General features: G+C 39.1%; 7 protein-coding genes and 1 long non-coding RNA gene across 8 annotated transcripts; 1 reads left to right on the forward strand and 7 right to left on the reverse strand.

Moving 5' to 3' along the window:
- Nucleotides 1–4,289: 4,289 nt before the first annotated feature.
- Nucleotides 4,290–5,432, reverse strand: LOC126079465 (olfactory receptor 52N4-like). Its single transcript, XM_049890483.1, has one exon. It carries the CDS (start codon nt 5,313–5,315, stop codon nt 4,338–4,340), a length of 978 nt encoding a protein of 325 aa, XP_049746440.1. The 5' UTR covers nt 5,316–5,432; the 3' UTR covers nt 4,290–4,337.
- An 11,309-nt stretch (nt 5,433–16,741) lies between these two features.
- LOC126079467 (olfactory receptor 56B1-like) lies at nt 16,742–17,701 on the reverse strand. Its single transcript, XM_049890487.1, is given in 1 exon segment — nt 16,742–17,701. A coding segment is annotated over 1 exon segment (960 nt).
- A 6,702-nt stretch (nt 17,702–24,403) lies between these two features.
- Nucleotides 24,404–56,159, reverse strand: LOC126080045 (olfactory receptor 52P1-like). Its single transcript, XM_049891365.1, has 2 exons — nt 56,012–56,159; nt 24,404–25,431 (listed from the first exon to the last, which is right to left on the reverse strand). The coding sequence occupies exon 2, from the start codon at nt 25,367–25,369 to the stop codon at nt 24,404–24,406; it is 966 nt and encodes a 321-aa protein (XP_049747322.1). The 5' UTR covers nt 25,370–25,431; nt 56,012–56,159.
- Nucleotides 56,160–57,148: 989 nt separating this feature from the next.
- LOC126080046 (olfactory receptor 52P1-like) lies at nt 57,149–58,084 on the forward strand. The gene has a single exon (XM_049891366.1). It carries the CDS (start codon nt 57,149–57,151, stop codon nt 58,082–58,084), a length of 936 nt encoding a protein of 311 aa, XP_049747323.1.
- A 76-nt stretch (nt 58,085–58,160) lies between these two features.
- LOC126078868 (uncharacterized) lies at nt 58,161–76,340 on the reverse strand. The gene is made up of 3 exons (XR_007518171.1): nt 76,224–76,340; nt 70,006–70,105; nt 58,161–58,187 (listed from the first exon to the last, which is right to left on the reverse strand). It is a non-coding gene; the product is annotated as an uncharacterized LOC126078868 (long non-coding RNA).
- A 7,061-nt stretch (nt 76,341–83,401) lies between these two features.
- LOC126078867 (olfactory receptor 52D1-like) lies at nt 83,402–84,435 on the reverse strand. The gene has a single exon (XM_049889673.1). The coding sequence runs from the start codon at nt 84,433–84,435 to the stop codon at nt 83,476–83,478; it is 960 nt and encodes a 319-aa protein (XP_049745630.1). The 3' UTR covers nt 83,402–83,475.
- Nucleotides 84,436–96,003: 11,568 nt separating this feature from the next.
- Nucleotides 96,004–96,954, reverse strand: LOC126079605 (olfactory receptor 52H1-like). Its single transcript, XM_049890713.1, has one exon. It carries the CDS (start codon nt 96,952–96,954, stop codon nt 96,004–96,006), a length of 951 nt encoding a protein of 316 aa, XP_049746670.1.
- A 5,878-nt stretch (nt 96,955–102,832) lies between these two features.
- LOC126079684 (olfactory receptor 52H1-like) lies at nt 102,833–103,774 on the reverse strand. Its single transcript, XM_049890849.1, has one exon. The coding sequence runs from the start codon at nt 103,772–103,774 to the stop codon at nt 102,833–102,835; it is 942 nt and encodes a 313-aa protein (XP_049746806.1).
- Nucleotides 103,775–144,179: the final 40,405 nt, after the last annotated feature.

Genomic DNA, 144,179 nt, shown 5'->3' on the forward strand with positions numbered 1-144,179 from the left:
GGATCCATAGTTTTTCTATCAAAACTCCATAATCCTAATTGTGTATCCAGGATACATAGTTTTTCTGTCAAAACTGCCAAGTTTTGTGTTTTGAGACAAGTGATATAAATTAGTTAAAAATCAAGAAATATGAAATATAAATTCAACATAAAAATAAAATAAAGTATTGAGTGAGAAAGGAAGCAACAGATTGAGTTCTTTCACACAATAAAATGCATATAGATTAAAATGCACAAAAACTCTAAATAATAACATGTTCTTAAAGACATTTATGTATCAAAAAAGACTGGAGAAGCAGGGGATGAAAATAGATGGAGTTGGAGGATGAAGGGCAAAAAAAAAAAAGAGACTATGCACTTTCAGAAGAAGATAGTGTTACACGAAACTGAGTATGTAGAAAGCAGCTCTCTGAATCTAAACTTCCTTTTGGGAATCATTAGCAAACAGAAAATATTTGATACCATGATACCGAAGGAGAATACCCATGAAAAGAATATAAGAGGGGAAAAAAAAAAAAAGTTTAAGACCAATGGCATGACATACATGTAAAAATCTTTGGGAAAAAAAAGGAAATGAGGCTGTGAAGAAGTGTTCAGCAGGACTGAGGAAAATTATAAAACTGTGGGCTGTTTCTGAAGTAAAAAATGAGAGTATTTCAAGATATCAAGGATATTGAATGGGATGTAAAGGAGGCAGTATTAGATGAGCACAGAAGGAGACCTATTTGACTTGTTTATCACAGAGGCAACGGTGAAATTGACAAAAACAATTTTAGGTGATTGGTGGGATAGGAGAAAAAGAAACTAGAGGAAGAGGGATTTCTCACTGAGAAAGTAGAGGGAGAGAATGTTGACAACTTTCCCTACAAGTTTTGTGTCAAAGTGAGCAGAGAAATGGAGTATACATAAACGGTAATTATATTTTAGGTGGTGGGGTCATTTTTCTAGTACTTAAAAATGGGAGATAGTAAAGGGTGACTCATGAAAAAATTCCATTCAATGAGAATAGTATAACTAAATTGGGGAGAAGTAATGTGTATTTTCATCAGTTGGGCAGGGAGAGATAAGAACAAAATATTGAGTTTATATTTCTATATAATTGGGTTAGTTTATGAGATATTAATATAAAAATATTATTTTATTCAGTCTATCGTCTGCTTATTAATTTAGAAAAACCTTAAATGTTAGAGAGATATATTTAATTTTCTTTTTTATTTTCACAATTGGAAATAAGATGAAAATAGCACGATTTGCTCTCCTCTGGTGCTATTCTGATACATACACACACGTATGTATATATACGTGTGCCTTTTCTTACATTTAGTTAAGAGATCGCTACTCTCTATTTTGTGGTGGTTGTTAGGCGCCAACGTTTCACTCCCAACTCGTAGTGACCCTATATACAACAGAACAAAACACTGCTTGGTGCTGTACCATCCACATCATATTGCCTATTGGTCCATATTGAGTGCTTTTAAAGGCCTTGTTGAAGGAAATTGAATATTCAATTACTTTGTAGTGAAAAGTAATGATGTGTACTTTGCAGCTGTTTTTGTTGTTGTTAGGTGCCTTCGAGTTGGTTATGACTCATAGTAACCCTGTGTACAACAGAAAAAAAAAAAAAAACTGCCTGGCCCTGGGCCATCCTCATGATTGTTGTTATGCTTGAGCCCAAGGTGAGAGCCACTGTGTCAATCCATCTCATTGAGGGTCTTCCTCTTTTTCGTTGACCCTCTATTTTACGAAGAATTATATCCTTCTCCAGGGACTGATCCCTCCTGATAGCATATCCAAAGTTTGTGAGACAAAGTTTCACCATCCTTGCCAGTGAGGAACATTCTGGCTGTACTTCTTTCAAGACAGATTTGTTCCTTCTTTTGGCAGTCCAAGCTATATTCAACATTCTTCACCAACAGGGTAATTCAAAGGAATCAATTCTCCTTTGGTCTTTGTTATTCATTGTCCAGCTTTTGAATGCATATGAGGCAGCTGAATCACCTTGGCTTGGGTCAGGCACACATTAGTCCTTAAAGCAACATCTTTGTTTTTAGCATTTTAAAGAGGTCTTTTGCAGCAGATTTGACCAAAACCATAAGTCATTTGATTTCTTAAATGCTACTTCCATGGGTGTTCATTGTGGCTCCAAGAAAAAGGAAGTTCTTATCAAATTCAGTCTTTTCTCCATTTATCATGATGTTGCTTATTGATCCAGTTCTGAGGATTACTGTTTTCTTTATGTTCAGGTTAATCCACATTCAAGGCCGTAGGCTTTGATCTTCACCTGTAAGTACTTCAAGTCATCTTCAATCATTTCAGGAGGTAGCATGTGATCAAGAACCAATGTTACTGAAGGAAAAGTCCAATCTGCACTGAAGATATTGGTATAAAACAAGGCTCCAGGAATTGATAGAATACTAACTGAAATGTTTCAACAGATGGATACAGCTCTGAAGCGCTCACTCATCTATCCCAATACATTTGGAGGACAGCTACCTGGCCAACTGACTGGAAGAGATTCATATTTACACCTATTCCAAAGAAAGGTGATCCAACTGAATATGGACATTATGGAACAATATCATTAATATCACACACAAGTAAAATTTGGCTGAAGAGCATTCAAAGGTGGAGCAGCAGTATACCAACAGGGAGCTGCCAAATATTCCAGGCAGATTGAGAAGAGAACATGGAATGAGGGACATCATTGCTGATGTCAGATGGATGCTGGCTGGAAGCAGAGAATCCCAAAAAGATTGTGCAGCTAGGACAGACCGGTTCAACCAGATAACATAATTCTAGTGAGATATTCAGAGATTTAGACTTCATTGTACTGATGACTTCATGGGACACTTTCTCCTTCAGAAGTCATTGAGAAAACAGGTATTTTGGTAACAATGAGAAAAATATATCACATATTTTCCAGTATATAGTAACAACTTGTGATCAGTCTAGAAATTGTAGCTGTTGTTGTCATTGTTAGGTGCTGTTGAGTCAGTTCCCACTCATAGTGACCCTATACACAACAGAATAAAACACTGCCCCCTTCTGTCCCACAGTCACAATCTTGGCTGTGTTTGATTCCATTGTTGCTGGTACTGTGTCAGTCCACCTCCTTGAGGCTCTTCCTCTTTTTCGCTGACCCTCTACTTTACCAAGCATGATGTCCTTCTCCAGAGACTGGCCCTTCCTGGTAACATGTCCAAAGTACGTGAGACAAAGTCTCACCATCCTCCCTCTAAAGAGTATTCTGTGTGTACTTCTTCCAAGACAGATTTGTTTGTTCTTCTGGCAGTTTAGGGTATATTCAATATTCTTGACCATCACCTTAATTCAAAGGTACCAATTCCTTGGTCTTTCTTATTTATTGTCCAGCTTTCACATGCGTATGAGGTGATTGAAAATATCATGGCTTAGGTCAGGCTCACCTAAGTCCTCAAAGTGACATATTTGCTTTTTAATATTGAAAGAGGTCTTTTGTAGAAGATTTACCCAGGCAAAATGTCATTTGTTTTCTTGACTGCTGCTGCACGGGCGTTGACTGTGTATCCAGGTAAAACAAAATCCTTGAAAACTTCATTTTTCTCTATTTATCATGACTAATATTGGTCCAGTTGTGATGATTTTTGTGTCCTTTTTGTTGAGGTGCAATCCATACGGAAGGCTAGTCTTTGATCTTCATCGTTAAGTGCTTCAAGTCCTGTTTTCTTTCAACAAGCAAGATTGTGTCATCTTCGTATCACAGGTTGTTAATTAGCCTACCTCCAGTCCTGATGCTGTGCTCTTCTTCATAGATTCCAACTTGTTGTCCAGTTATTTGCTCAGTATACAGACTGAATAAGTATGGTGAAAAAATACAACTCTTTTCTGATTTTAAACCAAGCAGTATTCCTTTGCTCTGTTCAAATGGCTGCTTCTTGGTCTATGTACAGGTTCTGCATGCGCACAATTAAGTATTCTGGAATTCCCATTCTTTGCAATCTGGAAATTGCAATCATTAATTGAACACAGGACCTAGAACACAAGAATCAGGCTCCAGATCATCTCCTTCAACTTTATTCAGTTTTTCCCAGAAAATTGATTGATTAGATATTTTTTCAAGGAAACTTTGGGTAATGATGAGACCAGACCTTCATAGGGCCAAAGAGGTGAAAACTCACAGTATATTAGACATTTCAGTGATGTCAGGATTCTCAATAAACTTATTTGAATGTACCATTTAACACACTTTCTTGTCATGGCCAAGAGTATTCTCAGAAATGTTTTTCTGCTCCTGTCTAAACAGACAGCAATAACCCTTCTCTCTTCCTTTAATTCTTCTTATTTCTGGCTATTATCCATTCATATGCTCTGGGGTTTTGTGTCCTCAGAACCTGAAAGTATTCTTAGGACACAGTCTCGTATCTGCTTGGTTTTCACCCCATAGACAACAGGGTTCATAGTGGGAGGCAGGAGCAGATAAATATTGGCCACAATGATGTGGCAAGATGGAGGGATCATGTGGCCCCCAAAACGATGGGAAAAGAAAGAGAAGAAAGCTGGACTGTAGGAGAAAATAATGGCACAGATGTGGGCAGTGCAGGTGCTAAAGGCCTTCTGCCGAGCATCTGCCGATGAGAGCTTGACCACTGCCCGAAGGATCATGGTATAGGAGATTGTGATGCACAAGATGTCAAAACCCCCAATCAGGAGGGCCACCATCAGGCCATAGATAGCATTGACCTTGACATTTCCACAGGATAATTTGGCCACAGACATGTGGTCACAGTAGGTATGGAGAATGATATTGCCTTTGCAATAGGGTAGATTCTTGGTGAGGAAAGTGAAGGGAATGATGAGAATCACAGCTCTCAGAAATGTGGTAAGCCCAACTTTTGCAATGACAGGATTAGTGAGGATTGCTGAGTAGTGCAGAGGGTAGCAGATGGCCACATAGCGGTCCAGGGCCATAAGCATGAGCACCCCAGATTCCATCCCTGTGAAGGTGTGGATGAAGAACATCTGGACTAGGCATTCATCAAAGCTGATTTCCTTGAGATGAAACCAGAAAATGCTGAGGGCCTTAGGAATTGTACTGGAGCACATGACAAGGTCAGTTAGAGAAAGCATTGCCAAAAAGTAGTACATAGGCCTGTGCAGAGAGTCTTCACAGCGAATGAGATAGAGGAGTCCACAATTGCCTACCATAGCCAGAACATACATAGAGCAGAATGGGAAGGAAATCCAGATATGCATGTCTTCTAGTCCTGGGACTCCATTCAGAATGAATAAGGCTGGGGACAAGTCTGTTTGATTCAGCATTAGCATGACCAGTCTCATATGATCATTAAATACCTTAAAATTTATGAGTGTTTTCCTAGAGTAAGAAAAGGGGAAGACAAAATGGAGGTATGATCATTGTTTCCATCTCCCCCTGCTTTTTATTTCCATAGTACTTTTTATGATCAAACAATCAAATATTTTGTGTGCCAGGAAATAGTTTTTTGCTTATGTGGTGTTATTCATTGATTAATTCATCAATTCATTCAACACATTCTTACTGATCACTTACAATGTACCATTTCTAATCACAGAACCAACAGAAATGCTGATGATGTTTTATTCTTATTCATGATTAATGACTGGCATGTATTTTTTCTTACTATAACCAGGATTTGTTATAAGCATTTTGGAAATATTAAATTATTTATTTTTTAATTGATCTGGGAATCTAAAATTCAGTGTAAAGACCTGGGTTCCATTTTCTAATGCCTCATCCTGGCCCTTGTTCTGGCCTAGTATATATGCATTTATAAGATCATCTGAATTTCTCCTTAGAATAAACCCCTAGCCCAGATTGGAGGGTAAATGATTTAAAATTCACGAACATCCTTTAGGCTTATGTATTAATTCTGTGACACTTGGAAACCTTATCAGGCAATGTAGAAGTCAGGACCCACCTTCTCCCCATGGAGTAAAGGCAGAAGAAGGAAGGAAAAAAATGACAAACTTTGTGAGATGTAGTCAGTCTGCCCAATGGGTAAGCAAAATGAGAATCAATAGGAGACAGGAATTGAGGCTGATTACAGTACCAGATAGGTCCCTAGGTGGCACAAGTGGTCGTATTTTACTACTAAGCTAAATGTTGATGCTTCCACCCCACTCAGTAGCACGGCAGAAGAAAGGTGTAGTGAACTGCTTCTGTAAGGATAACAGCCGAGAAAATCCTATAGAACACGTTTTTACTCTGTAACACATGGGCTTGCCATGAGGCAGAGGTTTACAATACCAGACTGCCATTTAGTTAGTAGGCTCTGAGGCAACAGAAAATTTATGTAAGCTTTTTACTTACTAGAGTGAATGCAACTCTTTGTGACCAAATGCTCCCAAAATTCCAGTTGGCTCCATTAACCACCTTCCCTAACAGCTGAATAATTACTAGAAATAGAAAATGGTTTATCATATTTTCCATAGGAACATTGCCAAATGAAATCATGGAAATTGCACCAATTTGTTAGGCAGAACTCCTGATTTCTAGATGTCAATTCACCTGAACCCTCTCAGACTTTTTGACCTCTCAATCTCTCTAAGAAACCAGGTTACAAATTATGTAACTTCCTTAAAACTCGGATTTCCTATTGCTTTTTACATATGAATAAAAATTCGACTGAGAGAAATGCAGAGTCCAGAAACTAAGTTCTGAAATGCACGGCCAGTCCCCTAATTTATGACGAAGGAGAAACTGCAGGTTGTAGAGGAAAAATATATACAGTTCCAATAAATATTTCTAGGTCAATTAGATACACGTGTAGGGGGAAAATCTTGACCTTAATCGCATCATTATAACGTAAATTTCAGACAAACACACTAGATTTAAATGTGAAAGGCAAAACACACATCCTCTAATATCTGGGATATGCAATGACTTGAAAACAGTACACAAAAATTTCTAACCATAAGAAAAAGAAAATTAAATTTTTAATGAAATACACCATTAAAAGCATGAAAACAGAAGCCACAGAGGAACCAGTTGCCGGGTGACTCTAGCCCACGGCAATTCGGTGTGTGTTAGAGTAGAACTGTCCTCCACAGAGTTTTCATGGCTGATTTTCCAGAAGCAGATTGCCAGGCCTTTCTTCTGGGGCACCTCTGGATGGACCTGAACCTCCAACCTTTAGGTTAGTAGCCAAGCATGTTAACTTTTTGCACCACCCATGGACTCTAAGCTACAAAGTAAAAGATATTCGTAATGCATATATCCAACCAAAAAAAAGTACCTAATTATACAAAATACTCATACAATATCAATATAAATAGTGGAGTGGGAGCAAAAGACTTAAACACGCACTTCACAAAAGAGGAATGAAAGTGCCAGTAAAAATGTAAATAGGCACTGACTTTGTCCTTATCAGGGAAATAAACGCAAACTGATTGTCGCATGATATAGTGCTACGTACCAAACAGCATAGCTAAAATGAAAACAGACCTAAAATACCAAGGACATAAAGAATATGAAACAACTGGAATTTTCATACATCACTGTTGGCGTGTAAACTGAGGCAACTATTTTTGGCATATCTTGTAACAATGAACATATTCATATCCAACAGTTTTGATCCCTAATAAAAATATGTACATACATTCACCAGAACACATGGACTAGAGGGCCTATCGCAGCATTTAGACCATTTTTTGCAGTCTAAATCTGGAAAATACCTAAATGCCCATCAATATAGAATGGGCGAATATATTCTGACAATGTTCCACAATGGGATTTGACATAGCAAGGAGCATAAACAATCTGCAACTACTTGCAATGATATGGATGAATCTCAGAAACAAAGCGTTGCATTTAAAAAGCTTGACGCGAAAGAGCATGTAATGTGTGATTCCATTTTTATAAAATACAGAAAGGGTCAAATTCATCTGTGCTGTTAGAAACAGAGCAGTTATTTCTCTAAGTGGGAAGGAGTGATAATTGGAAGGAAGCCTGAGGTACAGGGGTCTTGTGGAGTGTTGGTTATATTCTCTTTCTTGATCTAGTTGTGAAGCATATGGTTTCAGGATGTAAGAATTCATAAGATGTAATTTGCTTAATTGTGCACATTTTATATGTATAATTTACTTTTTTTAAATGGTATTTCTGAGAAGATTGAATGAGGTAGCATGTAAAACACTGTACCCCTTTTTAAGTGCTCAATATTTATACTTTTGTTTTCTTCTCAGGCTGACAGCTACTCTGACAATATCTACAAAAATAAATGCAGTAGAAAGCAAGTAAGTACCACCAAATGAATGTTCTCCTGTGTCCCATCAGAAGAAATATTCATCCTGGCATCCAATATAAAATCGATATTTTTAGATCATTATCTGAGTGGGCATATAGTTCCATAGAAATTGTATATTATAAACCCCATGCCATCAAGTCAATTCTGAATAATAGCGAACCTATAGGACAGAGTAGAACTGCCCAATGGGGTGGCTGGAGGATTCAAACCGACAGTCTTTTGGTTAGCAGCTGAGCTCTTCACCACTGCACCACCAGGGCTCCGTACATTATAAAGTGACAACAAAAGAGGACAAATCAGATATATCACGAGGCATCTTGTTTTGGAAATAGTGAAGAAACATAGGTTGAATATGTTAATTACTGTGACCTTCATGTCATCACCAAATTTTAGAGAAACACAGGATACCTCAGAAACACCTGTGTACCTAACCTAGAAAATCACAAAGAGCTTTTATGAGGAAAGAACATATGCTCTTAAACCTGAAGCATGATAAGGACAGGTCAGAATGAGAGGGCCTATCATCACCTGTTGCTTGATGCTGTATGTTGTCTCATACTCACATCATAGTGATATTCTTGGCTTTGTGATAAGTGGTCTCGGTCTTTTCATTGATCTCTCTCCCTCCCCCAACCCCTGCCTTGTCAAATATACCTAATTCTCAGTCGTTATTTCTTTCAGCAACACTTTCTTTGGGAAGACTAATCTGTCTGTCCCTTGGATGTGATAGTGACCCATCCTCTAAATCCTCTTAAAATAGTGTAGCTACAAAGAGCTAGGTTTATAGGTAGACAATTGATTTGCTGAAAGAATTATTCTCTTTCATTGTATTTATCACTGGGTACTATAAAAGTCAGTTCATATTTGTGAATCCTCCACAATTCAATCAAATCATTGATATTAGGGACAGTTTGTATTGATATTTATATCCCAACTTCCCTAGCATGGATCCCCTGGTGGCACAGTGGTTAAGAGCCGTGACTACTAACTAAACTAGCAGCCGCAGTTCAAATTCGCATGGAGCACCTTGGCCACCCCGTGGGGCAGCTCCGCCCTGTCGCTATGAGTCGGAACTGACTCAACAGCAGTGGGTTTGATTTTTGGCTTGGTTTCTAGCGTGGCACCTGGTACATATAGGACACTCAATAAATATTTCAATAAATAAAATCAGTGAGTCACATTTCATACTTGACATTCAGAATTATTAAATTATAGTTTAAGTGTTATTACTCGGAAAGCACTGAAGAAACCACTGGAGGAAAAAATGCAGAATATCTTCCTCCAGATTACTAGGAAAATCAGTAAGTACAACATCCCCTTCATAAAATAGAGAAAGACGCTACACGTAACACAGGAAAAAATGAAGACGACAGAGGCAGGACAGATACATCAGTTCTGGCAATAAAAGCAAATCATTTAAACTGTCCACGAACTTAGACATAATCCAAGTAAATTTTTAAAATTGCATATGCAGTACAAAACAGCGCATTAGAACAAAAACTACACTCAAAGGTCAAAAAGGTGCACCCACACAAAAATAATTAGGTAAACAGAAGGAATACCAAAAAATTGGGAAGTGTATATCAATGAGAGACAAAGAAATTCAAAGCAAAATCATTTAGGTCGGGATCACTTTTGGGGAAATGTAGGACTTGATGGTGTGCAATTACAGCTAATTAAAACAAATTATCTAATTACAAATTCGATATAGTTTCGCCACAATCCACATTAATGGAAAGCATTGAAATTCACTTCCTCACTTTGTTACCACAGCGTGGAGGTTTTAAAATGACGACTTCAAACATTTTAATCACTTGGCAGCTGATAGCTGACCGTCAGTTTTCTAGTAAAGGGAAGTGGCTTGTACATAACCTAACATTTTTGCTTTGGAATTTCAAGAAGTGCATTGATTTTCATTTTGGATAAATGCATAAAATATGGTATTTGCTGTACAAGACTTTTTTTTTTTTTTGAAGACTAAAATTGCCATCAAGTTTTAGCAAGTTTTCCGGTTTGCTAAATTCATAATTTATGTGTGCAGGGAACATTATAATTTTGGGTTGCTTTTACATGTCATTAACAGAAACATAAATTTAGAAGTATATGTGTGTATATGTATATATACATAAAAAATTAATTATTGTTACAATAAGAGATTTATATTTCTTTCAATAATTTGTGACAATTTAGTATAAATGAGACAACTGGGGTCACTATTCTTTTCTCTCTATGTCTTCCTTTAATACACTGAAGAGCTCCTCACAATTGTGTGATATTCAACTCCCTGATTTGGTCTGTATGTTACATGATAAATCACGGTACAGAATGAAGTTTTTTAGCTTTTCATGGAGTTAAAGTATATCATGACAAGAGTGAGCAATGTTAGTTCAGTGTCTTAATTATTTCTGCACAGAAAGAACTACCAGCTGTGCAGACAAATATGCTTTTTTTTTTTTTTATCCAAGTATATCCCCCGGTGTGACAGTGGTTAAGCACTCAGCTGCTAACCTAAAAATTGGTGACTCAAACCCACCAGCTGCTCCAAGGGAGAAAGATGTGGCAATCTGCTTCCTTAAAGATTTACAGCCTTGGAACCCTGGGGTGCAGTTCTACTCTATCTTATAGGGTCCTATGAGTTGGAACCAACTCAACAGCAATGGGTTTGTTTTATCTTCATATTTCTACCACATTTTAGCCATGTATCTGTGTATCAGAATCAGGTAGGCAAATTAAGGGAGTTCTAATGAAAAACCCACTGCTGTTGGGTTGATTCAGACTCATAGCTACACTATAGGGCAGAGTAGAAGTGCCCCTTAAGGTTTCCAAGGCTGAAATCTTTACGAAAGTAACTGCCACATCTTTCTGCAGCTGGAACATCTGGTAGATTCAAACCACCGACCTTTCATTTAGCAGCTGAGCACTTAACCACTGTACCACCATAGGGTTTCCAAGGAGGAGCTGGTGGATTCAAACTCATGACCTTTTGGTTAGCACCCTGAACTCTTCCCTACTGTGCCAACAGGGCCCCAAAGAAAAATTCAAAACCCAAACCCATTGCCATCCTGTTGATTCCAACTCATAGCGACCCTATAAGACAGAGTAGAACTGCCCCATAGAGTTTTCGAGGAGCGCCTGGTGGTTTTGAACTGCCAACCTTTTGGTTAGTAGCTGTAGCACTTAACCAGTACGACACCGGGGTTTAAGCATACATAGCCATAAATTGAAAAGGGAGAAATTTTTTTTCTGGGATCAAATGTACAGTATTCTGTAGGACAGTTTTTAAAATACCAGATAAACCTTTTTTTTATATATTCATATTTCCTTTTTTATACTTTTTATACTTCTAGCTTTAATCGCTAAAACTTACTTCAGTATTATACAGTTTCAGTCCCATCTTCAATATGTTTGCAAAGAGCTCAAAGATCTAAACTAGAAATCAAAATATTAACTACAAATTTAAGCAGTTCTATTTATCAAAGTACATTTAAACTGATTTCAATACATTGTGATTTAATTTTTCCTGCAAGAGAATTTGACTTCTGTTGTGCTGGGGTGTGAGTGGGGTTGCTAGAATAGTAATATTGAAACAGAATTTATAAAGTACTTATGTACAGCTTTGATATCATTTGTTGTTCATCCTCATTCTTTAGCCCTCTAGTCAATAAATTAATTTTTTCCCAAACCATCATCAATCCTTTAGACTCATATTCTTTTCCTCATATGTGAACTGTTTCCTCATTGTAGGTGTTACCATCCACAATTGATAAACTACAGTGATAATTAAGTCTTGCTAGAAATGAACCAAGAGAAATTAATCTCTCCTTTTGAGAACTGGAGAGGAGGCTATGTAATCATCCAGAGTAATCTGACCCTTAATCTCCTGGTCACAAATTATTTTCTAGCTAGTCACCCATTTTCCCTGGTCATGAGGGTGATTCATATCTGACTTTTACCACTACTGACCTAAGTATTCTTATTTGGCTAGAAAAATAACAAGTGTCCCCAATTATCATGAAAAATTACACTGAATTGTAATCTGAAGGTTTGGGAAATAAACATTTTCCAAGGAAACCAACCTCACACACCACTTCTTCCTTCAAACTGGGTGGGTGAAATCAAGATTGTATTTCTGAGAATATCAGAAGAAATTCATATGCATTCAATGCCTCTCTCCCATCTTACTGCCCATAAATAAATAAATAGATTTAGTCACTAGACTCTTTCATACATCCTTTAATACCTTTGTTTCTGGGTAGCAAAACAGTGAGATGAACAGAATATGGTCCAGTTTCCAGGCCCTTGGTTGAAAGAAATCACAATCTTAGAATCAACGAACAATGTTCAACCTCTAAATTCCTTGATCTGTATACAACTGACCTGGACCTTTAAATGAAAACGTTTGTTATATATCCCAAGGGGATATTTCAGAGCATCAGAGACACAGCTGCTGGTATGGAAATCAAGCTAACCACTATGGAAGGAGGAAAAGAGTGAGAAATTTCCATTCTTAATGCTCAGATGATGATATGGATATAAGTGAATAATTTCGTACATGTGTGCGTACATGTGCGTGTCTGTATGTCAGCACATGTATAAAGGGGATGACAATGAACACAAACTTTTTAAAGAAAACTAGTGATTTTAATATTTATTGCAGAATTTTTTCCTTTCTTTCACACTGGCCTGTGGAAAATAGATTGAAAGCTTCTAAGTAGAGAATGTTTCCCCCATTTACATACTGCTTATTTATTCTTTTATTCCTATATTGTTTCATACTGCAGCATATAAGGGTCTTTCTGCAATCTATCACACTTAGTTTTTGCTATTTGTTTATTACGTTCAGTTTCTTAATACCCCTGTGCATGGTGTCAATACAACAGAGTAATAACCAGCCAACTCCACCGTCCTTCTAATCCTTGTCTCCCCATATCTTTCATATGCCTGAAACCATTACACTAGCTAGAATATTTTTCTCCACAGGGACATTGTCCCACATCACCGCTGCTGAAATCTTTAGCAATTGTGCCAAACCTCAATCTAAGGCCTAAGTGTGTCCCACATTCCAGTCAGGATAGGATTCTCCTTGTGAGCTGTGATGTGAGTGATCAGTCTTAAACCTTCTCTTACCACATGTTTTCTAGACCACTCCACTCCCATTACCACCCTTATTGGTTCTAGTCCTCCAAGAAGCAGTCACCAAGATGGGATTAAACAATCAGTAGACTTATTGGGGAAACACCTGTGAAGCGAAAAGAGTAAGGAAGCAGGGGAGGTGAGGAGAGCCTTTTGGACATGATGCAGTTCTGACATTTGGGAAACAACAGAGGGAAGGAAGAATTGCATAGGGAACACAGCAGCCTTCAGTACAGTTCTGAGAGAGTCTCAGTCAAGCCAATGGAGAGTTCCAAAGCAAAGGTTTTCCATTAAATGCATTCCATTTCTTGCAAGAATAGCCTAATTGTACCGCCCTGGCTGTGCTCAGTCATTGCCAGGGATCAAGCAAGGTCATTATAACTCTATATACAGAGTTTCTATACATGGAAAAAAAATTGAGTATAGATTGTAGATTAGACTGCAATAGAACAAGAAAATATTTCCCTGATATTGATGACTTTTTTGTGGTTTTGTAAATCAATGACTCTATTTTTAGAAAAACCACACTGAAGTATTTAGGGGTAAAGATACACAGTATCTCCAACTCATTCTCAAATAGTTCAAAAAAAAATTATATACATACACATACATGGAAACATACCTATAGAAAGAGAAAAATGATAAATGAGGGCAAATGTAAACAATTGGTGAATCTGTATAAAGAGCTTATAGAATTTATTTTACTAGCATTGCAACTTTTCTGTAAGCTTGAAATTCTATCAGAATAATCCTTTACTTCACATTTTATTACAAATGTATACCAGGTACTACATCAATTAACATATTATTTTTTTCAGGATTTTGTGATGTTTGTGATTTTTGTCAGCTTTTACAGCTGTGTTATTAGTTCTTTGTTCATGCTAAATAAGTATTTTATTGTTTACTTTGCTTTTATTTTTTTCTTTAAAAAATACCCTTAAAATTTCATGCGCTTCAGGCCCTAGAAAACCTGGATCTACACGTGGCCACATGCTTAGAGAAGTAGAGAAAAATGGCCTACATGAAGAGAGAAAAATGATGCCAATTCACACACACACACACACACACACACACACACACGAGATTAAAGACCATGATTAAAGTGACAGGAAAAATGTAGTACTTTATGGAATTCGAATATCCAGGGTGGAAGCAAAATTGAGCTTCCTGAAATAAGAAATGACTTTATATTCATGTATTTCCTACACACTTTGGCTGATACTGGTTTAAGTGGGATTGTATGGCTTAAAATCATATTTCTTTTGACTTTCAGACTCAAGACTCTATATTTGGATGTAATACATGCTCCACAAATTATATCTTCAATGAGCATATCTGTTCCTTTTTTTAATTAAATTTTTATTGTGCTTTAAGTGAAAGTTTACAAATCAAGTCAGTCTCTCATACAAAAACTTATATACCCCTTCTGACAGCACATACTGGCTTAATTTGGAACTGTATGGTCTATATTCCCTATCTCTTCGATTAATTTGCTTCTCTTCCTTTCCTTTCCACTTTGAAAATTCCCATTCAGTGAGTCTTTGTATAGATTGCTGACATTTTCACAATGTATGACACAGTGACTAGCATCTGATAAGCCTATATCTCATATAATTTTCAATGTGCAAGAGATAACCCCTAAAATATTTCAGCTAGTTAATGACATACTGTGAGTATGGGCCCAATGGAAATGAGACCATTTCAGAATGAGATACATGGCCATACAGGGTTATAATAGACTAACCTTATTTCTGTTTTTCATTGGTTTTACAATCATGAATACAAGAAGACAGTTTTCAGGGGGAAGTTTTTCACTGGGACAAAAACTCTCTATCTGCTCCTGCCTTACAAGATTTTTTAATTTTGTTCGTCTAAAGATCTCCTTGTTACCTGCTCGCCATGCCTATAACTGGTGTGACTGTAGTCGTAGAAGCAGTTGTAGTAGAGGCGGTGGTAGTACAGATAAAGTTGGTGAATCAGACAGGGTCCCAGCAAGAAACAAAAGGAACACACAAATTTGAGCCTGAAGAGAGTTTAATGAAGTCGTTTATAATGGAGTTGTGAGTTAGGTTAAGGAAATAAAATGGAAGTTGAAAATTTAATGAATATTGGGGGAAATATAATAGTTGTCCTTGAAAATAGTATCAGAAAGACTTTATTGATAAGCCCCTTGGCCTGAAGGGAAAAGAGAGGGAAAAAAAATGTTATTGTAAAGGTGTAGGTTCTGGAACTGCAGAGGAAGGGCTGCCTGACAAGTGCTATAAAAGACACAGCAGTCAGAACTCTAATGTCAAAGAAGGCTGGGAGTGGAGAATAAATAACTCCAACTCTCTCTCCTCTCGAACTCTAATTTCCTATCAGTGTCTCCTAGGGATGAATTAACCACTAAGCATGTTATGTACCTGCTTACTGTAAGCAAGGTACGAAAAAAAAGTTGCCATGGAATCGATTCCGAGTCATAGCGACCCTAAAGGAGAGAGTAGAACTACCCCATAGGGTTTCCAAGGAGCACCTGGTGGATTTGAACTGCTGACATTTTGGTTAGCAGCTGTGGCTATTAACTGCTGCACCACCTGAGTTTCCAAGCAAGATACACACGGATTTAATTGTGCTTATGAACCTGAAGGAAACCCTGGTGGTGTAGTCGTTAAGTGCTACGGCTGCTAACCAAAGGGTCGGCAGTTCGAATCCACCAGGTGCTCCTTGGAAACTCTATGGGGCAGTTCTACTCTGTCCATAGGGTCGCTATGAGTCAGAATCGACTCGACGGCAGTGGGTTTGGTTTTTGGCTTGGTTTTGTCCAGGTTGAGGCATCTCTCCTTGTTCCGCCTAGATCCCAATTGTAGTTTGGTTTGGCACTGCTCATTTGAAATGTTTTCTATTCCTGCCTCTGCATTCCATGCTACTGGAATGATGCTGGTTCAGGCAGACTGGCTTCTTTTTTTGCAAGTATACCTATCAGCCAGCAAGCATGACCTGTAATTCATGTCCCAATCATTCCTTTCTTTGGTTGTGTGGGTGAGTGTGTATGCATGCATACGTATTTTGTTTTTACCCTTACTTTTGGTTTTAGAGGATAGATATCAATCATTAATGCTGGTTGTTTATCCCCTTTATTGGTTAGGTAGAAGGCTCTCCCGTGCTCTCAAACATATTTAGTTCTTGTCAATATTTTAGAGCCACCGAGAATTTATTTTTTCCTCAGATGCTTTCACAATCATATATTTTAAGAATGTGAAAAGTGATCACGAAGGAATTTACTTACTTCTCCATCCTCACTGAAGTTCTATTATCCACTTTCGAGGAAGCAGAAGTCCATGTACTTCATAGACAATGTCTCTAGTATCATTTCTTTTCTAGGCCTAAACAAAGCACCTTTCGGAAAACTGCCCTTAGCTCTTTTGTCCTGAGTGCATAAACCATAGGGTTTAAGGCAGGGGGGATGATGTTGTGTAGCACATTGAGAAGAACTGAAGTCAAAGTGGCCTTACTCTCTGCCAGGTGAGTTACTGAAATCACTACAACAACAGTATAGAAGAAGAGGATGAGGATGAGGTGGGAGGTACAAGTGCTTAAAGCCTTGGATGCAGCATCAGCTGAGTTCAGTCTAAATACAGAGCGCAGGATCAAAGTATATGACAATATGATAAGACTTAGGTCACTCCCCATACCAAGCCATGCCAGAACTAACTGACAAATGCTATTTGGCCTCCTGTCATCACAAGCCAAGCTTGTGACCCCAAGGTTAGAGCACAAGCAATGGTCAATCTCATTCTTAGAGCAATAAATACGGTGGGCTGCAAGCACAGGCACCGGAATAACAAACAAGCCATTTCTAAGCACCATGAACAGGGTGGCTTTTACTATTAAGGCATTGGTGACAATTGATGGGTAGCGAAGAGGACGACAAATAGCCACCTATCTATCAACAGCCATGCAGAGGAAGATACCAGACTCCATGCCGACAAAGCAGTGAATGGCATATATCTGAGCAAAACACTCAGGGAGGCTAATGACCTTGGCATTAAACCAGAAGATGGCCAGGATCTTGGGCATGATGGTGGTGGCCAAGCCCATGTCCACAACAGAGAGGGTGCCTAGGAAATAGTACATAGGCTGCTGCAGAGTAGAGTTTTGGCAAATGGTGATGAGGATGAGTGTGTTAGCACCAATTGCTGAGAGGTAGAGTAGTGCCAACGGCAAGGAGAGCCAATGTTGCCAGCTGTGAATGCCTGGGAATCCCATCAGGATGAACTCAGAGACCTGGAATTTGGTGCTGTTGGACAATTTGAGAGTTGCAGACATATTTTTCCAGGAAAAAAATTGTTTTCAGCTGCTGCCTCTGAGCATAAACATCATCAAATATCACTTTAAAACTCTCTCCACTTAGTGTAATGTGGTTCTGCCCCCCCCAAAAAAATTCTGTAGTCCATCTCTTATAATAATTTTAGATCATTCCAGGAAGTTCTAGGATTTTATTAGTAGGAGGTAGATTTAAGATTAGTAATTATCAATGTTTACTATGCAAGGAGATTTCAGCATGAATTTTAAATCTCTGTTTGCATTGTTCTCAGTTATCCCAGGTCAGTGCAGCGACATAAATATGATTCTATTTTTTTTTTTTCCTAAACCTTTCTTCAGTCCCGTGAGAAATTTTGTGGAGTCATTTGGGTGTTTGTTTTTTTCATATTTGTCTCAATCGTACTTGACTCAGATTTTTATTAATTAATGATATCTAGATTTTTAAAACGCAGTATTATTGGAGATTAAATTTTATAGTGGCACCATTCCAAGTTGATATAGACGTCCATTCATGTTTTATGTAGACTTCCAAAAATTTGATATCACAGCCTTTTAAAGAGTTGCAAGCATGAAGCTTGTTGCAGATTAGCAGAGGGCTATTTTTCTTTGGTATTCTTCTTGGTGTGGACTTCTAGGAAGTCTCAAAAGAATAGCTAGAAAGAAGTATGATCCTGGCCGAATTTATAAATTTAAGGAGTCATGTATTAGATAAATACCTTAGGAAGTTTTGTTTTTCCTGGTTGAATCTTAGGGACCCTAGAAAGACATACAAATACTGAATTTAGGTACAAGTAATACAATGCTTTTTATCTTACTTTAAAAAATGATTGCTTTTGCATGATTTTGAAGTAACTGCCATGGCATGATCAGAATCACATTCAAAACTAGACTCATTATCTTGCCTCAAACTCTACTGGTTTTCATATACTTTGTTATCTTGTATACAGGCCCAACCAGCCACTCAGCCAGCCAATCCTGATATCAGCAAACCAAACACCAACCCTTTTCTCACCCCTCATAAACAATTGCATCTTTAGCCTGGGAGGCCCTGAGTGGTGCAAACATTTAAGCAATTGACTACTAGCAAAAAGTTTGGTGGTTTGAACCCACCCAGAAGTGCCTAAGAAGAAAGGCCTGACAATCTGCTCCCAAAAGGTCACAGCCTTAAAAACCCTAGGGAGTACAGGTCTACTCCGCACACATGGGGCCACCATAAGTCAGAGTTAACACAGTGCGGCTGGTTTCACTGTGGTCTTTGCTTTTCCTTAGTCTGTTAATTTCTTTCCTTTACTTCATTCATATACACCCCTCTTCAGTAGTACTTCTTCTGATGGAATTCAAACCTTTAACATCCCTAATCTTGCCTGTTATACTTGTCTTTCACATCCCCATAGGTCTTTCTTTTTGCCAACAGTCTGATTATTCTAAAACTGTCACTCTCTTGCTTAAAATGCATTCACGTCTTCATATTTTCCTTCAGATAAAGTTCAGACTCCCTTATACCATCTAAGGCACTCTCAGGTATACAAGCTCATCTCTTGCTTTAAACCTCCTTGCATCATCATCTCTTGCTTTAAACCTCCTTGCATTCTACACTTCAGATACACATAAGTCTTGCCATTTGCAAAAGTTATTAATTTTTTTAGGCATTTCTTTGTCAATATTTTTCCCATGGTGGAAGTTATTAAGGTTTATGAGCAAGAAAAAATAAAAAAGCCTGGAAAGTATGTACCAAAGTTTCTAAATGACATCTTAAAAGTAGGATTTTATCAGTTTTAATTATACTTGTTATGGCCTTATTGTTGGTATAATTACTTTTAAATACATTTAAAAAACATCAAGGAAAGTTAAGATTCTCCTGTAATATAACCAATAAGACATTTATTTAACAGCTAGATACATTTCCTTTCACATATTTTTTGCTGCCTCTGTGTTTGAATAAACATATACCTCCTAATGATGGGATAAGTTGTGCTTCTTTAATGATGGATATGATTTGTGGGAAAGTAAGATCATCTAAACATATCCATGGCAAAATTTACTGAATGACCGACACTGTCTTAGAGATAAAATTACTGTTACTTTGGTCCTTTAGATGAGTGTTCTGAAGCAGTTCAGCATAATAGTTCCATCTTGAAATCTTAGAAATGTGTAACCCATTTTACTGCACAAGCCCTGGTACTTTTCCCAAACCCTCACTAATTTCGACACACCCTTGTATCAAACACACAGCCTTATATCTTTGATGTTTTCTCCATTTTCTTTTAAGTGTTATTCCTGGATTAATATTTGTGTGATACTGTTAAGAGGAGGAATTGGTTTGAGTTCACAGAATGAAAATATTTGTTTTCAATACTTTTTTTAATAATTAGGCAGCTAATATATTAATCTTGGAGATAATCCAGCAGAGCTAAATAACCAATGATCAGGTACTTTATAGACTGGGTAACTTCTAGAGTGCCGTATGACCCTGATGATTTCTAATGCTAGCTCCAACAGTCTTTGCAAACGGCTCTCCAAACCTGTATACCCAGCTATGGCAGAGGTTAGGGTCAATGTTTCTTGCAGGATGTTACCAAACCAACATTAGAATAAATTTAGGATGAACCATTGAATGCTGTTTGATGTCGCCAATGTGATAATGCCAAGGTTTTAGTACTTACTGTGGTTATGAACAGATACTCACAGTTTGAGGTCCTGGCGATGGCAGGGTTTTCTTACCAGCCGAAAACAAAACTTTCTAGAAAGGAGCTTTCACATGCAATGAAGATATGAAGATGTGTTCTCAGCTTGAACAGAGCATAGAAATCATGAGCTCCTGGAATTGATGGGGTGTAGGAAGCAGCTCAGTGATCTAAAGATAATAGATCTCCTCCAGAGACCTGAAGAGAGAAAGTCCCATAGAGAAAGCTCGATTTTCAGGATGTCAAATCCCAAAAGGTTAGAACAAAGATTTATTTAGAAGCGTGTTGCCTGTATGGAGTTCCTGGTTGGTGCAAACAGTAAATGTATTCAGCTGCTAACCAAAAGTTGGAGATTCAAGACTCCCCCCAGAGGTCCCTTGGAAGAAAGGTCTAGCAATCTACTTCTGAGAAATCAGCCATTGAAAATCCTGTGGAGCACAGCTCTACTCTGACATACCTGCAGCCTCCAAGGGTCAGAGCTGACTCAATGTCAACTGGATATTTGCTATAATGTAGCTTAGGAATTTACATAAGCAGAAAAAATGTCTTTATTTATGAAATCAAGATGGGTGTATAATGTGTGGGCAATTATATTACAGTGTTTGAAATGTTCATTAGTACAAAATGTAAAGGATTCTAAATTCTATGGTTAAGAGAGTTCTTGAAATATTCTTAAAGAAGTATTCATTCATTAAAACTATGTATTGAGCTCTTAACTGTGGGTATAAAATGATAAGTAAAATAGTCATGGTCCCTGTCCTCATGCAAATCGTAGTCTCCTGGCAGAAGTGGTGTGTGTGAAATACTAAATAAATCATTAAGCAGACACATACCTATGGACTGGGGAAAGTGCTGTAAAGCTATGAGAGCAAGAAAAAACTGGGAAAATTGATTTAGTCTTTATGATAGAGGAGGATTTCCTAAAGAAACATCAGTTTATGCTGAATTCAGATGTTTGAGTAGGAGTTAAATATGGCGTATGAGGAGGGGTTCAAGATTCTAGGAAATTGCAGCTGCTGAAATGACAAGAATTGTGGCATATTCAAGGTCATACAAAAGGAAACCTGTGGCCATTGTTCCCAAGATGTGGTGGAAAATGTAATTATGCTGAAAGATGAGACTGTCAAAGTAACAAAGGTCAGATAATTATAAGCAAATTTATGCTAAAATAATAAGGGTTCACAGAAAGTTTTTAAGGAGAAATAACACAGAAGCCACGTGAAGACCTGATTAAATGTGGTAGGAATTCAGAGTAAATCAGATAGGTAACTACTGTGGTAATTCAAGGGAGGGAAGACTATATTTTAAATTAGGGCAGTGACACTGAAGACTGAAAGAAGTAGGTAGATTTAGGAGGTAGGTTCCAATCCTATTTATTTATAAGAAAAAGAGGGCCCAGTTGTTCTTAGTCCCTCAATTCTAGTTAGCCCCATGTGGTGGAAAGTTTTTAAATGTATCTGTGGAACTGGGATTGGAAACTGGTTATTGTATATACTAAGTCTTCTGTTCTCTAGGAAGAATAGTTTCAGACAATTGATCTAATACATTCTGTTCATGAATGAGCACTTTTAATTTTGAATTTATTGATGATAGATTTTCTGTTTGTCATCCTCTCAGTATGCTCCTTCCTACCGTTAGGTGAAGGGAATACAAAACCCCCTGCTGGAAATTTACATACCCTCCCATCCTTGGAGAGTATCAGTTCTGAGGCCAGTAAACCATGGTTCAAATTTTAAAGCTTCCAATTTCAGGAATATAAATATTTTGATTGAGATAATTCGCATAGATGAGGATAACCAGTTTACAGATAATTAGAATTCAATGAAGTATACTGAACACTGTCTCTTCAAAGGAAAGACAAACATAACATTGTTCTATAGGAAGATTTTCAGTGCATGGGCTGGCATTAACTTTAATTATTCTTGTTAATCCTCAAATTAGGTTATTTTTAACATATTGTTAAAATTATATACAATTCTGCACACCACAGTTCATCAACTGAATTTACACCCCGTATTGACCCTATTGCTAGCACACAAGCCCTACAACCCCAACTCTGGAATAATTCTGTACTCTGCATTGTGTTTCCCTATGCTCATAGTGTGGAGCACTGCTGGGCAAAGTACCCAATCATGCAGATTCGCAAGCACTATTTGTTCATAATTTATCAGTTTCACAGATACAATAAGGACTTTCCACCCCATGGGATTAACTAGAATTGAGGGACTAAGAACAACTGGGCCATTTTTTTCTTATAAATAACTAGATTAATGAATAAATGAATGTACAAGTGCACCTCATTTGATTGTGCTTTGCTTTATTGTTCTTCTCAGATATTACAGTTTTTTTTTTTTTTACAAATTGAAGGCTTGTGGCAACCCTGCAAAGAGCAAGTCTATTGGAGCCATTTTCCAACAGCATGTGCTAACTTCGTGTTGGCGACTCTCGCAATATTTTAAACTTTCTCGGTATTATTATATCTGTTATTGTGACCTGTGACCAGTGATCTTTGATATTACTATTGTAATTGTTTTGGGGACACTGTGAACCACGCCCATTATAAGACAGTGACCTTAATCCATAACTGTGTGTGTTCTGACTGTTCCACTGACCAACCGTTCCCTCACTCTCTCCTTCTCCTCGGACCTCCCTATTCCCTGAGACATGATGATATTGAAGCTAGGCCAATTCATAATGCTACAATGGCCTCTAAGTGTTCAGGTGAAAGGAAGAATCACATGTCTCTCACTTTAAATCAAAAGCTGGAAATGATTAAGTTTATTGTGGAAAGCATGCCAAAAGCCAAGGTAGGCCAAAAGCTCGGCCTTCTGCACCAGTTAGCCAAGTTGTGAATGAAAAGGAAAAGCTCTTGAAGGAAATTAAAAGTGCTAATCCAGTGACCATACAAATGATAAAGAAGCAAAACAGCCTTATTCCTGATATGGAGAAAGTTTTAGTGGTCTAGACAGAAGATCAAACCAGCCACAAACCAGCCAATGCAAACCCAGAGCAAGGTCCTAACTCTCTTCAATTTCCCGAAGGCTGAAAGAAGTGAGGAAGTTGCAGAAGAAATGTTTGAAGCTAGCAGAGGTTGGTTCATGAGGTTTTAGGAAGGAAGCCGTCTCTGTAAAAGTGCAAGGTGTCGCAGCAAGTGCTGAGTTAGGAGCTATAGCAAGGTATCCAGAAGATCTAGCTAAGGTGGCTAGACGAAGGAGATGAAGGAGACTAAACTAAACACATTTTCAGTGTAGACTGAACAGCCTTATATTGGAAGAATGCCGTCTAGGATTTTCATAGCTAGAGAGAAGTCAATGCCTGGCTTCGAAGCTTCAAAGGGCAGGCTGACTCTTTTGTTAGCAGCAACTTTAAGTTGAAGCCACTACTCATTGACCATTCTGAAAATGCTAGGGCCCTTAAGAATTATGCTGAATCTACTGTGCCTGTGCTGTATAAACGGAACAACAAAATTGAATGACAGCACATCCGTTTACAACATGGTTTACTGAATATTTTGAGCCCACTGTTGAGACAACCTGCTCAGAAAAAAAACATTCCTTTAAAAATATTACTGCTCATTGACAATATACCTGGTCACCAGTGAGCTCTAATGGAGATATACGAGAAGTGCTTGTGGGGCTATCTTCTGATTCTTGCAGATAGCCAGACAGCAGCTATAGCAACTGTGTTAGATTATAAATCTATGCCTGGAGTATTGGCAGAGGACAGTGGCTACCCAAAGGCTCTTCTAAACTGGGGGCAGGGCAGAAACTCCTCGGGGCATAGTTGGTTGTTTTCAATGCCTGAGAACTATCTAGGTTGGAAGAATCTTCCCATGTTCACATTTCTTGATTGGAAAGGAAGAATACTATACCTCACTGAACTCTTCTGTGATTTATTATTCTTGGAAATTCTAGAAAGCTCTGTAGAGGATATCATGCCCCCATTAAAACCCCTTTCCAGCCTGAAATACTGAGAATTTCCTAAACTTGAAAAACTTCTTTTCTTTTGGACTAAACTCCTTCTATACTTCTGGATCATTCAGATTTCTCTGCCCCCTCTGAAACACACTGACAACGCTTTCTCGAATTTCCTTGGTCTTAACTCCATATACTATAGGGTTAAGGGCTGGTGGGAAGAGTAGATAGACATTGGCCAAAAGAATGTGAATATGGAGTGGAACATGATGGCCAAAGCGGTGGGCAAAAAAGGAGAAGAGGGCTGGTGTGTAAGAGATGAAGATGACACATACATGGGAACCACAGGTCCCTAGGGCCTTGGACCGAGCTTCAGCAGATGCGAGGTGATAGACAGCTTGTGTGATGAAGGCATAGGAGAGACCAATGCAGAACAAGTCAACCCCAATGACCAACAGTGCTGCGGTCAGCCCATACACTCGGTTAGGTCTGGTGTCTCCACAGGCCAGTTTCACCACAACCATATGCTCACAGTATGTGTGTGGGATGACATGGCTTTGGCAGAAGCTCAAACGCCCAATGAGGAAGGGACATGAGAGCATGAGCAGGGAGCCCCGCACCATTGCTACCCCCCCTATGCGGGCAATAATGGTGTCAGTGAGAATAGTGACATAACGAAGTGGGTGGCAGATGGCCACATAGCGGTCAAAGGCCATGGCCAGCAGCACAGTGGACTCCATCATGCAGAAGGCGTGAATGAAGAACATTTGTGCCAGGCAGGCGGAGGCAGAGATATGTCCTGCTCCACACCAGAGGATGGCAAGTAGCTTGGGAACAGTGGAGAAGGAAGCAGCCAAGTCAATGGTCGAGAGCATACAGAGGAAAAGATACACAGGCTTGTGCAGGGCTGGTTCAGTGGCAACAACAACGAGAATGGTTATGTTGCCCACAATTGTGGCTGTGCCCAGGCAACATACAGGGAGTGAGAGCCACAGATGGAACTGTTCCAGACCTGGAATGCCCAGGAGAAAGAAGACAGAAGGATCCAGGCCAGTGTGATTAGGAGTCTCCATGGTCTTGCCAAGAGTGCTGGGCCTCTTCTCTTGTCAGAAGCCCCCACACGGTGTCATACTACCTGGAGAGATACAGAACAGGGATATGAGTTAGGTTAAAGAAACGCTAGCTATAAAATGTTAGGTAAGCTTCATCATCTATAAAATGGGAATAATAATATACCTATTCCATAGAGTAAGGAGCCCCGGTGGTGCACACAATTAAGCGCTCAGCTCCTAACTGAGTGAGCTCAGCCACTCACTCAGTGGCTCTGTGAGAGAAGGACCTGGCAATCTGCTTCCACAGAAATTACAGCCAAGGAACTCAGAAAGCCATGGCTGTGGCAGTGTGTTTGTCCATTTTCCCACTTCTGTTTATTCCGTTAATATTTCTTTAGACTCGGGCAGACATGGCTCTAGCAACGTGCTTGTCCACTTCCCACTTTTGTCTTTTTGAATATATGTCTAATAAAACTTTCTTTTTGCTTTACTAAACTTTGTGATGTTTTCCCCCTACAACAGTAAATGGCGTAGTCATCAAAGATTGCTGATTCTACGCATCCAGTCGAACTCGAGAAGACCCGGACTATGGAGCAGAAGCTAACAAAAGAGGTCCTATCCTCTGGACCCACGTGTTCCCACTCCAGGTGAGTGCTCTCAGAAAACGAGCCTTTGCTTATTCTTTTTTGTTCTCTTTCTCATGTTTTCTTAAGCTTCGTTCAGCATATTTGTTTGGAAAACCGGTTAGTTGATTAAGGAGAATCTTTCTTAGGTTTTTGCTTGATCATTTGGTTAAGAATGATAGCTAGCAACTCTTTAGGTCAACTGCAGTTTAGGTCCGGATTTGGGGTTTTGAAACATTAAAGAGGTAATTGTATTTTCAAAGAGCTCTGGATCACCATAAGCCACAAATTTTGGGTCTTCTGTGACTCAGAGAAAATCTCAAAAATAGTGCTCTGTTTTGCCAAACTTGCGGGGGGAGGTGGCAGCTCCTGACTTGTGTCGTGAAATTTGAAGGGAGAAGTGGTAGTTCTGTACCTTTTTTATGAGATAGTTTCTCAGTGAAGAATCACAATGTTCAAATTAAAATCATCAGTAGCTTTAAAGTACTTTCCAGCTAGAAGAACTAGTATATTTAAGGCCGGAAATAAGAGAACAGTTCTCTAGCCAGCAGAATGAATTAAGTTCAAAAAGAAGGAAACAAAAACTTAAACCTTAGAGCTTAATATCTTTTTGATAAATGAGCTTGGATTTTCCCACTACTGACACTGGTTTGGGATTCATATTGAAAAATGTGATAAACTGAGTATACCCGAAGCAATTTGAAATTTCAGTGACCATTTTGGGAAAATGAGCTTTGATTTGTGTTGTTCTTTTTTTCCTTGGTTTTTATAGAGAACTTATGCTTGATGCTTAGGTTTTGTCAAAAGGTTTAATATTCCTCCACCTGAAGCTCTGGCAAGTTAATAAGTTTTATCTAGAACCTGTTTTTTTTCCATTGAATTGAGTAGATCTTACCAAAAATTACTATACATACTTCTAGAAACTAGGATCCCCATATCCGTGTTTTGTGTGGTATTGTTTAGTGAGTTTATGTGATCTTTCTGTCTGCTTTTGTTCTACAAACTTGCTTCTGGTCTAGAGCATTGTGTCTTAAGTTTCTGACTTACATTAGGTTAGAGGCTATGGCTTAGAATTGTTTTTTTTTTTTTTTTTTTTTTAAGTCTGTCTTAGAACCTCAGTTCTTTCCTTGTCTAGAAAAACTGCATCTTGTGTCCATCTTATGATTTAGGCTTTTGGTAGCTACATAGAGGAATTTTGATATAAATTGTTCTATTTGAAAAGTACACCAAGATCTTTGTGTTCTGTATGTCAGTCTTAAAAGCAAAATCTTTCTAAGTAACTTAAGCTAGGTATTATATAAACTGTGTTTTATTTAAAGAAAAATGATAGTTTTGTCTTAAGTAGAAGTTTCAGAACAACAAAAGAGAAAGAAATTAGTTATCTTTTGTCTTTCAAAATGTCTAGGTACAGTTAAACACGTGTAAAGGAATTGAGATGACTCTCTCCAGCCCTCAGTCTCCCTAGCTAAGAATTAATGGATTCATTTATAAAATTGCTACAGAGCTTTGGTATTTATTGAGTAGATAGCCTTTCAAAATGCCTCTGTCAATTTAAACATATGTAAATAAATCAGATTGCGCTAATCTTTTCATCTACCTTGAGTTAAAAGGTAGGTAGGGAGAGACAAAATCAGGCCTCCTCAGCCCCCAGCCCTCAGCCACCAAGGTCAAGTACAAGTCATAATGACACACCAAAAATGGCCTAGAAAAATGTTTCCAATCCCAGCCAGAGACTTTAGGTTATATCCATATCAATACATTGTCAACAAATGTTGGAGAGGCTGTGGAGAAATTGGAACACTTATATACTACTGGTGGGAGTCTAAAATGGTACAACCACTTTGGAAATTGATTTGGCACTTCCTTAAAAAACTAGAAATAGAACTACCATATGACCCAGTAATCCCACTATATCCTAGAGAAATAAGAGCCTTTATGCACACCCATGTTCACTGCAGCACTGTATACAATAGCAAAAAGATGGAAGCAACCAAGGTGCCCAACAACAGATGAATTGATAAATAAATTATGGTATATTCACACAATGGAATACTTCCCATCTATAAAGAACAGTGATGAATCTAAAACATTTCATAACATGGAGGAATCTGGAAGGCATTATGCTGAGTAAAATTAGCCAGTTCCAAAAGGACAAATATTGTATAAGACCACTATTATAAGAACTTGAGAAATAGTTTAAACAGAGAAGAAAATATTCTTTGATGGTTGTGAGGGGAGGAGGGGTATTCATTAATTAGATAGTAGATAAGAACTACTTTAAGTTACGGGAAAGACAACACACAATACAGGTGAGGTCAGCACAACTGTACTAAACTAAAAGCAAAGAAGTTTCCTGAATAAACTGAACGCTTCGAAGACCAGCGTAGCAGGGATGGGGGCTGGGGACCATGGTTTCAGGGAACATCTAAGTCAATTGGCATAATAAAATCTATTAAGAAAACATTCTGCATCCCACTTTGGAGAGTGGCATCTGGGGTCTTAAACACTAGCAAGCGGCCATCTAAGATGCATCAATTTGTCTCAACCCACCTGGATCAAAGGAGAATGAAGAATACCAACGACACAAGGTAATTATGAGCCCAAGAGACAGAAAGGGCCACATAAAACAGAGACTACATCAGTCTGAGACCAGAAGAACTAGATGGTATCCGGCTACAACCGATGACTGCCTGACAGGGAATGCAACAGAGAACCCCTGAGGGAGCGGGAGAGCAATGTGATGCAGACCCCAAATTCTCGTAAAAAGACCAGACTTAATGGTCTGACTGAGACTAGAGGGACCCCGGTGGTCATGGCCCCCAGACCTTCTGTTGGCCCAGGACAGGGACCATTCACAAAGCCAACTCTTCAGGCATGGATTGGACCGGACAATGAGTTGGAGAGGGATGCTGGTGAGGAGTGAGCTTCTTAGATCAGGGGGACACTTGAGACTAAGTTAGCATCTCCTCCCTGGAGGGGAGATGAGAGGGTACAGGGGGTTAGAAGCTGGTGAAATGGACACGAAAAGGGAGAGTGGAGGGAAGGAGTGAGCTGTCTCACTAGGGGGAGAGCAATTGGGGAGTATATAGCAAGGTGTATATAAGCGTTTGTGTAAGAGACTGACTTAATTTGTAAACTGTCATGTCACTTAAAGCACAATAAAAATTAAAAAAAAAAATTACATTCAAGAATACCCTATAAGGCAGTATTGCTCTGTCACATGGGGTCACTATGAGTCGGAATCGATTTGGCCGCACCCAACAACAATTCCCTAGAGTTGTTGAAAGGATCAAATGTGTTAATATTTGTAAAAGATTTTGAACAGTACCTGACGAATAATGCTTGTTAAATAAATAAATGTGAGCAATTGTGCAAATCATCATTTAAATAAACTAGAATTGTCTCCTGGTTAAGGCCAATTGTCCTCAAAGAAAGGAACCAAACCTGTTCATCTTATTCTTTTCCAGGAATATACCTGAACACACACACATACACACTTTTATAGAGTGTGGTAAAAGGAAAGAGATTAGGTGAGACCACCACTGCAGAACATAAACTGCAAGCACAGTTCACTGGATGAAGTTGGATGTTGTTCTTGTCTTTCCATTTGGAATGGGTTCTGTTTTGGGGCTCAGTGCTTGGTAGTTATTCCTGATCTTAATACTACCTTAGAAGCAGCTACCCTTTTGCTAATCAACAGATATTTTCACATGTCCTTGCTCAACCCTCATCCAAAATGGCTTAAGACGCATTTCACTCTCACATCCAGTTACCTTTCCCCAAGTTGTTGAAGTTTCCTCTTTTAGGACTTAATTCCATCTGTGAAACAGAAAATTACTCCCTTTCCCATCCCACTCCTGGGTCAATCATTCATTCATTTTCTGTCTCTAGTGCTTGATGATTTCAAAGAAAGGATGCAGACAAATTCTTCTCCATCTTACGCTTTCCTTAACATCAAGAAGTGATTTTATAGATCAACCTTCATTTGTTCCAGGACAGTAATGAATCATTTGTGGAGAGACCTTTATTCTTCCCTCTCATTTATCCCTCGTTTCCCATACCCACGGTTCCTAAGTGGACACAGGCCACAACAAAGAATACTTAAGGTTAAAGGAATTACGTAGAGCATGTGAACCATGATGGGGTAGAATAAAAACTGAGAAATCATTTTAACTGGAAGTTTTCATATTGGGAATGACAACTTCACTGCTGAGAAGTTCATATCCATTTATTTAACCATATTTCATGTGCACCTTCTTTCTAGCTAACCCTATTCTAGATGAATGAGCAGTACAAAATGACCACCGATTCCGGGAAATATGGGAAGTAGAAAATAGGTATCGAAGAGGAATCAACTCCTTGCCACAGTTCTTTCTACTCTAGGTGTGTATATATCATCTGGGAAGAGAAAGAAACTCTTCTATTCCTTACTGGCCCAGATACTGTGTCTATAATCACTGGGAAAAAAAAAAAATTAAGAGCTTGTCCCTCCATTTTTGGACCACACAGAAGTTCCTTACTTCTTGTGTAGCTGTGCTTAAGAGAACAATATTGTTGTTGTTGCTGCTGTTAGTGCCACCGAGTCTGTTCTGACTCATAGCGACCTTAGGTACAATAGAATAAAACACTGCCTGGTCTTGTGCCATCCTCACAACCCTTGCTATGTTTGAGCTAATTTTCCAGCCACTGTGTCTATTCATCTCACCGAGGGTCTTCTTCTTTTACATTAACCCTCTACTTTACCATGCATGATGTCCTTCTCCAGAGACTGTCCTAGACAGCCCAAATACATTTATTACCAAAATCAATTATTGCTGTTGCTCTCACAGACATAGGGACTAACAGAAGTAGAGGAGCTTTGTTAAAAGTGCTATCCTAATCACAGCTCACGGGCGATAAACTGCATGATCGCTAGAGAAGAGATGGATAGATCTGGCTGGTATCTGGGGGTGCATATGAACGGTCTTTTTAGACACATTGCTCTGTTAGCTTATTCATGGGAGGACAAAAACAACAAAAATCTAGGATTTAAATCAATTGACCTAGAATATCATCTTCTCTAAGGACAATCACATCAAGATGAAAATTTGAATTTGGCCAACAAGGCTTGGGGAATTTAACCATGACCATTATTGATGTGATTTGAACTCTCTAGACCTCCATCTAATATACAGGAAACAGCATACTCCAACTTTTATGTTTGCCTTCACATATTCTTTGATGAAGTAGGGTATATTAGAGACGGTAAGTTTTGGCTCTTCTAGAGCATCAAAATATGGTGATAAAACAAGTGTAGTTATTGGAACCAAAAATTTGGGAAAAAAACAAAACTTTGTATTTACTTCTTGGTGATGGTAAAGTAGAGGGTCAGCAAAAAAGAGGAAGGCCATCAACAGGATGGATTAACACAGTGGCTATGATGACAGGCTCAAACATAGCAAGGATTGTGAGGATGGTGCAGGACCAGGCACTGTTCCGTCCTGTTGTACATAGGGTTGCTATGAGTCAGAATCAACTCAACAGCACTTAGTAACAACAACAGCTTCTTGATTGAACTGTTACCTGGATTAATTTCTTCTAGAATCCTCAAGTTTCTTGCACTGTAAATAGAAATAATAATACTTTTTCAGGTTTGAGGAATTCAAAGAATATAGCTAGTACAGCTTTTGGTCCATAAAGATGCTAATAAATGTCATTTACTATTATCATTACCATGATTTTAATAGAAAATAATTTAATGTCTCATGCAAAATTGTCACTGCAATTTGCTTAACAATTAGAATCTAATCTTAGTTAAAATATTTATATTATGAGTAACTAGTTTCTGCTCAATGTAATTTGTTCCACTGTAGTACCAAATGCGTAAAAGAAATGTTCTTGATATATATGTGTAGTGGGTTATATATATATATATTTTCTGTATATCCTCAGGGTCACATGAAAATCATTTGGAGATTTGAAAACAGTTTCCTGGCTCCTCTTTACCACACTAGCTGTGCTCACCTCTGGTTTTTATGACCTGTGTTTGCTCACTGAAATAATACGGACTATCGTTCAGCTGAGTGGCTCAACAGGGACAATGGAGCTGGAGTCAGAATGCAAAAGCAGGGAAGTCTCTCTCACTAAACCACTCCACTCTCCCCCTCACATGTAAGCTTATATCACACCTGCCTACACTTTTCAGTCTTCTCATAAATTCACTTACCCATACCCAGGAGGTTTAACTTATTGATTCTCTTTGAAGTAACATCTTGCTCTTTAGGTCTCGGACTCTATGCTTTATGACTTCTTTTTCCTTTGGTAACTGTACTGAGCATAGATTACCACATATTACTTGGCTAGCTTAGCCTCTAATTTCTTTTTAAGTGAAAATTACTTGCAGTTTCTACAGTCTTTTCTTCCTAAGCAACCTACCCTGTATACACACCAGCCCCTTTCGCAAGGCCATGCACTCTTACCCTCACTCATTCCCACCATCATCCCACCCCACTACAGGAATGAGTCTGCCTTCTCACACCATCACTTATACATAAATAACTCCTTGAAAAATAGTTGTGACAATTCTCACTCACACCTCTGTTTGAGCCTGTCCCTTTTGATTAAATCTCTAACTGATTTTTATTGTGACATTAAAACTAATGCCCTCAGAAAGATGGAAGTTCCAGCACCACAATTTGGAGAAGGAGTGGTGATGGAGAAGACTTTTTTTTTCCTGACCCCACACCAAAAATCAAAGGCTTTAACTCTCTGTCCAAAAGGAGAGCTGGGTTTGGGCTGCCTCTGCCCTTTGGGAGAACACTAGACCATGAAAGAGCTCAAGGTACTTATGAAGTTTCTGCTGATTTCTCCTACCCAGTTCCCCACTACTGGTCTCTGCAATGTCTATATACGTCACTAGGGATGCACATTTCTTTTAGACGCTTGGTGCATATGTATTTGTTGTAAGTAATTTCAGGAATATCATAAAAAGTGACTCAAAATTTCTTTACAATGCCTTTCATTTCCCTGATATGGTTGACATGTCACTTGATTTTTCCATTATTCTTAACTCCCCACTCTGCATCTCTTTCAACCACTCAGCCTAATGCCAAACTAACACTCCTGTGTTAGGAGGATTGCTAACTAAAACTCCAAACCAGACTACTCAGAGATTTATTCAGTGAAATTCCCTTTCCTGGCCTCTAAGTCTCATCCTCCCAGCTTTACAGCAGCCTTCCCACTTCCAGTTTCACAGATACACTTCTCTTAAAGACTAAGAAATGCCTATTTCAGGGACTCCCCATAGCCCAAACTCACATGACTCCAGGACTGCAGAAACAAAAAGGCACATAATTGTGAAAGCACCTTCAGAAGATTGCAAGTCTTGCATCACTAGTCTCTGCCCACTCTCAACTATCTGAACACTGGGCCAACAGGCTGTTATATAGATGAAGCCTGTCTTACAGCCCCTCTTGGGAGTTTAGTGGGTTGTACTGGGTTTAAGGCTAGGGCATCCAGCTTTCAACATCTCCTCCTAGGGAGATTCTGTGTTCCCCAGGAAACTGGGCATCCAAGCTTGTCTCTTCTGGTTGACCAAATAACAAGATAAAGGACGTGTATAAGTGTGTGTGTGTGTGTGTGTGTGCGTGTGTGTGTGTATTAGGTATAGCTATAATAAGGAAATACATATTCTGTATATGTATATAATATATAAAGACAAAGAGGTTAAGCTAGAGATCCTAACGTGTTGGGGCCACTCAGACTCCAAATGCTTAGGTCCCTGATCTGTATTGCTCTCTGTTTCCAATGCGACACCTTTTCTCAAAGATTCCACAACATAAATACCCTCGTGGTAATCCCTGGCAAGTTCTGCTATTCCCAGTTCCTGGGAATCTGCAATCACAGAGTGTTTACATCGAATGTCTTAGACTGACCATTTTTACTTAGCTGCAGCATGGTTGGCTTTGCAAGATGACTTTCCATTTATTCAAAAATATGTGTTACCTGCACAAGATGTGCCAAGATGGTAAAGGAACTCAACAGAAAATTGTACCCATGCGTAAGGTCTAGGAAACATAACTTGCTAAAGGCAGTTTCTCGCCATATGAGGTCATTATTTTGGGAACCAAGAAAACCTGAGATGTATGCACTAAACACTGCCAAACCTTACATCTCCTGGTGTCCTTTACTGAGAACCTATCCGTTGTGCTTATCTTGCTAAACTGTATGGTCAGAGAGCTCCTTTGCCTGAAACCCACAACCTAGCTTTCTATATGACTAACTCACTTTGGGACTGATATCTCCATACACACAGCATGTATTTTGTATAACCTCACCAATCATATAGTTTACTCCAACACATGTCCCGAGCCTTCTTCCGATCATGAACAAGTGTCTTAAACACCTAGTCACAGAAAACCATCCTTTCCCACCATCTAGAACCCCACATTATGCACAGTCACTTTCAAGAACTGTCTGTGCAGTGCTGTGGCTTCTTCCATCACTCACCTCAGGACCTGGTCTTGCACAACCTTTTCAAATGCTTCTCTGGTGAGCATACCACATTTGAAACATCTCTCCTGACTGTGAGGAGTCCCCAGCACTTGAACCAGATCTGATTTCTGGTCAGCTGTATACTTTTGATTTTAGCTCCTGAGAGACTCTGTAAGTTAGTGATCTCAAACTTTAGCATGCTTCAAAATTACCTGTAGCAGTTGTTAAACATAAATTCCTAGTCTCCAACCCCAGAGACTGTGATTCAGTAAATTTGAAGCAGGGCCTTAAAATCTGCCTTTCTAATAAGTTCCCAAGTGATATTGATGCTACTGGCCAAGGGGTCATACTTTAAGAACCACTGCTCTAAGCAAATGAATAATATATATATATATGTATATTATACATTATATGTATATATGACCACTGAGTCGATTCAAACTCATAGTGACCCTATAGGACAGAGTAGGACTGTCCCATAAACTTCCCAAGGAATGCCTGATGGATTTGAACTGCCAACCTTTTGGTTAGCAGCCTTAGCACTTAACCACTATGCCACTACTACCCAGCTCTGGTAGTATAGTGGCTAAGAGCTTGACTGCTGACCAAAAGGTCAGCAGTTCAAATCCACCAGTCACTCCTTAGAAACCCTGTGGAGCAGTTCTACTCAGTCCTATATGATCGTTATGAGTTGGAACCAACTCAATGGCACATAACAACAACAAATATATATAATTTTTGGATTTTCTTCCCAAATTGCTATCTAGTCTGCACTCTATTGAATTCTATTGGACAACGTAGCTAACGTAAACATTTTTAATAAGTCAACTTTAAAACATAGAGCACAGCAGGTCTGAAATGAGATATCTTTCCCAGAACCCCACCCTGAAACTTCTTAGCTGTCTAGAGCTAAAAGTGTATCCAAAAAAACTTCTAAGTCACCTTTCTTCTATTAATTAAAAGAGAAATACACAAATAAAACAAGGAGGAAATAAATTCTGTAATTCCTTTATCCATCCCCCAAATCAAGTCTACCTTTCAACAAGTTCTGGGAAAAGTCCTGGATGGCACATTTCATGGATGATATAATAGCTTTGTGGTGTGTCAACGTGGGTAGGCTAAACTGCATTTACTATATCTGCATTTTTAGTACGTTTCTGGATATTGCAGGCTACTAGAGATATTGTAATTTTTTTTTTAACTAGTGTAACTAAGCATTAAAAATCATATACCATTGTATTCCATATTTTGATTCCCCACCAAAAATCTACCTGCCCAAAGTTTTCTGGAAAAGTAGGATAGCCTGGAGGCATAAACGTTTCATAAAATGTCTTTATGTTATACATAGAGAGATAAGGATCCAAAGAAAAACAACAACAAATACAGAGCAGAGAAAAATTTCAGAAAGACAAACTTTATTTTAAACATATATGTTGTTGTATATATAGCAAAAGGATACAGACACACACATGCACGCACACACACATATATATCATATATCCTGGAAGGATGGAGTCAAATCATTATCTGATGTTCAATTCAGAAAATATATTATACTGTGACAGAGATTTCTAAAGTTGAAAGAACTGAAGAAAAAAGTCAAGCATCGAGTTACAATTTTCAAGGATTCTATGGTCAAAATATTGAACGACTCAGGAAGCATCAAAAGAAGACAACGAATACACAGAGTCACTCTACCAAAAAAAAAATCAGTCCATGTTCAGCCATTTCAGGAGGTGGCATGTGCTCACGAACCGATGGTATTGAAGGAAGAAGTCCAAGCTTCACTGAAGGCATTGATGAAAAACAAAGATCCAGGAACTGACAGAATACCAATTGAGCCATTTCAATAAATGGATACAGTGCTGGAGGTGACCACTCATCTATACCAAGAAATTTGGAAGACAGTTACCAGGCCAACCTACAGGAAGAGATCCATATTTGCGCCCATTCCAAAGAAAGGTCATTCAACTGAATGTGAAAATTATTGAACACTATCATTAATATCAGACATAAGTAAAATTTTGCTGAAGATCATTCAAAAGCGTTTGCAGTAGTACATCAACAGGGAACTGCCAAAATATTCCAGTCAGATTCAGAAGAGTACATGGAACAGGGATATCACTGCTGGTGTCAGATGGATCTTGGTTGAAAGAAGAGAATACCAGAAAGATGTTAACTTACGTTTTATTGACTATGCAAAGGCATTTGACTGTGCAAATTATAACAAATTATGGATAACATTGCAAAGAATGGGAATTCCAGAATACTTAATTGCACTCATGAGGAACCTGTACATAGACCAAGAGGCAATTGTTCAAGCAGAACTGTGCGGTTTAAAATCAGGAAAGGTATGCATAAGGATTCTATCTTTTTGTTATGCTGAGCATAACAAAGTCTGTATGCTGAGCAAATAATCCAAGAATTTGGACTATAAGAAGAATGGGGTATCAGGATTAGAGGAAGACTTATCAACAATCTGCTATATGCAAATGACACAACTTTGCTTGCTAAAAGTGAAGAGGACTTGAAGCACTTACTGATGAAGTTCAAAGACTATAGCCTTCGGTATGGATGAAACCTCAAGACAAAGAAAGCAAAAATCCTCACAACTGTACCAATAAGAAACATCATGATACATGCAGAAAATATTGAAGTGGTCAAAGACTTTGTTTTACTTGAATCCAAAATCAACACCCATGAAAGCAGCAGTGAAGTAATTAAAGGGCATACTGCACTGGGCAAATCTGCTGCAAAAGGCCCCTTTAAAGTGTTGAAAAGGAAAGATGTCATTTTGAGGACTAAGGTGCTCCTGGCCCAAGCCGTGGTATTTTCAATAGCCTTATGTAAATGTGAAAGCTGGACAATAAATAGGGAAGACCAAGGAAGGATTGATGCCTTTGAATTATGGTGTTGGTGAAGAATAAAGAATATACAATGAATTGACAAGTCTGTCTTGGAAGAAGTACAACCAGAGTGCTCCTTAGAAGAGAGGATGTTATCAGGAGGGACCAGTCCCTGGAGAAGGACATCATGCTTGATAAGGTAAGATCAACAAAAAATAGGAAGACCCTCGATGAGATGGATTGACACAGTAGCTGCAACAGTGGAGTCAAGCGCAGCAACTATTGTGAGGATAGTGCAGGACCGGGCAGTGTTCTCTTCTGTTGTACATGGGGTGGCTATGAGTTGGAACTGATTCGATGGTACCTAACAACTGCAATGACAAATGAAAAGAAGGAGGTCTATTTTCTTCGCCACTCTATATTTAATGCTAAGCCCAGTACTGAACTTATGGGTAATTATAAGTAAATATTTGTTAAATGAATTAATGAATGATCTGTGATATTTGCAAAATAGTTACCTCATGTTTAAAATATTTGGTATTTTTCTGCAACAGAAGCTCTCAATAAGAGCAATATTCTGGGCTTAGCTGGATGATTCTGCTACATGAGGCAGATTGTCTGGGTTTGGCTCCAGTACTTGAGTTGAATTAGTGTAAGCTAATGTATTTTCACTCTGGGCCCCTAGCTGAAGAAGCAGAACCTACCTGGTGCATACTCTTCTAATAGCAGGTCTCTGGTGCACAAGATCTCTGCTACACAACCACGCAAGCACATTTAAGGCCTCTGCTTCTGTCATGTCTGCCAACAGGCTCAATACAATTCAAGGTGTGTAATAAGGAATTTGGCCTCAGCCCAAAGAGAGGTCTGACCTTTGTCCCCAGCCCTGGGAATAACCTCTAAACCCTCGGACTTTCCTAAGTGAAAGAAATATCTTTATTACTCATGGTGGGCCCCTCAGATCACACCTGATAGCTTATACTAAAGAGGTGCCTCTTGGTGGGCACCTGATAATTTGTGCTAACAAGATGAGTCAGTGAAGGTCTAGCCACAGAGATAGTTTTAGGGTGGGGATTGGCCATACCAGAAAGACCAGTCACTTGATGGCGGGGACTTTGAGCCACAGGGAGGGAAGGAAGCTGTAGACTGAGTTCAACCACATGGGTAATGATCCAGTCAACCATGACTATTGCAAGGCAGTGGATTTCTCTTTATATATGTTTTTTCTGGCTCTGGGTTTCCAGTTCTGCCAAGATGGTTTGCTAGGCCACAATCTTGCAAAGGGATTGAACAGTTTACTCTGCAAATAAGGTGTGTAAAACCCTTGCAGGGATTGGTCAATTACTATGCAAAGTAAGTAACTGTGGTATACCTAGGGGATTGGTTAGTTTGTGCTCTTGCTGGGGACCACATCTTGAAATTGATAAGGAAGATGTTATAAGCAGCTTGCCTGACAGAGGTTTTTAGAGAGAGAGACAGACAGAAAGAGAAAGAGAAGAAGGATCTGTAACACTGCAGGTGGCACGAAATAGCACAAGGTGGTGAGAAGTGGCTAAGAGAAGGCAGAGCCCAGCAGCAGTAGGCCAAAGTGGGGCCCAGTGGCAGTAAGCCCAAGCAAAGGGACTGCCTGAGGGCACACGTGAGAAGGAGCTGAAAGTTTTCTTGGTTGGAAGAGGTCCTGATGGATGAACTATATCCTTCTCCTGAGTTGCTCCTGTTACTTCCGAGTTGAGGGAGTAGTTGGCGTTAGAGATGATAGAGTGGTTTAGCAGCTTGGACAAGTGGATATTTAACCTCCACCTCATAGGAACCAGCTTTTTTGCTAATTCTTATTAAAGAAATAATTCATTTGCCTATGTAACAAAACTCCAGTAAAAATGCAGGTGAGGCTCGCCTAGGCTACACATTGATGCATCCCTGAAGATGACAGAAGTTTTGCATTTGGAACCCTCCCAGATTCTGCTGTATGCATCTCTTCCTTTGACTGGTTCTTATTTGTATCCTTTTTGCTATATAAAACTGTAATCATAGTGTGTTTGTTTTCTAGGGCTGCCATAACAAAATACCACAAATTGGTTGTGTTGAAAAAACAGAAATTCATTGTCTCATATTTCTGGAAGATAGGAGACTGAAATCAAGATGTTAACAGGGCCATCTTTCTCTGAAAGCTTTAGGGGAAGACTTTTTTTCTTGTTCCCATTAGCTTTGGCAGACTGAGTTATTCCTTGCCTTTTGAGACCATAACTCCAATCTCTGCCTCTATCTTCACATGAATCTCTTCCCTCTGCATCTCTCTGTGTCTGTGTCTCTTCTCCTCTTCTTATTAGGACACTAGTCATATTGAATTTGAACCCATCTTACTTCAGAGAGACCTCATGTTAACCAATTACACCTGCAAAGACCCTGTTTCCATTCAAAGGAACCAGAGGTTAGAACTTCAGCACATATTTTGGGGGGACACAATTCAACTCATAATAATAAGTATCACATTTTCTTGAATTCTATAAATCATTCTAGTGAATTACCTAAACTGAGGGTAGTCATGGGAACCCACAGATTTATAACCCTGAGGTTCTCAAACTTGGAGATGATGTATGAAGTGAAAACAGTTTTGTGGGGACTGTTCTCTCACACTTTGCAGTTTGACAAATTTATTACAGTTGGAGTCAGAAGTTTTAGACAGAATGGCAGCCTGGAGGTCTTTAGCCTTAACCTTGAGGAGCAGGGTCAAGCCCCATATAATGGGGTAGGGAAGTACATTCCATCCAGTTTGAACCAAAACCAAAAACTGTTGCCATGGAGTCGATTCTGACTCACAGCGACCCTATAGAACAGAGTAGAATTGCCCCATAGGGTTTACTAGGCTGTAATCTTTATGGAATCAGACTGCCATACCTTCCTCCCACAGAGTGGCTGGTGACTTTGAACTGCTAACACCTAGGCTAGCAGCCAAGCACTTTACCAGTGTGCCACTAGAACTCCTTCCACCCAGGTTGGAAGGGAGAGTAATACTTGCTAAACAATAACCCATACAGTCCTGTGTGGTTTTAATATTCACTGAAATTTCCTATGACCAAAGCAAAAAACTAATTGTCACTGAGTTGATTCTGACTCATGGCAAACCTGTGTCCTATGACACTAGCTTAAATTGAGGATTAAATCTACCTTATTTTGTTCAGAACATTACCAAGAGATGCTAAAGCAGCATGATGGCAATGCAGCATGTTATATTTGCGTCTCCAACATCAGTTTGCATTTGTAATTGTCCTATTTATAGAGACCAACTTCCTGACTTATTTATTAGGTCTTCTATTATTTTTTTGGTCTATTATTGTAGCACCTGAGTATTACATATTGAAAGACATATGGCTTATTGTATTTTTTCTTGTATTTCTTCTCTCTATTGCACTTACCCCACAGACCTCTTTCCATTGAGTTGATTTGTTTGTTTCTTTGTTTGTTTGTTTTTATTGCACTTACCCCACAGACCTCTTTCCATTGAGTTGATTCTGACTCATAGTGACGCTGTAGGACAGCGTAGAACTGCCCTGTAGGGTTCCCAAGACTGTCATCTTTATGAAAGCAGACTGCCACATCTTTCTCCTGCTTAGTGGCTGGGCGGTTAGAGCCATGGACCTTCTGGTTAGCACCTGAGGATTTAACCACTGCACCACCAGGAATCTTTCCTATTGCACTTAGGACATTAGATTTATTTTATGCCTCATAAGTATATGGTGCATTTAATTATGCAATTAAGAATTTGTTAAAGGTAATTCTTGGTTAGAGAGGGGTACAAATATTACCCAACAGTAACAGCACAAAATAATAAAAATTTCTTAATACTGTTGCAGTGGGTTGAATGGTGGCTCCCAAAAAGATATGTCCAATGTCCTAATCTCTGGAACCTATGAATGTTACCTGATTTCAAAAAGGGGTCTTTGCAGCTGTAATTAATTTGAGGATCGAGAGATGAGGAGACTATTCTGGATTATTCAGGCAGGCCCTGAATCCAATGGCAGTACCCTTATGAGACAAAGACAAAGGAATATTTAAGACAGAGAGCAAACGAAAAAGAAAGGAGGAGGAGGCAATGTGCCCATGGAGGCAAAGATTGGAGTAATCCGCTTTCAAAGCAAGGAATGTTGACAACCACCAAAGCCTCCTAGGGCCTCGAAAGGTAATGTGACTCTGCCAACACCTTGATTCAGATTTCTGGCCTCTGAAACTGTGAGAGGATAAACTTCTTTTGTTTTAAGGAGGGCTTCAAATGTGGATGCCCTCAGCTGCCATCTTTGAGTAGGGGGCACAGCTACCTGTTCGCTACTCCAAGGGGTGAGAGATTTGGTTGCTATGCAATGAGTATGCTGCCCTTGTTTCTATCTGCTATGACTGAACTATTTTGAACTGGTTCAAAGCCCTGGTTTTAAGTCACCCAGTTTGTGAAGATTTGTTACAGCAGCTCTACAAAGCTAATACAACCAAGCAGATTTCCCCAGAGAGTTATCACTATCTCCTTCATCTCAAAATAAAGAACAACAAAATTATTTACCATCTTTATCAAAAAGGAAGGGTGTTTAACAGCAAAATCCAGAATTCCCTAAGGAACCACTGGTGTTATAGGGTAGAGGCAGCACCAGAAAGCTGTTCCTATACTGACAAGAGTGGCAAAGAATGCAATCACACAAACAGCAAAAAAAAAAAAAACTTCAGATTAGAAATGGAGAGTTGAGAGTCTTGAGAGTTTTCATCAACATTCTAGCTGCAAGTAACCATAAATGTGTTATCATCTAAAACTTGAAAATACTTCCCATAGGCAGTGCCCAGGACACAACTGGCAGTGATTTAGTCCAATGCTTCTCAAAGTGGGGCTCCCCGACCAGCAGCATCAGCATCATCTGGGAACTTGTTACCTGTTGCCACTGAGTTAATTCTGACTCATGGACTTTATAGGACAGAGTAGAACTGCCCCATAGGGCGCCCAAGGATTCAAACTGGGGGCCTTTTTGGTTTGCAGCTGTGCTCACAACCACTTTGCCACCAGGGCTCTGGGAACTTGTTAGAAATGTAAGTTCTTGAGCCTCACCCACTGAATCAGAAATGCTGGGGGTGGGGCTCAGCAGTCTGAGTTTTAACAAACCCTCAAGGTAATTCTGATTCATACTAAAGTTTAAGAAAGAACAATTGCTCTACTCTTTTCAACAATCATTATGCAGATAGATTCATTATGAAGATATTTGGGTGTAAAAAAATTGACTTTGTATTAATCACCATTTGCCAAATCAATCTCTTTGTACTCTTCTTATAACAGCACAGAATATAACTTAGTGGCACCAGAACCCGTCTAATTCAGCCCAAAGCTGATTCCTATGATGTGGAAGTCAGACATAGCTCCACTCTCCAAACTTTTTATCAATTCTGACACTAGCTGTCACTCCCACAGCACTCTCTACTTCTTTGCTTGGTTTAATAATTTGTTGCAATGGCCACATAGAACTCACAGACCATACTCACAATTATGGGGTATATTAGGGAACTGCTAAGTTACAATTCAGGATCAGGATCAACTCGAAAGTAACAGGAACAACTCAGGAGATAGGATATAATTTGTCAGTCAGGACAGTTTCCAACCAAGGCAGCTCTCAGCTACTTGGGCAAAAGTTTTAGCTCTTCGGCTTCATTGTCAAGTGCCTAGAGGCATCCCACTCCACTAGCAAGCCTCCTACCTGAAGGCAGTCAGCTTTCTTGCTCTGTGGGTCAGCAAGCCCACTGGAGCCACCTTGCTCGAGGGGCCAGGAAGCTCCTTACAGCAGTCTTGCACCAGTCTCCTGGTTCTTGCTGCTCATGTTATCTTGTGCTGTTTCGTGCTGTCTCCAGGGTTATAGCTCTCTGTTTCCTGGGTTTAGGCAGTTCTCAACACAGGTACCCTGGGCCCAGAGGACACACTCTGCTCTAGGCTCTTCTTCTTAATATTAGTGAAGTCCCCCTTAACCTCTGTGGGATCGGTCCTCTTATAAATCTACTCCTCCCATCCAGACCACAAACTGACCAATCCTCTAGGTAGGCCACAGGCATCTTATTTGCAAAGTAAACTGTTCAATCCTTGCAATTTTTTACCCACCTTATTTTCATAGTAAACTGCTCAATCCCTTTCCAAGAGGGTGGCCTAGCAAGTCATCTTCACAGAAGTACAAACTCAGAGCTAGAAAGGCCAAATATAATGAGAAACCCATTACATGGCACAAAAGTATTTGAATTTCTTCACAAGCTGCAATAATTGTTTTCCATAAGGACTATAGACTATCGTCTATTGAAGCATGTCCTTATTAAAATGCCTGTATTAAGGGGTTAAAGCTATTTCTAAAGGCATCCACCAAACCAAGAACACAAGTCCCACAGCACCATCATTATATCATTACAAGAAAACCTGGAATGGTCAAAATTATGCCTTTCCCTCTGAGAACCATTTCTGAGATCATGTTGTTCTCCTCTGAATAAAAGGCCCAATGGGATCCCCTAATGAACTACTTTTTCACCCTCCCTCCTTCCTAGACCTCTTGAGAGTCATGGCTGTACCCAACGTTCCTGGAAGGTATAACCATAGAGTTCAAAATTTCCCTTACATAGTCTGAGAGCCCACTGTAACAGGGAAACTTATGTGTTGTATCTCAGGGAAGAAGCAAAGGAGGAGAGACAGGGTAGAAAGGGAGGTCTTTCCCAGAGAATAAGTCCAGCAAAATAGAAAAATAGTGCTCCATGAAACATAAGACAGGTGGACTCAAATTGTGACTTACAAATAGAAAAGGTAAAGAGCAGTTAGAAAGGATATAACAGAATATTTCCAGGTAAGTTCTTATCTAAATCATTAAAACAACTATGCCAGTCTCCCTTCTTTTCGAACAGATTGGTTTCCCTAAGCTCCTTCCATCTTTAGCCCCACTGTTTATATTTAACTGGCATGTATTTGTTTGTCACCCAGCAGCCTTTGCCTCAGGCACCTGAAAGTACTGCCTCACTTCTGAAAATTCAGAGAGTTTACAGTGGATTTGTAGGGTGAGTTAGTGAAAGATTTAAGAGTCTGGGAGTTTTAAAATAACTCAGAAATATTAGCACAAATGATAAAATGAAGTGTGTTTACAGATCCTGGTTCATAAAAAAAATTTTTTTTTTTTTTTTAAGCAGGAACTTAATAAGTACAACTTAATTGAGAAGAATTGTTTAAAGAAAAAAAAAAAGAACTTATATTGCTATGCAACAGAGCGCAGATATGGGCAGAGCCACAATGTGAGTGACAAAGGGGAAGTGAGCATAATATTAAGCTGAATATAAGTTTGTTAAGAAAAGAAGAAAGGAATGTGGAAAGCATTCTAGACAAACTGTCAGTCAACGGTCCACTTCCCAAACTCGTCTCCAGGACTTCATAACAGGAAGTTCACACTGAATTTCTCACTCTTCCATAAATATGCCTAATTTTTCTAAGGTTGTGTCTTTTCCATTGCTGTTTCCTCTCTATCCAGAGTGCTCTCCCCTCACTTCTTCATTTGACTAAACTCGTTATTATTTTCAGGCTATGGCAAATTTTATTTCCCTAAAATCTTTCCTTCCCTTTGTATAAGGAAGAGTGCCTTCATCTTCCATTAACAGTTTTTATTTCAGTTGTAGCATTTACTGCACTGTGTTGTTATTATTTGTTCATATGACTATTTCCCTACTAGACAAAAAATATCAGAGGAGGATTTGAAGCAAGGGGAAAAAAAAGAAGAGGAGAAAAAAAAAAAAACAGGAAACCTAGGCTTAAGCATTTCTACATCCACCATTTCTAACACAGCTCTTGGCCATGGCTTCACATGAAAAGTCCCCCAAGAGCTTTGAAAAATACAAGTTCCCAGGCTCCAATTTGATAAATTTTGGTTCAGTTGGTGGTCCTGGTTATTAGTAATTTTTTTAAATCCTTGGATGTTTCTAATATGCAGCCAGAACTGTGAACCACTCTTTTGGCTCATGAAGTATGAAGGCTTTGCTCAAAAAGATAATATGGTTTAGTACAACTTAAGTAGGAGTTGAACATGCACAGATCTTTATAGAGAGTGAGCCAGGTGATGGTTTGGGGGGAGGCCAAAGAGCAAAGGACAATACTCTGAGGCAGAAACAGACTCATGATTAAAGAAGAACTAAAAAATTTAGCATGAAATGAACCAGAGGGGTGAGTGGCAGAAGATGAAGTTGAAGAAGTGGTTCAAAGCTAGATAATACAGTGGTAAAGACTTTTGATTGTATTCCTTATACAATAGGAATTCATTGAGAGTTGTGATATCATGTGATTTATATTTTTAAGGCGATGATTCTGGCTGCTCTGTGGGCAATAGGCAGTAAATAGGCAAGAGAGACGCAGAAATACCAGTGAGGAGGTTATTTCTGTAGTGCAAGTGCTGTGATGATGGTGGTGGAAATGGTGAGAACAGTGGGAAATCCCACCAGATGAGGTAAAGTTATTTGAGGCAGAAGAGAGGGATATAATTGCAAGAGTAAGGTACTGTGTAAGTGGAAGGAAATATGACTCAGTTCAGAAACAGAGGATTTGATTTTAATTGGAGTGATGGCAGAGCATCCAATCTAATGGGAGGGAACAACGTGTGGGGACCAAGACAGTGAGTGTTATTTCTGGTGGTGGGAAAATGTGGAAATCATCTTTTGTTTTCCTATGAAATAGGAAGAAAAATGATCTTCTGATTTTAGGAGGTAGAAGTGTTGGGAAAAGAAAGATAAAAAAATATGTTACAGAATAGAAGTATGTGCTGAGAACCCACCTGAGGATTGTGGTTAAACTAAGATCAAGGAAAATCGTTGTGTGTTTCTTGGAAGTCTTGTTCAGTTGCTCAGGTATAGATGCAAAGCAGATAGAGTGGGATTTAACAAGAATTGGACCTTTACTACATTAGTGCAATCAAACAAGAGAGAAGCACAAAAGTGGAATGTAAACTTGAAGGAGTGATTACAATGATGGAACGTATTTTCTAACCCGGTTGATAGGGTGATAATATACAGAAAAAGGTAAAAAAGTTGATGAATTAGAGGGCCTAATGTCAAAGAATTGTTGAAGCTGAGGATACTAGGGAAAGTTAACTGGAAAAACTCAAGCTTAGATATACAAGAATGAATCCTTAAAAACAAGATTCTAAAGGTTATTCTAGTATATTATTTATAATATTTTCAGTGACTGAAGTAGGGTAAAAGTAAAGAACATTGGAAGTGAGGAGGCAAAGAAATGAAAAACTAAGCTTTTTATTTGATTACTTATATGAATTAAGTAACGAATAATTGTGACTGAAGAGTCACTGGGGGCACAAGTGGTTAAGCGCTCGGCTACTAACTGAAAGGTTAACAGTTCCAATCTACCCAGGGGCACTTCAAAGAAAGACCTAGGCACTTCAAAGAAAGGTCACAACCATTGAAATCCCTGTGAAGTACGGTTTTACTCTGACACACATAGGGTTGCCATGAGTTGGAATCAACTCAATAGCAACTGTTGACTTTTTTTTTTTTTTTGGTAATTATGACTGAAGTAGTGATGGAGAGAAAAGAAGTAAGAAAAGTATCAAAATGGTAACTTGATGAGGGAAGGTGATTGAAAGCATAATACATAGCTACTTGCCCTGGGACTCCAGAATCAATAAAGAGATTAGTCAATCCCCTGCCAATTATTTCCTCTTTCAATGCTTAGCTCAAATCTAACCCAGGTGCTATATGAATGAAGACCAAGTTTTAAGAATGTGGAATCTCGGGAAAGATCTAGCTCAACTGGCATAACATAGTTTATAAAGAAAATATTCTGCATTCTACTTTGCTGAGTAGCGTCTGGGGTTTTAAAAGCCTGTGAGCAGCCACCTAGGATACTCCACTGGGCTCACCCCTTTGGGAGCAAGGAAGAACGAAGAAAACTAAAGATACAAGGGAAAGATTAGTCCAAAGGACTAATGGACCACATCTACCCTGGCCTCCACCAGACCGAGTCCAGCAGAACTAGATGGTGCCTGGCTACCACCACTGACTGCTCTGACAAGGATGACAATAGAGGGTCCAGGACAGAGCTGGAGAAAAATATAGAAGAAAATTATAACTCAAAAAGAGAGATCAGACTTGCTGGCCTGAAAGAGACTGGAGAAACACTGAGGGTATGGCCTCTGAACACTCTTTCAGCTCAGTAATGAGGTCACTTCTGGGTTTCACCCTTCAGCCAAAGACTGGACAAAAAAACAGCTCCATTAAAAAAAAAATTTTTTTTTAAATGAGACTAAAGGGGCCACACCAGCCCAGGGGCAAGGACTAGAAAGAAGGAGGGAGCAGGAAAGCTGATAATAAGGAACCCAAGTTTGAGAAGGGAGAGTGTTGACACGTCACGGGATTGTTAACCAATGTCATAAAACAATACGTGTACTAAAATAAATAAATAAATATAAAATTAATCTAAAAAAAAAAAGATTGTGGAAGAATCCATCAACTTAAATTTTATGTGATCTCTTGTAGGAACTTCAACAAATCGATTTCATGAATGTACTGTCTTTATCAACTTAAAGCATGACTGAGGGTAATCTCTAAATAGTGCTGCTCTCCAAGTTTTTTCCTCTCCGATCACAGAAATTTTAGTTGTAATATTCAGTTAGGGTAAGGTACCTATAAAAAAGGTGAAGAAGATCTTTAACGGGGGACTGTATAAAAACAACAAGAGTAATAATTAGTAACGAAGAAACTCAGACTCTACGATGAGAACAGGGAATGAGGCATGGCTATATACTTTTGTTTTTTTTATGTGTCTAGTTTTTTTTTTTTTTTAATTAACTTTTATAAAAAAACTTTTATTAAGCTTCAAGTAAACTTTTACAAATCCAATCAGTCTGTCACATTTAAGTTTACATACATCTCACTCCCTACTCCCACTTGCTCTCCCCTTCTTGAGTCAGCCCTTTCAGTCTCTCCTTTCCTGACAATTTTGCCAGCTTCCCTCTCTCTCTATCCTCCCATCCCCCCTCCAGACAAGAGTTGCCAACACAATCTCAAGTGTCCACCTGATATAATTCGCTCACTCTTCATCAGCATCTCTCTCCCACCCGCTGACCAGTCCCTTTCATGTCTGATGAGTTGTCTTCGGGGATGGTTCCTGTCCTGTGCCAACAGAAGGTCTGGGGACCATGGCCGCCAGGATTCCTCTAGTCTCAGTCAGACCATTAAGTTTGGTCTTTTTATGAGAATTTGGGGTCTGTATCCCACTGATCTCCTGCTCCCTCAGGGGTCCTCTGCTGTGCTCCCTGTCAGGGCAGTCATCGATTGTGGCCGGGCACCAACTAGTTCTTCTGGTCTCAGGATGATGTAGGTCTCTGGTTCATGTGGCCCTTTCTGTCTCTTGGGCTCTTAGTTGTCGTGTGGCCTTGGTGTTCTTCATTCTCCTTTGCTCCAGGTGGGTTGAGACCAATTGATGCATCTTAGATGGCCGCTTGTTAGCATTTAAGACCCCAGACGCCACATTTCAAAGTGGGATGCAGAATGATTTCATAATAGAATGATATTGCCAATTGCCTTAGAAGTCCCCGCAAACCATGTTCCCCAGACCCCCGCCCTTGCTCCGCTGACCTTTGAAGCATTCATTTTATCCCGGAAACTTCTTTGCTTTTGGTCCAGTCCAATTGAGCTGACCTTCCATGTACTGAGTGTTGTCTTTCCCTTCACCTAAAGCAGCTCTTATCTACTGATTAATCAATAAAAAACCCTCTCCCACCCTCCCTCCCTCCCCCCCTCGTAACCACAAAAGTATGTGTTCTTCTCAGGTTTACTATTTCTCAAGATCTTATAATAGTGGTCTTATACAATATTTGTCCTTTTGCCTCTGACTCATTTCGCTCAGCATAATGCCTTCCAGGTTCCTCCATGTTATGAAATGTTTCAGAGATTCGTCACTGTTCTTTATCGATGCGTAGTATTCCATTGTGTGAATATACCACAATTTATTTACCCATTCATCCGTTGATGGACACCTTGGTTGCTTCCAACTTTTTGCTATTGTAAACAGAGCTGCAATAAACATGGGTGTGCATATATCTGTTTGTATGAAGGCTCTTGTATCTCTAGGGTATATTCCGAGGAGTGGGATTTCTGGGTTGTATGGTAGTTCTATTTCTTACTGTTTAAGATAACGCCAGATAGATTTCCAAAGTGGTTGTACCATTTTACATTCCCACCAGCAGTGTATAAGAGTTCCAATCTCTCCGCAGCCTCTCCAACATTTATTATTTTGTGTTTTTTGGATTAATGCCAGCCTTGTTGGTGTGAGATGGAATCTCATCGTAGTTTTAATTTGCATTTCTCTAATGGCTAATGATCGAGAGCATTTTCTCATGTATCTGTTGGCTGCCTGAATATCTTCTTTAGTGAAATGTGTGTTCATATCCTTTGCCCACTTCTTGATCGGGTCGTTTGTCTTTTTGTGGTTGAGTTTTGACAGAATCATATAGATTTTAGAGATCAGCGCTGGTCGGAGATGTCATAGCTGAAAATTCTTTCCCAGTCTGTAGGTGGTCTTTTTACTCTTTTGGAGAAGTCTTTAGATGAGCATAGGTGTTTGATTTTTAGGAGCTCCCAGTTATCGGGTTTCTCTTCATGATTTTTGGTAATGTTTTGTATTCTGTTTATGCCTTGTATTAGGGCTCCTAGGGTTGTCCCAATTTTTTCTTCCATGATCTTTATTGTTTTAGTCTTTATGTTTAGGTCTTTGACCCACTTGGAGTTAGTTTTTGTGCATGGTGTGAGGTATGGGTCCTGTTTCATTTTTTTGCAAATGGATATCCAGTTATGCCAGCACCATTTGTTAAAAAGGCTATCTTTTCCCCAATTAATTGACACTGGTCCTTTGTCAAATATCAGCTGCTCATATGTGGATGGATCTATGTCTGGGTTCTCAATTCTGTTCCATTGGTCTATGTGTCTGTTGTTGTACCAATACCAGGCTGTTTTGACTACTGTGGCTGTATAATAGGTTCTGAAATCAGGTAAAGTGAGGCCTCCCACTTTCTTCTTCTTTTTCAGTAGTGCTTTGCTTATTCGCGGCTTCTTTCCCTTCCATATGAAATTGGTGATTTGTTTCTCTATCCCCTTAAAATATGACATTGGAATTTGGATCGGAAGTGCGTTAAATGTATAGATGGCTTTTGGTAGAATAGACATTTTTACTATGTTAAGTCTTCCTATCCATGAGCAGGGTATGTTTTTCCACTTAAGTATGTCCTTTTGAATTTCTTGTAGTAGAGCTTTGTAGTTTTCTTTGTATAGGTCTTTTACATCCTTGGTAAGATTTATTCCTAAGTATCTTATCTTCTTGGGGGTTACTGTGAATGGTATTGATTTGGTTATTTCCTCTTCGGTGTTCTTTTTGTCGATGTAGAGGAATCCAAGTGATTTTTGTATGTTTATTTTATAACCTGAGACTCTGCCAAACTCTTCTATTAGTTTCAGTAGTTTTCTGGAGGATTCCTTAGGGTTTTCTGTGTATATAATCATGTCATCTGCAAATAGTGATAACTTTACTTCCTCCTTGCCAATCCAGATACCCTTTATTTCTTTGTCTAGCCTAATTGCCCTGGCTAGGACTTCAAGTACGATGTTGGATAAGAGTGGTGATAAAGGGCATCCTTGTCTGGTTCCCGTTCTCAACGGAAATGCTTTCAGGTTCTCTCCATTTAGAGTGATATTGGCTGTTGGCTTTGCATAGATGCCCTTTATTATGTTGAGGAATTTTCCTTCAATTCCTATTTTGGTAAGAGTTTTTATCATAAATGGGTGTTGGACTTTGTCAAATGCCTTTTCTGCATCAATTGATAAGATCATGTGGTTTTTGTCTTTTGTTTTATTTATGTGATGGATTACATTAATGGTTTTTCTGATATTAAACCAGCCTGGCCTAGCTGGTATAAATCCCACTTGATCAGGGTGGATTATTTTTTTGATGTGTTGTTGGATTCTATTGGCTAGAATTTTGTTGAGGATTTTTGCATCAATGTTCATGAGGGATATAGGTCTATAATTTTCTTTTTTTGTAATGTCTTTACCTGGTTTTGGTATCAGGGAGATGGTGGCTTCATAGAATGAGTTGGGTAGTATTCCGTCATTTTCTATGCTTTGGAATACCTTCAGAAGTAGTGGTGTTAACTCTTCTCTGAAAGTTTGGTAGAACTCTGCAGTGAAGCCGTCCGGGCCAGGGCTTTTTTTGTTGGGAGTTTTTTGATTACCGTTTCAATCTCTTTTTTTGTTATGGGTTTATTTAGTTGTTCTACTTCTGAATGTGTTAGTTTAGGTAGGTAGTGTTTTTCCAAGAATTCATCCATTTCTTCTAGGTTTTCAAATTTGTTAGAGTACAATTTTTCATAATAATCTGAAATGATTCTTTTAATTTCATTTGGTTCTGTTGTGATGTGGTCCTTCTCGTTTCTTATTCGGGTTATCTGTTTCCTTTCCTGTATTTCTTTAGTCAGTCTAGCCAATGGTTTATCAATTTTGTTAATTTTTTCAAAGAACCAGCTTTTGGCTTTGTTAATTCTTTCAATTGTTTTTCTGTTCTCTAATTCATTTAGTTCAGCTCTAATTTTTATTATTTGTTTTCTTCTGGTGCCTGATGGACTCTTTTGTTGCTCACTTTCTATTTGTTCAAGTTGTAGGGACAGTTCTTTGATTTTGGCTCTTTCTTGTTTTTGTATGTGTGCATTTATTGATATAAATTGGCCTCTGAGCACTGCTTTTGCTGTGTCCCAGAGGTTTTGATAGGAAGTATTTTCATTCTCATTGCTTTGTATAAATTTCCTTATTCCCTCCTTGATGTCTTCTATAACCCAGTCTTTTTTCAGGAGGGTATTGTTCATTTTCCAAGTATTTGATTTCTTTTCCCTAGTTTTTCTGTTATTGATCTCTAGTTTTATTGCCTTGTGGTCTGAGAAGATGCTTTGTAATATTTCGATGTTTTGGACTCTGGAAAGGTTTGTTTTATGACCTAATATGTGGTCTATTCTAGAGAATGTTCCATGTGCGCTAGAAAAAAAAAGTATATTTTGCAGCTGTTGGGTGGAGAGTTTTGTAAAGTCAATGAGGTCAAGTTGGTTGATTGTTGTAATTAGATCTTCCGTGTCTCTATTGAGCTTCTTACTGGATGTCCTGTCCTTCTCCGAAAGTGGTGTGTTGAAGTCTCCTACTATAATTGTGGAGGTATCTATCTCACTTTTCAATTCTGTTAAAATTTGATTTATGTATCTTGCAGCCCTGTCATTGGGTGCATGAATATTTAATATGGTTATGTCTTCCTGATCAATTGTCCCTTTTATCATTATATAGGGTCCTTCTTTATCCTTTGTGCTGGATTTAAGTCTAAAGTCTATTTTGTCAGAAATTAATACTGCTACTCCTCTTCTTTTTTGCTTATTGTTTGCTTGATATATTTTTTTCCATCCTTTGAGTTTTAGTTTGTTTGTGTCTCTAAGTCTAAGGTGTGTCTCTTGTAGGCAGCATATAGATGGATCATGTTTCTTTATCCAGTCTGTGACTCTCTGTCTCTTTATTGGTGCATTTAGTCCATTTACATTCAGCGTAATTATAGATATATAAGTTTTTAGTGCTGTCATTTTGATGCCTTTTTATGTGTGTTGTTGACGATTTCATTTTTCCACATACTTTTTTGTGCTGAGGCGTTTTTCTTAGTAAATTGTGAGATCCTCTTTTTCATAGTGTTTGACTTTATGTTAGTTGAGTCGTTACATTTTTCTTGGATTTTATCTTGAGTTATAGAGTTGTTATACCTTTTTGTGGTTACCTTATTATTTACCCCTATTTTTCTAAGTAAAAACCTAACTTGTATTGTTCTATATTGCCTTGTATCACTCTCCATATGGCAGTTCAATGCCTCTTGTATTTAGTCCCTCTTTTTGATTATTGTGATCTGTTACCTATTGACTTCCATGATTCCCTGTTATGTGTATTTTTTTTAATTAATCTTAATTTGTCTGTTTTTGTGATTTCCCTATTTGACTTGATATCAGGACGTTCTGTTTTGTGACCTTGTATTGTGCTGATATCTGATATTATTGGTTCTCTGACCAAACAATATTCTTTAGTATTTCTTGTAGCTTTGGTTTGGTTTTTGCAAATTCTCTAAACTTGGGTTTATCTGTAAATATCTTAATTTTGCCTTCATATTTCAGAGAGAGTTTTGCTGGATATATGATCCTTGGCTGGCAGTTTTTCTCCTTCAGTGTTCTGTATATGTCATCCCATTCCCTTCTTGCCTGTATGGTTTCTGCTGAGTAGTCTGAACTTATTCTTATTGATTCTCCCTTGAAGGAAACCTTTCTTTTCTCCCTGGCTGCTTTTAAAATTTTCTGTTTATCTTTGGTTTTGGCGAGTTTGGTGATAATATGTCTTGGTGTTTTTCTTTTTGGATCAGTCTTAAACGGGGTTCGATGAGCATCTTGGATAGATATCCTTTCGTCTTTCATGATGTCAGGGAAGTTTTCTGTCAGGAGTTCTTCAACTATTTTCTCTGTGTTCTCTGTCCCCCCTCCCTGTTCTGGGACTCCAATCACCTGCAGGTTATCCTTCTTGATAGAGGCCCACATGATTCTTAGGGTTTCTTCATTTTTTTTAATTCTTTTATCTGATTTTTTTTCAGCTATGTTGGTGTTGATTCCCTGGTCCTCCAGATGTCCCAGTCTGCATTCTAATTGCTCGAGTCTGCTCCTCTGACTTCCTATTGCATTGTCTAATTCTGAAATTTTATTGTTAATCTTTTGGATTTCTACATGCTGTCTCTCTATGGATTCTTGCAACTTATTAATTTTTCCACTATGTTCTTGAATAATCTTTTTGAGTTCTTCAACAGTTTTATCGGTGTGTTCCTTGTCTTTTTCTGCAGTTATCCTAATTTCATTTGTGATGTCTTTAAGCATTCTGTAAATTAGTTTTTTATATTCTGTATCTGATAATTCCAGGATAGTATCTTCATTTGGGAAAGATTTTTATTCTTTTGTTTGGGGGGTTGGAGAAGCTGTCATGGTCTGCTTCTTTAAGTGGTTTGATATGGATTGTTGTCTCCGAGCCATCACTGGGAAACTAGTTTTTCCAGAAAATCTGCATCAAGTCCAAATCCTGGTGGGACGGTTCCCCGGCTGGGACACTGCTCTTCCCGTTCCAAGACCAGTCACTGCCTCCCGGGGACTTCTCCTACCGGCTGCGTCCCACGCTGCCCGTGAACCGGCTGGTCCCCCTCCCAGGGTTAGTTCAGGGGGGTGGACAGCTCACTGTGCTTGTGCCGTACCTGCCTGGTACACTGGCTCCAGGCTCTGGAAACAATCGCTGCTTCCCCGTATTAGTTCGTTCTCCGTCTCTAAATCTGTGATTGTTGTTCAGGGTTCATAGATTGTTATGTATGTGATCAATTCACTTGTTTTTCCGTGTCTTTGTCGTAAGAGGGATCTGAGGTAGCGTCTGCCTAGTCCGCCATCTTGGCTCCGCCTCCTTGTATGTCGGCTATATACTTTTAAAAGACAAAAAATACTTACTATAAGTAGATTTAACCCTAAAGTTCCTACTACACTCAGACAACTCTCAAGGATTCTGGGATGTGGTGCAGTTTATTTATTTGTCTGTTAAAATGAAGAATTTGCCTTCATAGCGCTATAAAAACCAAAAATCAAAGTCATTGCTGTCGAATCAATTCCCACTCATAGTGACCCTATAGGGCAGAGTAGAACTGCCTTATAGGGTTTCCAAAAAGCACCTGGTGGATTCAACCTGCCAACATTTTAGTTAGCAGCTGAACTCTTAACCACTGTGCCACCAGATCTGCTGATAACTGTATCAAAACAAACAAACAAACAAACCCTTTGCCACAGAGACAATTCTGACTCATGGCAACCCTATAGGACCGAGTAGAACTACCCTATAGTCTTTGAAATAAGTATTCCTGGAATCATTATGTTCTAAAGGAGTAAATTCAGTCTTCAAGTATTTACCCTTCATTTTACGGAGAAAATAATATCCTGTGATATCGTTTATAAATTTAGTGATTCAAAAGTTCTCAGGATGTGTTCCCTAAAAATGTCATGTATATTCTCTATAGGGGAATTCTAACATAGCTAAGGGCTGCTTATCCATATGATTTAATAAATGTCTCTGTTTTCATCTTAAGCTCTTCTGTTGGTATTTATGGGATCTACAGATCCTCTTCAGCAAACCCCATTTGGGATACACCTACTTGTATCAGAACTAATTGCTCTCAGTGCCTGCTTAGGCAGGAGTTCAGTTCCTTGTAAATGTACCCTGTGTCACTGTTTTCCAAGAAGCATTGAACCCTCCAGTATTTTATACAGAATGCCAGAGGCAGGGCTATATTATTTATTGAAGTAATGATTCTCTCTGTGTTGTATTCCTTGTTGCCTGTACCCCATTAAAAAAGATTAGCTTCCTGTTATAAGTTTAAGTTTAGTATAGGTTTCCCTCATTATTCAGACATATGCACAGCCACTTCCTGAAGAACCATTAATCATCTCCATGACTGCAAAACAGCTCAAGGTATTCTCTTAAAATGCTATATTCACTAACATATGGAACCAAGAACAAAGGCTACCAGCCTAAATTTAATGTTTATGACTTAAAAAATAGACAGAATGACCAGCTGGTGGAAGATGGAAAATAGTAGGTACCACAGAGGAGATTATCAGTAGAAAGTGCTCTTGATGTAACAAGTACTTGGCTCTTCTATAGACACTGTCCTGGGGGTAGAAGAAGAGAGAAATTTTACTTAATGCATGGTAGAAATTGAGGTATAAATGAGTGCTCTTACATATCCCAGTGGACTAATTTAAAGTAAACATCTCTTGATTAAAAGTAATCCATTCCACACATGAGGGCCAGTTGCCCTGGAAGAGAGATGCATGAGTCAGAAAAGCCAGAAATCTCAAGAGTCTGACCAACAAATATACAATGATATAGTCTTGGGAGATAGCAGTAGCCAGACATTACATATTTGTACATTACTGGTGTATCTTTCACATTTTGTCCAAAAAATAGAGGGCCCTAGGGGGATAAAAGTGGAGCCCTGGTGGTGCTGTGGTTAAGCACTTGGCTGCTAACTGAATGGTCCATGGTTAGAACCCACAAGTCACTTTGGAGGAGAAAGATGAGGCAGTCTGCTTCTGTAAAGATTTACAGCCTGGAAACCCTATGGGGCAGTTTTACTGTGTTCTATAGGGTCGCTATGAGTCAGAATTGACTCAATGGCAATGAATTAAGGTACGGGAAAAATACTCTCACCATCAGAAAATAAATCTCTGAAAGAGGGAAAACACACAAAATCAAGGAACTCAATGGAGATTTTCCCCAACAGCTCCGCATTCCTGGACCATGGGGTGCAGAAGTGTATTCCCGCCCCCCACCATACAGGAGACTTTTCAATAAGAAGATCATGGTTCTTCTATCAAATTCTTCCACCCTTTAATCAAAGATAAGAATATTTTCTCCTCTTCTTACTCAAATGCCAGAAAGATTCTTTAAAGCGTAGAATTGTTGAACTGGGAGGGGGGAGGGTAAAGGCCCACTACAGCATCCCTTATAACAAAAAGAATACCAAGGACATAAAAAGTCATTTGAAGACAATATTGGTGCTTAGGATAGTGCTGAAACCAGACTGCAGATTCTGTGATCCCAAAGAGGTATTCAACCCTCTTTCCTGGGTCCCATCTTAGCAAGTCATTAGAAACAAAATTGGTGCAAACTACTCACCACCTACGTCTCATTGGCAGGTGTCTAAACTTTTTCAACAACCACCACCAGTTTCTACCATGCTAATCTTCAACCATTCCAGCCTCATGACATTCACTCTCATTGGCATACCTGGCTTAGAGTCACAACACCTGTGGCTCTCTCTTCCTTTCTCCTTCATATTTTTGGCTATCCTCATTGGCAATGGTGCTATTCTCTTCCTGGTGGCCACAGAGCCCACACTTCACACACCAATGTATCTGCTCCTGGCCCTGCTGATGGTGGCTGACCTTGTATCTACTCTGGCTCTGGTGCCCAAACTCCTCTTCCTCTTCTGGTCCAATGATCAGGACATTACTGCTAATGTGTGTTTCACCCAGATGTTTTTTATCCACGGTACGTCTGTGGTGCGATCAGCCTTACTTGTGGCAATGGCTTTTGACCGATATGTGGCTGTGTGTAAGCCATTGTGCTACAACACAATCCTGAACCATTCCCTAGTTGGACGCCTGGGACTGATGGCTCTGGCCAAGGGTGTGATTCTTATCCTGCCCATGCCTCTTCTACTTCAAAGGTTGACCTTCTGCCACATGGTCATTCCTCACACCTACTGTGACCACATGGCTGTGGTAAAAATGGCATGTGGCCACACCAGATCCAATCATATCTATGGGCTCATTGTGATCCTTCTCGTCATAGGTCTTGACCTACTGCTCATTGGATTCTCTTATGCCCTAATCCTGCAGGCTGTGGTGCACCTCAACTCTAGAGGTGCCATCTGGAAAACCCTCAACACCTGCTCAGCTCACCTATTTGTCATCCTTTTTTCATATGTGCCTGCACTCCTTTCTTCTCTCACTCACCGAATTGGCCTCAGTATCCCACCTCAAGCCCATATTCTTCTAGCCAATCTCTACCTTCTTTTACCCTCTGTGCTCAACCCTATCATCTACGGTATAAAGACGAAGGAAATAAGGGAAAAGGTGGCCAAATACCTGGGCACAGAAACTGCATAGATGGTGGGTCCCAGCAATAAACCTGTGCAGGAATGAACAATGAGTACCACTGACTCAAAGCCATTGTCCAACCATCAAAGGCCCAGTTGTGTCTCCAGACAAGCTGTGGAAAAAACAGACGATGAATCAGTGATCTTTATTTTTTTAGCTTACATGAAGGACCAATATGTTTGTACTTTCATCAAGCTAGAATTCAAAAATGGAGAGCCTAGGCATCTCTTTCTGTCTAACAAAAGCACGCTGATGGCACGAGGCTCCTGATGACTCTCATGCCTGTGATCATCACCAGCTAGACACAAAATTGCTCTGTAAATGATGCAAGATCATCTCTCTTTGTTTTGGTGGAGAATTTACATTGGCTGCAGTTCTCTCTGTATTTCCTTATTCTCCAATTCCCTGTGTCTGTCCCATATAGTATCTACTTGCTGAAAGGGGATTGGGACAAAGGTTACTCTGAATACCACCTTAATATAAATAACTCTACGGTCTTTTCATCATGATTTTCAATGCAATGATATTGTGGTATGTTTACTATAATGGGATGACTGTGATGATGATGTGGCTATTTAAGACAGAAACTCAGGAACCTAAGTTGTTGCTGTTGTTGTTGTTAAGTGCTGTGGAGTCCATTTCAACTCATAGCAACCTTATTTACAACAGAAGGAAACACTGCCCTGTCCTGCACCATGCTTGGTATTGTTATGCTTAAGTCTATTGCTGCAACTACAGCTTCAATCCATCTTGTTAGGGTCTTCCTCTTTCTCACTGACCCTCTGCTTTACCAGGCATGATGTCCTTGTCCAGGGACTGATCCCTTCTGATAACATGTCCAAAGTATGTGGGACGTAGTCTCACCATCCTTGCTTCTAAGGAGCATTCTGGTCGCACTTCTCCCAAGACAGATTTGTTCATTTTTTAGGCAGTCCATAGTATATACAATATTCTTCTGCAATGCCACAATTCAAAGGAATCAATCGTTCTTCAGTCTTCCTTATTCATTGTCCAGCTTTTGTACGCATATGAGGCAATTGAAAACACCATGGCTTGAGTGAGGCACAACTTAGTCCTCCAGGTGACGTCTTTCCCATTTAACACTTTAAAGAGGTCTTTTGCAGTAAATTTGCCCAATGCAATGTGTCCTTTGATTTCTTGACTGCTGCATCCATGAGTGTTGATTGTGGATCCAAGTGAAATGGAATCCTTGACGATTTCAAACTTTACTCCATTTATCCTGCTGTTGCTTACTGGTCCAGTTGTAAAGATTTTTGTTTTCTTTATATTGAGGTGTAATCCATACTGAAGGCTGTAGTCTTTGTTCTTCATCAGTAAGTGCTTCAAGTCCTCTTCACTTTAAGCAAGCAAGGTAGTGTCATCTGCATAAAGCAAGGCGTTGATGAGTCTTCCTCCAAACCCAATGTCGTATTCTTCTTCATATAGTCTAGTTTCTTGGATTATTTGTTCAGCATACAGATTGAGTAGATATGGGAAAAGAAAACAGCCCTAACACACAATTTTCCTGACTTGAAACAATGCAGCCTCTCCAAACAGAACACTGTTTGAAGGACTGCCTCTTGGTCTTATGTACAGGCTCCTCATGAGCACAATTAAGTGTTCTGGAATTCCCATTCTTCACAAAGTTATACATAATTTGTTATGATCCACACAGTCGAATGCATTTGCATAGTCAGTAAAACACAAGCAAACATTTTTCTGGTATTCTCTGCTTTCAGCCTAGGCCCAAATGACATCAACAATGATATCCCCAATTCCATGTCCTCCTCTGAATCCAGCTTGAATTTCTGGCAGTTCCCTGTCAATATACCGGTGCAGCCGCTTTTGAATGATCTTCAGCAAAATTTTACTTGCATGTTATAGTAATGATATTGTTCAATAGTGCCCACATTCAGTTGGATCACCTTTCTCAGGAATGGGTACAAATACGGATCTCTTCCAGTCGGTTGACCAGGTAGCTGTCATCCAAATTTCTTGGCATAGAAGAGAGAACACTTCCAGTGCTGCATCCGTTTCTTGAAACATCTCAGGTGATATCACATAAATTCCTGGAGCCTTGTTTTTTCCAATGCCTTCCATGTAGCTTGCATCTCTTCCTTCAGTACCATTGGTTCCTGCTTACAGGGTTTCTCCTGAAATGGTTAAACATCGACCAATTCTTTCTGGTAGAGTGACTCTGTGTATTCCTTCCATCTTCTTTTGATTCTCCCTGTGTTATTTAATATTTTCCCCATGTAATCCTTTGCTATTGCAACTCTAGGCTTGAACTTTTTTCTTCAGTTCTTTCAGTTTGAGAAATGCCATGTGTGGTGTTCTCTTTTGGTTTACTATCTCCAGGTCTTTGCACATATCATTTTAATACTTCGTCTTCTCGAGCTTCCCTTTGAAATCTGTTCGGTTCCTTGACTTCATTATTTCTTCCTCTTAATTTAACTACTCATTGTTCAAAAGCAAGTTTGAAAGTCTCTTCTGATCTCCATTTTGTTTTTTTCTTTCTTTCCTGTCTTTTTAATGAGCTCTTGCTTTCTTCATGTCATTGATGTCATTCCACAACTCGTCTGGTCTTTTATCCTTAGTGTTCAACAAGTCAAATTGCTTCCTGAGACGGCCTTCTTGAGACATTGAATTTATCAGGTGGGATATACTAAACATCATACTTTGGCTCTAGTGGACTTGTTCTAATTCTCTTCAGTTTCAATTTGAAGTTGCATATGAGCAATTGATGGTCTCTTCTGCAGTCAGCCTCTGGCCTTGTTCTGACTGATGACATTGAGCTTTCCCATCTCACCTGGCAAGGTCCAATTGTATAGTTGCTGTTTATGTTGGTGAAAAAAAAAAATTTCTATGAAGAACTCATTGGTCTTACAAAATTCTATCATGTGATCACCAGCATCATTTCTATCACCAAGGCCATATTTTTCTAGGAACCTACATATGAAAAACATTCAGGAATCAGGGACTGTTGAGAAAAATATTATGAAAGATTTTGTTGCAAGGGTAAGCATGTATCCAGATATTTCAAAATACTTCTGTGACCAGGAATTCCATCTTTTTAAAAAAGCATATGTGAGCAGGAAGACTCCTATTTTTGAAATGATATCCCATGCACAAATACTAACCTGTATTGTTGTGATGAAACAATTGCTTTGTCAAATTGTTTAAAACATTAAAGTAAATGAAATTTCTATCTTATCATTTAAGTGCATAGTTATCGATCACTTGTACCGTGTAATGAGAAAATCAAGACTCAATGGTATGACAGAAATTACTCTATTGCTAATAAAATTTAAACAAAATGAAACTACAAAGTGTAAGGACTATAAAGAAATAGGATAATTACAGTTTTAGCACAATTTAAAGTTAGACATATATGATTATTGACTTTAAATCAGGACAAAGGATCCTAAATTTCTAAGTTCCCTGTAAGTCTCGATCGTGGTGCTTGAGATTCTTAAGAGGAAAATGACACTGAGAAAAAGGGTAGTATATGGCTAAGATTAAGAGATTTACTTTCAGGAAAGCTGCTCTAGAGAAAAGACTGAGAGTGTTCCTATATGGCATTTTGTCGAAACCTCAAAAAAAAGGCAGAGTATTCATTCACTAGAGTGTGAAGATGTGCCTCACAGATCTTCTCAATCAAACCAAGGCCTGCAGGAAGCTTAAGGGCACTGTCCATCAACTCCCTCATCAGTGAGCCAAGGTAAGAAAAGGAATTATCTCAAAAAAGATCTGTGGATGTGATTTTGTTTAACAGGGAGAATGTCCATGAAATCCATCCAAGGCCCACAAGGTTCTTGACAAAATTATAATTAACAAAAACAGTGATACCAGCTTGGACTAAAAGGGACAGAGAGAGCACACAATGAAAGAAAGTTATCGAACCTGCAAAATTGTACTGGCAAGAAGTGGGCTGATAAAACTCCTCAGCTACACACAAACGCTATGTTTCATAAAAAAAAAAAAAAAAACAAGGAAGGGTGTTCCTAAGAAGGCAAAGCCAAGAGCCCAAAAGGCATAACCAAATCCTGAGAGGGTAGAGCCAGTTATCATGAAGTATTAGTTCTAAGACTTAAAATTAATCAGGAATTCCAGCTAGCGTTTACCGCTAAGTTTGTGGTGATTGGTTATGCAGGGATAGAAAACTGAAACAAATGTTAAGACCATATCCTGAGAAAGTCAAAAAAATGTTGCTATACTCCAGCACCTTTGACCAAGTGCCCTCAAAATTCAGTCCCAGGAGTTGCCTCTGATGCCTGCCGGTACACTCCAGCTAGTTCCCAGGGATTAGTGAGCTGAAATGGACTAGCATTGGCCACTTTGAATCAGACAATCATATGGTCTATTATGCCAGGAATGACAACTTGAAGAGGAATAGTGTTGCATTTCATTGTCAAAAAGAACAATTCAAGACCTATCCTGAAGTACAACACTGTCTGTGATAGGATAATATCTAGAGTCCTACAAGGAAGACCAGTTAATATGACTATTATTCAAGTATACACACAACCCACTAAGTTAGAAGATGAAGAAACGGAAGATTTTTACCAACTTCGGCAGTCTGAAATTGATCCAACATGCAGTCAGGATGCATTGATAATTACTGGTGATTGAAATGCCAAAGTTGGGAACAAAGAAGGATCTGTAGTTAGAAAATATGGCCTTGGTGACAAAAACAATGCCGAAGATGGCATGATAGAATTTTGCAAGACCAACAACTTCTTCATTGTAAATACCTGTTTTCAACAAAATAAATGGTGACTGCACATGTGAACATCACCAGATGAGATGCACAGGAATCAAATCGACTACATCTGTGTGGAAAGAGATGATGGAAAAGAACAACATCATTAGTCAAAACAAGGCCAGGGGCCAACTGCAGACAAGACTATCAATTGTTCATGTGCAAGTTCAAGTTGAAGCTGAAGAAAATTAGAACAAGTCCACTACAGCCAAAGTATTACCTTGAGCATACCCCATGTGAATTTAGAGGCCATCTCAAGAACAGATTTGACTCATTGACCATTAATGACCAAAGAACAGATGAGTTCTGGAATGACATCAAAGACATCATACATGAAGAAAGCAAGAGGTCATTAAAAAGGCAGGAAAGAAAGAAAAGACCAAAATGGATGTCAGAAGAGACTCTGAAACTTACTCTTGAACGATGAGTAGCTAAAGCAAAAGAAAAAATGATAAAGTCAAAGAGCTGAACAGAAGATTTCAAAGGGCAGCTCAAGAAGACAAATGAAGTATTATAATGACATGTGCAAAGACCTGGACCTAGAAAACCAAAAGGGAAGAATACACTTGGCATTTTTCAAACTGAAAGAACTGAAGAAAAAAATTCAAGCCTAGAGTTGCAATAGTGAAGGATTCTATGGGGAAATATTAAATGACAGTGGGAGCATCAAAAGAAGATAGAAGGAATGCACAGAGTCATTATACCAAAAAGAATTGGTCGACATTCAACCATTTCAGGAGGTAACATATGATCAGTAACCAGTGGTACTGAAGGAAGGGGTCGAAGCTACACTGAAGGCATTGGAGAAAAAAAAAAAAAAAGGTTCCAGGATTTGATGGAATATCAATCGAAATTCTTAAACAAACAATGTAGCCCTGGAAGTATTCACTAGTCTATGCCAAGAAATTTGGAAGTCACCTACTGGCCAATCGACTGGAAGAGATCCTCATTTATGTTTATTCCAAAGAAAAGTATCCAACCAAATGTGGAAATTATCAAACAAAATTGTTAATATCAAAGGCAAGTAAATTTTTGTTGAAGGTCATTCCAAAGTGGTTGCAGTAGTACATGGACAGGGAGCTGCCAGAAATTCGAGTGGTATTCAGAAGAACACATGGAACCAAGGATATCATTGCTGATGTCAGATGGATCTTGGCTGAAAGCAGAGAGTACCAGAAAGATGTGTGCCTGTATTTATTGAGTATCCAAATGCATTCGACTGTGTGGATCATAACAAATTATGGATGACATTGTGGAGAATGGGAATTCCAGAACACTTAATTGTGCTCATGCGGGACCTTTACATAGATCAAGAGGCAGTTGTTCAGACAGAACAAGGGGATACTGATTGTTTTAAAGTCAGGAAAGGTGTGCTTCAGGTATGTATTCTTTCACCACACCTATTCAATCTGTATGCTGAGCAAATAATCTGAGAAGCTGGACTATATGAAAAAGAACACCCATCAGGATTGGAGGAAGTCTCATCAACACCCTGCTTTATGCAGATGACACAACCTTGATTGTTGAAAGTGAAGAGGACTTGAAGCACTTACTGATGGAGATCAAAGACCACAAATTTCAGTATGGATTACACCTCAACATAAAGAAAACAAAAACCCTGACAACTGGATCAATGAGCAACATCATAAAAAACAGAGAAAATGTTGAGGTTGTCAAGGATTTCATTTTACTTGCATCTGCCATCAACTTCCTTGGAAGCAGCAGTCAGAAAATCAAAGGACATATTGCATTGGGCAAATCTGCTGCAAAAGACCTCTTTCAAGTGTTAAAAAGCAAAGATGTCACCTTGAAGATTAAGATGCACCTGACCCAAGCCATGGTGTTTTCAATCGCCTCATATACATGCAAAATCTGGAGGATGAATAAGGAAGACTGAAGAAGAATTGATGCCCTTGAGTTGTGGTTTTGGAGAAGAATATTGAATATACCATTGACTGCCAAAAGAAAGAACAAATCTGTCTTGGAAGAAGTGTGACGAGAATGCTCCTTAGAAGCAAGGATGGCGAGGCTACACCTCATATATTTTGGACCTGTTATCAGGAAGAATGTGTCCCTGATGAAGGACATCATGCTTGGTAAAGTAGAGGGTCAGTGAAAAAGAAGAAGACCCTCAATGAGATGGATTGACACAGTGGCTACAAAAATTGGCTTAAGCATAACAACGATTGTGAGGATGACACAGAACTGGGCAGTATTCCCTTCTGTTGTATGTACAGTCACGAAGAATCAGAACTGACTTGACAGCACCTAACAACAACTACAGTTCTTGGAATTCTTTAAATGCATAGGCTCTTCCTTTCCCTATGAGGTCTAGAATGCACTTAACTGTGTTATGCAGTGATTTAGCCCTAGTTTGGTCCCTGGTTGGTGCAGTTTGTGTTCAATTACTAACTGAAAGTTTGGCAGTTCAAACTCACCCAGCACAGGGTGGAAGAAAGGCCCCGTGATCTGCTTCTGTAAATATTACAGCCAAGAAACCTTATAGAGTGCAACTCTACTTTGTAATACTCACCCTGACTCAGTATCAGCTCGATGGCAACAGGGTTTATTAGCCTAGCAGCCAGGAGAGGAGGAAGGGGTATGTCCTGAGGGAGGTGCCTATCTTCTTTTGGGGCAGAAGCTCCTGTAGCATTGTGTAGCACAACAGTAATGCTCCAAAGGGTATTGTGGAGTCAACATTCTCTGGGGCATCCATCCAGATCTTACTGTCTCTGTTCCAGGTTTTAGAATTTCAGATTCTCCCTTCTAAGACCCTGACCTACACATACACAACTAAAAAAAAAAAAAAAAAAAATTTAACTACCTTAGCTAAATATTAGAACATCACAGGAGCCCTTCAACTCTCACTGCCAGGTCTTCAGCCTATCATTTGATTGTGCCTGACCTGCCACTACAGGTCATGAGGGCTTCTTTACATTCTACCACCACAGAGGCTCTCTGCTTCTCACACTTAGCTGTTAAATACTTGGTAATGGCTCCCAGTCTCTCATTATCATACAACAGAGCATTAAAGCAAATTACCAGTAACCAGTAAACTCCACTGTCTTGCTTCGCTCATGTTTTTTAAATGTCTGTATCATTGCCCTTGAAACTATTGCCCTGAAATAATCTTTAAACCTTAAACAAAAAATATCCCCTGAAGTCTTCTTAAAACCAAACAATAGTTGAGCTTAACTAATAAAGAATGTCTGCCTTGAACATTGTGCTCTTTTAAGATCTATCTATATGGGATCAAATTGACCACAGCAACTTGAAAGATTAGATAGGAATCTTAGAGGGCAGTGAGTTTATGTTAATGGGAGAGGAACAACACAGAAAAGCAGGGTGAGAATAGCTGTATAACTTAAAGGATGTAATCAATGCTACTGAATTATACATGCAGAAATTGTCAAATTTGTGTATGTTCTGCTGTGTATATCCTTAACAATAAGAAAAATAAAATAAATTATAAAAATAAATAAATTGAAAAACAATATGCATACTATGATTCCGCTTTTTAGTAATAATACTTAGAGAATTTTTTTGCATTAAAAAAAGATCTAAAGAGATGCTTGCCAATTATTTGGGAGGATATTTGCTTTCTATACATTTATTGTTTACATTTCATGTAATGTTTTTTGGTGATCCAATAAGAAAGCAAAAAATACTTGCACCCTTTCCCCTAATAATTCTATTTCTACATATTTATCCTTCAATAACACTTGCTATGTGCAAAAAAAAAAGCCAATGTAGAAAAGTGCTTATGTTCCATTTTTTTAAATAACAAAAATCTTAGAAACAGACTTGTGTTCATCAATACCTGACAACTTAAATCACCCCTGGGCCTTATAAACAAATGTAGACAAACATAAAAAGGAATATAATACAGCCATGGAGAAGACTAACATTTGTGCTGATATGGGCCAATCACTAAGACATATTGTGAAATTATCAAGTGAACACACACAAAAAATTTAAATAATTCATGGCCATTTGTGTAAATTACAAACTATAGAACAATTTTGCCCACAAAAGTTATTATTCTTTTAATTTTCACTATATTTATTTCATGAAAGACAGGTAAAGACATCTATATTATGTTAAGGATGAATTTTTTCTTAAGTTCAAATTTGGTAATTTGTTAAAAATAAGAATATTTTACCACAGGTTTTTATAGTGGTCTCTAAGCCATGACATCCACCCAGATGCAGACATCATAGGCCCAGTTTTCTTGATTTCAGGTTATCTGAACAAGCAGGTCTGGCCATAGTAGGCTGGGCAGGAGGGTCATGATGTTTTGTGCTATTAAAGTAAAAATAACCTTTTAAAAGCATCTAAAAGCAAAGTTAATTGGAAATAAGATGAGGTGCCAGGGGAAGGGACTTGATGCAAATTGAAAACTTTTTCATTTATCCACTTGTCAAACTTGCTTATATATACATATATATATTTTTTTTTTCTGAATAAATTCTAGGTTTATGTCAGTAATCTCAGGTGGAACTTTCCTGAAAGCAGACCCCTTCTGAGATAGCTTTTCTGCATTATGACTGATATCCACAGCCCAAAGTTGATAAGAAAACCCCCTAAACTGAAGAAAAGTCTTCTCTGATAGAGTTTCCTTCCTCACAGTCAGTTGTGTTTTACACGTTCTGCTTGACTCTGCCTTCCCTTTTTCTGGTATCAACTATTCAGATTAATATTGAAATACTCAATTTCTGTCCTGTGTTCCACTCATATCTTACGAAGAATCAAATTTATAGTTTCTTCCATAGAGCTATAAAATATATTTAAACTCAGAAAAAGTCCTAAAAATTCCCAGAATGATGACAGAGCATCGTTTTTTGTATTCAACTTTATGAGCTTAAAATAATAATAATCATAAAACATAAAGCTATGCCTGTCAAAAGTAAAATACTGACCACCCAAACAACGATTCCTCTCTGAGTTGCACATATTCCACATATATGTTTGAGATTTGTTTTGCCGCAGAATTGAGTATTGAAATGTTTTGGTATAGTCGCTGGCATGTAAGACTCAGATTTCTAGATCCAAGATAACTAAGAAGAGAACCTTTTAAAAATAATTTAGACAAAATGCAAAAAGATATTTGGCCAGATAAATATTTTTTTTGTTGTCGTTTTGTAATTTTAGCTAAAGCAAACTAGAGAATTTGTAAATGTATAGCAAAGCCTCAGGTACACTGGTCTATTGAAACTGCCACAGTGACTAAAGGTAGGAGATGAGGACTTCAAAGCAGTAATATTTTAAGCTGAGACAGAAAAACTCTACCTAAAAATTATCTTTAAACTGATGAGAAGCATGGCTGATGGTTGTAAAAAACATATTCGATCTTCTAATACAAATTTTTATATCACACAAGCAGAAATGTAAAATATATTGTAAAAGTATAAACTAAACAAAGTAAACTCGGATAGCTTTATTTGACACAACCGCATATGAAGAAGAAAATCCCCTGAGGCCCTGAGGAATGAAAGAGCCCCCCTGGACATACACGGTAGACTGCTGGCAGAGGGGTGAGGAATGGTGCTTTTATTTCTATCAGAATGGAACACAAGTTCAAAATGGGGCACATGTTCCAAAGGAAAAAAAAAAACAAGATATACTTTAAGAAGTACATGCATTACTTAAAAAAAAAAAAAAGACTAGCAAAAAGATAACATTTTATTTAGGTCTATATTAAAAAAAAATAACGTTCTGAAAGAAGTGAGGAAAAGTATGCACATCTCTAAAAGCTCTTTCCTTTCTAGAGGCTCTTTTAATAATTTCGAAGAACACCTCCGTATATGTATGACGGGTTAGCTGTAGTTAGTGTTTGTGGAAATTTAGTTTCCTTAGAAAACTAGTGCCTGAGTGGTACAAATAGTTAACACATTCATCTGTTGACTGAAAGGTTGTAGGTTCAAGTCTACCTAGAGCTGCCTCAGAAAAAGACCTGGCCATCTGCTTCTAAAATATCAGCCATTGAAAACCCTATAGAGCACAGTTCTATTCTGGAGTCACACGTGTGGTTGCCATAAGTTGGAATCCACTCAAGGACAACTGGTTTTAATAAAGTTAGATGATTTTGATACTATAAGTTGGAATATTTAAAAAAGAAAAACTCTGTAGAGTGGGCTCAAGGTGTGAGCTCCATATTAATCTCTGAGACAGTCCACAAGCCTTCAACCCCATCAATCTTGGCATTAGGCACTACTTTTGCACCACGTCATAATCCCCTTGACCTCACCTCTTCTGTACACACTGATGCTTTGACCAGTCCCTTGCAGGTGCAGCCAAGCCGTGCCTCACTTCAGATTGAGGTAGCTTCATGCCTAACCCCATAACATAAGACTCCCCCAGCAACAGCTCTGCATTCATGCATACACCACCAGGAAATGCAGGGGAGTTAGCACCTGTGGGGCAGCCCGGAAGCCATTGGTGGAAATCTGTTCATCCCCTTTAGAAGACAGTTCTGAGACGCATTTTATAAGGCTCTTCAGATGGTCCCAGTAGAGTTGGGTACCAGTCTCTGGTAGCAGTGTGCAACAGGCTAAGAATTCCTTGTATTGGATTTTCCTCATTCTCTGTTTTACTCCACCTGTCCTGCACTCATGCTCCCTGGGATCACATTTCCAAATAAACTTCTAAAAGGCAAGCTTTTGTCTTAGGCCCTGCTTTTGGGGGAACCCTAGGCTTAGCCTCTGTCATGCTAAAAATCTTTGGCTCCTATTCCTCAGTCTCTAGTCTGAGGTGCTGCTTTACTGATACTCTATTTATTAGATCTCATTTATTTATATGACGTTATTATGCAATAAAATATAATGACTTATATAATTACTTATATTTTATTTATTTGATGGCTTGGAAACATTTAAGACCCAAGTTCTCTGAATAGAATAAAGATAGTAATAGAGAAGCTGACCCTGGATTATTTCGACTTCCAAATACCTAACAGAAAGTGAATCAAGTTTGACCAAGAGATCAAACATATAAAAATTATTCAGCCTTTGCATGGCTGGCCACAATTCCATAGTCATGAAAAGAAAAAAAGATAATAATGGGGTTTTCTGTTATATTTCCAACAAGCCAACAGGAGAAGACTCATACCCATTCTACAGTAAAACATAATCAGCCATAGATTAATAAAACTTTTGAGGAAAAAACATACCCAAACAAGAAAAGACAGACACAGAAAGGCTTTCCTTCTTGTGTTTTCTCTGATTTTCTCCAGTTCCCTCAGTTTTTCCAGAATAAACTGCTCCTGCAAACTGTTCAAGCACAATTATCTCTATATATTATGTAAATCTTTTACCCCTAATTTTATTAAAAATAGATTTTAATTTTTACAAAAATCTCACCAATAAACAGAGGGAAAATAAAAAAATATATAGGAGGCAGGTAGATAATATTTTACAGCATGTGAGCTTCATGATTCTGTGGTTCAGTCGCATTTGAATTAGATGAAAAAAATTACTCTCAGATCTCAACAAAAATTTAGCTTTGTGCTACCACAGCTCTTCAGATTGAATGCCTTAAATCCTTTCTGAATCTGCTACTTATTTGTCAAAGTAGTAATCTCAACAACATTTTGCTATATATGTTATGATGGGTAAAGTATCTCTTCTTGGTATTAATTTCAGGTAGGCAGTACTCTGTTCTCTACCATTATTGCTCCCACATCTTCCTTGTTCTGTGCTCCTCTATTGACAGAAAAAGCACCTCCTATTCCATCCTCAAAGACTGTGTATTTCTACTGTATGTTGAGCCCTTTATTTCAAGCTCTGAAATATCTTAACTTTTTTCAGCCCAAATTATTGATATTTTGAGTTTATTTGATGCCTCTGTTTATATATTTATACAGTTATAGCTGGTACCACACTCTAGAAAAGATTCTCCTCTTTCCCTGTAGTTTAAATAGTCTAAGATTCTCCTTTAAATAGTGCATATGGCCTTGAAGTAGGCATATTTTTCACTGAATTATGCCTTCACATTTTATCTTTACAATAGCATGAAAAACCCTAGAATTTTTCTAGTTTCAAACTTCCTGCATCTTAAAATATTTGCCTCTATATCCCAAATCAACTTTTAGAAAATATAAGCCATATCCCCTGAAGTTAATGCACTCCCATGTCTGGGCACAGGACCTGAGTCGCACACTTTGCCCTAAGTATGTGTCCAGGGCTCCTTTTTAAGTCTCTAGGGAAAAGACCTTGAAGAGGTCTGTAACCAGAGATCTCCAGTATAAAATGGACTTTTATAATTATGACCGCAGACAGAATATTTTCAGAATTGTTTCTTTGCAACAGAATCTTTTCAGACACTGAAATTAGTTGAGACCAGCAGGAGAGTTGACTCCATAAGTTTTTATAAGTATGAAATTAGTCTAAAGGTGTATCTATCTTCTAAGTTCAGGAGCTTCCTATCTCTCTTTTCCTTTGATGTTTCTCTGAAAATTGTAGGTAATGTTTCCTTTCCAAATTCCCTCAAACCTACAAGGAAACAACAAATCTTGTTGCCCCAGTGTAAGGCTTCTACAGAGGTAGTGATAAAATAGTGACTCTAAATTTAATTTTAAATTTTCTCTGTCCTCCCTCACTGCTCCCCCTCACCAAATAATCCCTACCTCACATCCTCCCCTTAAACACAAAAACAAATGCACGTGTATCTCTTGGCCAAGCCTTGGCAAAGTAAGTAGTATTGTATACTCACTAACTTGTGGACAAGTTTCATTTGTTCTTGTGGGCTCTCCATATGGAAACACCCCACCCCACCTTACATGTGTTCAGGGTGTATTGTACAAAGTGCTTTTATAAACATTATCACATATAATTTGCCCAACCACTCTATCAAGTATGGAGAGCAGATATCATTATTGCCATTTTGTAGAGTATAATTGCCCTGATTTTAAACTAGTGAGACAGAGAAGGTCTCCAGTATTAGCCTTCTGCCCAAAGATAAACCTCTTTGGCAGATAATCGGGCAATATGACACATTTCTAACATTAGTCAATTTCTTCAACAACTGTATCCATTTAACATTTCTTCCTCATACCCACTACTAGATTATAAGACAGGTTCTGACGAGGGCCAGTGGTAATGAGGTCCTTACTTCAACACCCATATTTGGTTACTTCTTCCTGAAACTCCTCGGTTTTCACTGTGTAAATAGTAGGATTGAGCATCGGTGCCACAAGGAAGTAGAGGTTGCCAAGGATGACGTGGATGCAGAGTGGAATGCCTCAGCCGAAGCAGTGGGTAAGAAAAAAGTGTGAGTGTGTAAGAGATAAGCATCACACATATGTGTGTGGTGCAAGTGTTGACTACTTTTTGGTGGGCTTCCTTAGAAGACAGCCGCATTGTAGCCCAGATGATTAACATGTAAGATGAGCTAATAGCTGAGATGTCCAGCCCATACATTTGGTTAACTGTGGTATCCACACATACCATCTTCACCACAGCCATGTGCTCACAGTAGGTGGTGGGGATGACATGATTGGCATGAAATGGCATCTGCTGCAGGAAGATGGGCATGGGGAGAATGAAGAGGATGGCTCTCATCAAACTCATCAAGCCAATAAGCCCAATGCGGCTATTGGAAAGGATGGTGGCATAGCGCAGGGGCTCACAGATTGCCACATAGTGGTCAAAGGCCATGGTCATCAGGACAACAGACTGCATGGCAGAGATGAAGTGGATGAAGAATAGTTGGACCAGGCAGTCCTCATAGCTGATCTCACTCTGACCAAACCAGAAGATGGACAGAACCTTGGGAATGGTGGTTGTGGACATGCCCAGGTCTGTGAGAGCCAACAAGCAGAGGAGCAGGAACATGGGCTTATGCAGAGAACACTCTGTGGAGATGATAAAGAGGATGGTGCAGTTCCCAAGGATGGTGATGAAGTACAAGGAGGAGAAGGGAACTGATATCCATTTATGTTTGTCCTCCATCCCAGGAATGCCTTGGAGAATGACGAAAGGAGGGTGGCCCTGGCTGACATTGCAAGCAGTCATGGTAACACCTGGTTTTATTGAGAGGAACAATATAAAGAAACTACAGGAGCTTCAATTAAAAAAAAAAAAATCAAGATGAACCAATTGGAAAATAGTGTTCGGATAACAAAAACGATTCTGAAATCATGGTTAACACCTGGAAAAATAATACTCCTTGGCAACAGGAATTCAGATCTACTCCAGGCCACGTTTATTCACAAAAAAAATTATAAAATAAAATGTAGCTATGTGCTATTACCAGAGACATTTAACCTAATGACTAAGAAAGGTTGAGACTAAACAGATTGGGAAAAAATATATATAGTGTAAACTATCAAGCCAAAAAGAAGTTAAGATAGCAACATTAACATCAAGAGAGTGTATTTATAATGAATGTTTTATTAAGGACAAATTGTTTCATTACTCATTAATAAAAAAAAATTAATAAAATATGTCATTAAATATATAAGAATATATAAAATACTAATTTGTTTCCACTTAAATAGGAGTAAATATTTATAATAGAATCTTGCATTCAAAAGTTAAAGAATACATTTGTAGCAGTTACAGAACTTCAAAAAAATTAAAATTATATTAGTCTACAAAAACATCCAACACATTCCACATAATAAATATCATAGAGTTCACCTTATCTGACCATAATAAAAAGAGGACAAAAAAAGAAAGAGAAACAACGGATGCTGGGGATGGCTGCACGATATGATTGATGTGATCAGTTTTATTGAATTGTACATGCGAAAAGTGTTGAGTTGGCAAATGTTGTGTTCGTTACATTTTTACGACTATAAAAAAGTAAAGACAAAGAAAAAAAGGTGAAGACTGATAGAACTGAAATGTTTCCTTTGATACAAGAAAACTGATGGAACACAGATTGAAAAAGAAGAATATTTCTTCCTATGAAATCTGATATTAGCATAGCACCCAAAATCATCTCACCTTCTATCTTCCGACAATAAAAATATATGAATTCCACAACTCGTCTGTCAGTTTTTTGTACTGTGGTGGCTTGTGTGTTGCTGTGATGGTGGAAACCCTGCCACAGGTATTTTAATTACCAGAGGGTAGATGGATTTCAGCAGAGCTTCCAAACTAACACAGATTAGGATGAAGAAACTGGCAATTTGATTCCGAAAAAAATTGGTCAGTGAAAACCTTATGGACAACAGCAGAATATTGTCTGATTTAATGCCAGAAGATGAGCCCCTCAAATTGGAAGACAGTCAAAACACCACTGGGGAAACATTACAGCAGTACATTGACAGGGTGCTGCCAGAATTTCAAGCTGGATTCAGAATAAGATGTGGAACGAGGGATACCATTGCTGATGTTAGATGGATCTTAGCTGAAAGCAGAGAATACCAGAAAGATGTTTACCTGGGTTTTATTGACCATGCAAAGACATTCAACTATGTGGATCATAACAAATTATGGATAACATAATTATGGATAACAATGGGAATTCCAGAACACTTAATCATACTCATGCAGAACTTGTACATAGACCAAGAGGCAGTTGTTCAAACAGAATAATAGGTTATTGTGTGGTTGAAAATCAGAAAAAGCGTGCATCAGGGGGGTATTCTTTCACCATACTTATTCCATCTGTATGCTGAGCAAATAATCAGAGAAACCAGACTACATGAAGAAGAAAGCAGCATCAGGATTAGAGGAGGACTCATTAACAACCAACATATGCAGATGACACAACCTTACTTGCTGAAAGTGAAGAGGACTTGAAGTACTTACTGATGAAGATCAATGGCTACAGCCTTCAGTATTCATTACATCTCAACACAGAGAAAACGAAAATCCTCACAAGTGGACCAGTAAGCAACATCATGATAAACAGAAAATATTGAAGCTCTCAAGGATTTCATTTTACCTAGATCCACAGTCAATGCCTACGGGAACAGTAGTCGGGAAATCAAATGACACATTGAATTGAGCAGATCTGCTGCAAAAGATCTCTTTAAAGTGTTGAAAAGCAAAGAAGTCACCTTGAGGACTAAGATGCGCCTGACCCAAGCCATGGTGTTTTCGATTGCCTCATATGCATGTGAAAGCTGACCAATGAAGAAGGAAGATAGAAGAAGAATTGATGCCTTCGAATTATGGTGTTGGCAAAAAATATTGAACATACCATGGACTGCCAGAAGAACGAACAAATCTGTCTTGGAAGAAGTACAACCAGAATGTTCCTTAGAAGCAAGGATGCTGAGGCTTTGTCTCGCTTACTTTGGACATGTTATCAGGAAGGATCATTCTTTGAAAAAGGACATCATGCTTGGTAAAGTAGAGGGTCAGCAAAAAAAAAAAAAAAGACCCTCAATGAGATGGATTGATACAGTTGCTGCAACAATGGGATCAAGCATAATGATTGAGAGGATGGCACTGGACTGCTCATTGTTTTGTTCTGTTGTACATAGCGTCAGTATGAGTCAGAATTGACTGGAGAACATCTAACAATAACAAATATGTGAATGGACTTCTTTAAAGGCAATAGCCACTGGTGGGCCTGGGAATGATGCCTATGCTACCTAAGACATTATTTAAAAGAGAAACAAAGCACCTTGTCTTGCAAACAAAGTAAGTATATCAATGGGCAGAACGTAAAGGAAATGAAAAGGTAATGGGCTCTGCCTGCATGTTTTGATGCCTTTCTAATTAGGTATACTGGAAAGTCTGTCTGGGACTTGGTACTCTCCCAACCAATTGATATTTCCTTTAAGCATTTTCAACATAAGATATTATTGAATACTGCATCCAAATATTTGTGTTCTTCCCAAGTCCTATCCTGTTATCCTTAAAATAGTCCAGAGCTGCTGAACAATATTTTTTCCCACAGTAATTTTATTCCTTGTTACCTTCAACCCCTATATCTAAGATCCCTCCTTCAGAATATCATGGCCACCTCCCAGATGCAATGGGGCTCATGTGTGATGGCAACCTAAGTCTATGTATCACAGGTATTTCATGCCACCTTCTGTTTGAAAGTACTATCCAAATGAGAGCAAAATAGGAGAGAAAAGCAAGAGAATTCCTAGGAAAGGAATGCAGTGAACACCATTGGGCAGTTTCCTCTGGAGTGGGATGTCACTGAAGACTGACGTGGAGAGAGAGCTCTCCAGAGCAAGATTCTGTACTCTTTTGTGCCCCATGGTTTTATCTGAGGGACAGGAGTCCTGAGGAATGGGCTAGTTGTATTCTTAGAGTAGAAGTACCTGCTGTGATAACTTTTGGGGGGTAATTTCACTCTTCTATTAGCTAAACACAATGATTCCATCATCAGTGCTTGTTTTTTGGTTTTGCTTTTTATTTTGAGTTCTTTCTTTGTCCTCCAAACCCCAATGCTTTCTTTTCCCTTAACTATACATACTTTGGGAGGAGAAGCTGGTCCCAGGCATGGATAAGTCCCCAGAAACAGCTTCTTCAGTTTCTCCAAGGGACAACACCAAGAGTCAAGACTTAAGGGAGTGGAGACCTTGTTGATGAGAACTGCCCAACCTGGCTAAGAAAAAAGAAGGCAATAGGATGCTGGTCACTTGAAGTTCAGATTGTAGGGTACCAGGATGAAAACATAAAACCCACTGTCACCCAGAATGGCTTACCTGAATGTGAGGCAGTGAGAGAGTGGGAAGCGGCACTCAAACACCTTCTGCAAACATGTATGTGTGAGTGTGTGCCCATGTATATAGTTATATCTCAGCAAACATCCATATGGCTCCTGCAGAGGTCACTGACTGCCCTGAATCTCTCCACTCCTCAACTTTGGGCATACAGAATCCATAGTATGGCTCTTTAAGTAACCTAAGGAAAGACCCCTAAGGTGCCCAGAATTAGCTCTTTGAATTCCCACCCCAATCCTCGAAGCCTCACCCCTAAGGTGCCCAGAATTATCTCTTTGAATTCCCACCCCAACCCTCAAAGCCTCACTAGTATTATGTATAAAATTGACCCTGGAGGCTGCCCTGAGCTCCCAGGGGATGGAACTGGTTGACCTTAGGGATTCTAGGCATGTTTCAGTCTTTGCCGGTCCTGAAGGAGCCTGAGGAGAAGAGGAGCATAGCTAAAGCTGAGTCTGGGAATAGATTAAGACCCAGCAATATGGGCGTTCCACAAGCCCTCACTCCCAAGCATGTGGATATGTGGAAGCCAGGGAGTGACTTACTCTGTGTCAGGAGTAGCCACGCTTGTGAAAAAATCAGAAAGCAACTCCTGTTGATGTATACCATGGCAAAATCATGTTTGCAGCTTCAAATCTCTGGCTATTTCCAGCTTCTTTTTGTTTTCACTCTCTTTTATCAAGTCTCGTGGCTTTGCCCCAGGCATTTCCCAGGGCATTTCTACAATGTACCATTTCCCCCAACAACCCCACTTTGGCCTCAAGGTACTTCCAATTTCTGGATCCAAAAAATGTGGCCAGATTCCTCTTCTTATAAACTCATAGCAAATAATTTATTATAGTTAGTCAGAAAGTTAGTCAGCAAAATGCCCAAAACAAAATAGTCTCAAAATCATGTGAAGATGTGACAGAAGCAAGATTCACAGACCCAGATTCAAAATCCTGTCGGAGCAAATGTTCTGCCTACAGACAGACCCCTTGGGAGGCTTTGTTCAGAGTCAGGTGTCAATAAGAAGGAAGCACTGACAGAGAAAAGTGAGTGGCCAAGTAAATGGCCTGAGACAATAAACACAAAAATGCAAAGGTCAATAAATAGGCCAGCATGGGTGCATCCGGCTATAGACTTTCCTAGAGCTTTGCCCTGGAGAATGCCAGGGCTCTAATACATGCAGAAATCCTGGTCTCTGTCGTCTCTTTCCTCTCTGTCCCTAAGTGGTCCTGCTGGATGATAATGACAGGTAGAATCCTTTCCTTCTAACTGGTTGGTAACTACTTGCCACTGAGTAGAGTCCAGCTCAGGGTGACCCCATGTATGTCAGAGTAGAACTGAGCTGCGTAGGGTTTTCGATGGCTGATTTTCGAAAGCAGTTAACCAGACCTTTCTTGCAAGGCATCTCTGAGTGGACTGAATCCTTCAACCTTTCAGTTAGCACCCAAGCATGTCATCAACCATTTGTACAACCCAGGGACCCTTTCCTCCTAGCCCTCATTTTTATATCCATGGTCCTATCTGCTCTCTAAATACAGCTTCATAATCTTTTCCTACATAATGGCCCCCAAAGCTCTGTCAGTCACCCCCTACTATTATCCTTTTGTTAATAATAATGTTTTAGCTCTTCGTTCGTGACTCTTAAAGATTTTTATTTTTCTGTTATATCAATTTAAACTTTTTGTCATAGCTGAAAAATCATGGCAATTTTAACCATACGTAGCTTCTTCTGTATTTTAAAATATCTGCTTTTCACTTTTCATACCAAAATAAGTGGGGGGAAATGTAGACAATCCAACAAAACTCCCAAAATAAAAATATTTCTAGAAGTACTGTAAATGTTGGTTAGAGAAGCATTTTCTCAGTTTTGTTAGACCATTATTAATCATAAGGCAAATTATTTATATTAGACATTATTCTGGCTATTAATTGCTGTGTAAATAAACTGCTCCAAAATTTAGTAGCTTAAAACAGCCATCTTTATTTTGCTCACAAAACTGAACTTTAGGCAGGGCTCAGCAGGGACGGTTTGTTTCTGTAGCATTCGATGCTGGCTGGGGCTGCTTGAGGGTTGACTCCATTCAGCATCAGATAGAATGGCTTAAAGGCTGGGGCCAGAATCATCCGAAGACTGGTACACTTAAGAGTCTGGTGCTGGGCTGGGAGGATCCAAACAGCTGGGGCTTTAATAGCTAGGGATCCTCAGTCATCTCTCTCCACCTCTTCTTTATATCTACAACATGGCAGCTTCAGGGATCTTATACGTCAATTCAAAGCAGGAAGTCCTACGCTTACTGCTCATCTTTACCCTCTCCCTAGAATATCTCCGTATACTATCCAGTCAGCTTTATACCAAAAAAAAAAAAAAAAAACCCACTGCCATCGAGCCGATTCTGTAAACCCACAGGCCCCTAAGTGACACAAACGGCTTGCACTCGACTCCTAACCTAAGGGTTGGCAGTTCAAACTCACCCAGCAGAGCCGTGGAAGAATAGGCCTGGTGATCTGCTTCCATAAAGATTATGGCCAAGAAAACCCTATGGAACAGTTCTACTCTGTGGCACATGGGGTCACCAGGAGTTGGAATCAACTCAACAGTAACTAACAAGAAAAATATTTAATTTCAGAGAAAATATGCTCCTCTCCAAGAGCCAAAATTTGGCTCACTCCTATTGTAATAAATGATACAATCCCAATGAAGTTTGTGTCCCACTGAGGGGCTTTGGCCTGTCTGTCACATACTAATTTATCTTATGTATAGCGAATAATTCCTGGAGACTTTCAGATATTTAAAGCCTATAACATTTCAGTGGACCTCATTTACCTCAGAAGGACACCTAGAGACTTCCAAAAATGAGTAGGTATGGGTTATTCAGGAAGCTCCCAGGGGAGGTAAGTAACCCCCTCTTCCTATGCACTATCAAAGCCTTCTCTTCCAATAGGTAAAAACAACTAACCATTTTCCTCTTAGCTACTCACGTTTTTTGTCATATCGAAGACCTCATGCTGTGCCTGTGTAAACTGTGATTAGGCTCTGGATCTCTGTAATGTACACAGATGGATTTTGTTCAAGTTTTTTGTGGCCTGAGTTTGGTAATCTAGGGCCCCTGTTTCCACAGCCTATTATATGGACTAATAATCATTTAACTTCTGGCAATTGGCTGTGGCAATTGCCTGGAGTCTTAAATGCTATTGCACAGGCATTGGAACATCAGATAATTCAACAAAATGAACTACAGGCTGTGTTTTCCTGACAACCTTCTGATCAATAAAATTCTGACAATGGTGTGGATCTGGATTACCCAAATTAATGTTTTACAGGCTGATTTCATCTGCCTTTACCAAAATAGGAGAGTGAGAAATAAAAATTTAAAAAAGAAAATATCCCTGCCAGTTGTTAGGCCGTGCTGTTCCAAAGTAAACAGAAACAAAAGTTAAAGAATATAAACAATATTCAGACACTGCCTTTCTGTAACAATGTGTGGAACAAGAGAGAGGAGAGAACAATCCAGAATTAACTCTTCTGGCAAACACAAGTAACTACTTCTTTTTTTTTTTTTTTTTTTTTTTGCTGTTGTGAAGAATATACACAGCAAAACATACACCAATTCAACAGTTTTTACATGTACAATTCAGTGACATTGATCTCATTCTGAGTTGTATAACCATTCTCACCCTCCTTTTCTGAGTCGTTCCCCCCATTAACATAAACTCACTGCCCCCTGAGTTTCCTATCTAATCTCTTGAGTTGCTATTGTCAATTTGGTCCCATAGAGATAGTTCTTAAAAGAATATAATGCTCAAGGCAGACATTTTTTACTAGTTAAGCTAAAATAATGTTTGGTTTTAAGAAGAATTCATGGGCTATTTTTGGTTTAAGGTTTAAAGATTATCTCAGGACAATAATTTCAAGGGTTCATCCAGCTTCTATGGCTCCAGGAGGTCTTTAACACATGAGAATTTTATATTCTGTTCTACATATTCCCCTTTTTGATCAAAGATTCTTCTATATAGAATCTTTGATCAAAATTCAGTAATGGTAGCCAGGCACCATCCAGTTCCTGTGATCTCGTGGCAAAGGAAATAGTTGTTCATGGGGGCAATAAGCCACACATTCCATATCCTCCTCCTATTCCAGACTCTCCCTCTGTTGCTCCAGGTGAATAGAGACCAGTTGTTGTGCCTTGGATGGCCACTTGCAAGGTTTTAAGACCCCAGGCACTATGCAAAAAGCTGTGGGGTAGAACAGAAGCACTAAAGCACTGTTAGGCAAGTTAACTGAGATGTGCCATGAAACCATGACCCTCAACCTCCAAGCCAAGGAACCAAACCCAGTGAGGTTGTCCATAGCAGCCTTAGCAGCTACACTTTTTTTTTTTTTTTTGCCATTGTTGTAAGTATACCTATCACACATTTTTTTGCCAATTCAACTTTTTACAGGTGTACAACTTCTTGACAGAAGTTGCAGTCATTGGCTGTGAAACCATATCCTGAGGCGATGCAATTTTTACATCACCATTAACCTCCTTTCCCCATCCCTCCCTTCCCTGGTAACCACCAATAAGCTTTGCTCTCTATACTTTTGCTTTTTCTTTTTTTTTTTAAATATATGTTAGGCCATACATTATTTTTCCTTTTGTGATTGATGTATTTCACTCAACATAATGTCCTCAAGCTCCATCCATATTGTAACCTGTATCAAGACTTCACATCTCCTAGTGACTGAGCAGAATTCCACTGAATATATGTACCACATTTTGTTTATCCATTCATCTGTTGATGGATATTTAGGTTGTTTCCACCTTTTGGCTATTGTGAATACTGCTTGCAATGAACACTGGTATACAAGTCTTTTTTTGAGTCTCTGCTTTCAAGTCTTTTGGGTATATATACCTAGGAGTGAAACTGCTCGGTCATAGGGTAGTTTTATTTTTAGTTTTTTGAGGAACTGCCACACCATTTTCCATAGTGACTTAACTTCTTCTTATTTACCAATGTCAATTCTAACCCAAACTAGACGAAATGTATTAGGATGACCAATCATCAGACTAACCCCATTTCTAGACCGCTCCCAATCCAGAGTTACTCCTTCAACTTCTATGATTCTTTCTAAAAATTGTCCAGCACAATCCACATTTCATAAGAATCTCCTCCCAACTCTATTATTAGTTTCCAAATGGATCCTCCAGGATGCTTCTCTCTTGCTGTAGCAAAATCAATAGACTTAAGTTTATTGACTATAGGTATGTTCCTGGTGTTCTTATGCTGATGGATATTTAACTGTTTCTAACAGAAGAAAAAGTCTTCCTTCCTTCCTTCCTCCCAATATATAGGAAGCATTTTATAACAATTAACTTTTTGATAGCATTTTTCTATAGGTATGACTTAGTTGTTCAACATGAAAATCAAGAGAGGATCAAGAACATATTCTCAAATTATGGGCAAGTTGCATCCTTTTGCCCCGGCCCAATAGAGAAAAGGGCTTAGAGTGAAGATGGACCATAAAATAATGACTATTTCACTGTCTAAACAACTATTTGCTTATTTTATTGTGTGCATAGTCTCCTCTTTATTTCCATGAGATCGTTTGCACCTTGTCGTTGCAAATGCCTGTTCTATTGTAATTACCTGACTCCCTGTCTCCCGAGATTGAATGTTTTCTAAAGTCTGGCACTGTCATTTATTCCCCTGGGAAATTCAGTGTACCTATTACCCTCAATAAATAATTTTGAATAAATGCCTAGGTATATGAATGCATAAATGAACAATGTTTCTAAATTTCTTGCAAAACATTTCTGGTTTATTTACATGACCCTCATTCTTCAAAACACTATTTTACAAACTAAGTCAGCTAGGCTGGGACCTGTAACAGATAAGACTGTGTTTAGTGTGAGTCTCAGGCCTTAGAAGAATGAAGAGATACAGACACTGACGTTCAAAAGTGGAACAAATGCTTTAGAAGATAGTGAGTTTCTGATGAATAACATATAATGAAGAATTGACTCTAGAGAAGATGGCTGTACTGTGTAGGAAGGTAAACTATCTACTTGCTTTGGTTTCTTCTCGTCAATAATAATGAGTTTAAAAATACTCATGTGGAAGACAAGCCTGTACTTGTGAAGGTTGACTCTTTGGAGAAAAATATTTGTCAACCCGGACTTCATCAGCCCAGATAGCACTAGCAGGAAACTCTAGCTACATGTTATGTTTCATTGTCCTGGAAATCCTTATGTACCCAAAGGGCTGTTAACTAGCTGGCTCAAGTAAGGTAAGAATAAGATCAGAAAGAATCCATGGCAGCTCAAAGAAAACTTTCCATGTAAAACTCTTCATTCTTAGAATATCAGAAAAAATATAAAGATCATCAATCATAGGTGGGTATGTTAGTTACAAAGCATCGTCTTTTGAATTCATTCCTTGAGACTCTTGTTCTGTGGCTTTCCTGTGGATATATGCCTTCCAGACTTCTCACAATAAGGCACTCAGCATTCATTCTCATCTATTTCAAATGTAATCCCAGATCCAGAAGATACCAGACTTTCATAGCCAGCCCTGGAATACTGGTGCAGATGTTACTGCAAACACTGTAATTAAAATAAAGTGCTGGCCGTATATTTATAAATAAATTTGTGTGTGTGTGTGTATTCTCGATTATTTGATGTATTAATAGTTCTTTTATGACCACTTTTCTTCTACATGCACCAGAAAGTAGCTTTCCATATCTTTTACTTTCAGAGTTCTGCATGGCCTCCTGACTTATCCCTAGGAAGATTTAAGACCTATAGTCTCATTAACAGGCCACATAATAGCTTCACAGGAAAACAGTAGTTTGTATATTTCACAAGACTAGATGAATTGTTCTGAATACTTCAAAAAACTCTCAGATAACACATGCTACTGACCTGCTGGAACTAGCATAAGCAGCAACCGCTAGTCCAAGGATAAGGATTGCTGAGGAAGATGGGAAATTAAATATAACATTTCCTGATGATGAATGGGAGCATATAGATAGTATAGCTACCTCCTCTCCAGACAAAAACCAAACAGTCTCATCCAAATCTGTTTGGTATTAATGCCATAGACCAGGGGGTTTAGAACAGGTGGCAAGAGAAGATAGAGATTTGCAAGTACAATGTGGACCTGGGGAGGTACATGGTATCCAAACTGGTGGGTGAAAAAAGTAAAAAAAGCAGGGATGTAGAAGACAAGAATCACACAGATGTGGGCTCCATAAGCGCTAAATGCTCGGAATTGGGCATCCTTTTTTTTTTTAGAGGGCAGGCGCAACACGGCCTGCAGGATTAGGCCATAGGAAGTAGCAATGAGGACCACACCCATGCCAGTGACAGAAAGTGCCACGGTGAGACCATAGATAGTGTTCGGCTTAACGCTGGAACAGGCCAGCTTGGCCATACCCATGTGCTCACAGTATGTGTGGGGGATGATGTGATGTCCACAGAAGGGCAAGCGTTCAGTGAGGATGACGAAAGGGAAAACAAAGAGAAGACCACGGGCTACACATGCCAGACCAATCTTCCCAATCACAGTGACATTGAGGATGGATGTATAGTGAAGTGGATGGTAGATAGCAACATAGCGATCAAAAGCCATGGCCAACAGGACAGCTGACTCAGTGGCAAAGGCAGTGTGAACAAAAAACATTTGGGTGAGGCAGTTACGGTAAGAAATTACATGGGACCTAAACCAGAAGATTGTTAGCATTTTGGGCAGTGTGGTTGAACAGAGTACCAAGTCAGTGGTGGCAAGCAGGCACAGAAAGAGGTACATTGGCTCATGCAGAGCTCTGTCCATCATGATGACGTAGAGGATGGTGCCATTGCCAACCAAAGCAAGGATATACATGGAGCAGAAGGGGATGGCAATCCAAGCATGCTGGTCTTGCATCCCAGAGATTCCCAGTAGAATAAATGTGGAAGGGTGGAAGGCAGTGCCATTGCAGACAGATGCAGAGACCATAACGATGCAAAAAACAGGAGATTTATCTTCCTAAAAAGTGGCTAGAAAATGAAATTGAGTCTTCCTAGATGCCATTTATTCCTCCTAAGTATACTTTGAATCCCTTGGCTTTCTTTAATTCCCACCAAAGTTGCTCAAATTTATGCCTTCCTCATTTCTTGCCTAAGTTTTTAAAGTAGCTGTGTAACTAATATGCCCACTTGCACCACTTTTGTCTTCCAGCGAAGCCTCTACACAGCTGTCTAAATAGTCTATCATGCAAATACAGTCAACAGTAATGCAAATGAACCTTTCTTACTGGATGCTGTGGAGTCCTTGTGGCACAATGGCTAAGCATGTGGCTGCTAAACAAAAGGTGGCAGTTCAAATCCACCAGCCTCTCCTTAGAAACCCTATGGGGAAGTTCCACCCTGTCCTACAGGGTCGCTACGAGTCAGAACCTACTTGATGGCAATGTGTTTTTCAGGTTTAGTGGATGCTGTGTAGAATCTCTTGCATTAACCCCATCTGATCTACCATCTACCATGTTTCAGCATGTCTGGGCCCTAGGACACTGACCTCTGTGAACTACTTCAACAGACTCCCTTTCCCTCTCACTTACAGTTGGGTTTTGCAGCGGTAAACAACAATAGGAAACTGGATGGAGGAAGAAGACCAAGGTCAGGGATTCATTCTTTCAGCTTCCTCCCAGCTGGTTAGCAGCAAGCTGGCTGGACCCCTCTGGTTCTGGTTTCCTTTGGTAACCATATCCTCCCATCATGCCTGCAGGCCTAAGGGTTGTAGCAGCACCTGCTGTTACTAGTTCAGGAAACTGCACAGGCCCTTCTGATTTCCCTATGCTTATCCTCATCTTTGTAAATGGTTTCCTTGCTATGCTCCCCTCAAATTGCTCAGTTTGAGTGTGTCACCTGTTTCCTGCTGAGATTCTGCTGCAAGGATATACAAAGCTCTTCTTGATCTTGTTCTTGGATACCTATCTAGCATTATTTACTACCACACTCCACCAAATACTGAAAGTTCCAGCTTTATTTAAGTGTTGCAGAATGCTCAAAGCATACTTTCTCACACTTGCATGATTTTTCAGATGACTCTTTATCTGTCCAGGAAAGCTGTCCTCATTTGATCACCTGACAAGTTCCCAATGGTCGTTCAAAAATCAGCTAAATATGTGCTCTTCTATGAATCCCTCCTATAACCCCTTCTTCTGTAGTGTTTCTATACCTTCAGTAGCCTACCTTAGGAAATACACAAATTGTTTTGTAACTATGTGTATCTCTCCTTCCCATTACATTGTAAAATTTAGTCTTATTTTTCTTTGATATCCAGTGTCTATGCATTATACATTAGACACGCAAATCACCAAGTAAATGAATAAAAGACTGAACTCTGTTAAAAGACTGAATTTTTAACAGAGTTGGGTGAGTGACAACTGTTGAAAAATAATGTCTCCTCTTGGGAGCTTTCCTCATGGATCAAACAAGATCTTCGTAGCTAGGTCTATGACTTCTCTATGCTCTTTTTACTCTACATACTCTAAGAGGTGTTCCCTATCATCTTTTCTTAGTATTTATCTAATCTATCAGCATCAGCATAATAAATTGCTGTCATTTTTCTTGATTGGCCACATGCTTCAATTTGATTATAAATCACATCTGCCTTAGTCTGCTTTGTACACTTTAGAATACGAGCTCCCATAGGATCAGTCAGGCCATGGGCCAACATATGTGGTATTCTGGAAAATCTCCAAGGAGAAGAAGTATGCCATGAGAAGGGAAGAAGAAAGGCAGGTTGACTCGCCTGAGTTAATAGATGAGTTAAGTCAGGGAAGGTTTTCTGGAGTGCTTGGGCCTTCATTTGTGGTTATCCTAATAGGATATAGGAGAAGGGAAAGAAGGAATTATGGAGCCATCTTGCCTTGAGAGACTCCTACAGGTGAAATCAGAATCATCATTCTTACCTTCTAGAAGTCTGGTCTTCGGAACTCAAAGATCCTCATTTTTCAAAGGGACATTAATGTTAAATTCATTCAGTGGTTCTCACCTAAAAGGAATTTTAGGATGTGGAAGCATTTAATATGGGATCAAACATTTCCTAACAATTATAAAGAATAAATAAAAAAAAAAAACCCTACCTTTAATTCCCTGTTCACCTGCAACTGCGTTATTAAAAGGCCAATTCATAATGCATTAGGAATTTTGTTTTAATAATTGTAGCATCTGTTTCTCATATACTACTGCTAACAGTCACTATAGTTATAAATTGTATACATAATAGTGTTATTTTTATTACAACTTGCAATTACTGATGGGATTAATGACCTAAAAATAGAGTTCACTGCCAAGTCTACTATAATTTTATATGTCCTTAAACATTCAAAAGTTTGGTTATAACTGCCAAAAAACAACAACAAAAAAGTGATTATAAACATTTCAATGCCCATCTAGGAAAAATGTAAATGTTTTTGGCTTCTATCCTTCTAGCTGAGTGTTTTAAACAATAGATAAATCAGTGGCAAATAATCTTGTCATCCACCTGCGATATAAATCATGAAGCATTTGTAATTCAATCATTGTGATTCTTGTCTCTCAAATGTGACTTTCTGAAATGTGGTCACCTGACCGTTTTTTGCACACATCTAGTCATAAGAAATATGATTTCTTGAGGCTGCTGTTCACAACTTTAGGCCTTCTGTGTTTGAGAATATTTTGTCTTTCACTAAGACCATGTGTATAAGCACAACCAGCACGATTCCTCTTCATATTTTAGCATATCTTAGGTTTCCAGTTTTATGAACACATGTAATCTTTCTACGGCTGCTCTTGAATTTCATTCTTTGGTCAAAAATGTTATTATTTTTTATGTGCCAGAAATTCTTCCAGGTGTTTGATATACATTGAAGAGTAAGAACATGCATGTTTCCTGATATATTATGCTTATAGTCTAATGAGGAGACTTCATTATTCAAACTGTCTTCAATATACATATAAGAATACTACCCTGATACTTGCTAAGAAGGGAAGTTACATCAGCCAGGTCCTACACAGGGAGAGCTTCCCTGAGGAAATGAAATTTAATCTCCAAATCTGAATCTTCCTTAAATGCTTCAAGCATTGTTTGTACCACACTATTCCCAGTGTCATCAGCTTCCTAAAGCTCTTCTTTGATGCTCAAGTCTGGAAGATAAGAAATCAGGCCCTACATTCAGATTGCATGGTTCAAATCTGACTTTATTGCAGCTAAATGTTAACTGTAATACCTTGAACGATTTTCTTAATCCTTCTGTTCTCAGTTCCCTAATGTAAACTTCAGATAATACATATTTCATGGGGCTCTGCAGAAGAATAAATGTGATGAGTTATACAAAGCAAATTACACAGTTTCTATTATTTGATAAACATTAACTATAATACTCACTGTTCTCTCTCATGATTTTGCAAATCTCTGAGTCCATCACTTTGACTTTGCACTTATTTCTCAAAAAAGGAAACTCTGCTTAGTTCCTCAAATAGTAAGATACACTGGCCTTTCTAGAGTCTGTAATCCCAGAGCAAGGGCACTGTAGTTTCACTTTCTTTTTAAAATCAAGGACTCTCTTCAGAGATATCCAAGGCTGATTCTCATTTAGCTGGATTAGCTGGACCTTCACAAGATATGAGACGAAATGGTTGCCCAAAGATCCCAATCCTATCCATACATCAATATCAATGAGTTCCCACCGTCACTCTCCCTTGACATAAGGAATCATTTTGACATTTGTGAACCATCAACAAGAAAGGAACAGATGTGTTCTACGCTGCCCCCAAGAGCAGAGTAAGGATGAATGAGGCAGTCACCTAATTTTTCCCAGGAAAAGACAACCAGAAACTCAGGATGCTCAACAGGTTCTTTGTGGGCTTGTAATGTTTCTGCACATGAAATCCTAGAATTCTCTACACTGAGGAAATTATATTTGGACAGTACTAACTAGACTGAGATACTTAGAAGAATGGGAGGGCAATCAGGTATGTTTGCTCATCCCTCAGATATTCTTGGAGGTGCCATGGAGGTTTCATGTACTCAAGAACAAGATTAAACACACTGGAGTCAAGGCAATTCCAACTCCTAGTGTCCTTATAGGACAGAGTAGAACTGTCTCATAGGGTTTCCGAGGCTGTAATTTTTAGGGACGTAGACTGCCACAACTTTCTCCTGTGGAGTAGCTCTTAGGTTGAAACTGCCAACCTTTTGGTTAGCAGCCGAGTGCTTAACCACTGCACCACCAGGGCTCCTTAGGAACAAGATCACTCACTGACAAATAGATATGGCTTCACTTTTACCTGGCTTGCCTGACCAAAAAAAAAAGTGAGGGCAAGATGCAGTTATTGCCAGGAACTTCTAACTTCATTATAGATTTAAGAAAGTCTGCTCCAAGAGATCCCTCTGATTGCTTTCTTCAGCCAATAATGAAAATAGCAAGAGGCTGGAAACTCTAATTGCAACATGAAGGATTCAGGTGGAAAGCAAAGAAGGGCTTGCTGATAATAAATTTGGGTATGCAATAAAGCTAACCAAATACCTGAGGAATTCAAGGAGCTGTACCTTCGCTAACGAGTCAGGAGACTATCTCAGATGACCTCTGGAGTAGCCAAGAACTTCAGTATCTTCGTATGGATTTTCCTACCTTTCTGTCTTCCCCTACTTCTGCTCCTGGTTTTACAAAACAGTCTTCAACTCTATTCTTTCCCCCTCATCCATTCAAAAGTCACACCAGCTTCTTGGGCGAGCAGCACTGGGAAAGACTTGATTCAGCACAAGTAGTATAGTCCCTGGATCTGAGGTCTCACTTCATTTATCCTCACACTTGAAAGGGTTTTTTGGTCCAGAGAGGCTGTGGTGTGGCTCAGAGGCCCAGTGGTCCCAGTTGCCACAAACAGAGGTGAATTTGCAAATATTATCTCTGGGAAGGCATACTAGTTCCGTCAGCATCTTCTTTTACGGGATGGCCATTTTTTAAGATTAATACCTGCCCAATCCTTCTACACATACTCACATTGATCTGGAAGCATTTTCTGCTATACCATGTCCCCAGTTACCCACTAATCCAATTACAAGACTTTAGGCAAAAAATGTAGCCTAATTGTGCCAGACTGATGGAAAGGGCAATGCAGGGAGAAGAGGGGAGACATAAGATGATGAAAAAATGAGGAGACAAAGTTGAGATTAAAAGTACTTAATCCCATTTGTGAAAAATACCTTAAGTTGGCATTTTCACACTTCCTTTTATTACCTAAGTGGCTCATATTGCCTGTGTTCAGAAAGGAATCATTCTGTTTAATCTGAATTCCTCCAGAATGACCTTGAACCTGACTCTTTATTTCCCTTTAACATTTTGATGCCATCATTAGGTGTAATTCCTTGCCTTTTCTCCATCTAATTACACCAGATGACAAGCTACTAAATGAAACTTACTGTTAATTATGGGCCAGTGAGAAGACACATACTTTTCCCATAGTCCACTGAGAAAATGACATCTTGTTCTCCATCAAACTTTCAGGCCAAGAAGCTGGGTATATCGGAATGGAGATCAGACTTTATGTGCTGGACTGATTGGGTCAGGAAAGGCTCCTATAAATTAAGGTGACATGGGGAGTACATACTAGAGAAAGATGTGAAAGTGGACAACAGCATTTCCTTCTAGAAGCAGGAACTATCCAGGGCATATCTGAACCATAAGAAGAGAATTTTCCAAAGGAAGAAGGATAGACAAGGTCTAGTCAGACTCTTTTAAAGTGCCCTCACCAAATAGATCTCACATAATTGTAAACACCTTAGCTAGCCTCTCACCACTCTCCTTTCTACCTCATTCCAGACCTTAGAACTTAGCTCATCGATATTGAGCTATAAACACGTATTCAATCCTCAATAATATTTACAATTTGTCTCTGACCCTCACACAGATTGATGTGCAAGTTAATTCAAGTTTTTAGAAAGTAACTGGACAGGAAGTATAAAGAAACTGAAAAGGTGGTTTTCTTTAATCTACTGCTACCACACAGAGGAATCTATTTTATATAGGAAATAGAACAAACAGAAATAAGACAGATACAGATTTGAATCCATCCCAGCTCTGACATTTACTAGCTGAGAAATTTTGAATAAATTGTTACATTTTTCAGACCTTCATTTCCTCTTCTGCAAAATACAGCTATTAACACACTTTAAGTTGGTGGCTCTGAAACTTTGCCACACGGTGGAACCACCTGGGCTTTTTAAAAAATGTTGAAGCCTCAATCCCGCCCCCGAGACGTGCTGATTTAATTGATATAACATGAAATCTGGGCATTTAAAAGCTGGTGGATTATCTAGGCACTGAGGTGAGAGTGTACTGGATGTACTTGAGAAGCTTCTAGAAGGCAAATATGGCAAAAGCCGAGTGAGCAAGGGGAAAAGTAGTAGTGAATGAGATTAGAGAGGTAAAAGGATTAAGTTTGTATTGTTTTCTGTAACAGAGATTTCTCATTCTTATATCTATTGGCTTCTTCTCTCCTTTCTATATATAAGAGAGGGCCCCATGCATTTAGATGGGGCCATGTGGTAATAATAGAAGTGGCATATGTCAAGACAGGGCTGAAATATTTAAGAACAAATGTGAATACTCTATGCCCTCTTTTCTCCTGCTTCAGTGACAAAGGAGGCCTGTGCTGCAATGGTGAACTCAAAGAAGAGAGAATTGCTGAGGCAAATCCTTAGGTAGACATTAGAGTATGGAGTTTAGTGCACAGCGGAGGATTTGGTTTTGGATAGCAGCATCCATAGTAACTAGAGGGAAAGTAGAAATAAAAGTGCAAATGTAGGCAGGTGGGCGGATGTGGTTGTACATACATGTGGACATTCTATTCTTCCCTCTGTGTTTTCAGGGAAGTAAAAGCAATGCCATCTATCTCTAAGGGTTATGATAGGAAAGAAAGTATTTGAAGTTTGAGGAGAGAAGAAAACGTATGATGTTATCTTCTAAAGAGTGGGCAAGTAAACGAAAAGGAAAATGTAATATAATTGCCATGAAGTACAAAATGTTAGGTGACCAGATCTCCCAATTTGCTCAGGACAGTTCCAATTTACGTCTGTTGTCTATGTGTAATTGGAGCCCTGGTGGTGCAGTGATTTAGACCTTGGCTGCTAACCAAAAGGTTGGTAGTTCAAATCCACCAGCCCCTCCTTGGAAACCCTATGGGGGCAGTTTTACTCTGTCCTATAGCGTCACTACAAGTTGAAATCGACTTGGAGGCAATGGATTTGGTTATGTGTAATTACCAGTAGTTCCAGCCTTTCATCCTCAAATTATACGAGTCTCCTAAATAATTTTTTTTAATTTAGCAACCTTACTTTTAAAACTAGGTGAGTCAGCACATTTACAACTTTTTACCCCATGGTTTCAGGCACAAGGTGGGTGGAGAGTTACATTTAAAAACGGCCTCAGCGTTGCTGAAAAAGCACAATCATGTGTTTGTGTGTGTGTGTGTGTGTGTGTTAGACAGGGAGAGAAAAGAGGGAAATGTGAGGTGAGGATGTATTAAAGAGCGGTTCTAAAAATGGACCATGAAATTAAAGCTAAGGAAAGAAATGAGAAAACTTAGTTGTATCAGTTAATTATCAACGCCTTGGAATTCAAGGACTACTGAATTGAGAAGTGAAGTAGAAAAACAGGAGAGGGTGGAAGGGACTGGAATGTCTAAAACTGAGATTATAAAGAACTTGCAAATATTTGTATACATACATATTCTAAGATGTTTCCAAGGAATGAAGTAGATGAGGTAGGTTGGAAGAAAAGTGAGACTACTGAGAATCCAGTGATTCCAGTTATCGATTGCCGTGTAACAAACTACTCGAATATTAGTCATTTAAAGTAAAATTTTATTATTATTTCTCATTGTTCTGCAGATTTATTGAAATCTGCTGGGCTGTTCTCACTTGAGGTGTCTCTATCTCTCTAATTACATTTTGATGGAGCTGTAGTCATCTCTAACTAGAGTTGGTGCATTTGATTCTGGCTGTTATCTAGGAGTTCAGCCAGGGCTGTCCACCACATAACCTTTTCATGTGGCTTGAGATTCTCACACCATGGTGACTATGTTCTGGAGAGAGTGTCCAAAAGGCAAATATTCCAAGATACGGGTGGAGAAGTTGTAAGGTTTCTTATAACCTAACGTCAAACACCCCAAAATGTCATACCTACTGCATTCTATTTTTCAAGCTCTGTCCCTAAGGCCAACACAGATCCAAGGGGTGGAAGATTAGATTGTACAACTTGGGGTAGTGGCAAAGCCAGAATGCAAAAAGGGGTGAAAGATACTGTTTTGTCCATCTTTGGAAACTAAAACCTCTAACAACCTATCCTCTTACTACATTAATGCATGTCCATTCCTACATGCTAAATGCATTCATTCCATTCCCTTAGACCCCCAAAGTTTCATTCCCATTATGCGATCAGTTCAAAGTACAGGATTTTATTCCTCTAAATCAGGGCAAAGTATGAATGAGGTTCCTTGAGTATAGTTCCTTGTATATAGCTCATTGAGTGCAATTCCCCTCAGTTTGAGGACCTGTGAACTAAAGAGATGATTATCTGCCCCCTACGCATCCAATGAGGAGCCCTAATTGGGCACTGGTTAAGCTGCTAACCAAAGGTTAGCAGTTTGAACCCACCAGCTGAGAAACAAGAGAAAGATGTGGCAGCCTGCTTCTGTAAAGATTTACAGCCCTGGAAACCCTATGGGGCAGTTCTACCCTGTCTTATAGGGTTGTTATGAGTCAGAATCGACTTGATAGTAGTGTGTATATGGGTATACATCCAATACACAATGGTTATACAGAGACAAGATAACTGCAGTAGTTCCTTATATTCAAAATAGTGGCAGTGGGAGAGGCATATAGCAATCAATGGTCCATTATAGTTCTAAAATCCAGCCAGGGATATATCACCAGATTCTTAATAAGGACCAGATCCTGCTCCCTGGGAATGGTTCTCCATGGCTCTTGGCCTCAGGCTCTGGGCAACTGGGTTCATAATCTATGTCATCCTTGGTTTTCAATGAGAAATGACCTCTGTTTATAGTTGAGGGGCTTTCCCACCCTGCTTCCTACCTAAAAGAAGTTGGAGACCCAAAGACCTCTTTTATTTTTGCCCTGGCAGTCCTGGGTGGAACTAATGGTTAAGTGCTAGGCTACTACCTGAAAGCCTGGTGGTTGAAACCCATCCAAAGGCACTTTAGAAGCAAGATCTGATGATCTGTTTCTGAAAGGTCATAGCATTGAAAACTTTATGGAGCAGTTCTACTCTGCACGTATGGCTCACCATGAGTCAGAGTCAACTCAATGGCAACTAACAAATGTCCTTTTTAGTCCAAGCTGATGGTGCTTGTACATTTCTTTCTAAAACTTTGTGAGTTTTCTATGAATATTTTAGGTTCACTTCATTAGACAAGGAAACCCTGGTGGCAGAGTAGTTAAGAGCTATGGCTGCTAACCAAAAAGTCAACAGTTCGAATCCACCAGGCTCTCCTTGGAAACTCTATGGGCCTGTCCTACTCTGTCCTATAGGGTCACTAGGATTTGGAATAGACTCAATGGCAATGGGTGTTGTTGGGTGTCATTAGACAAAAATCACACTCACAAGTATCTTCAAAACTGGTCTCATTGATTTTGACTCAGAGTTACGGTGCTATAGTAAATACCTTTAAGATTCTTGGAGCTTCTTTGTCTAATTAAAAATGTTTATACAGGACATCTTTAAATGTGTCTCGATTCTTAACAAAGAATCTTACAGCTTACTTTGAAAGTCTTTTGTCTTCTGGAGAGATTGGGAATAAAACTCAATTTTATATTTGAACCCAGCCAACCTTGACCCTTTGCATTGCCTCTAAAATCTGCTTAGACACTGAACAATTTCATGGCCTCTCCATGTCACTTGGGATCCTCATAGCATGTTTTTGTTGTGCCGTCAGGTCGGTTCTGACACATAGGGAGCCTGTGAACGACAGAATACAACACCGCCCAGTCCTGCACCATTCTCTCAATCGTTGTTACGCTTCAGCCCATTGTTGAAACCCCAGCATATTGGCTGGATCCCAAGAAGGCGTGTACCAAAATCAAGCATTTCAAGAGACCAGGAAGAAATCTGGTGGTGCAGTGGTTAAGCACGTGGCTACTAACCAAAGACTGGCAGTTTGTGCCTACCAGCTGATTTTGTGGAAGAAAGATGTGGCAGCCTGTTTCAGTAAAGATCACAGCCTTTACCCTATACAGCAGTTCTACTCTGTCTTATATGTTTGCTATGAGTCAGAATCAACTCAATGGCAATGGGACAGGAGCCTTGGAAGCTTCCAAATGTCACATCCACTGCATTCTATTTGTCAAGCAATCCTTAAGGTCAACCTAGATTCAAGAGAAGGGGAATTAGATTTCAACTGTTAGTGTGGGAATGGCAAGTTCACACTGCAGAAAAATCATGGGAAATGGAAGGTATTGCTGTGGTGTCTTTGGAAAATACAATCTTCCACTCGAGTTGTTAAAGAATGACCTATGTGGACATTAAAATCACAAAGAATAGTGACAAAAGTAATTGTGGAGAAAATCATATTGAAAGAGAAGCTAAAAATCTTTAAAGAAGGAAGAATGCCCAGGCTGAAGGGAATTGCAACAAGTAGAGATAACTGATAATGTATTTTGATGATACTTGATTTAAAGTTGGACAGTTTTAGGATAGAGTAATAACATTACTCCAGGACATGGAGCACACAGGATAATCCAGACCCAGTACCTTACTGGGTTTTTTTCCAGACCCAGATAATAACTACAAGATCAAGACTTTGGGTTTTTCACAGGGCCAGGACTTTTCCCATCTGAAAGGAGCCACAATTTCTTCAGTATCAGAATCACCTAAAGAGTAAAGAACACATATGTGCATTGAAGTAGAATAGAGCCTACTGTACTACTTTGTATTTAGAGTAGTAAAAAAAAAAAAAAAAAAAAAATTTTTTTTTTTTTTTTTTTTAGGGACTTGTAATTTTACCAAGATCCCCAGATAATTCTGCTACCCACCAAAGTCCGATTGCCACAGGTTTAGATGGTTTATTTTCCTGGGGGGTTCTCAAAAGAGGGTAATCATTTTCTGTTAGCTTTACTGACTCTCATCTGGAAAGTGCCCTACAAAAAAAATGGCCTCTACTCTTCCCCTTTAATCTGTTTATAAGAATATTAATCTATTCTTATTACATATGATCAAAATCTTATCCCATAAATCTTGGAAATCTCATGTCAAAATGAGATAAAAATCTTCTTTTTGTCAGTCTTTTAATGCAGACATGTTGTCTTCAACTCTCCCCTCCCCTGTTTATTTATTTATTTTTTTTGCCTGCCTCTCTTGATATCTAACTGCTCATCTTGTCTCACTGATTTCAACAAACTATAATAGATTCCTGGGGTTTCATGAAAATTTAAGCCAATATTAAATAGATTCCAGATTTTTTTTAAGGGAAATACTCTAAAATCAATATGGTTACCTGTTTTATTTCTCAAGCTCTTACCCAAATATCACTGGGTCCCTTTGGGGAAGAACAGAAGGATAATCTTATCCCGAATCTGTTTGGTCTTCATCCCATAGATAATTGGATTGAGTACAGATGGGATGGCTACATAGAGGTTGGCAAACATTATGTGGAAGGAGTGAGGAATATTGTGACCAAAACGGTGGGTGAGGACAGAGAACATGGCTGGCGTGTAGAATATAAGAATCACACAAACATGGGAACCACACGTGCTAAGGGCCTTCTGGCGGGCATCCCGGGATGGGAGGTAAAAGATAGCACGGAGAATGAGAGTGTAGGAAATGCCAATGAGGATCAGGTCTGAGGTGACAGTCATTACCGGCACAGCAAGGCCATACCAGATGTTGATGGAGATGTCTGCGCAGGCGAGCCGGGCAACGCCTATGTGCTCACAGTATGTGTGAGGTATAATGAACGTTCGGCAGAAGGGAAGTCGTTTTAAGAGGAACACACATGGAAAGATGATACAAAAGCTCCTGCTGATAATACCCATCACAATCTTTGTAATAATCTGATAAGTGAGAATAGTGGTGTATCTTAAGGGGAAGCAAATGGCAACATAGCGATCAAATGCCATTGCCAGCAGAATTGCAGAATCCATGGCAAAGCTGTAGTGGAGAAAAAACATCTGAGTAAGGCATCCAGGAAAGGTGATTTCCTGAGGACCTAGCCAGAAGATACTGAGTATTTTGGGTACACATGTATTAGACAGAATGAGATCTGTAGCAGCCAGCATAGAAAGGAAAAAGAACATGGGCTCATGGAGGCTGCGCTCCGTGGAAATAAGATAGAGAAGGACACTGTTGCCTGCAAGGGCCACGAGGTACATAATGAAGAAGGGAATCCCGATCCAGATGTGGAAGTGCTCCAACCCTGGGATTCCCAATAGGATGAATGGGCCTGGATTGAAGCTGCTCAAGTTGAATACAGCCATCATGATCTCGGAATGGATGTGACTGGTAAAGTGAAAATAAAAATTTCAAGGCTGATTGTTACAACGATCTGCAGACATTCACCTCTGAATCTTCTCCAGTTTTATCCCCTCACTTTCAGCTCTAGAAAATGATAAAGTATCCCTCATCTCTCCTTTTTATTAATACATATCTGTCAAATGTTCAGAAATAATTTAAAATCATAACAAAAGTAGTATTGAAATAATATTTTACTAGAAATAAAAGTCATATAACTTTGGACTACAGTTACCACCAACTCAGGAGGCCCCCTGAGAAACTGTGTGAGCAAAACAGCATTAGCCAGAGGAACATTCTATCAGTAGTAGGGGCTTTGGAAGAAAGTTCAGTGTGAAATCTCGACCTTGATGAACTGGAATCCAAGTGCATAAGCTCACAAAGGTCCTAACAAAGGTAGGCTGAATGTCAGAAATCTAAGCAGATCATGCTGTCTCTTTTCTTCTTTATTCCACTCCCCATACTAAAACATATGTTCTGCTTCTCATCGCTGTTATAGAAAAGTTCACCAAGATAAAGAAAAGATGTAGAATATTCTTCACTAAAACCTAAGATTGAGGTGGTTAACCTACTCCTTCAGACATTCTTAGCTTGGAAAAGTTTTCAAGAAAAGAAGCCTTTATAAATTCCTGTATCAGATTTGTCCCATAGAAAGAAGATAGAACCCTCTGCCCAAACCTCATAGATGACAAATCCCAAAACAGGGAGCCCCATCTCCTGGAAACTTTCCAAAATAGTATTCTTGCCCCTGCCTAGCCCACATAATACTCATTCTTGGGACACTTCAACAAAATATTTCAGCCAGTCTTCCAAAACTCTTCTTTTTTTTTTTTATGACATGATACACAACTCTTTTTCTCCAACCAAAGTGATCACTCATTGTTTCTACTTGTCCCTTGATTGTTGGAATTCTGCAGTGCTCTATCCATGCCCACTGCTTTCTCAGTCAACAATTCCATCTGGTTATCTCCACAAATGCCAAAGCTTCAACTGTCACCCCTATGCTGAAGCTTCTGAAGTTTATAAACCTTAGGACACGTCTCACTCCTCAACTCTGGGACTAGTTGTCTTTATGCCTGTCATCTTCACATGGAAATCTCACAGGTGCATCCAGCTCAACATGTTCCAGACAAAGCCTTTTCTCTTTCCTCGATTCTAAACCTGTTTTTTCCAGTGTTTCATAACTTAGCACAGGCAGTTTCTCAAGAAACCTTGAAGCTATCCTAATTGCAACTCCCTCACACATAACCATCCTTCTCATCTTCTAAACAAGCACCACATTGCGGTTATTCAGTCTCTAAATTTCTCTATATTGCATCCACTTTTTGCTACTGCTTACTCTAAGGAGCCCTTGTGGTGTAGTGGTCAAGAGTTTGGCTGCTAACCAAAAGTTCAGCAGTTCGAATCCACTAGGCACTCCTCGGAAACACTGTGCGGCAGTTATACTCTGACTTTCTTAGTGCCTCTTAGCCTACCCTAGGCTTTCCTCAAGAAAATAGGCCATTGCCTTCGAGGACTAAGACAATGCCTTGACGGCAATGGGTTTGGTTTTGGAAACCCTGGTGGTGTAGTGGTTAAGTGCTATGGCTGTTAACCAAAAGGTTGGCAGTTTGAATTCACCAGGTACTCCTTGGAAACTCTATGGGGCAGTTCTTCTCTCTCCTATAGGGTCACTACGAGTCGGAATTGACTGGATAGCAATGGTTTTTTTGGGGGGGGGGCGTGGCATTGACTATTCTATCTACCATCATCATCTCTTACCAAGGCCTCTACAGAAAATCTCCTAACTCAAACATATGTATGTTGTTTGAATAATTTGAAAGTTCAGGAAAAAAAATAAAATAATAACATTTCTAGGTATTCTCAGGTCAGTCTGCATTATTCAATTAAAGGAAATATCACACTAGTTTAATTTAATTTTACTTATCTTTATCATTTAATGAAGTGTAAACTTTAAGAGGGCAGAAATCCATGTCTGCCTATTTTATTGTTTTTTTCCCTAGAACAGTGCCTGGTGCAGATTGTTCAATAAATATTTATTAAATAAACAAATGAAGGGAAGTGTATCACCAATAGACTTCAACATTCAATAGTGTTGTGACTACATTTTACCTATGTTCCTTACCCTCTGATTCACCTACCTCTCCCTCAACACTGTACCCTCACAGACTACTATAAAAGTACATGGTGGGCTCCTACACTTAGACTCTGGGACATAGAAGATCTGAAATACTGGGAAAATTTGCTCCCCATTTTAAAATATGCCTGCACTAGATATAGACATTCACCAATCAACCCAGGGAATCCACAGTCACACCCACTGAAAGACATTGAGAGATGGTCTAGAAGGAAGGACATAGTAGCACCTCTCTCACTTCCCCTTCAAATGTTTAAAAAAAATTTTAGATACAGTAAAAAAAATGTCCTTGGCTTTACATTTCTACTCTTTATTGAATCTTTCCATCTGTGACTAACTGCATTCTCTTTAATCTACTAATACTGTCTCTCTGTCCTCGATCACAGTTCCTTTTTATCTGAACAGTATTTTGCCTTTGCAGACATTCTCCTCTCACCTTATTTACTGGTCTCCGACTGGTTGCTGAGCATTTTTCTCTTCTCCGTTAAGGCTATGGTTAATGTAAAAACACATCCATGCACAGTCTACCCCGGTGCTAAACACAGGACAGGGATTTCAGTAATATCTTCATTATGTACGCTAGTAATCCATGCCTTGATTTTATTTTTCATTTTGTGTTGAGTGTGTCCATGTGAAGATTTCCCCTTTGCCCTTTTGAAGGACAGAAGTGTCCTTCATTGGTCCATGGATCACAGACCCATTCCAGAAAGCAACTGTTCTAATCCATTCAGTATATATGTGCCTCCAGGGTGTTGGGGTAGTGCATAGATTAGTGCTTGCCTTCATGATCCCAAAAGAACAACAGGATACTCAGTTACAAATGCACTCACATATACAAACTGTGCTTGCACACATTAAAGTACCTAAAATAGTCCAAGGTAGCCTATCAAACTTCAGTCTCCAGACGGTTGTTCCCAGTCTGGTATTCCTAAATCTATTATAACCAACATATTCTCTTTAATTTTTTTTATGTGTGTAGGCTTAGAAACCTTTATCTCAAAAAAAAAAAAAAAAAAAAGGGAGGGGGAAAAGAAATGTTTTGAGGGGAGCAGCAAGAGGGGCTCAGAGTTCATTTCCTAATAGACACCCTCTTTTCAATCTATTTCCTCACCACATGTTACTTCTAGAACCTATGCCCAAAGTTCTGATCTTGGTTTTTCCTTTTTCCTGGAGCCCAGCATCTTCTCATCGCTCTCTTTTCTCCTTACCAGTTCTACTCCTCATCAGCTTTACTCCACACCAGTTCTACAGTGAATCCCACCAGTTTATACCTTGGAGATTCTGGTCCTAGAACTGTTTTGCAAAGGCAGTGTAATGACCAGAGAGTGGAGAAACACAGCAGGCAAAAGATGGACCAGAGGACAAGAGAACCAGTCCCAAGGTCAGGAAGGATAGGCACAGAGAAAAAAGAGACAGACATAGAATCATGCTCACAATAAGAAGGAACAAAAATGAAGCCTGGAGGAGTTACGTGTAAATGTTCATCCCTAGTCTTCTCTGGGAATTAGAGACAAGTTAGAAGAGAGGGCCTCTGAGCCAGGGGGAACTCTGGGCCCCAGATCCCAAGGTCCCAACTCTCATTGTATGATATGAGCAAGAATTCAAACACATTAACCCCTTCCCAGCCTAGGAGCCTACATTTTCTCTCATATTAGTGTTGACTAAGAAATTTTGGGATCCAGGAACATAGGATACCTAAGTCTCAACAGGGTCTTGATGTAGCTTGATCTGCAACTTGATAAAGAAGCCCTGGCAAGAATTAGATTTACCGTGTCCCCAGCCTAGTCGAGAATGCCTCAAACTCCTTGTGCAGGGACTGTTTCATCTTCTGCTGAATCCCTGGCAAAGCTTATTTCACAATGGATGCTCAATAAATGACTGTTGGATTGAAGTAAATCCCCACCTGGCCTGAGATAATAAAACCCTGGTGGCAGCACTCACTGTGACTGCCTTCTCCCCAAATATGAAGAATTCTCTCTTGTCAGATACTTTCTTCAATGTCCAGCCTTGATTGGCAGTTTTCTCCATGTTCCTTCAGTGATGAATCTATTCCTTGCTCTCCCTGCTTTCTTTGTGCTCTAACAAAATATTTAACACCTCTGGAAATCAGTTTCCACATTTGTGAAATGGGAGTGATAACTTGGAAATTTTTATTTTAAAGAAGATCTCTGAGAAATAAGTGAGGATAACAACTATAAACTTACTATGGATTCCATGATTCTCTGGAATTATCCTTCCCATAAGGTTGTATTATAAATCCTACTATTTATAATTTCATTCACTAATTAAAACTCATTTGCTTCAATTCATTTATTCCATAGATATATATCGAGTGCCTATTATGTGCTGGGAATTTTGCACGTTGTGGAAATACAATAATAAATTAGGCAGACACTGACCTGATTCTCAATGACCGGATGGTGGGCATAAATATGAAACAACTAATTATAAAGAAATCACTTTATTAAAGTTGTGATAAGTGCCTAAAAAAAAGTACTTTGTACAATAAGAACGTATAGAAGAAATACTAATCTAGTATGCAGAAACAAAGATGGAATATTTGAGGAAAAATTTTTAATTGAAGCCTAAGTAGGAGTTGGCCAAGCAAAGAGGAACAAAGATCACTACAGGAAGGAGGGACAAAGAGAAGCTTGGTGCATTTGAGAAGATGAAAGTAGGAGAGTATGGCAGGATTATTAACCCATTAATGTCTTCTCTGTGAGTTCGTTTACTCCAACTTCTCCGAAATACACAGTTAACTTCAGCAAGATTCCTGGGATATTTTTCCAGGTGAGTGAAGTGGAGCAACAGGTGAGTTTAGGATATATGCAAAAAATGACTGAAATAATAGATGTTATGGATTGAATTGTGCCCCCCAAAAATATGTGTTATAAATCCTAACCCCTGTACCTATGATTATAATCCTGTTTGGGAATGGGTTTTTGTTATGTTAATGAGGCAGTGTCAGTGTACAAAGTAAAACCAAGCTCACTGCCATTGAGTCAATTCAGATTCATAGAATCTTAGTGTAGAGCGTATCTTAAATCAATCTCTTCTGAGATATAAAAAGAACAGATTGAGTTGTCAACAAAGCAAGCAAGCAGAGATGGGGGAAGATAGATGCCAAATCACATGGCGAATTCTAAGGAATAGAAGTTCAAAAGAGACAAGGGCCTTCCTTGAGAGCCCTACATTCAGACTTCTAGCCTCTTAAACTGTGAGAAAATAAATTTCTGTTTGTTAAAGCCATTCACTTATGGTATTTTTGTTATAGCAGCACTAGATAACTAAGACAATAAATTATGAAATTTAAGCTGGATAGAGGGGGAAGAAAGGAAAAGTTGGGAATAATGGCATAGAGGGAGGGGTTTCTGGTGAAGTTGGAACATGCATGAAACATTTACTGGGAACACATAGCGTGCTGGGTATTTTCATAGGGCAGTTTATAAGAAGATGTCTAGGACTAAGTTTCTGCTTAGGAGCTACAATGTAGGCGTGGATAGATAAATACATAAGCATAATGTAACAATTTTAATGATGACATTAAATATATAAGATTCTCATTCTTCCTATCCCTCCTTCTTTTGCTTTGCACATGAGCAGGACATTTCAAATTAATAATAGTTACGATTTGTTTTATGTCTTCCTACATTATATATGTTTCACCAAATCAATTTTACCCAAAGTTCTCCTTTGGTAGTCCTTCCCACTTATTGCATCTTCTTCAAAGAGAAGAAGAGAATAAATTTCTCTTGGATCTGCTTGGTTTTCACTCCATAAACTATAGGATTTAGAGCAGGTGGGATGGTGACATAGAGGTTGGCAAATAGGATGAGCACATGCCTCGGGACACTGTGCCCAAAGCGATGAGCAAGGATGGAGAAAAAGGCAGGCGTGTAAAACATGAGAATGACACACACATGGGATCCACAGGTGCTAAGGGCCTTTTGGCGGGCACCCTGGGATGAGAGATGGAAGACAGCACGGAGAATGAAGGTGTAGGAAACAGCAATAAAGATCACATCTGAGACGACAGTCATTAGTGGTACAGCAAATCCATACCAAATGTTGATGGAGATGTCAGCAGAGGAAAGCCGAGCAACCCCTATATGCTCACAGTATGTGTGTGGGATGATCCTTGTCCTACAGAAGGGCAACCGTTTCAGCAGAAAAACATCTGGAAGGATGACAGAGAAGCTCCTCACAACAATGCTCATCACAAGCTTAATGATCACCTGTTGAGTCAAGATGGTGTTATATCTCAAGGGGAAGCAGATGGCCACATAGCGATCAAATGCCATAGCCAACAAGATGGCAGAGTCCACTACAAAGCTGAGGTGGAGGAAGAACATCTGAGTAAGACAACCAGAGAAGGTTATTTCCTGGGAGCCAAGCCAGAGGTTACTGAGCAGTTTGGGCACTGTGGCAGTGGATAAGATGAGGTCTGTGGTGGCCAGCATAGAGAGAAAGAAAAACATGGGCTCATGAAGGCTGTGCTCAACTGCAATGAGGTAGAGAAGACTGCAATTGCCCACAATAGCCACAAGGTAGATGATACAAAATGGAATTCCAATCCATATGTGGATCTTCTCCAGGTCAGGTATGCCAACAAAGATAAAGGAACCTGGGTTGTAACAGCTCAAGTTATGCATGGCCTCTTCAGTCTGGGATCTTCTGGGTCTTGAGCCCTGAGGAGAAACCAACTGTCAATATGCACTGCGAAAGCTAACAATTCCACTCTGGTGCTGAAGGTGGTTAGAAATTGAAACTGCCATGTTCAGAGTACCTGAAACCCTGGTGAAGTAGTGGTTAAGTGCTACGGCTGCTAACCAAACCATCAGCAGTTCGAATCCTCCAGGTGCTCCTTGGAAACTCTATGGGGCAGTTCTACTCTGTTCTGTAGGGTTGCTATGAGTCGGAATCGACTCGACGGCACTGGGTTTTTTTTGTTCCTGTCCCCTTGATGAGCTGGTACCTATAGAATTGGCTAGCTATTGCTCCTTCTCTTTTCCATGGACCTCACTTCATTTCTTTACATGTTTACTAATCTAAATAATATGGCGTGGTTATTTTGGTAGGTTGAAATAGCCGAAGATCAACAATTTCATATGACTGAACCTAAATAAATAACTCTATTCCTTTCTCAAGAAAAAACATGAGGTATAAAGAGAAACAGAAAGAGAGAAGGAGAGAGGGACAGGAAGAAGAAGAGAGAGTGGTTGAGAATAATAAACATTTAGAATATCAAATGGGATAAACTATGTTTCAGACAATGGGTTTGATACAACAAACTGAAGACTTTGGGTAAAACTGGAGGAAAAAATAACAAATGTCTGCCTTGAATATTACACCCTTTTAAAAACTATATATGATCAAATTGACAACAGCAGCTCAAAAGATGAGACAGAAACCTCAGGGGTCAGTGAGTTTATGTTAATGGGGAGAAATGGAACAACTCAGAAAAGGAGGGTGAGAATGATTGCACAACTCAAAGAATGTAATTGATGTAACTGAACTGTACGTGTAGAAATTGTGGAATCAGTGTATGTTTTGCTGTGCATATTCTTAACAACAACAACGAAATAAATACATATATTTAAAACTGGAGGAAAAAAAAGATGAAAGTGGAAGGAAAAAGAAAGAGCAGATTCCAGTCGTTGACTAGTGCATGAGGTTTTGTTACATAAACCAAACCTGGTGCCGTTGAGTCGATTCTGACTCATAATAAGAACTGAAATGTGCTTCAGATTAGGATGTATGCTTACTGGTGTTTGGATATAAGAGAATGAATCTACCAGGAAACACACAGGGACAAGGAAGCAACATTCCCCCAACTCAGGGAGAGAGCAAAGGACTCAGGGGATGAAGTGCGACTTCAGGGGCAATGCCCTACACTTTGGAGGATCTCTGTTCCCTAAGGTTAGTAAGGGAGAGACAGCTCTACCCAGCAGTGAGTCGGCAGTGCCTCCATAACAGATATTAACCAGTGTGATATGGCCCAGGAAAAGACAAGCAGAAAAAATTGTCACATCCTGGAAACGAAATAAAGAATCATTAAGAAGTTTCTTGCCTCAGTGTTTTTATTTCAGTTCTGCCAGTGCTTGGACCCCATCTGTGGAAACCTCCAGCTTTGCACGAAAGAAAGCCCACCTTTGGAGGTGTCTTTCACTCTGAAAATGGTCTATGAGTTCTAAGTTTGTGTGGTCTATTTGATAAAGTACTTTTGGCAAAGGAAGTGAAGGGAATTAGTAATTCTGATGGCGGGTAACACAGCATTGGAGATGCACAGTAGAACACAGGCCATTCTTAGAACAGTTTTGGAGAACTTGGTTCTTTCCCTCTCAGGAAATTATCAAAAATTATTCAAAAAGCTTTTAAGGAAAAGGTGTAGATTTGGTAAGCAAGCCATCCCAGTTCTGTATTACTGTGTTTGGCAGAGATCTGTAGTTTTTCAGAGAAGAGAATAGTAGGCTGGAACCACCTAGGTTATTCTGGCTTCTCTACGAGGCCTTTCATCAAAGCTTTACATAAAGCTTGCCTCACTTAGTGGACAGTTTTTATCATTGATAGAGTCCTTATTTAGCCAAGGTGGACAAGTCACATCTACCTAGAAGAACCATAACTAGTTCCCTCTGTCCAAATGCAGCCTTCCATGTGACGCATATTCTAATTTACATCTCCAAATATGATGCAGAATGAACTCCTACAAGTACTGGCAATCAAGCTTAGAGTAATAATGCATAATAACAATCTTCATGAAATCTTCCCTAAAACAATGGCCGCATAATCACCTGTGGTCTGAAAAGCAGGTAGTCTGAGAAAGCCCCAACATGCCTCTATGATTTAGGCTAGATTGCAGCTCAGTCTATGGAGCACACAGGTTCACTGTCCCCTCACAGGAAGTCTATCTCCTCAGTGTCATAGGAAATACAGGAGAGGAAAATAAACTACCAATTATCAACACTGCAAATGAAGGTTTTTAAAAAATCCAGCCTAGGTTCTGCTGCTTCACTCAAAACCTAATCTGCTATTCTGACCTCACTTCTTCTAACCAAAGAGTCCTTTCCTTCTAAATTCCCTGCTGTATCATTGGTCACTTTAGCTGGTGTGCACTTAAAATCAATAATTTCTCACCAGGATCTGGCTTCTTGTTATGGAATCATTGGTGCCAGAAGGATCCCTTCCACCTAGGGTCGTGGCCTCCAGGGCTCAGCCCTTATTTGGACACTGAGCACTGCAATGCTTCATTCTTTGATAAAATCCCAGAGCCAGTGTAGTTTTCCTCCTGCCTCAGTGACTACAGTTTTCGACTCACCAGACTGTCTTCTGTCTCTTGCTTTAGAGGATTACTGGGAAGTACCTATTTAGAAGGAAGCACATAAAATTTTACACTGTGAATAATTCCAATAAGAGGTAAAATGATAATATTTATGCATTTCCGCATGTTCCCATGAGATAAAAACCAGGTTATCCATGCACCTACATTTCTCAGTCCCAGAAAAGGGATGAAATCAACCAAATTAACTCCTTTTCCTTTGAGATGGGTTGTAGCTTTGGGGTTTTAGAAGGTTTTGGAATTGGATCCCTAGGAGATTCAGACCTAGAGAAGTCAGACACAGAGCTGAGGCAGAAATCTAAGCAGTTTTAAAATGTTCCTTTACTTGATGTATTCCTTGATTAGTCTGTTTGTATAACCCTGCACAGATACTAAATGCTTAAATTTTTTTTAATAGTTTTTAAGAAGTCTTAATACTTGGAGTCTAAGTACTACAAGTTCTTCTTCAAAAATATTTTAGTAGAGGCGGGGCCAAGATGGCCAAACTTAGACACTTCTGGTGATCCCCCTTACAACACAGACCTGAAAAAACAAGTCAAACAATTATATGTATGACAAGCTAGGAGCACTAAACATCAAAAGCAAAGTTAGGAAATCCGACTGAATGGCAGATGGGGAGAAGAAAAGTTCAGAAGTGACGAGGAGTTGCTGGACCTGACTCTGTGGGAACTGGTGCCCCTCAGGCAGGGTCCTCTGGAGTGACTGTGGCAGGGCTAGTGGTAGCACTTGGGACACGGTTTCCCCAGGAAGAAACAGTGTGCTGCACAGCCTACTCACACCTCCAGAACCAGACACAGCGAGCACTCTCACAAAAGCAAAGTACATGTGTTTATTTTACCGCGACCCCAGCCCACAAGCTGGCTTCAGTGGCTGTCAGTTTCCCTGGGCCTGAGATAAGGCCTGCTGCACACCCTGAGCCATTCTTCTTGCTTTGGAGAAGGAATAAATTCACAATAGGCAGAAAAGATACTCTGCCAGCTCCACTAAGCTTGGAAGCTCAGGACAGACGTGGCTCCTGTCCAGGCACAAACAGTCCATGAACTTTGAATACCTTTCACCCCTGCATGGACCTGTGTGGACTCATTTCATGAGAGTAGGCCCTTGTTGGTGGACTGCAACCATGTATGTGCTTGAGATCTGATCTCAACTCTTTCAGTTTTGCAGTGGAGAGGTGGATTTTTGATGTTTGACACTGCTTTGCCTATTAAACAGGTCCTCACTTACCCACATCAGGGGCCTGAGTAATGGTGGCTCCACCACATCACCTAGCCATCCATGACAGGGGTCCAAGGATAAGTGGTGCTTCCCAGTCCTAACAACCAAAAGCACTGGGTGTCCATGCTCCAGCTGCAGAACCCACTCACCTGTATACTCTAGGGAACAGGGGTGTGCTTTCCTCACAGACACTCAAGGGACAGTTGTCAGCCCCCTGCCTTATTCAGAGTGTGACCCCCTGCTGCAAACAGATACCTCTGCCTACACTAATCACCCATGCCCCTCTAAGACTGTAGGGCAGAGCCTGTACCACGCATCTGATGACCAACTACCTGGACACCTGAGCTGAATCCATACAAGAAAAGGAAATGGACTCCTAGGCTCATATACCTAGTAACAGCTCTAGCCATCTGGTGACAGACATTAGAGCTTCAAAGGTGCAAATAATCAAGCTAGCTCACTCAAGCAGCTTATTTCAGCATATCAAAACAAAACAAAGCAAGAAGCTAAGATACAGTAAGCAAACATAAAATAAATTAATATAATAACTTATAGATGGCTCAGAGACAACAGTCAATATCAAACCACATAAAGAAGCAGACTATGATCACTTCAACAAGCTCTCAGAACAAAGAATCAAAGAACCTTCCAGATGAAGATGTATCCTTGGAATTACCAGGTGTAGAATACAAAAGATTAACATACAGAACTCTTCCAGAGATCAGGAAGGAGATCATGCAAAATGCAAAACAAGCCAAGGATCACACAGATAAACCAGCTGAAAAAATTAAAAAGGTTATTCAAGAACATAATGAATAATTTAATAGGCTGCAAGAATCCATAGAGAGACAGCAATCAGATTCAGAATATTAACAATAAAATTAAAGAATTAGACAACTCGATAGAAAGTCAGAGGAGCACTTTTGAGGCAATAGAAGGCAGAATTAGTGAGATTGAAGATAAAACACTTGGAATCAATATATTCCAAGAAAAACTGAATAAAAGAATTTTTTAAACATGAAGAAACCCTAAGAATCATATGGGACTCTCTCAAGAGAAATAACCTGTAAGTGATTGGAGTACCAGAACAGGGAAGGATAATAAAAAATACAGTGAGAATTGCTGAAGATTTTTTGGCAGAAAACATCCCTGATATTGTGAAAGATGAGAAGATATCTATCCAAGATGTTCATCAAACTCCACATAAGGTAGATCTCAAATGAAAGTTATCAAGACGTGTTATAATCAAATGTGCCAAAATCAAAGACAAAGAGAGAACTTTAAGAGCAGCTAGGGATAAACAAAAAGTCACTTACAAAGGAGAGTCAATAAGAATAAGGTCAGACTATTAGGCAGAAACCATGCAGGCAAGAAGGCCATGGGATGACTTATATAAAGCATTGAAGGAAAAAATTTCCAGCCAAGAATCATATATCCAGCAAAACTGTCTCTCAAATATGAAGGTGAAGTTAGGACTTTTCCAGAAAAACAGAAGCTTAGGGAATATGTTAAAACAAAACCAAAACTATGAGAAATACTAAAGGGAGTTCTCTGGTTAGAAAATCAATGATATCAGATATCAATCCATGACTAGAATACGGGAGAGGGAAGCCAGATATCAACCTAGATAGGGAAATAACAAACCAGGGAAACAATGACGTTATTATATAAAAGATGGCAACATTAAAACAATAAAGAGGGGCTAAAAAATGTAGTCATAGATCTTTCATATGGAGAGGAAGTCAAGGTGATATAAAGAAATGAAAGTTTGTTTTAAACTTAGAAAAATTGGGGTAAATATTAAAATAACCAAAAAGGAGACTACCAATCCTACACATCAAAATAAAATACAAGGAAAACATAAAGACTCAGCAAAAACAAAATCGACAACAAAAAATAAGAGGAAAAGACAATATACAAAGATAAACTACTCAGCCCAAAAAATTAAGCGGGAAAAAGAAACTGTCAACACCACACAAAAAAGACATCAAAATGACAGCGCTAAGCTCATACCGATCCATAATTATGCTCAATGTAAATGGACTAAATGCACCAATAAAGACACATAATGCACCAATAAAGAGACAAAGAGTGACAGAATGGATAAAAAAACACAATCCGTCTATATGCTGCCTACAAGAAACACATCTTAGATTTAAAGACACAAACAAAAACTCGAAGGAAGGCAAAAATATATCAAGCAAATAACAATCAAAAAAAGGCAGGAGTGGCAATATTAATTTCTGACAAAATAGACTATAAAGTTAAATCCACAAAGGATAAGGAAGTGCACTATATAAAGATTAAAAGGACGATATACCTGGAGAATATAGCCACATTATGCACACAATGACAGGGCTTTGAAACACATAAAACAAATTCTAACAGCACTGAAAAATGAGATAGACAGCTCCACAAAAATAGTAGGAGACTTCAACACATGCTTTTGATGAAGGACAGAACATCCAAAAAGAAGCTCAGTAAAGACACAAAAATCTAAATGCCACTGTCAACAAACTTGACCTCATAGACACCTACAGAACACTCTGCCCAACAGCAGACAAATATACTTTCTTTTAAATTGCAAATGGAACATTCTCTAGAATAGACCACATAACAGGTCATAAACCAAGCCTTAACGGGATCGAAAACATCGAAATATTACAAAACACTTTGACCATAAAGCCATAAAAGTAGAATTCAATACCAGAAAAAAGAGGGAAAAAAAATCAAACACTTGGAAGCTGAAAAACACCCTGCTCAAAAAAGACGGGGTTATAGAAGAAATCAAGGACAGAAGAAAGAAATTCATAGAATCCAGTGAGAATGAAAACACTTCTTATCCGTACCTTTGTGACACAGCTAAAGCAGTGCTCGGAGGTCAATTTCTATCAATAAACGCACACATACAAAAAGAAGAAAGGGCCAAAATCAAAGAATTGTCCCTACAACTTGAACAAAGAGAAAGAGGGCAACAAAAGAAACCTGCAGGCACCAGAAGAAAGCAAATAATAAAAATTAGAGCGGAATTAACTGAAATAGAGAACAGAAAAACAATTGAAAGAGTTAACAAGAGCAAAACCTGGTTCTTTGAAAAAATTAGCAAAATTGATAAACCATTGGCCAAACTGACAAAAGAAAAACAGGAGAAGAAACAAATAACCCAAATAAGAAACGAGGTGGCTGATATTACAACAGACCCAACTGAAATTAAAAGAATCATATCAGATTAATCTATGAAAAATTGTACTCTAACAAATTTGAAAACCTAGAAGAAACGGATGAATTCATAGAAACACACTACCTACCTACACTAACACAAACAGAGGTAGAACAACTAAATAAACCCTTAACAAAAGAGGAGATTGAAAAGGTAATTAAAAAGCTCCCCCCCCCCGCCCCCCCCAAAAAAAGCCTGGGCCCTGATAGTTTCGCCTGAGAGTTTTACTAAACTTTCAGAGAAGAGTTAGCACCACCACTACTAAAGATATTTCCGAGCACAGAAAAGGATGGAATACTCCCAAACTCATTCTATGAAGCCAACATATTCCTGATGCCAAAACCAGGTAAAGACATTACAAAAAAGAAAATGACAGACCTATGTCCCTCATAAACGTAGATGCAAAAATCCTCAACAAAATTCTAGCCAATAGAATTCAACAACATATCAAGAAAGTAATTCACCATGACCAAGTGAAATTCATACCAGGTATTTTTATGCAGGGATGGTTCAACATTAGCAAAACAATCAATCTAATCCATCATATAAATAAAACAAAAGACAAGAACCAAGTACCACATGATCTCATCAATTGATGCAGAAAAGGCATTTAACAAGCCCAACACCCATGCATGACAAAAATTCTCAGCAAAATAGGAATAGGAGGAAAATTTCTCAACATAATAAAGGGCATTTATACAAAGCCAACAGCCAACATCATTCTAAATGGAGAGAGTCTGAAAGCATTTCCCTTGAGAACGGAAACCAGACAAGGATGCCCTTTATCACCATCCTTATTCAACCTTGTGCTGGAGGTCCTAGCCAGAGCAATTAGGCTAGATAAAGAAATAAAAGGCATCCAGATTGGCAAGGAAGAAGTAAAAGTATCTCTATTTGCAGATGACATGATCTTATACACAGAAGACCCTAAAGAATACTCAAATAAACTACTAGGACTAAAGAAGAGCTCAGCAGAGTATCAGGATACAAGATAAACATACAAAAATCAGTTGAATTCCTCTATACCAACAAAAATGACATCGAAGAGGAAATCACCAAATCAATACCATTTACAACAGCCTCCGAGAAGATAAGATACTTAAGAATAAATCTGACCAGAGATGTAAAAGACCTATACAAAGAAAACTACAAGACACTCCTGCAAGAAACCAAAAGAGACCTACATAAGTGGAAAAACATACCTTGCTCATGGTTAGGAAGACTCAACATTGTAAAAATGTCTATTCTACTGAAAGCAATCTACAGATAAAATGCAATTCTGATCCAAATTCCAAAGACATTTTTTAATGAGTTGGAGAAACAAATCACCAACTTCGTATGGAAGGGAAAGAGGCCCCGGATGATAAAGAAAGCATTACTGAAAAAGAAGAACAAAATGGGAGGCCCCACACTAACTGATTTTAGAACATATTATACTCCCACAGTAGTCAAAATAGCCTGGTACTGGTACAGCAACAGATACATAGATCAATGGAATGGAATTGAGAATCCAGACAAATCCATCCACTTATGAGCAGCTGATATTTTACAAAGGCCCAAAGTCAGTTAAATGGGGAAAAGACAGTCTGTTTAACACATGGTGCTGGCATAACTGGATACCCATCTGCAAAAAAATGAAACAAGACCCATGCCTCACACCATGAATAAAAACTAACCCAAAATGGGTCAAAGGCTTAAATATAAAATCTAAAACAATAACGATCATGGAAGAAAAAATAGGGACAATACTAGGAGCTCTAATACATGACATAAACAGTATACAAAACATTAGTAACAATGCACAAACACCAGAAGAGAAACTAGATAACTGAGAACACCTAAAAATCAAACACCTATGCTCATCCAAGGGCTTCACTAAAAGAGCAAAAATATTACCTACAGACAGAAAAAGTTTTTAGCTGTGATGTTTCTGATCAGCATCTGATCTCTAAAATCTGTATGACACTCCAAAAACTCAACAGCAAAAAGGTAATTAACCCAATTAAAAAATGGACAAAGGATATGAACAGGCACTTCACCAAAGACTTTCAGGCAGCTAAGAGATACTTGAGGAAATGCTCACAATCATTAGCCATTAAAAAAAAACAAAACCGCAAGGAGATACTATCTCACTCCATCAAGGCTGGCATTAATCCAAAAAACACAAAATATTAAATGTTGGAGAGGTTGTGGAGAGACTAGAACACTGGTGGGAATGTAAAATGGTACAACCACTTTGGAAATCGATTTGGTGCTTCCTTAAAAAGCTAGAAATAATGAACCAGAGACCTACATCATCCTGAGACCAGAAAAACTAGTTGGTGCCCGGCCACAATCGATGACTGCCCTGACAGGGAGCATGACAGAGAACCCCTGAGGGAGCAGGAGATCAGTGGGATGCAGACCCCAAATTCTCATAAAAAGACCATACTTAATGGTCTGACTGAGACTAGAGGAATCCCGGCGGTCATGGTCCCCAAACCTTCTGTTGGCCCAGGACAGGAACTATTCCCGAAGACAACCCATCAGACATGAAAGGGACTGGACAGTGGGTAGGAGAGAGATGCTGATGAAGAGTGAGCTAATTAAATCAGGCAGACACTTAAGACTGTGTTGGCATCTCCTGTCTGGAGGGGGGATGGGAGGATAGAGAGAGTTGGAAGCTGGCAAAAATGTCATGAAAGGAGAGACTGGAAGGGCTGACTCATTAGGGGCAGAGCAAGTGGGTGTACGGAGTAAGATGTATATAAACTTATATGTGACAGTCTGACTTGATTTGTAAACGTTCACTTGAAGCTCAATAAAAGTTAATTAAAAAAAAAAAAAGCTAGAAATAGAACTACCAGCTGATCCAGCAATACCACTCCTTGGAATATATCCTAGAGAAATAAGATCCCTTATAAGTTTACAATAGCAAAAAGATGGAAGCAACCAAGGTGCCCATCATCAGATGAATGGATAAATAAATTATGGTATGTTCACACAATGGAATACTATACATCGATAAATAACAATGATGAATCCACGAAACATTTCATAACATGGAGGAATCTGGAAGGCATTATGCTGAGTGAAATTAGTCAGTTGCAAAAGGACAATATTGTATGAGGCCACTATCATAAGAACTCAAGAAATATAAACACAGAAGAAAATGTTCTTTGATTTGTACCAAGGGTGGGGAGGGAGGAAGGGAAAGGGGTATTCACTAATTAGTAGACAAGAACTACGTTAGGTGAAGGGAAAGACAACACACAATACAGGCTCTCCTGGACTAAACCAAAAGCAAAGAAGTTTCCTGAATAAACCAAATGCTTCAAAGGCCAGAGTAGCAAGGATGGGGGTCATCTAGGTCAATTGGCATAACAAAATCTGTTAAGGAGACATTCTGCATCCCACTTTGGTGAGTGGCATCTGGGGTCTTAAACGCTAGCAAGCAGCCATCTAAAAAAAAAAAAAAATTTTTTTGCCATCTAAGATGCATCAATGGTCTCAACACACCTGGAGCAAAGGAGAAGAACACCAAAGACACAAGGTAATTATGAGCCCAAGAGACAGAAAAGGCCACATAAATCAGAGACTACATCAGCCTGAGACCAGAAAAACTAGATGGTGCCTGGCTACAACCGATGACTTCCCTGACAGGGAACACAACAGAGAATCCCTGATGGAGCAGGAGGCCAGTGGGATTCAGACCTCAAATTCTCGTAAAAAGACCAGACTTCATGGTCTGACTGAGACTGGAAGGACTCTGGAGGTCATGGTCCCCAGACCTTCTGTTAGCCCAGGACTGGAACTGTTGCCAAAGCCAACTCTTCAGACAGGGATTGGAGTGGAGTATAAGACAGAAAATGATACTGGTGAGGAGTGAGCTTCTTGGCTCAAGTAGACACATGAGACTATGTGGGCAGCTCGTAGCTGGAAGGGAGATGAGAAGGCAGAGGGGAACAGAATCTGGCCAAATGGACATGGGGAATAGCGGGTGGAGAGAAGGAGTATGCTGTCTCATTAGAGGGAGAGCAACTAGGAGTACATTGCAAGGTGTATATAAACTTTTATATAAGAGACTGACTTGATTTATAAACTTTCACTTACAGCACAATAAAAATTTTTTAAAAATTAAAAATTCAAACTATGAATTTCTTGGGCAAATCTGCAGCAAAAGAACTATAAAGTGTTGAAAAGCAAAGATGTCACTTTGAGAGCTAAGATGCACCGGATCTAAGCCATGGTATTTTCAATCACCTTATGTGCATGTTCAAGTTGAACAATGAATAAGGAATACCAAAGAAGAATTGATGCCTTTGAATTATGGTGTTCGCAAAGGATATTGACTATACCATGGACTGCCAGAAGGGCAAACAAGTCTGGCTTAGAAGAAGTATACCCAGAGTACTCCTTGGAAGCAAGGATGGCAAGACTTTGTTTCATGTACTTTGGGTATGTTATCGGGAGGGATCAGTCCCTGGAAAAGGGCATCATGCTTGATAAAGTAGAGGGTCAGCAAAAAGAGGACGACTGTCAATGAGATAGATTGACACGGTGGCTGCAACAGTGGGCTCAACTGTAACAACAATTGAGAGGAAGTCACAGGACTCAGCAGTGTTTTGTTCTGTTGTACCTAGGGTCACCACAAGTAGGAACTGACTCAATTATATAAAACATAATTGTCTTAGAATAGTTCTTTGGTTGCAAAAACGGGGAAGCAGAACCACCCTACTGCCATGGGCCAAGCCCCAGCTCATCTGGCCCCAGCTGCATAAGGAGAGATCAGGTTGGGAAGAAAGTCTGAATTGGGCTATAGCAGTCTCCTAGGGAATGCCAGGCCCTCAGGCCTGCCCCTTGCGGGTGCTCAAGGTAGCCCTGCACAAAGGTGCCACGTCTAAGAGGCTACCACTCATGTCCTGTGAGAGCAGGAAAGTGGATGCAGAGATTCCAGATGGCTTAGCCAAGTCCTCGGCCTATGGGGGAAGACCCTCTTGCTTAAATCCAAACCACCCTCCACAGCCTTGCATATGCTTGGGAGGGGCATGCACACAGTGACACATTTGCTTTCAACAGGTGCAGTTTATTATACGCAAATTATATTTCAATGAAGTTGATAAAAAGTGGGACGAGACTCCTTTGACACAAACCCTGTTTGCCTTTTGTGCTTCTTCCTGCCTGGAATGCTGCCATGATGCCTGGAACTGCAGAAGCCAACATGAGCCACTGATATATAAAGACACCCGCATAAACAAGAAACAGCATATTTCCATTACCCTCCCCCCACCCAATGTTTTTATGTCCCTTTGAAGTCTAGTCCTCCTTCTACCCCAGATTCCAAGCAAGCACTGATCTTTCTGTACTAAAGACTGGTCTGCATTTTCTGGAATTTCTATAAATGGAATCACACAATGTATACTCTTTTGTGTCTACCTTTTTTATCCTATGTTGTTGACTCAACGGCAGTGGGTTGTATGTATAAGTAGTTCATTCTTTTTTTTTTTTCTGAAGTATTCCATTGCATGACAATAACACATTTTTCTTATTAATTATCTGTGGAAGGAACCTGGATTATTTCCAGTCTGGGACTATTATAAATAAAACTGCTTGAACATTTCTCTACTATATATATATATATATCTTAGCCACTTTGCTTTGCAGTGGAAGTTTTAGAAACAGCTCAATTTACATATGCACATACAAATTGTTGGGGTTTTCATTGTGATTGTATTAAATCTATATATCACTATGGAAATATGTGGTACATTTAATTATTGTATATATTATACACATCATAGGTAAGCTGTATGTCTCTATTAATATAATCTTTTATTTTTCTCAACGATAGGTTGAGATATCTATCTATTCCATGTGTACTTAAAAATTACAAATATCCTTTCTTGTTGTATGCAGAATGTATTAGTTTTCTGTAGCTGCTGTAACAAATTACCACGTTTCATGGCTGAAAATAAAACAAATGTATTAACATACAGTTCTACAGTTTAGAAATCTGGCATGAGTCTCACTGAGATAAAATCAAGGTGTTAAGAGGGCTGTTTTCCCTTCTGAAGGATCTGGAAAGAATCTGTTTCCTTGCTTCTTTCCAGCTTCTCAAGACTCCCCCCGCCTTCCCTTCCTCCATCTTTAAAGCCAGCAATGTTATTTCTTTCTGTGCTTTTTGTCCATAATCACATTTCCCTCTGACTCTCCTCTTCTGCTTTTCTCTTCCACTTCTAAGAACCTTTGTGATTACATTGGACCCACCTAAATAATCTAGGATAATCTCCCTACTTTAAAGTCAACTAATTAGTAAATTTAATTCCATCTGAAATTTAATTCCTCTTTGCCATCTAACCTGGTGGCACAGTGGTTAAGAGCTCGGTTGCTAATGAAATGTTGGTGGTTCAAATCCACCAGCCACTCAACAGAAACCCTATGGGACAGTTCTACTCTGTCCTATAGGGTCGCTATGAGTTGGATCAGACTCAATGGCAACAGGTTTGATTTTGGTTTTGCCATCTAAGAGACTCATACTCATAGGGGCTATATAGGGTTGCTATGAGTCAGAATCCATGGTTTTGCCATCTAATCAGTGGTCCCTGAGGAGCACAACAGACTTTTGCTGGACTACTAACCTAAAGGTTGCTGGTTCAAGCCTACCCAGAAGTGCCAGAAGAAAGGCCTGGTGATCTGTTCCCATAAAGATTACAGCCAAAAAACCTCTATGGAGCAGTTCTATTCTGGAACACTTGGGCTTGCCATGAGTTGGAATCTACTTGACAGCAACATACATGGTTTGATTTGGCCATTTAACCTAACAATCACAGTTTCTGGGAATTAGGACATGCACATCTTTGGGGAGCCATCATTTTGCCTACCACACAGGGCTTCATAGTTTGTAATTATGACTGTCAAATTCACTAGTCTTGATTAATTTTAGTCTGCTAAATATATTAGTAATAACAAGTGGTTCATTTTGCTGTTTCGTTAATTTCTCTTGATTCTTAGTGAGCATTTTTTCTTTACGTATTTTGAGGCTGTATTATGCTGTGCATACACATTATCTGTTTACATATATCCTGATGGCTTACTGCATCAGTCTGAGTGGAAGATACCCTTTAACTTCTCTTTCGTGTTTATTTTCTTCTTGTGCTCATTCTTCCAGTTACCGCAGTCTATTCTCCTAGGCACATTGCCTTCAACCAAATTTTAATGTGGTGGTTTGGAATCCTGGTTCTGCAGTGACTTCATGGATATTGTGGCTATCATAGATATAGTCTCTGAGTCAGAGTTTCTGAGGGTAGAAAGTGCTTATAACGTTTTGCATCTCTAAGCAGCAGCTTTCTATAAATTCCAACTGTGGAAAATGGTTTGATAGCAAGTTTTTGGTTTTGTGCGTGTGTAAGTGTGCGCATGTACTCACATGTGTTTACGTTCTTGATCAGGAACTCTATCACTCATTCTTGGCTTCAAGCAGTGACCTCAGTTTTGTTCCCTCTTGCAGGAGCTAAACTTTCTAGATCATCACTTCTTTTTTCTACATCTGGAACGCAGAAAATTTATAGATTTGCAGACCTTCAGCCTGGCCTAGAAGCATCACAATAATTTTGTAGGAGTCTAAGGGAACCTGTGTGTGTATGTTTGGGGGTATAAAAAAAAATACAGTTCATGTTATATAGACACAGAACCTCCTAGAAATAAGAGATGAAAAGAAGAATTGAATTTATTGAGCCAAGATGAGTTCAGAGCATTGCTGGAATATTTTAGTAGCTGATAACAGCAGAAAAGCCTAAAATAACATATGAAAATGCTCTGTTCAAAAGGATGCATGGTGAGTTATGTGAGTTTTTTAAAATGCCAGTGGGGCTAATATTCAGAGAGTTACAAGGCATTTACTGCTGAAAAATTCTGATATAATAAACAGTGGTCAAAACATGCAACACTCTGAAATTGTGGGACAGTTTGCATGGTTATCCTAATAGCAATAAGAAAATTTTTCAGCAGGGGAATAACAGTATCTGATTTGCACTTTTAGAAAGATAACTCTAGATGCAGCATGAACAAGAGAAGTGTAAGAACAGATGTGGGAAAATCAATTAGGATGCAAGTACAGTTGCCTGAGGAGAAATTATGGAAGCTTGGAATAAAGGGATGATGGGATAAAATGGAGAAAACATATAGTAATGAGAGCTAATTTAGAGATAAAATGAAAAGTACCTGGGAGTTAGACTGGCTATGGGAAAGAGAAGTTAGCACTTGTCATGTGTGACTCCTAGGGATTGATTCTCTTATATGCATGGCACTGTGCTAATAAGAACTAATGTACAAAGAAAAATAAGAACTCACCCCTGCCACAAAGAAATCCAATGTCTAAAAGGGCTATGAACACTTAAATAAATTATTTTCAAAGTAAGGTGATAAACGCTAAAAAAAGAGAGAAAGAGAGAGAAGTGCAAGGACTCAACATGATCATTGAGAAGGGTTCCTTTGCCCAGTTGAGGATTTCAAGTTGACCCTAAGCATAAGTCTTACTTGAATTTTGAAAAATGTGCTAGAGTCAGAGAGAAATAAAATCACATCTTACTGCTTACTGACTTTAAAAAGCATAACATGGTGGAAAGGAATATAATCTGTGATTGGAAGTGGTGGAAAATTTAGTGGGAGGGGTAAATAAAAGATCAAGTCATGGAAGACATATCATGATGGAGAATTGACATGCTAGACGGAGATAGACATAGAGAAACCAGAGAGCAGACAGAAGATCGTAGGCCTAGGACAGTTGTTCTCTACCCTGGGTGCCCATTTGAATTGCCTAGGAACATTTTTAAATGACTAATAACTGAGTCCCACTTTAGACCAAACAAATCAGCATTCCTTACTGATTTACATTTCAACACTTAGGTATTTACTTTAGCAGAATGTTAGTGTAAGTCTACATAAAGATTTGCACAAGAATGTTCATAACAGAATTCATAATATCCAAGTGTTGAAATTCTCAGAGGCCTTCAAATATTCCTGCACTTACAGGGAAACAGATAAATACACTGTGGTATATTTATAAAATACAAAACCAATCTGTAAAAAAAGGAACAAACCACTGATATATGAACAAGATTGAATGAAAATATAAATGCCACCCATCTTTCTGAAGTATATATATTTAAGACCAACTCTGAACAACCCAACTAAAGCTACTAGAACTGAACAGATATTTTAGCTTCTGCCCACTGCAGGGAAGACAAAATATGGAATTTGAGAACAGCCAAGTGAACTGCCTGAAAGAAAAATCCTATTAATTATATTCAGAAAACTTTAACAGAATCCAGTAAACACATGAAAAGATGCTCAACGTAACTGATCATCAGGAGAATTCAAATTAAAACCACACATCTGTCAATTTGTCATACTGTGGGGGCTTGTATGTTGCTGTGATCCTAGAAGCTATGGCACCGGTATTCAAATACCAGCAGGGTCCCCCATGCTGGACAGGTTTCAGCTGAACTTTCAGACAAAGACAGGCTAGGAATAAGGATCTAGAGCTCTACTTCCAAAAAAATTATCCAATGAAAATTTTATGAATAACAAAGTGACGTATTTGGTTTTTAACGCTTCAAAAAGGTCTTTTGCAACATATTTGCCCAATGCAATGCATCCTTTGATTTCTTAACTGCTGCTCCATGGGTGTTGATTGTGCATCCAAGTAAAAGGAAATTCTTGACAACTTCCAATCTCTTCTCTGCTTATCATGATGTTGTTTTTCCATCCAGTAGGAGGATTTTTGTTTTCTTTTGTAGTCTCAGAGTCTATGTAAGTCCCAAAACGATGGAGAGGCACAGTAATGGAATGAGTCAAGATCAAAGGATAAGTGGTAGAAGAGTCTTCAAACATTATATCAAGACTGATCCTGCAACCCTTTACCCCAGTAGCCACATTGAGGTTTGAATCAAGAGTAATCATAATTTTTTTTTAATTGTGCTTTAAGTGAAAGTTTACAAATCAAGTCAGTCTCTCATACAAAAATTTATATATACCTTGCTATGTACTTGTAGTTGCTCTCCCCCTAATGAGACAGCACACTCCTTCTCTCCACACTGTATTCTCTGTGTCCATTCACCCAGTTTCTGTCCCCCCTGCCTTCTCACCTCCCCTTCAGACAGGAGCTGCCCACATAGTCTCATGTGTCTACTTGAGCCAAGAAGCTCACTCCTCACTAGCATCATTTTCTATCTTATAGTGCAGTCCAAACCCTGTCTGAAGAATTGGCTTTGTGAATGGTTCCAATCTTGGGCTAACAGAAGGTCTGGTTACCATGACCTCCAGGGTCCTTCTAGTCTCAGTCAGGCCATTAAATCTGGTCTTTTTACGTCAAAAGTAATCATTTTCATGATTTGCACTGAAGTTTTTTCTGGATCCCAGCTATAGTCACAGTATACCCCCAGGATCCAGGCAGTTTTCTGAAACATACTCACTTCCCAGTAATGCTTCCTTGATTTGATGTACACTGGACACAGAAGACATATGCTCATATCCATCTCCCCACTTACACTCTGTGTGACCGTGGGAAGGACTTCATCCTCAAATGCACCATTTCTTCCTTCCAAAATGAAATAATTAACTCTTTCCTCCCTACCTCTTAGAATTTGTATCAAGTTATATAAAATAATGGGTTTTAAAAATATTGGTGCCTCTTAAAAAATACTTAATGTGCAGACATACAAAAAGAAGAAAGAGCCAAAATCAGGGAACTGTCCCTACAACTTGAACAAATAGAAAGTGAGCAACAAAAGAATCCATCAGGCACCAGAAGAAAACAAATAATAAAAATTAGAGCTGAACTAAATGAATTAGAGAACAGAAAAACAATTGAAAGAATTAACAAAGCCAAAAGCTGGTTCTTTGAAAAAATTAACAAAAGTGATAAACCATTGGCTAGACTGACTAAAGAAATACAGGAAAGGAAACAAATAACCCGAATAAGAAACGAGATGGCCCACATCACAACAGACCCAACTGAAATTAAAAGAATCATATCAGATTATTACGAAAAATTGTACTCTAACAAATTTGCAAACCTAGAAGAAATGGATGAATTCTTGGAAAAACACTACCTACCTAAACTAACACAATCAGAAGTAGAACGACTACATAGACCCATAACAAAAAAAGAGATTGAAACGGTAATCAAAAAACTCCCAACAAAAAAAAGCCCTGGCCCGGATGGCTATACTGCAGAGTTCTACCAAACTTTCAGAGAAGAGTTAACACCTCTACTACTAAAGCTATTTCAAAGCATAGAAAATGACGGAATACTACCTAACTCATTCTATGAAGCCACCATCTCTCTGATACCAAAACCACGTAAAGACATCACAAAAAAAGAAAATTACAGACCTATATCCCTCATGAACATAGACGCAAAAATCCTCAACAAAATTCTAGCCAATAGAATTCAACAACACATCAAAAAATTAATCTACCATGACCAAGTGGGATTTATACCAGGTATGCAAGGCTGGTTTAATATTAGAAAAACCATTAATGTAATCCACCATATAAATAAAACCAAAGACAAAAACTACATGATCTTATCAATTGATGCAGAAAAGGCATTTGACAAAGTTCAACACCCATTTATGATAAAAACTCTCACCAAAATAGGAATTGAAGGAAAATTCCTCAACATAATAAAGGGCATCTATACAAAGCCAACAGCCAATATCACTCTAAATGGAGAGAGCCTGAAAGCATTTCCCTTGAGAACGGGAAGCAGACAAGGATGCCCTTTATCACCGCTCTTATTCAACATTGTTCTAGAGGTCCTAGCCAGGGCAATTAGGCTACACAAAGAAATAAAGGGCATCCAGATTGGCAAGGAGGAAGGAAAATTATCTCTATTTGCAGATGACATGATCTTATACAAAGAAAACCCTAAGGAATCCTCCAGAAAACTACTGAAACTAAGAGAAAAGTTTGGCAGAGTCAAATCACTTGGATTCCTCTACATCAACAAAAAGAACACCAAAGAGGAAATAACCAAATCAATACCATTCACAGTAACCCGCAAGAAGATAAAATACTTAGGAATAAATCTTACCAAAGATGTAAAAGACCTATACAAAGAAAACTACAAAGTACTACTACAAGAAACTAAAAAGGACATACTTAAGTGGAAAAACATACTTTGCTCATGGATAGGAAGACAACATAGTAAAAACGTCTATTCTATCAAAGCCATCTATACATACAATGCACTTCCGATCCAAATTCCAATGACATTTTTTAATGTGATGGAGAAACAAATCACCAACTTCATATGGAAGGGAAAGAAGCCTCAGATAAGTAAAGCATTACTGAAAAAGAAGAAGAAAGTGGGAGGTCTCACTCTACCTGATTTCAGAACCTATTATACAGCCACAGTAGTCAAAACAGCCTGGTACTGGTACAACAACAGACACATAGACCAGTGGAACAGAATTGAGAACCCAGATATAAATCCATCCACATATGAGCAGCTGATATTTGACAAAGGACCAGTGTCAGTTAATTGGGGAAAAGATAGCCTTTTTAACAAATGGTGCTGGCATAACTGGATATCCATTTGCAAAAAAATGAAACAGGACCGATACCTCACACCAAGCACAAAAACTAACTCCAAGTGGATCAAAGACCTAAACATAATAACTAAAACTATAAAGATCATGGAAGAAAAAATAGGGACAACCTTAGGAGCCCTAATACAAGGCATAAACAGAATACAAAACAGTACGAAAAATGACGAAGAGAAACCAGATAACTGGGAGCTCCTAAAAATCAAACACCTATGCTCATCTAAAGACTTCACCAAAAGAGTAAAAAGACCACCTACAGACTGGGAAAGAATTTTCAGCTATGACATCTCCGACCAGCGCCTGATCTCTAAAATCTATATGATTCTGTCAAAACTCAACCACAAAAAGACAAACAACCCGATCAAGAAGTGGGCAAAGGATATGAGCACACATTTCACTAAAGAAGATATTCAGGCAGCTAACAGATACATGAGAAAATGCTCTCGATCATTAGCCATTAGACAAATGCAAATTAAAACTACGATGAGATTCCATCTCACTCCAACAAGGCTGGCATTAATCCAAAAAACACAAAATAGTAAATTTTGGAGAGGCTGCGGAGAGATTGGAACTCTTATACACTGCTGGTGGGAATGTAAAATGGTACAATCACTTTGGAAATCTATCTGGAGCTATCTTAAACAGTTAAAAATAGGACTACCATAAAACCCAGAAATCTCACTCCTAGGAATATACCCTAGAGATACAAGAGCCTTCACACAAACAGATATATGCACACCCATGTTTATTGCAGCTCTGTTTACAATAGCAAAAAGCTGGAAGCAACCAAGGTGTCCGTCAACGGATGAATGGTTAAATAAATTGTGGTATAGTCACACAATGGAATACTACGCATCGATAAAGAACAGTGACGAATCTCTGAAACATTTCATAACATGGAGGAACCTGGAAGGCATTATGCTGAGCGAAATTAGTCAGAGGCAAAAGGACAATTATTGTATAAGACCACTATTATAAGATCTTGAGAAATAGTATAAACTGAGAAGAACACATACTTTTGTGGTTACGAGGGGGGGAGGGAGGGAGGGTGAGAGAGGGTTTTTTACTGATTAGTTAGTAGATAAGAACTGCTTTAGGTGAAGGGAAGGACAATACTCAATACATGGAAGGTCACCTCAACTGGACTGGACCAAAAGCAAAGAAGTTTCCAGGATAAAATGAATGCTTCAAAGGTCAGTGGAGCAAGGGCGGAGGTTTGGGGACCATGGTTTAAGGGGACTTCTAAGTCAATTGGCAAAATAATTCTATTATGAAATCATTCTGCATCCCACTTTGAAATGTGCCATCTGGGGTCTTAAATGCTAACAAGCAGCCATCTAAGATGCATCAATTGGTCTCAACCCACCTGGATCAAAGGAGAATGAAGAACACCAAAGTCACATGATAACTAAGAGCCCAAGAGACAGAAAGGGCCACATGAACCAGAGACCTACATCATCCTGAGACCAGAAGAACTAATTGGTGCCCGGCCACAACCGATGACTGCCCTGACAGGGAGCACAACAGAGAACCCCTGAGGGAGCAGGAGATCAGTGAGATGCAGACTCCAAATTCTCACAAAAAGACCATACTTAATGGTCTGACTGAGACTAGAGGAATCTCGGCGGTCATGGTCCCCAAACCTTCTGTTGGCCCAGGACAGGAACTATTCCCGAAGACAACTCATGAGACATGAAAGGGACTGGACAGTGGGTAGGAGAGAGATGCTGATGAAGCGTGAGCTATTTGTATCAGGTGGACACTTGAGACTGTGTTGGCATCTCCTGTCTGGAGGGGAGATGGGAGGATAGAGAGAGTTGGAAGCTGGCAAAATTGTCACGAAAGGAGAGACTGGAAGGGCTGACTCATTAGGGGGAGAGCAAGTGGGAGTACGGAGTAAGGTGTATATAAACTTGTGCGTGACAGTTTGACTTGATTTGTAAAAGTTCACTTGAAGCTCAATAAAAGTTAATAATAATAAAAAAAATACTTAATGTGTAGAAAAGTCACTGCCATGGATGAGGGTTCCCAGGGAGAGGGTCAGAAATTGAGGTTGCAGAACGTAGCTTCTGGGGGCTTGAGATATATCAAGTGTGGGAATCCTGTCTGCAGAGGCCCAAGAGTCTTTAAAGTTTGTTTCCACTGTAAGGAGGCCCTACTGAGTCACATCTGTTTCAGGTTCTCTGGGAAAAAGTTCCAAACACATGCCAAAGAAAAAGTTATGAAAACTATGAGCACCAAACTACTAGTAGTCTAATTTTCATGGGATTTCAAAGAGCTGGATCTTGCCAGATAAGTGTGTGGTATTAGACGAAGTATACCATCTTTCTAAACTGACTTTTAAAGTATGTAAATGAGATGAATCAATGGTTTGTGTCAATGCCAAAATATTATCCCACAAGACATGATTTTTTTTTTTTTTTAAATCTAAATAGAATCACAAAGACTTTACCACTTTAGTTTATTCCTGGGAAGAAATATAAAGGAGTTCTCCACATGTCCGACTTCAGTGGCTTGGAAAATAATGATGACAGGAATCTCCACAATAAGGCTATGAAACATTGGTACCTGAGCTCGATGCAGGGAGAAAGGGTGAATAAAATTTATGATGGCACAAGGTTCTGATACTCATCACTAATACTCCTTCTGGTCCTCACTCTGTGACCTCCCACCTCTCCCACCCTACCATAGAATCTGGTCCTTCTCAATAGTTATAGGAAACTCAAACTCTGCTTTTGTAATGAGAAAGTTAAAATAAAACCACATCTAAATAGTCCTTTTCATTATATTTGACCACCAGAAATCTTTCATGTCTACAAGCCTCCTTTCTCAACACAAAAGGACCATCCTTGGTCACCCACACATACCTTTCCATGATGCCATTAACATCCTGTGGAAAAGAGGAAAAACATGAGTCAAGGAGTAATAAATTCTCCCTACTTACAAAGCTTATCACATCTCTACCATCCTCTGATACGGTGAGAATAGAGAGACTATCCCAGTGTGAGAGCTAGTAAGTAAAGATAAGAACCATACTGACCATCCCTAAGGACCCATGTGAGTTTGTTGGGTTTCCTAAAAAGTAGAAACAGCTTCGACCCTTGTAGAAGTACGGCAAGAGACGTCCAGTATCTGGAGATAAGGTGTATTTCATTAGGAAAATAAAAAGCCCATAATTGTATTCCACAGATGTATATGGCTTCCTATGAGATTATTTCATTTATTCAACAGGTATGTAAAGTGATATATTTGTTATTCTTAGATGCCATCTAGTCGGTTCCGACTCATAGAGACCCTATAGGACAGAGCAGAATTGCCCCATAGGGTTTCCCAGGAGCAGCTGGTAGATTTGAATGACCAACCTTTTGGTTAGCAGCCAAGCTCTTAACCACTACACCACCAAATATACGACTATTTGTTAAACATTATCCCAGGACTTGGAGTTCATAGTAACAGTCCTCAAGAAGTTTACGTGGCTTTGGCTGAAGGTACAAGCAAACAAGTACATTAATATAAGTGTTTCTCAAGCCTGTCTCTTATTATTCTATATGTTAGCTAGAAGTGCCCTCATCTACTTCTTTAATAACAACAAACACGTATGTGGTTTTGACTTCCAACTCTCAGATTATCTTACTCAGATTTTCTCTTAAATTCAGGTTAATATATTCAGTAATGAGGAAGCCAGAGAACAGCAAATCAGGATGTATAAAACATCACTTACAGTTCATCAACCAAGTTGTTTCTTCTCTTATACCACACAGACACTGTTCTAAAAGCTGGAATATCTTACCCTGAACTCTAATCTCTACCAAGCCAGGTAATTCCATATCCTTAACTCCTTTTAGCCATCTGTTCTTCATCATCACGTATTGTTTTATTTGTTTGAACAGATATATAACAATATATTTGGTCTAAATTCTTCTAGCCTTACTCTTCCACGTCACCAAAGACTAGGCCAAAAACTGGACCTACACACACAAAAATGGTTTTGTTCTCAGTCTTAGGTCTTTTGTTGTTGTTGTATATTACATAAACCAAACAAAACTGGATTAACAGAAATGATAATTTTGTGGGAAGTAATAACTTCAGTCACAGCTGAATTTTGAAGTTCAAAACTTATCATCAGGATCTGGTCTATGCTCTTCTCCAAATTCTATTTATTCCTTTATATTGATTTTATTCTCATATTCTACATGAAGACAACTTCTACCTCCTGATATAAATCCCAGCAGAAAAGAGAACTTCTCTTTCCAGTTGTAACGATACAATTCTGAGTCCTGCATGTTCATCTTAAAAGAATCACTGTGTTTTTGACGGAAACAGGAATTTCATTCTCCTTGAATCTCAAAGTCAGGAAATCCTTCCTCTTACCTGCACCATCTCCATTGTTGATCCCTGCAACTAATGCTCCAGATCTGAGATGCTCTCTCTCATCAGCTGGCTCTCCTACACTAGCTTATTCTCAGTCTCTGCCAAATTATTCATAACACTCTTCTCCTCTTCAGCTTTTGCAGTTACTTTTTCTCCTCATTCTTCAGGATACCTATCAGTTTGCTGATCAAACTTTCCGTTGACACTTTGTTTCTCATTCTGAATCTGATTTTTCAAGGATGAAAAAGAGAGACAGTCATTATATCAGGCAGAGGGCTTATTCTGCAAGGGGCTGGGAGCCAGGAAGAAAACTATTTTCTTTGGGAAGTTATCACAGGGAAGGAAGATAGAAGCAGGGGAGCAATTCATGGGGAAATTGTTTTTTCTTATTATTTTCTCTTGATCACATCCAAAAAAAATGGCCTCAAGTGTGCCTCATCAAGGTCCACCATGAGCCAAAATGGGATTCCTGGGTGAGGATTCATTTTCCACACTACCCAATATACTCCTCACCTCCACACCCTCATATCCACTACCCATGCCAGAACCCTGATCATGCCAAATGTCTTCCCCTTGAAGAATCAAAGCCTCAAATATCATGACAAGAACGGAACACAGGATTCCAGTCTGCCTCACTAAATAATCCCTCTGTGTGTTCACCTCCTAGTGTCTGTGTTCATTGTGACAAATTAACTCTTCAGCATCCATCCCCCATCAGGGAAGGAAGAAATGACTTCTAGGTTCATTAACTGTGAGGAAAAAAAGAGAAAAGAGGCTTCCTTGTGACTAGGAATAAAGGCCCTAGGCAGATTCTGGTCCCAGCACTCCCTTAGAAAGAGATTCCTCCTAACTTCCAGGAAGCCCTCTATACTCTAATGTTAATTTTCCACTTCTCAGCTTCCTGCTATTCCTTCCTCAGCCTCTCAAGAGATTCTTGGAGCATCTCCTGTGAGAAAGAATCATATCAGAGTCAAGCTACAAGCTTTCCTAGCACCTGAACAAAGGATAAATATGGACTGAAATAATGCTGGTTTCAGAGCAGACCAGAGTTTACAGAAACTGTGAGGCTGGCTATTAGAATCTATGCTTCAGCAAGTGACCAAAACAAAAAACTAAGAAACCTCCCAGAGGAGGAGAAGGTCTTGGGATTACTGGAGGTAGAATTCAAAAGATTAATATACACAGCTCTTCAAGAGATCAGGAAGGAGATTAGGCAAAACACAGAGCAAGCCAAGGAACACTCAGGCAAAGCAACAGAGAAACTAAAGAAGGTTATACAGGTACATACTGACACATTTAACAAGCTGTAAGAATCCATAGAGAGACAGCAAACAGAAATCCAGAAGATTAGCAATAAAATTTCAGAATTAGACAACTCAGTAGAAAGTCATAGGAGCAGAATTGAGGCAATGGAAGTCAGAATTAGTGAGACTTAAGATAAAGCACTTGACACCAAATTATTTGAGGAAAATCGGATAAAGGAATTTCAAAAAATGAAGGCCTAAGAATTATGTGGAACTCTATCTCTATCAAGAAGAATAATTTATGAACGATTGGAGTGCCAGAACCGGGGGGATAACAGAAAACACAGGGAGAATTGTTGAAGGCTTATTGGCAGAAAACTTCCCTGATATCATGAAAGATGAGAACATATCTATCCAAGAAGCTCATCCTCGTCAAAACCCACACACGGTAAATCCCAAAAGAAAGTCACCAAGACATATTATAATCAAACTTGCCAAAACTAAAGATAAAGAGAAAATTTTAAGAGAAGCTAGGAATACACCAAAAGTCATCTACAAAGGAGAGTCAATAAGACTAAACTCTGACTAATCAGCAGAAACCCTGCAGGAAGGAAGGCAATGGAATGACATATATAAAGCCTTGAAGGAAAAAAAAAAAAAATTACCAGCCAAAAATTATATATCCAGCAAAACTGTCTCTCAAATACAATTGAGAAATTAGGGCATTTCCAGATAAACATATGAGATGATAGGTATAATCCTTCTCTCACCAAAAGTAGCCTGATTCGCTCTTCTCCTACAATAAGGATCTAAACCTGCAGCAAGGAAAACTTTTTACTCTTGACCCACTAAGATTCCCAGCTGTCCTCTTGCTCAGAGGAGCAATCAGAGTTTGTCACCTGCTCTCCATTCATCTAGCACAAGGTACAAAATTATCTATTCCTGTCCAAGAGCTTGTACTCTAGGCTTATTCTTTACTTAACTGGGTAGAATGAACAGAAATGTCTTTTATACCTTAGAAGGTGAGCATATGTTGAGGAAGAAATAACAGTCTTCAGGTTTATGGTGACAAAGTAAAGTAGGATGAAAGTTATCTCTCATCAGGTAATATTTTCTGTCCTGTCTCCCTCCGCCATGGTCTCTCAACTGGTACCCCTGGGCAACCTCCTTCATGAGGGACATGGGGTGATCATGATGCTCCTGAGGCTGCTCACAAAACTGGCAAATAATCTTTCCATCATTCTCACAGAAAAACAGGAGTTTGTCTCCATGAAGTTCACAGAAATTACTCTTTTTCTTCTCATCTCAGCTCACTTTTACATCCCTGAGTCACTCTACTATGTTAGCCAGATACCAGTTATGCTGGAGGTTCCTAAGCCGGTATCTTATCTGGCACACAGGATATCTGTTCTTCCCTTTTTGTTTACTCGTGGACTCCTTGTACTTCACAGTGATGCAGATATGGCAGAAGCTGTGGCCACAGTCTATGTCAGGTGTTCATCAGAAGCTCCAGGCTGATGGGGCAGGTCACTTCCTCCTGTAGGCTCACCCAGATTGCTAAAGCCATAGCAGCTGCTCCTCTTGCTCACAGATTCCTACATGACTGGGATGGTTAAAAAGGAGCAGAGTAAGAAAGGCAGGAATAAAAAGAATACTGACTAAGCAGAAATCAAGGACAAGTCATGCCTAAAATACTGAAAGACAAAAAAGAGGAAGAAGAAAAACAAGGTAAAGAGTTATTGACCAAGTAAAGAAAATTTCTGATAATTCTAAATACTTCACTCCCAGTTGATGTCACATGACAAAGTCCAACCTTATCTGTGCAGTAACTGCTACTTTCCTTTATTCCTATGGGATAGAAAGACAACATGAGGCCCTTTTTAGCAAGATCCTTGTATGACCCACCATCTCTAGCATCTTTTCTTTCCAAAGCCAAAAGTGCATCCTCAGTATTTGAAGCAGTACACCCACTGATGCCTCAGGGCTTTTTCACTTGTTCTTCTCTCAGCATGAAATGTTCCTCCTGATATCAGTATGACTCACTATTATACATGAGCCAACTCTCTCCTTACATGATCCTTTATCAAAAAGGCCTACTCTACTTTATCTACAGCATAGTCAATTCCATACAAATGTGCAAGATACTCTATAAATTTGCAGTGATTTCTCTTAGTATCACTACACAAAATATTACAGTGTTTCTGTGTACATAGTAAGAATAAATTTGTTTTCATTAATGGGGACATAGAGACAGTAAATGATTTAAAAGGATTATTTATGTTCAATACATAAAGGTTAGATGAGTTTAACATATTCAGGGTCCTCCTTTAGAGGCCTGTCTGCTACCCCACAGAGTTAAACACAGACAAGCAGAGATAAACTGATTAATACACTAAGCTACGGGGATGAGGAAATGGAGAGGTCCAGACCAGCTGGGAAGTTCTGGGGGGAAGTGGAGGAGCTTGTGTTTATAGATGGTGCAATTTCAGCTTGCCTTGGGAATATGCCTAAGACAACAAAAGGAGCCTAAAGGTGTGTAGATATGTGGAAGGTGAGGAGGTGGTTCACATAAACTCACAGAATCACAAATGAAAGAGATCAGAGAAATAGAAACATAGATGAGATGGGACATGATCTTGGGAGAGAAGTTTAAAAATATTAAGCCAGATCATTAAACAAATTATCATTGAAGATGGATATACTAGCAACTGGCTGGACTAAAATCCATAAATACTAAGATGAGTTTTAACAGAGTGTTTAAATTATTACAAAGTTGACTGTCATCTGGACAGTCATAGTAAATTAAAGAATCAGCCACACATGTACAAAAGACCAGAGGTGATAAGACTACTAGAGTGGTGTACATATTGTTGGAAAATGAAATAATGGGGTAAGCAAGAAGTTACCAAGAATTCTGACTTTAAAACATTAGAGCTGAACTGAAAACTGAATAGTATGGGGAGATATGAGTGAGCAAGAGGAGGAATGTTTTAGGTAGAAGGATTTGCATACAAGAATGCCCTATTTGTGGAGAACACAGAGTCTTGGGGTCAGAATATGTGACACTTCCTAAATAATGTAAAAGTACTCTTCCCTAAGAACAGAGAAGGGCCAGGCATGACTCTCTTCTCTGTTGTACCTGGTGCAAAACTGACCAAGAATCCTGGCCTATGGATGTTGAAGTCTCCATAGGTTCCCCGTCCAGTCTTTCTGAAGCTATCATTGGCCTCCTATGGTCAGTTCTCATCGCTATTCACACATCAGTCAGAATGACATTTTTTAAAGAAGACAAAAAATCTTATCACTCCTCTGCTCAAATCTATGCAATCCAGAATGAAGCTCATCTTTATACTGTCCTAGATTGGCCTGCTTTACACATCACTCCTACTGCCTCATCCCTCTGAGCCCACCTCCTACTCCTCTCCCTCAACTCCTCTCCAACCCAGACTGGTCTCCTGTACATTCCTTGATCACTCCAGTCAAAAACCCATCTTAAAGCCTTTGAATACCTCTTCCCTTAAAGAGTCTTCTCAAATTCATCTTTGCACAACAATACCTAATATGAAACTTTAAAATTACAAAGCACTTTACCATAACACTACAGGTTCCTTACCCTGAATCAGCCCTTTTGGCTTTCTTTGATACTGGTTGTTTTAATTACCAGATTTCTGGAAATTACCACATTTTTGGAAATTGTGTTAATTATTTGTTGTTTGTTCATTTTCTCTATCTCACCACAGAATATAACCTCTGGTAGGTACTAAATATTTACTGTATATTGAATGGATGTTAATTACACTTTTTCACCCAAGCAGCATAATATCGGTATTATAAATTAAAACGAAAATACTTCAAAAATAACTAAGTCGATGGTGTTGGCAAAACTGGATGTCCATCTGTAAAAAAATGAACCCAGGACCCATACCTCACACCATACACAAAAACTAACTCAAAATGGATCCAAAACCTAAATATAAAACCTGAAAGGATAAAGATTATGGAAGAAAAAAATAGAGACAACACTAGGGACCTTAATATATGGTATAAATATAATACAAACTATAATTAAGATGTACAAACACTAGAAAATAAACTAGGTAATGAGGTGCTCCTAAAATTAAACATTTATGCTCACCAGGGGACTTCACCAAAAGAGTAAAAAGAGAACCTATACACTGGGAAAACATTTCTGGCTACAACATATCCAACAAGGATCCAATCTCTAAAGCCTATAGAATACTTCAACACTTCAATCACAAAAAGGCAAATAATCCAATTGAAAAACAGGTAAAGTATATGAACAGACACCACCAAAGAAGACATTCAGGCAGCTAAAAGGCTTATGAGGAAATGCTTGCTCTCATTAGCCATTCCACCCATATACCCATTGACTTCAAGTTGATTCCAATTCATAATGACCCTATAGGACAGAGTAGGACTGCCCCATAGGGTTTCCAAGGAGTGGCTGGTGGACTTGAAATGCTGACCTTTTGGTTTGCAGCTGTAGCTCTTAATCACTGCACCACCAGGGCTCCCATTAGCCATTAAAGCAATACAAATCAAAACTACAACGACATACCATCTCACTTTGACATTACTGGTACTAATCAAACTTAAATAAATAAAACAGAAAATACCAAATGTAGAAGAGACTACAGAGAGATTGGAACCCTTGTGTACTGCCAGTGGGAACGTAAAAGGTATAACCACTATGGAAAACTATATGGCACCTCTCTAAAAAGCTAGAAATAGAAATACCATACAATCCAGTAATCTCACTCCTAGGAAGATATCCTAGAGAAGTAAGAGCTGTCACATGAATAGTCATATACACACCCATGTTCATTGCAGCATTATTCACAATAGGAAAAAGATGGAAACAACCTAAGTGCCCATTTACAGATAAATGTATGAACAAATTACGATACAAACACACAGTGGAATACTACACAATGATAAAGAACAATGAGGAATCCATGAAACATCTCACAACATGGATGAATCTGGAGGGCATTATACCGAGTGAAATAAATCAGTCACAAAAGGACAAATATTGTATGAGACTACTACTATAAAAAACTAAGAAAAGGTTTGCACAACGACCAAAAAAAAAATCTTTGATGGTTAGAAAGGAAGAGAAGAGTGGGAAGGTGAAATCACTAACCAGATAGTAGACAAGTGTTAACTTTGGTTAAAGTAAAGACAACACACAAATATAGGGGAAGTTAATACAATTTGACCAAGGCTAGGCCATGGAAGCATCCTAGACACATCCAAACACCTGGAGAGACCAAGTTACTAGGGCTGACGACTGGAGACCATAGTCTCGGAGGATATCTAAGTCAATTGGCATAACAAAGAAAATGTTCTACATCCTACTTTGGTGAGTAATGTCTCCAGTATCAAAAGCTCCCAAGTAGCCATTCTAAGATACATCTACTGGTCCCATCACGTTTGGAGTAGAGGAGAATGAAGAAAATCAAAGACACAAAGAATTTATTAGCCCAAAGGACTAACTGACCACATGAACCACAGCCTCCACCAGCCTGAGCCCAGAAGAACTAGATAGTGCCAGGCTACCACCACCAACTGCTCTGACAGGGATCACAATAGAGGGACCCAGACAGGGTGGGAGAAAAATGTAGAACAAAATTCAAACTCTCGAAAAAAGACCAGACTTACTGATCTGATAGTAAATGAGGAACCCCCAAGACTATGGCCCTTGGACATTCTGGTAACTCAGAACTGAAGCCGCTCCCAAAGTCTACCTTTCAGCCAAAGATTAGACAGGCCTATAAAACAATAACACATGTGAGGAATATACTTCTTGTATATAATACCAAATGGGCAACACCTGCCAAAAAGCAAAGAGAAGGAAGGAAAGTACAAGAAAACTGGTCAAATGGGCATGGGGAACCCAGGATGTAAAGGAAAAGGGAGAGAGTACTGACACATGGCAGGGTTTGCAACCAATGTCACAAAACTATGTTTTCAAAATTTTGAATGAGAAACTAATATGTGCTGTAAACTTTCACCTAAAGCACAATAAAATTTGAAGGGAAAAAAAAAACAATTCCCTCCTTTGTTTGTGTTCTGTGTTAGCCCCCAAGGAGACAATTAATATCCAGCAAACATGAGTGTTATCCAAGTGTAAGGCACAGACTCACGGGAAGACAGTCACCTTGACCTCACAAAAGTGGAGAAGAAAGTACACAGGAGAATACAGGTAACAAAGGGGTCAAGATGCGCAATATATTTACAGGTGAGATTCAGACTGGGCTCTTTCTGAAAGATACCAACTCTTCTCCTTAACTATGATCAAGAGAAAATGAGTAAGGAATTAAGGTAATAAGCAACGCAAAGGTGATCTAAGAATAACGAAGAACAAGCTCTAAAACAGGAGAGAACACTGCTGAAGTAACAGTCAGGAGGGTACTCAGGGAGGAGCAAGTTTCCTGTGCCTGGACCTCCTAAAGGTCAAGTGACCACAAGAAAGACTGCAGAGAAGTGAAGTGATCAGTTCATCCAGCCTGCTGTCCTCAGACAGGCCAGGGGGCTGGGAAATTATTAAGAAGGCTGTAGACGACTGCCCAGAGGTAGAGCTTAGTATGGGGTGAGGACGGAAGTAAAAGGATCAGATTCAAGAGGATCTTATTTTTGGCAGTGACGCTAAGACTCCCTTCCCTACCACATGGGGCCAGATGGGGCCCTTGCCTCTGTTGGCTGTCAGCAGGAGCCTGAGCTTACATTCGGAAAGGAAACAGGGGCTCCGCCTCACAGGCTTCTCTGGGGAAGCGAGGAGGGAGGGGCTTCCTGCTAACTCCTGAAAAAGGAGATTCTTGCTCCCCTGGGCAAGGTGCAAAAACAAAACTGTAGAATAAGACTAGGATGGAGATGTACTTGGCCTGGAAAAATAATTACCTCTCCAGGAAACAAACAAGATCTTTGGCTTTTTCAAACTTCCCTTCTTTCAAGGTTGCCCCTCCCACCAGGTTCAAGAACAGCCACAGCAGGAAGCTGGCAAGCTGACTTTCTTCCCCTTCAGAGCAGCTTCCAGACCTCATACTAAATTCACCCAATCACTTGCAGCATTTTCCTCCTCAAGTGTCCGACCTATGCTCCCACAAACTGGTTCTCATACCTTCAGGCCCAAGCAGAGAAGTGGTGATTCAGGAGAGAAGTGTGAAGACAGACCAGGGGAAGGTGTGGTCAGAATTCACTCACCAAACCAGGGGCCTGATCTCCTCAAGGATGTTTCCCTAGAGGAGGTGAGAGATAAAATTTAAATTCTGTGGTGTTAACCTGACTGTACTAGGCCCAAGAAGGAAACACTCATGCTAAGCTCTATGTCAGCAAACCAAAACTTAACTTTCTATTTAAGTGTCAACTCTCCCAGAAAAGGAAACCTAACCCAGCCCATTAGGACTTGTCTGCTCAGCTTAACCTAGTTCAAAATTTCCCCTCGATCCCAAATAAGGAAAGAAAATATAGTTTCTGTGTTTCTGTGTCTCCGCCGTCCTTCAACTTTGTACAACTCTTCAGAACTCCCTTCTACTGTTAGAATGGATGCTTCCCAGTTCATGTTCAATGCAAGATTCCTTAAGACAATGTCCAACGAAGCTAATTTAAAAGGTCTATATGATAAATTGGAGCCCTGTGGCACTGTGGTTAAGCATTCGGCTGCTGACCAAAAGGTCGGCAGTTCAAATCCAGCAGCAGCTCCTTGGAAACCCTATGGGGCTGTTCTACTCTGTCCTATAGGGTCGCTGTGAATTGGAATCAACTAGACGGCAATGGGTTTGGTTTTTGGTATATGATAAATTATCATTCTTGCTGCACCTGTGCAAATAATGATGCCAAGCCTTATTTTAAGATTAAAAATACCTTTGCTTTGTTTGGGATTGTCTTTGGTCAGAAGGCGGGTGAATATAGAGAAATTTTATGTTTCAATAGAAAATTATGGTCAGCCTTTGTGGCCTATCAGATTCTGGTCCTGTTTATTATCTTTGGGGCATTTTACGCCTCTTTGCAAGATACAGAGAACTAATGATTTTGTTTACTACCTATAAATTGAGCTAGTTCTTGTTACATAGCTCATGCTTTTCCCAATATGTCTATACTCAGTCAATTAAAAAAAAACTAAAAATTACCCAAAGGCAAATTAGAAATATGAGAGACACTGTGGTTAGACTTTGACCGAGATGGCCACATAAAATAATTAGGTTTATTTAATATGCTATAAGTTGTATGAGAAGTGTTATCAAATCAGAAAAGTTATCAAATCAGAAAAGTATATTGGACCAAAAATGATTGCAAACTTAACAGATAATCAGGACTCTGAGAGAGTCCGGATGGCCACGTGGTTCTCCCCAACTCCCTGAAGACTTGTCTATTTACATTTTTATATTCATTCATTCACCGTGGTTGATAAAATGATCCAAATTGTAAATAAATATTGGTGGGATAATTTCCATAAAGTTGCTAAACTGTTTCAAAACTATTCCTGTTTCCAGAGGGAATCTGGCTCCCTCTTCTGGATCTTCTGGACATTTACAGTTGGATTTCTTGAAATTACCACCTCAAACCCAAACCAAATACGCTGCGTTCAAGCGGATTCTGACTCATAGGGCCCCTATAGGACAGAGTAGAACTGCGCCATAGAGTTTCTAAGGAGCGCCTAGTGGACTCAAACTGCCAACCTCTTGATTAGCAGCCGTAGCACTGAACCACTAGGCAACCTAGCATGGGCTGTAATTCGAAACCCTGGTGGAGTAGTGGTTGAGGAAAGTTGGCATTTTGAACCCAACAGGTGCTCCTTGGAAACTCTACGGGGTAGTTCTGCTCTGTCCTATAGGGTCACTATGAGTTGGACTGGATGGCAGCATTTTTGGTTTTGATGGACTTTAATTACATTCTTGGGATTTTACCTATATTCTCTGGATAGACAGAAGCTTTCCCCTGTTGGAAGGTCGATGCCCTGACAGTTGCCACAAGGTTAGAAAAAAAAAAACTTTTTCACTACTTGAAGTGTTCCAGGTATGGTATTCAGTGACCACGGTATGTATTTTTCATGTAAATAATGTGTGCATTATAGGTTTCTCCAACCATGCAACTCCCACATGTCATTTTCGTAAGTGCACTTTGCCAATTTTTTTTTACATGTTGCTTACTTCGATTTCAATTTCTGATCACATGGAAACTTCACTTAAGGTAGGTATTGATTTTATATTACTTGAAATTTAAGCCAAAAGGATTTACCGGTAAATTAGAAACTGACAAATTCTTAACCATGTGTTCATTAGTGCTGACTCCTAGCCATAGTAAAAGGGATCCTCCAAAAGAAGCAGTGCCAGGATCAGGAATGCTTCCCAGTAATTCTCAGTTAGTTCTAAGGTGATGATTAAGAAAGACAGTCCAATGGACCATTTCTGATTGATTATGGACAAAGGAGTTGTCGATATTGCAAGAGTACATTGTCTCCTAAAAAGCCAGCCTTTAAAGCATATTAACACACATGCATACAACTTGTCAGGGTTTCGAGCAGAAAAATGGGTTAACAGATTCATTTCCTAGATAATTTATGCTTTCAGGCCATGATTCTATGAGGCTGTTATCACATATGGAAAGCTGTTGAGCTAATGTGCTGTAATTACCAACTGAAATTCATAGAAGCTTGCAGTTTTGATTGTTTTCCAATATCTGGATACTACCAAAACTTGATCCGTGATGACTTTTTGACCATGGCTTATACCTTTATTATACAACTATAATCAAAAGTAACATTTTGGGGCTATTTTTATACAAATAAGCAGACTATTAAAGAAAATGAGCCAAACAAAAGAAAATGAATAGAAGGATATGATTTATCTATAATATAAGAGAATGGTGAATGAGGCCAAAATTCACTTCTGGAAATGACCTATGTGTTGTATATGTATGGGCCCACTATGCCAGAACTGTTTCACTTAATTTCATCATTTCTGCACATCTAATGCATGTGCACATTAATTACGTGGGGATGTTATTTGCTAAAAATATGGTATTCACTTTACCGGACAAGTCAGCAAGGCTTACTTACTGAGACAAAATTTTACAATAGTAAATTGGCCCTATCATTGTCATTATCATCCTCAATCTTAAGGCAAAGTTGGAAGGACCAATGAGATCTTCAAATGCATTAGTTGAAGTTACTGCACTTCCTTGGCTCAAGGCTTTGCCATTAGCCCTAATGTATACCCACATTACCTCCTTTGGGAATGATAAACTAACTCCTTATGAGATAATCACAGGTACACTGACCTATGTCTCTCTGGACAACCCTACAGCTGGTCCGTAATTATCTCGTGCTGAAATAGCTCAATATTGTAGGTCCTTCATGCATTATGCCAAAAGCTATTCAAATTTATGCACCAACCACTGAGGGCAAAGATGAAGAAAGTGAAGATTTTTATCAGCTGCTGCAGTCTGAAATTGATCAAACATGTAATCAGGATGCATTGATAATTACTGGTGATTGGGATGCCAAAGTTGGAAACAAAGAAGAAGGATCAGTAGTTGGAAAATATGGCCTTGGTGATAGAAAAATTGCCGGGGATAGAATGATAGAATTTTGCAAGACCAATGACTTCTTCATTGCAAATACATTCTTTCACCAACATAAACGGTAACTACACACACGGACCTCACCAGATGGAACACACAGGAATCAAATTGACTACATCTGTGGAAAGAGACAATGGAAAAGCTCAATATCATCGGTCAGAACGAGGCCAGGGGCTGACTCTGGAACAGACCATCAATTGCTCATACGCAAGTTCAAGCTAAAACTGAAGAAAATCAGAGCAAGTCCATGAGAGCCAAAATATGACCTTGAGTATATCCCACCTGAATTTAGAGACCATCTCAAGAATAGATTGGACACGTTGGACACTAGCGATCGAAGGCCAGCACCTAACAACAACAACAGGAAGAGAAGCTGATGATATCATGAGGTAGAGAGCTTCCTCCCAAGATTACCATTCAAGAACCTATAGGCTTTCCTTTCCTTATTCTACGCTTACTCTTCTATGCTGTCTTCGTTTACTCTTACATTATTTACTTTTAAGACCCTTATTTTTCTCTTATTTTTATTCTTTTTACTGGTCTGGAAGGACAATTCCATGATTTGCATCTCCCAGGTCATTGCAAAAGAGGGGAAAATCACTGACTGCAAGATTTGCCATCCTAAACCTCATTCTATTCATGACTCCTGAGGCTCACTGGCCTTTCCCATAACTGATTTTTCCAGAGTTCCTAATAACACTATAGATAGCAATAGGACTGCTACTTCAGTGATCACTGGGGTTCAACCCTCATAGCCTAATTAGCATGTGACTTGCTTCAATCTTTTGACCACTGTTGTCCAAATGGCACAGTTAGCATCAAAACAATTGGGCAACCCAAAAGACATTTTTATAAATACCACTACTCATGATGTCCTGTGGTCTTATACTTACTGGGACAAAATTTGCCCCCGTCAAACATATACTATAAAAAAAAAACACACCTAGTTTCACAACTATGCTGCGTATTCAGCAAAAAGACAATCTTACTTGGTTCCCTTTCTGTATGCGGTAATAGCCTTATAGAATCATGGCTTGAAAGCATAAATTAAAGTATTCCAGGAAATGAATCTGTTAACCCATTTTTCTGCTCAAAACCCTGACAAGTTGTATATATGTGTATTAATATGCCTTAATGGCTGGCTTTTTAGGAGACAATGCACTCTTGCAATATTGACAACTCCTTTGCCCATTCATTATCAATCAGAAATGACCCATTGGACTGTCCCTCTTAATCTTCACCTTAGAACTAAATGGGAATAACTGGGAAGTGTTCATGATTCTGGCATTGCTTCTGTTGGAGGATCCCTTTTACTATGGCTAAGGGTCAGCACAAATGAACATATGATTAGAAATTTGTCAGTGATGTTAGAAAATATTGCAAAGTCTACTGCTGAGGCAATAGCACCCCAAGAAAAGTCTTTAGACTTCTTAGCTAAAGTTGTCCTAGGTAACAAGACATGCCTCATTGCCAAGCAAGGAGAAGTCTATGTGGTGACTAATACCACTTGTTGTTCTTGGATTAACGCTTCTAGGGATGTCGAGACACAATTACATAAACTAGCAAAGCAAACCAACTGGCTCAAGGAAGAGAAATCTTCCTCAGTTCATTTTTGAACTATTTGATTTCAACTGGTTTGTTTCACGGGGGCCTTAGCTTCAAAGTGCATCCCAAACATTGGGCATTGTTCTCTTTATAATTATAATTAGTCTCCTTGGTGTGCTCTAACCTCCTCAATACCTTAAATGTGTATTCATAACTGCTAACAAAGCAACAGATGATCTCACTGAGACTGGAGCAACAAAAGAAAAATGAAGCACAGGTTGACTCTTAAGAATACAACCCTGACATTGTGACCTCTGGATATTACGCATACACCCTCTCCTGAATGACTATGTGTAACTAAGAGTAGCACCTTACCTTAAGTTTTGATCACACCTCTCAATAAACTTGGAGTATGGTCAAAAGTGGGGAGTTGTTATCCCAACTACACCAGGCCTCAGAAGTTATGCTAAGCTCTAGGTCGGCAATCCAAAATTTGACCAAGATTCTTTTAGTTAAAAGAGTTTAACTCTTCCAGAAATGGAAACCTAAGCTAACCAATTAGGACTTACCTACTGACCTAAATTTAGTTCTAAATTTCCCCTCAATCCCAAATTGGAAAGAAAATGTCTGTCAACCAGTCTAAAAATTCCCAGTTCCTGTGTATCTGTTGCCTATAAAACTCTTCTGTTTGCAGAAAAGAAGAGTGAGAATGGTTCTACAAGTTGAAGAATATAATTATTGTCACTGAATTGTATATGTAGAAATTGTTCAATTGATGTGTTTCTGCAGTGTATATTCTCAACAATAAGGAAAAATAAAATAAATTATGTATTCAAAAAAAAAAAAACTTACCTCTTTGTACTGCTCTCCAGAGCTCCCATCTACCTTTTTTTTAACAGCTCTTTTTATTTTGTATCATCTCCAAACAGTTTCAAAATTTTTTTTTTTAATAGAAGTTTTCAGTAAATATATATTTTACCCATGGCTAGTTGGTGATTCTGTTTTTCCTTTTTTTTTTTTCAATTTTATTGTGCTTTAGGTGAAAGCTTACAGTGTAAATTAGTTTCTTATTAAAAAATGTACACACAAATTGTTCTGTGACATGGGTTGCAATCCCTGAAGTGTGTCAGCACTCTCCCTTTTTCCACCCCAAGTTCCCTGTGTCCATTTATCCAGTTTTCCTGTGCCTTCTCATCTTGCTTTTGGGCAAGAGTTTCCCATTTGGTCTCAAATGCTTGATTGAACTAGGAAGTGCATTCCTCATGTACGTTATTGTTTGTTTTATAGGCATGTCTAATCTTTGGTTGAAAGGCAGACTTCGGGAGTGGTTTCAGTTCTGAATTAGCAGAGTGTTCAGGGCCCATAGTCTTAGGGGTTCCTTCAGTGTCTGTCAGACCAGTAAATCTGGTTTTCTTTCATGAGTTTGAATTTTGTTCTACATTTTTCTCCCACTCTTTCCGGGACTCTCTATTGCGATCCCTCTAAGAGCTGTTGGTGGTGGTAGCCAGACACCATCTACTACTTCTGGGCTCAGGCTGGTAGAGGCAGTGGTTCATGTGGTCCTTTAACCCTCTGGGCTAATATTTTCCTTGTGTCTTTGATTTTCCTTTCCCTTCTACTTGTGCAATGAACACTCCCCAATTCATGAATTGATAAGTAAAGTCAGTTAGCTCAAGCAAAAAGTAATGTTTTATTGAAAGTTTCTTTTAACGGGGGCAGGCAAGAAAGAAGGAGAGAAACTTTGTGACCAATGGAGCTGCCATGTAATGCCTCTGGGAGGAGGGTAATGTTTCAGTATGTTCTAGTGCCTGATTCAGGTGAGTAGTGTTGGCTGAAAGTTGCTAAAAATCTACTGCCAACCCAAAAAAACCTCTCCCTAATTGTAGAAAAGAAAGAAAAGTTTTATTATTGGATATGCATTAAATCAAAAAAATAAACAAATAAAAATTTTAAAAAATTCAAAGAGAAAAAAAGAATGGGAGTACGTGCAGCACAATTACACCTATATAAATTTCAAAAACAGGCAAAACTAATCTATGGCATTAGAAGTCAGGAGAGCACGTTCCTTTGTGGGGAGTTAGTGACTGGGAAGGGACATGAGGGGGACTTCTGGGCACTGGTAATCTATTTCTTGATCCAGGTACTGATTAATGAAATGTTCTCACTTCGTGAAAACTCAAGCTATATGTTTATTATTTGTTCACTTACTTGTTACATATACTTCAATAAAAAAATAAACTTCTGAAAAAAAAAAGTGATGCATCACTGGCAATCTGCTAAAGAAATTGCAAAGACAGAAAGAAATCTTACCCTTTATGTAGCTAAGTGGATACAACCTATACCTTCACATTTTCTAGATAAAATTGCTGATTTTCCGGTATCTTTACTATGGCAGGATACCTGAAGTTGTTAATCTCCTTGCAGAAAACTGGGAGGTAAGGGTGTGATCTTCCTCTAGTCCTTACATTTGAAAAGAGGTGGTTCTCAGATCCTTGAGGAAGCATCTTTGATTTACACACTTTTCAAGGAGACCAAGGAAGAATTTACAATTCCAAGTTATCTAAAGTTAATTAAAAAAAAAAAAATGGGGAAGAGAGACTCTTCCCTTATTTTCTACGCTTGTTGTTAGCTGCCATCAAGTCGATTCTGACTCTTGGCAACCGCACGTGTGCAGAGTAGAACTGCTCCGTAGAGTTTTCAAGACTGTGACGTTTCAAAAGCAGATCGCCAGGTCTATTTTCTGAGATGTTTTAGCTGTTGGCATCACCCAGCAACTTATGGGGCAGATGAGAACATAGAGGCTAACAGATGGTAATACACAATGTAACATTTCACTGAGTCACACCCAAGTTGTCACAGCTCTCCCCGCCCCCGCCCCGTTTCCCCTTCATCCTTAGGGAAAATGTGGTAATTTTACTTTCACTCAAAAAGTAA

Source organism: Elephas maximus, chromosome 7 (genome assembly GCF_024166365.1).
Source record: "Elephas maximus indicus isolate mEleMax1 chromosome 7, mEleMax1 primary haplotype, whole genome shotgun sequence".
Lineage (NCBI taxonomy): Eukaryota > Metazoa > Chordata > Mammalia > Proboscidea > Elephantidae > Elephas > Elephas maximus.

What these genes read in the sequence shown, in the direction of transcription:
- LOC126079465 (XM_049890483.1), bottom strand. Translation starts at nt 5,315, where the DNA reads ATGAGACTGGTCATGCTAATGCTGAATCAAACAGACTTGTCCCCAGCC.
- LOC126080045 (XM_049891365.1), bottom strand. Translation starts at nt 25,369, where the DNA reads ATGGAGACTCCTAATCACACTGGCCTGGATCCTTCTGTCTTCTTTCTC.
- LOC126080046 (XM_049891366.1), top strand. Translation starts at nt 57,149, where the DNA reads ATGCTAATCTTCAACCATTCCAGCCTCATGACATTCACTCTCATTGGC.
- LOC126078867 (XM_049889673.1), bottom strand. Translation starts at nt 84,435, where the DNA reads ATGGTCTCTGCATCTGTCTGCAATGGCACTGCCTTCCACCCTTCCACA.
- LOC126079605 (XM_049890713.1), bottom strand. Translation starts at nt 96,954, where the DNA reads ATGATGGCTGTATTCAACTTGAGCAGCTTCAATCCAGGCCCATTCATC.
- LOC126079684 (XM_049890849.1), bottom strand. Translation starts at nt 103,774, where the DNA reads ATGCATAACTTGAGCTGTTACAACCCAGGTTCCTTTATCTTTGTTGGC.